The 140,997-nt window shown below is 47.4% G+C and overlaps 6 protein-coding genes across 37 annotated transcripts in view; 4 read left to right on the top strand and 2 right to left on the bottom strand.

Annotated features, from left to right (window-relative positions):
* NFATC4 (nuclear factor of activated T-cells 4) overlaps nt 1-883 on the top strand; it is a 10,707-nt gene extending 9,824 nt beyond the window's left edge. For 3 of the 4 annotated variants that reach the window (XM_013978173.2, XM_013978174.2, XM_013978175.2), the window contains one exon: nt 469-883. In XM_013978173.2, coding sequence (XP_013833627.1) covers nt 469-536 — 68 coding nt within the window. In that variant the 3' untranslated portion in view covers nt 537-883. Of the gene's footprint in view, nt 4-468 lie in introns of all 4 variants that reach the window. The other variant, XM_013978172.2, reaches the window with a different exon arrangement.
* NYNRIN (NYN domain and retroviral integrase containing) lies at nt 21,269-41,955 on the top strand. The gene is given in 10 exon segments (XM_005666233.3): nt 21,269-21,350; nt 21,470-21,684; nt 29,968-30,582; nt 30,585-30,622; nt 30,738-32,324; nt 33,221-33,351; nt 33,478-33,574; nt 35,136-35,237; nt 35,451-35,552; nt 37,256-41,955. Coding segments are annotated over 9 exon segments (5,754 nt in total). The 5' UTR covers nt 21,269-21,350; nt 21,470-21,486; the 3' UTR covers nt 40,140-41,955.
* Nucleotides 47,374-65,656, top strand: KHNYN (KH and NYN domain containing). Of its 4 annotated transcripts, none has more exons than XM_021099195.1 (8): nt 47,381-47,811; nt 55,577-55,797; nt 56,556-57,655; nt 57,818-57,948; nt 58,035-58,131; nt 61,721-61,828; nt 62,036-62,137; nt 62,671-65,656. In XM_021099195.1, the coding sequence occupies exons 1-8, from the start codon at nt 47,700-47,702 to the stop codon at nt 62,921-62,923; spliced, it is 2,124 nt and encodes a 707-aa protein (XP_020954854.1). In that variant the 5' UTR covers nt 47,381-47,699; the 3' UTR covers nt 62,924-65,656. The 4 variants fall into 4 exon arrangements, 3 of the variants coding, with proteins under 3 accessions (XP_020954854.1, XP_001927174.3, XP_005666289.1); XM_001927139.6 differs by lacking the exon at nt 47,381-47,811 and adding an exon at nt 54,676-54,925; XM_005666232.3 differs by lacking the exon at nt 47,381-47,811 and adding an exon at nt 55,009-55,176.
* On the bottom strand, nt 51,422-53,934 carry CBLN3 (cerebellin 3 precursor). Its single transcript, NM_001112680.1, is given in 3 exon segments — nt 51,422-52,759; nt 53,114-53,233; nt 53,530-53,934. Coding segments are annotated over 3 exon segments (618 nt in total). The 5' UTR covers nt 53,830-53,934; the 3' UTR covers nt 51,422-52,561.
* Nucleotides 64,125-68,816, bottom strand: SDR39U1 (short chain dehydrogenase/reductase family 39U member 1). Of its 5 annotated transcripts, none has more exons than XM_013978164.2 (6): nt 68,658-68,816; nt 68,217-68,323; nt 68,045-68,127; nt 67,552-67,673; nt 66,687-66,830; nt 64,125-66,409 (listed from the first exon to the last, which is right to left on the bottom strand). In XM_013978164.2, the coding sequence occupies exons 1-6, from the start codon at nt 68,806-68,808 to the stop codon at nt 65,997-65,999; spliced, it is 1,020 nt and encodes a 339-aa protein (XP_013833618.2). In that variant the 5' UTR covers nt 68,809-68,816; the 3' UTR covers nt 64,125-65,996. The 5 variants fall into 5 exon arrangements, with proteins under 5 accessions (XP_013833618.2, XP_001926763.1, XP_020954857.1 ...); XM_001926728.4 differs by having other exon boundaries at nt 68,621-68,757; XM_021099198.1 differs by having other exon boundaries at nt 67,981-68,127; nt 68,621-68,697.
* LOC100156469 (mast cell protease 2) lies at nt 72,158-137,572 on the top strand. Of its 22 annotated transcripts, XR_002345902.1 has the most exons (6): nt 72,173-72,605; nt 124,758-124,813; nt 129,733-129,802; nt 132,214-132,933; nt 133,774-133,923; nt 135,834-137,572. XR_002345902.1 is itself a non-coding variant. In XM_021099194.1 (3 exons), exons 1-3 carry the CDS (start codon nt 72,531-72,533, stop codon nt 135,949-135,951), a joined length of 297 nt encoding a protein of 98 aa, XP_020954853.1. In that variant the 5' UTR covers nt 72,177-72,530; the 3' UTR covers nt 135,952-137,572. The 22 variants fall into 22 exon arrangements, 1 of the variants encoding a protein (XP_020954853.1); XR_002345905.1 differs by lacking the exon at nt 132,214-132,933 and having other exon boundaries at nt 72,158-72,605; nt 128,858-129,802; XR_002345895.1 differs by adding an exon at nt 99,184-99,421 and having other exon boundaries at nt 72,160-72,605; nt 128,858-133,923.

Genomic DNA, 140,997 nt, shown 5'->3' with positions numbered 1-140,997 from the left:
GAGGTACTTTCCAGATCGTTTAATCTAGCTCCCTGTTCGCAGATTCAGGCACTGAATTTCAGAGAGTGGCAGTGGCTTGCTGAGGTCTCAGTCAAGTGCGGTATCCCTTGCCTCAGCTTCCCCCCTAAACATGGTGACTGTGGTCTGGATTGCCCATGAGGAGGCTTTCCAATCTCCCCTCTCCTTCCTCCCACTGGCTACGCCCATCTCCGGCCCTGCTGACAGGCAACTGCCCTGACATTGCAGGGGGAGCCAGCGGGAAGGGGCTGGCATGAGGGCCTGGGAGCCCACGTGGATTAAGAGCAGATGTCAGGACACATGGGGGAAACTGAGGCTCAGGGGAAGAGAAGCTAGAGCAGGAGGAGCCCAGAGGCATCCTAGACAGAGGCCTGCCTGGAATGGATTGGGAGTCTGGAAAAGGAGGCGCCCTGGCCCTAGCCCGGTCTCTCAACTGCTCCTCCTTTACAGTGAGTGAGATCATTGGCCGAGACCTGAGTGGCTTCCCTGCACCTCCTGGAGAAGAGCCTCCTGCCTGAACCTTCGCCTGGCACCCCCGTCCCCACCCCCAAGCCCTGTCCACTTGCCTCCATCCTGGGGTGGTGGTTCTGGATGCTGGGGGACCAATCTTGTTCCTCTTTCCCCAGTTCTTACCTCCTCTCCTCTCCCCTCCCTGCCCTCCCCTAGCTGAGGTGTGGCCCCTGGGCCTTGGAGGGCTGGGGGTGGGAGAGTGTGGAGGACTGGGAGGGGGCGGACACTGGGTGGGGGCCGGACACAAGGACTGGAGGACTGATGGGAGCAAAGGCCATGCCTAGACTCGGTATGGGCCACAGTGCTGGGAGGCTGGGGACAGGTTGATGGGTAATAAACTGCTCACTGACTAGTGCTTCAGGCTCCAGAACTCTTTGGAGAGAGATGGGGTGCTTACTCTCACCCTGGCCTCGGGAGGCTTGGAACCTGGCAAGAGATGGGATGTGGCTGGGCACATTACAGAGTCTTAGTGCAGGGGGCTGGGGAGTGTTTGAAAGACCCCAGAGGCTCCCTTAATGGGGTAAGGTTGGGGGCCGGGGCTTGTAGGCCTCTCCTCCTTGGGATTCAGATTCCTTTAGGACCTTTGGGAAGATCTGTGTATTTGCAAGTTCCTTCCTCTTGCCACCACCCAGATGATTCTGATTCATAGCCAGGGTTAGGAAACACCAGTCTAGTCCCTCTCCCTCATTTACAGAGGAGTGTGCTAAGGCTCAGAGAGGGAAAGGATTGCCCTGTATCACACAGCTAATCAAGAGCAGGTGGAACACTGCATCCTGGGCTTCTGCCCCCAGATATCCTAACCCATGGGGAATCAGGCCCCGGAGGCTTATCCCCCTGGGGCAGGGTAGGGGGTGAGGGAGGCCTGGCATGGGTTCGTCCACACTCTGAATTCCCCATCTCTGGGGACTGTGAAGACATTCTGGAAAGACCTGCGCTTTAGAGGCAGACTTTAGGAAGTCAAGCAGCTTGCCAGAAGCTCTGGCATTGCCTGAGTCCAGCCCATCCCAGAGATAATACCCCCATATCACCACTGACAGGCCCAGCCTAGAAACCTGTTTGGTCCCCTGATCTGGACAGCCTAGGGGACCAAGTCCCTGGTGGGTTGGGGAAAGTCAGACCTTGTCTGCCCTAATCATGGGGATCCTGGCACACAGCAGACACTGAGCACCACTGCAGGAGCAGGCATACCCAAAAGATATTCAGGGTGTTAGTAGTGAGGAAACTTGCCTCACCTCAAGGCTGGTGGGGCCTCTCTATGTCCGTTGTGTCCAGACAGGCCCGAAAGTACCTATGCGTTCAGGGGTAGGTGTGCCAGGAGCTGGCTCTGGGATGGAGGCCAGAAGAACCAGGACGAACCCCTGCCCAACCCCAGTCTGGTCATTGGTGCTTTGCAATGAATTTCTTTTTTTTTTTTTTTTGGTCTTTTGTCTTTTTTGTTGTTGTTGTTGTTGTTGCTATTTCTTGGGCCGCTCCCGCGGCATATGGAGGTTCCCAGGCTAGGGGTTGAATCGGAGCTGTAGCCACCGGCCTACACCAGAGCCACAGCAACGCGGGATCCGAGCCGTGTCTGCAACCTACCCCACAGCTCACGGCAACGCCGGATCGTTAACCCACTGAGCAAGGGCAGGGACCGAACCTGCAACCTCATGGTTCCTAGTCGGATTCGTTAACCACTGCGCCACGACGGGAACTCCGCAATGAATTTCTTTTATCTTCCTGAACACAAACTGCTGTGAATGAGACTGACATCAGGTGATCAGCTTACTGGGCCTTGGCTGCTTCTCAAAGGTACCTTCCAGCAGGGCCAGAGTTGTCCCCTTGTCCTGTCCTAGCCCGCACTCTTCAGCCCCCGCTCTAAGATCTCTGACGAGAGTGCATTGGCCTCCAGAATGAAAGGCTGTAGTGATGGGGCTCGCTGCCTCCCAAGGCAGACTGTTTCACTCTCTGCCAGGGCACTGCCATTCATTCATTGCCAAGCACTTGTTGAGCAGCTACTAAGTGCCAGCTGGTGAGTCCCAGAGGACCCTGGAGCCTTAGGAGGTGACAGTTAGTAAATAGCCGCATTACAACTCAACAATTGAACTCTGTTGAATCCTGCAGCTGGTCTGTCAGGTCTTGAGCAAAGAGTAAACAATATTAAGATGGGTACAGAGAGCAGGGGCTCTCCATCCAGCTGTGGGGGTTAGAGGGACCTTGCGGCTGGGGAGATGACTTCTAGACTGGGACTTGAAGTGTGACTGGGAATTGACTGGGTTGAGAGTAGGGGAAGGGCAGGCCAGGCAGCACCCCCAGATGGACCACATCCTGGAGGAGAGAGGCAAACAGGGTGGGCCGACAGATCCAGGGCTGGGTGTGCTCACGGAATGGGTTAAGTTCCGGAAGTGGGGGGCTGTGAGTGGGGCCCGGAGGGGGAAGCGGGGGCTGGATTCTGAGAGGCCTTGTAGCCATGCCAGGAAACTTAATTATCCAAGGGTAATGGGCGCTTTCCCACTAGATGGTAGATCGTAAGCTGGGGGTGATACAGTATATTTGCCATACAGTTCTTCCTGGGGTAGAGCTTCCATCGGCTTCCCTGTGACTGCTTTGAAGGGGCCTTGTTCTGCCCTCCCGACCCACACTTTACAGGCCATTAGAATCCTAACACGGGTCAGCTTCAGGGTCATTGTCTTTTCCCAGGTCCCTACAGACATCTAGCTCCCTGAGGTTGGTGTTGGGAGAGGGAGGAGAAGGAGGCTGGATCTTTTGTTGGTGCCGGGAAATCTTCTTTGGCCAGAATTTCTCAAAGTGTGGTCTGAGGATTGCTTGCATTTGAATCATTAGGGAAATTTTTTGGTTTTGTTTATTTTTTGTTTTAAATACAGATTCCTAAGCAACCCCAGACCTACTCTCTGGGGGGGCTGGCCTGGGCTTCTGCATTCTAAACAACATGCTAGGTGACTCTTCAGCTCAGGAAGGTTTGAGAGCTAGAGCCACCTGTCAGTTAAGTGTCACTCCTTCCCACTCCAGACTCTCAAACGGCTCCCTGCCCCCTTCTCACTGATCTTGTCAGGACAGCTCTGGGTGGAAGGTCACCTGGAAAAGTGTACTTAGAGGAGGGGAAGGGCACACACATTCCTGACATTGCAGCTCAACTCTCTCCTTGCCTGGCTCTGCCTTGCTCCGTGGACAATCTGAGCTGGTCTCAGGGCAGCTGCCCCAGAAAGTTCAAGTCTCCTCTGGCTGGATCTCTGGGCCCCTAAAACACCTGGGGAGGGCACACTGGGTAGACTTTGGTGGGGGTGGTTTGGGCTCTGCCTGGAGTGGTTCTTGATGCCTTGGAGCCTGCTGCCAGATTTAGTAAGTGTTATGAAGGAGGCTGCCGAGGAGCGGCACGTCACGCACCTCCTGGAAACTCTAGGTGCGGGAAGTGCACAGGGGTTTCGTTGCTTCTTTGGGAGCTGGTTTTAGTGGCCTCAGCATCTTTCTGCTCCCACAAAGCATCTCAAGAAAAGAAAAGGAGGGAAAAAAAAGAGATGGAGAAGGAACCTATAGATGGTGTGAGACTTAAGAGACATGTCATCAGTTTGGCCATTCCTTAGAACATTGAGCAGAGACTCACATGTGACACCACTGGAAATCTCACTCCTACATACTGACCCTGGTGCATAAAAAAATACTTCCTCATAAAAACTGGTTCCTACATGTTATTACTATTATTATTTTTGTCTTTTTTGTCATTTTAGGGCTGCACCCCTGGCATATGGAGGGTCCCAGGCTAGGGGTTGAATCAGAGCTGCAGCTGCCAGCCTATGCCACAGCCATAGCAATGCAGGATTGGAGCCGTGTCTGTGACCTACACCATAGTTCATGGCAACGCCGGATCCTTAATCCACTGATCGAGGCCAGGGATCGAACCCACAACCTCATGGTTCCTAGTCGGATTCATTTCTGCTGGGCCATGACAGGAACTCCCAGAATTCCTATTAATGAAAGTAGAGGAATGAAGGCAAGAAAAAAAATCACCATTAGACCATCACAGTAATAATTGCTACAGGCAAGATCCACAGATGAATGCTAAAATCAGTAGGTAAAACTTTTAAGGAAGTACAGGATATTTGCAAAGCCTCAAAGTATCTGCTCCAAATTTAGCTCTATTAATTACTGTGAGGGTTTTAAAATACTGTCCCACATCCTTTGATACCCCTCACTCTAGGAGATGGAGCTTAATTCCTCTTGCCTTGAATGTGGTCTAACAAATAGAGTATGGAAAGGGAAAAATAGCAACTTTACAGTAGAGAAACCAGGCAAACACCACCTTAATCAGGAGATCAAGGTTAACGTCACCAGCAATAAGCCCCTTGAAGAGTCCCCATTGTGGTGCAGCGGAAATTAATCTGACTAGTATCCATGAGGATGTGGGTTCGATTCCTGGCCTTGCTCAGTGGGTTGGTGGTCCCGCGTTGCTGTGGCTGTGGTGTAGGCGGGCCGCTGTAGCTCCGATTCCATCCCGAGCCTGGGAACTTCCATATGCCGTGGGTGCAGACCTAAAAAAAAAAAAAAAGAAAAAGAAAAAAGGAAAAAATAAGCCCCTTGACATCAGGTGACTGCTGATATAATGCAGTAGGAATCTCACATAAGCTCTGTGATATTCTTTCCCCCCAAGTCCATAACCTCAGTCTAGTCATAAGAAAGCACCAAACAAACCCATGTTGGCAGACATTCTACAAAATACGTAACCATGAATCTTGCAAAGTGTTGAGTTGTTTAGCTTTGTCCTGAGGAAATACACAAGCATATTATAGGTTGAGGCCAGTGAGGGAGAGAAGCTGAAGCTCTAGTAGAAGGAGAGAAAATCCATTTTATTTATTTTTTTATTTTATTTTATTTTTTTTTATCTTTGCTATGTCTTTGGGCCGCTCCTGCGGCATATGGAGGTTCCCAGGCTAGGGGTCGAATCGGAGCTGTAGCCACCGGCCTACGCCAGAGCCACAGCAACGCAGGATCTGAGCCGCGTCTGCAACCTACACCACAGCTCACGGCAATGCCGGATCGTTAACCCACTGAGCAAGGGCAGGGACCGAACCCGCAACCTCATGGTTCCTAGTCGGATTCGTTAACCACTGCGCCACGATGGGAACTCCGGAAAATCCATTTTAAACTTTTGTGATTTTGTAACCCCTGTAACTTCAGCTCTTAGGTCCTACATCCTACACTTTGGGTGCACTTTCCACTGGATGATAAATTCTTAGTCTCTTCCCTCCCCTCTATCCACGCAGTTGCTCTTTGTGTCCTTGTCCAGGCTGAAGAATCTGAAAAAAAGAGACCCCCACCCCCTCCTTCCTGGGGAGAACTTAGCCGAACTTCAAGTCACCTTTGGCGGTGCCGTGGCGTAGGTGGTGGGGTGGCCACCTGGCAAGAGTGCCCCAGGGGTGAACAGTGCCTGAGCTTTCCCTAAGAGTGTTAGGAAGACAATGGACACCAGGGGGCAGCAGTAACAAGGTGGCGGGTGGGGTGGGCAGGTGAGCGGAGGAAGGTTAGAAAAAGCAAAACTTTGTTTCTGTTCCTGCAAAGGTCACATGTCATATCTTCTTCTGCAGTTTCTCCGACCACTCCTTGAAGACTTGTTCTTGCCTCTCAGGATCATCAGTTACGTGACCCTCAGTGATCACAGATTGGCTGTTAATTGTGTTTTTAGGGAGCTTTCCTGTCTCCTCTACTAGATTGTAAGGTCCTAAAGAGCAAAGTCAACATTTATAACTCTTTGTATCTCCTTGTGTAGTGAATAGTGACAGTCACCAATTTTGAGATGCTTATTAGGGGCGGGCTTAAAGTGTCTGAACTCCAGGTTTGCTGCAATCCCAAACTAAGTCTCAGAAATATGCAGTAAGAACAGTAGCAGGGGGAGTTCCCATTGTGGTGCAGTGGAAACGAATCTGACTAGGAATGATGAGGTTGCAGGTTCAATCCCTGGCCTTGCACAGTGGGTTAAGGGTCCAGCATTGCTGTGAGCTGTGGTGTAGGTCGAAGATGCAGCTTGGATCCTCCGTTGCTGTGGTTGCTGTGGTTGTGGCGTAGGCCAGCAGCTATAGATCTGATTAGACCCCTAGTCTGGGAACCTCCACCTGCCATGGGTATGGCCCTAAAAAGAAAAAAAAAAAAAAAAAAAGAACAGAATAGCAACAGAAGTAAATAACATTTGAGGGGGGGTGCTCACTACTCCAAGGACCTTATCAAAAGCCCTTTACAAAGACCATCTCATTTAAGCCACTCCCAATAATCCTGTGAAGTTGTGTCTTTTACTATTTCATAGATGAGGAAACTGAGGCAGAGGTGGCTCAAATAATGTCAATACTCACACAGCTCCCCAGGAATGGAGTTGAGATTCAGAGACTATCACCTAACTCCAGGCCCAGTGATCTTTTCCACAGTTCTGCAGCTGATTCCTTATCACACGGGTGAAATCAGATGAAAAGTAAACATGCAGGGTTGCCTTCAAATGAGGCAACCAGCCAGACAGTCCAGAGACTGAACTTCAGACTTGTGATCAAAGGCCCTGGGATTCATGCTCCTGGTCTGAAAATTGGTCACTTCTTGACATAGCAAAATGCAGGGGTTGGTCCAGTGTCTGAGATCGCTTCCAATTCTAACACGCCGGGGGTTTATGCCACAGATGGCTGTGGGCAGAGGCGACTGCAGGAGGTGACCTTCCTTCTCAAGGTTGCTGGATAAAATACAGGCCGTCCGTGCCCCGCCTCCAAACTCCCAGCGGCTCCCAGAAAGGGTGGAATGGGGAAGGGGTCTACTGGCTGGGTGTCTACAGAGAGAAGGGCCAGAACTTGTTTGGAGCCCCCACTGTGCCCCCTCCCCGTCCATTCTTAGGTCATTTTAGGATGTTGCTCAGTCTCAGAGAAATCGTCTTTGTCCTCTGTCCTTCACAGTGGCAACAGGCAGAGGGAACAAACAGGCCGAGGCCTTGGCCTGCCCCGGTACTTGGCCAGCACCCCATCCCAGCCTGTGCAGATGAAGCCATGGCATTTAGATTCAACCAGGTGCAGAAACATTTTATTACCCCCACCTTGTGTGAAGATAGAGAGCATGAAATGTTTTTCTAAGGCAGAGGAGATTGTTTCAATTCCACTTTGGGTTGTTTTTGTATTATTTTCTCCATCCTGAAAATCTCAGCACCATAGTCTGTCCATCGTCTCACCCGGCTTTGAAGTCTCCAAGTTTTGGGTGGATCTGGGCATGTTGCATTTCCTGTCTCCCTCAGGACTCCTCATTGTTTCTCTGAGGTTGCAATTGGTCAGGAGGGACCTTTTGTTCTCCCAAATGTAACACTGTCCCCAAAATTTGCTCTGGCTCCATCGTTCATGAGCCATCCCAAATTCCATTCCATTATGTAATTTGCATTTGCATTACTGATTCATCATCTAACATTCTTTTTATAAGGAATATAGTACTGCAGGGGAAAATGTTGGTCTCTGCCTCGATTTTAAAGGCAAGTACAGCAAAGACCTATCCTCACGGAAGTTGCAGCTGTCCAGGAGTTTGCCTTATAGCCATCTGTTCACAAAGCAATGAATGATTAAATACTAAGTATCAGGTGGTCTAGATACCAATTTGAATAAGATGTGATTCTTGTCCTCCAGGGCTTCACATTTAAGAGATCACTAGTGAATGAGGTGTTTGGTTGGTTGACATGTGCTTTAATAATTCTGCCTGTTATCTATTGTGTAACAAATCAGCCCAACTTAGTGGCTTAAAACAATGATGCTGGAGTTCTCATTGTGGCTCAACAGTAAGAACCCAACTAATATCCATGAGGAAGTGGGTTCGATCCCTGACCCCTCTCAATAGGTTAAGGCTCCAGCATGCTGCAAGCTGTGGTGTAGGTCTCAGACCTGGCTTGGATCTGGCCTTGCTGTGGGTGTGGCGTAGGCCAGCAGCTGCAGCTCTGATTCTACCCCTAGCCTGGGAGCTTCCATATGCCACAAATGCGGCCATAAAAAGAAAAAAAATGAGGTTTACTTTTCCTTGTGATGCTGTGGTTTACCCCAGTGGTTCTTCTGCTGGTCTCACTGGGCACACTTACACAGCTGTATTCGGGTGGTGGTTCAGCTAGTTGGTCCTAGATGGCCTCACTCGCACGTCTGAGGCCTCAGCTAGGAGGCCCTGAGTGGCCAGGGTGACTTTGCTTCCTTCTGACTACATGTGGGGGTCTCATCCCCCTTCAGATGATTCTGAGCTCTTGTATGTGAGGGCAGAGCATTCCAAGGGGGTGAAAACTAGAGTCTGAAGGCCCATTGAGATCTTGGCTCACATTGTACCACTGTCTGTGACTGCTGTTCCCTAGAATTTTAGGCGATTACCCCAGAAGACACTCTGTGATGAGGTCACACGGGTCCTATAGGTCACTCAACCACTTGCCACAGTGGGGTAACCTGGGGCATTAGAAAGTGGCATATAAGTTATTTTTTAATAAAAATAGTTTGTGTTGAAGCTGGTTGTATTAGTTCCCTATGGCTGCTTTGATAAATTATCACAAACCAGGTAACTTAAAACAACAGAAATTTATTCTCTGATGTTCTGGAAGTACAAAGTCCAAAACTGGGGTGTCAGCAGGGCCATGGTTCTCTGAAGGCTCAAGGGAAGGCTCTTTCCTTGCCTCTCCCAGCTGCTGGTGGCTCCCGGGGATCCTTGGCTTGTTCCTCACCTGCATTCCTCCACCCTCTCTGTCACCAGCTTCAGACATGCTTCTCCTCTTCTTACAAAGACACCAGTCATTGGATTCAGAGCCCACTTGAATCCAGGATGACCTCATCTTTTTCTTTCTTCCTTTTTTTCTTTTTAGGGCTGCACCCGCGGCATATAGAAGTTCCCAGGCTAGGGATGGAATTGGAGCTACAACTGCCAGCCTACACCACAGCCACAGCAACTCAGTATCTGTGACCTACACCATAGCTTCACCAACACTGGATCCTTAACCCATTGAGTAAGGCCAGGAATCGAATCCGCATCCTCATGGATACTAGTCAGATTCTTAACCCACTGAGCCACAACGGGAACTCACTTCCCTAGTATGACCTCATCTTAGTTGACGACTAAGACCCTACTGCCTAATAATGTCACATTCTTAGGTAACAGGTGGTCATGAATTTTGGTGGGACACTCTTCAACTCACTACACTAGTGAACGATTCTTCTTGATGAAACATAGCATCTTTATATTTATGCCTCTAATAATTGCCACTCATACTCCCTTGTACTCTAATACCCCTTGTTGAGTGAGAGACTGGTAACACTGCAACTAGGAATTTTGCACAACTGTGGTCCTTCACAGAGTGTGTATCTGGCGTGTGAATTCTCCAGGGTGGGAAGAAGAAGGACAAGAAAGGAAAGGTTGGGGACAGCTGGTAAACATAGGGAGTCCTTCTTGGATAAAGAAAAGGTTGGAATGGCCAAGAAAGGCGTCAAAATGAAGTGGAACATAGTATTTGATTGAGACCTTGGATGGCAGATAGGGTTTAGATTGGTAGAGAGGAAGTGAAAGAACAGCATGGATAGGAGTTCCTGTCATGGCGCAGTGGTTAACGAATCCGACTAGGAACCATGAGGTTGCAGGTTCGATTCCTGGCCTTGCTCAGTAGGTTGAGGATCCAGCGTTGCCGTGAGCTGTGGTGTAGGTCACAGACGCGGCTCGGATCCCGTGTTGCTGTGGCTGTGGTGTAGGCTGGTGGCTACAGCTCTGATTCAACCCCTAGCCTGGGAATCTCCATATGCCATGGGAGGGGGCCTAGAAAAGGCAAAAAGACAAAAAAAAAAAGGAGCAGCATGGATAAAATTTCAGAGTCTGTGACATATTTGTGCAAAGTAGATTATCAATGTGTTCTGAATGCTGTAAAGATGAACAGTGAGTTCATTGGGGGGGGCATCAGGCTGGGATGAGAGGTTAGTCCTATAAGCTGGTAGAACAACTGTGTTCAAATCATATCCACTGATTTTTTTTTTTTTTTGTATATTTAGGGCTGCACCTGCAGCATATGGAGGTTCCCAGGCTAGAGGTCAAATTGGAGCTGTAGCTGCCATCCTACATCACAGCCACAGCAACTTGGGATCCAAGCCACATCTGTGACATGAACCACAACTCACGGCAACCCCAGATCCTTAACCCAGTGAGTTGAGGCCAGGGATCAAACCTGTATCCTCATGGATACTAGTAAAATTTGCTTCCATTGAGCCACAACGGGAACTCCTCCACTGATTTTTACATCTCATATTTTAGTCTTTTAAGATTTCCAATGAGGGGTAGAAACAACAACAACACTAAGAGGTAAGTGATTATCAAGTGTTTATTATACATGCTAGTAAGCATTTTATGTGTTTAATCTCATTGAATGTCCCCCAATCTCCCATCTCCTTGACTTGGTAGTATTATCATTGCCTCTTTAAAGATGAGGAAGTTGGGGTTTTTAGAACTAGGATGTCATCTCTGGGCTACAGATATCAGGGCCTATGCTTTTTTTTTTTGAACCTGAACCACAGCACCAAATCCTTAGCCACTAGGCCACCCTAGAGCCTGTGCCTTTACTCACTATATTCCACTGCCGTAGCCAAAAGGGTTCCATGGATACCAATATAGGGAAACCATTGGTAGGGAGTTGCTGAAAATGTCTGAGCAAACTCATGCCACAGAGAAAGTGGTGTTCTTCAATTATCTGGGCATCTGGATTCAGAGTCAAATCAGGGTTGAGGGTTGAGGAACGGTAGCGGGTACCATTTAAAGGTCATTTCAGTAGCCTGGGCAAGTGGTGTCTGTGGCATCGAAACCAAATAAATCTCAGAAGATAAGGACTCAGTCATAGGACAGATACGGAGAAGCAGGGAATGAATCATTTGTGTAAAACACTCATCTAAGCATGCCACTTCCTTCTTAGGAAACACGTACACTCTTTACTGCCTGCAGCTACCAATCTTAGTGTTATTACATTGCAATATACATTTAAAAAATAGGGCCCTAATATAAACTGTGGACTTTGGTTGGCAATGTTGTGTTAATGTTGATGCATCTGTTATTACAAAAGTGCCACGCTGATGTGAGATGTTGGTAGTGAGGGAGACAATGATGCTTGTGTGGAGGGAGGAGGTGCAGGTAACTCTGTATTTGCTTTTTTTTTTTAAATAATGATTTTTTATTTTTTCCATTCTAGCTGACGTATAGTGTTCCATCAGTTTTCTACTGCACAGCGAGGTGACCCAGCCACATACACATGTATACACTCTTTCTCACATTATCACGCTCCATCACAAGTGACCAGACATAGGGAACTCTGTACTTTCCACGTGACTTTGCTAGGAACCTAAAACTGCTCTAAAAATAAAGGCTCTGTATATAAAATAAGAGGAGGAGGTAGTCCCTGAGGTCAATCTAGGAAACATAGGCAAATAAATCTATTAAAAATTTCTTTTTATTATAGCTGATTCACGACGTTCTATCAATTTCTGCTGTACAGCAAAGTGACATATATACACAGTTAAACATATATACACACGCTTCTTCTCACATTATCTTCCATCATGTTTAAAGCTATTTTTTTTTTTTTTTGGTCTTTTTGTCTTTTGTTGTGGTTGTTGTTGCTATTTCTTGGGCCGCTCCTGCGGCATATGGAGGTTCCCAGGCTAGGGGTTGAATCGGAGCTGTAGCCACCGGCCTACGCCAGAGCCACAGCAACGCGGGATCCGAGCTGCGTCTGCAACCTACACCACAGCTCACGGCAATGCCGGATCGTTAACCCACTGAGCAAGGGCAGGGACCGAACCCGCAACCTCATGGTTCCTAGTCGGATTCGTTAACCACTGTGCCACGACGGGAACTCCTAAAGCTATTTTTTTTAACTTCAGGACTTATAGCACTCCTTTCCTTTCATTGCACTTAATAAAATTACAGTGAAATACTTCTGCTATTTTTTGTTCAGTTCTAGAAATAGGCTCCATAAGGGCGGGGCTATGATCACTGATGTACCTCCAGTACCTAGAACCGAGTTTGGCACGTGGTAGGCACTCAGTACTTACTGGTTGAAGAAAAGAGAAATCAACCTACAAAACTTGATGACTGATCAGATGGAAGAGGAGCAGGAGGTGGACATAGCCTCAGAGTGGCTTTAATTAGTCATAGCCTTGTTAGAGACTCGCCCCAAAGCTCCCCACAGCCTACCTTGCTTTGCTTGACTTGTGATGGCCTCTGACCTCTGGAGCCCCACTTGGCTAGCTTTGCCCCCCACTATTTTTGGCTTCCCAGCAAGTCTCTGCATTCACCCCAGCACATATTGTGCTCACTGTTGCCCCACCAGACCTCCAGGCTCTTCATAGCTACTAACCCTAAAAGTTCCTTCACCCAGTCTCAAAGCCTAGCCCAAAAGAGCTCTGAAACATTGTTGCTCTTGACTTTTGGCAACAATTACCCAAAGTGCACCAGTGGCTCATGGCGGTAAATATGGTATAAATGTGGGAGCCCCTGTGTGCCCATGGGAAACCAGGATCCTCTTGAGCCCCACTGATGCTCATTCTCTGAAGGGCTGGAAATATGCCAGGACTGAGGCAGGCAGAACTCACTGTATCTGGAATGTTGTCAGGGACAGAGACCCTCTTTGCTAGCTCAAACCTTGATAAACAGTAATCCTAAAATCCCAGAGATGGTTTCTGTTTCACAAATGAGTTTGAGAGAGAGGTGTCAGAACATTCTTAAGAGAAGAAGGAAGAATCTTCTCCTCAGGTGGTGATATATTTGTACAACAGGTATACCTTTCTCTTGTTAATATTTAAAAATTATAAAGGCAGTACCTACTTATTAAAAGTATTTTAAACTACTTTAAAAATGTAAAGTGGAAGTTTCCTCCTATATTCCCTACCCATTCTCACCTATCCTCATTTTAATTTCTTTTTTATTAAAGTGTGGTTGATTTGCAATATTCTGTCAATTTTTTTTTTGGGTCTTTTTTTTTTTTTTTTTTTTTTTGCCGTTTCTTGGGCCGCTTCCGTGGCATATGGAGGTTCCCAGGCTAGGGGTCTAATCATAGCTATAGCTGCCGGCCTACGCCAGAGCCACAGCAACGCAGGATCCGAGCCGCTTCTGCGACCTACACCACAGCTTGCGGCAACGCCAGATCGTTAACCCACTGAGCAAGGGCAGGGACTGAACCCGCAACCTCATGGTTCCTAGTTGGATCTGTTAACCACTGAGCCAGGACGGGAACTTCCTATTCTGTCAATTTCTGCTCTATGGCAAAGTGACCCAGCATCTTCAATTTTTATTTTTTTTTATTTTTTAATTTTTTTTTGTCTTTTTGCTATTTCTTTGGGCCGCTCCCGCGGCATATGGAGGTTCCCAGGTTAGGGGTCGAATCGGAGCTGTAGCCACTGGCCTACGCCAGAGCCACAGCAACGCGGGATCCGAGCCGCGTCTGCAACCTACACCACAGCTCATGGCAACGCCGGATCCTTAACCCACTGAGCAAGGGCAGGGATTGAACCCGCAACCTCATGGTTCCTAGTCGGATTCGTTAACCACTGCGCCACAACGGGAACTCCAATTTTTATTTATTTATTTATTTATTGTTTTCTAGGGTCACTCCCGAGGCATCTGGAGGTTCCCAGGCTAGGGGTTGAATCGGAGCTGCAACTGCCAGCCTACACCACAGCTACAGCAACGCCAGATCCGAGCCATGTTTGCGACCTACACCACAGCTCAGGGCAACGCTGGATGCTTAACCCACTGAGTGGAGCCAAGGATCAAACCCATAACTTCATGGTTCATAGTCGGATTCATTTAACCACTGAGTCAAAGACAGGAACTCTGTCCCTTCATTTTAAAATCATATTCAATGTCTTGTTTTGCAGTCTGTGCCCTGCCCCTGACTCTTTGAGGAATTGATCATTTACCTCATTAGTTTTACCGGCCACACAATTTCCCATGGTAAGCATGTACCATAATTCTGGAGAACAATCTAAGCATACACAGCCTTTAGTGAAGCAATCCTGTTTCTAGGAATCTAAGTCAGCTCCAACTGAAAGGCTGTGTTACCTGAAGGTTTGCCAACAGGGCAACCCAGGAAGATAGCCTGTTAATTTGTAATATAATTGAGGAGAGACAGGAAACAAACTTTAGGTATGAGAAACTTGGCTTTGAGGACTCAGGAGAGGAGACAAAGGGCCATTATCAAATAGAGGACATGTGTTTCCTACTAATAAAAGTTTCCTTTGGGGGTGGGGCGTCCTAACAGATGGTATCAGGCTCCTGGGCCTCCTGAGGTCTAAGTTAATAGGAGGGACACTCCTGACAGTAGACTTTTTTCCCCCTAAAGATAGAAGTTAACAAGGGATTCAACATTTTGCTTTTAATTTTTGGTACAAAACAGAAAGATCAAACAAAATTACATACTAATAAAAAAACAAATACCACACTCTAAAATAACATGTTTTTTTTGGTTTTTGCTTTTTTTTTTGGTCTTTTTTGCCATTTATTGGGCCGCTCTCACGGCATATGGAGTTCCCAGGCTAGGGGTCTAATCACAGCTGTAGCCACCGGCCTATGCCAGAGCCACAGCAATGTGGGATCCGAGCCGCATCTGCAGCCTACACCACAGCTCACGACAACACTGGATCTTTAACCCACTCAGCAAGGCCAGGGATAGAACCCGCAACCTCATGGTTCCTAGTTGGATTCGTTAACCACTGAGCCACGACGGGAACTCGTAAGATAACATGGTATTTTAACATTCTTACTAGCCACTTGATGTGTGGTTTGTGTGACCTACGCCTAGTGTGACCATCTCAGATGAGACAACAGAGTGGACAGTAGAAATGTTTCTAGAAGCGGTTTCAACACAGGGATAGCAAGCAATAACTCGACTCTGTGGGGACGCTCCTGAAAGTCACATAAATCCATCCCATCTGCCTGCAATTAAAGTGTCTCCAATCCTTAGCCAGGTCCCCCAAATGGCCTTGGCTGCACTGATGCCACCTGACACAAGAGGAAGTGTGAAAGGAAGGATCCAGTGGTCTTACCAGTTGGGGTTAAAATACATTTTGGAGACTTTACAAAAACACAGGACCGTGTGAGCACATGGCCAGGGCCCCTCCCAGGGCCTTGGCAGGGGCCTGTGTGAAGGAAGAGCTTAGAAGCCTCAGCTTCCTTAGTGACATAGAAAATGAGCCTGTGGGTGGGGGTGCCGGCTGGTGGACTGGGGCAGCCAGCAGCCGACGTGTCCCCAGCCCTCCTTCCCTTATACTTGGCTTTGTCAAGTTTGCCTTTCGATGTCTTGGACATTGTTCCATATTAGGACAAACAGAGGAGGCTAATTCTACCCCCTACTTTTTTTCAAATGATAGTATTGCATGTGTGTGTTTGCATTTAGATTATTTCCAGTTTGCCATGACAAACAATGCTGCAAAGAATATCTATGCTCATAAGTGTTTTTTAAGCCCATGTGTGCACATATTTGTAAAACAGGATCTTAGAGAGTGATTGCTGCTCACAGAGGATATCCAGTTAAAATATGAATGGATATTGCCACCGACTGTCTTTGGAGGTTGTGAGGACATGCCGGCAGGGTATGAAGGTAGCTAATACTGCTGATCCTTGCCACTCTGTAGGTGAAAAATACTGTCTTGCTATTGTTTTAATTTGCATTTCTCTTATTAAGAGTGATGAGGACATCTTTTTATATGTTCCAGAACTGTTTCTATTCCCTCTCTTGACTGTTTATAGACATTGTCCATTTTTCTACTGAGTCTTTTTCTTATTGATTTGTAATAGCTCTTTAAATATTAGCTCTGTATAATACTAATACATGTATTAAACAGGTTTTTAATGATTTCTGCTATGATGTCACTGACTGGTGGCTCAGGGGGTTAAGGATCAGGTGTTGTCACTGCTGTGGCTCTAGTTACTGCTGTGGCATGGGTTTGATCTTTGGCCCGGGAACTTCTGCATGCTATGGCCGTGGCCAAAAAATATTAAGGAAATTAGCTCTTTGTCTATGATATAATTGGCAAATATATTTTCCCCAGCTTTCCATTTGTCTGTTGAATCTGCTTATGGTTTTTATTTTCCCATGGGAAAAAAATCTATATTTATGGAACTACATGTATGAAACAAGTTTTTAATGACTTCTGCTATGATAACATTCTTAGAAAGTCCTGCCTCTTCCAAATATAATGATAAAAAAATTTTTCCCATGGCTTGTTGTAGTAGTTCTGTGATGTCATTTTTTTTTGCTATTTTGTGATGTCATTTTTAATATTTAAATATTTGACTCTTCAGGGATTTGTTTAGTGTATGGGTTGAAGTGTGGATATTTTATCTCAGAAGGCTTTCTCATTGTCCCTAGATTATTCGTTGAAAAATACATCGTATTTTCTCCACTTACTGAGATGCCATTTTGTTATATACTAAATACTAGCATGTAGTTGCTTTTCCTTTCTAAATTTTTTTTTTTTTTTAGGGTCGCACCAATGGCACATAGAAATTCCCAGGCTAGGGGTCCAATCGGAGCTGTAGCTGCTGGCCTACACCACAGCCACAGCAACACTAGATCCGAGCCACGTCTGCCACCTACACCACAGTTCACGGGAATGCCAGATCCTTAACCTACTGAGCGAGGCTAGGGATTGAACCTGTATCCTCATAGATACTAGTAGGGTTCATTTCCGCTGAGCCATAGTGGGAACTCACCTTTCTAGATTTTTAGTCTGTTCCGTTAGTTCCCCATTCATGCACCAGTTGCTTAGAGCAGCTTTGTAGTTTTGATTTCGGACTTCTAGTTTCCAGAATTTTGAGAGAATCCATTTCTGCTGTTTCAGCCACCTGGCTCTGGTAACTGGTAACGGCAGTGCCTGGGAAACTGATACTGTGACAGAGCTGGGGACTGAACACAGGTCTTTGCAAGTCCTGTGTTCTGAGTAGGAGCGCAAGGATATTCACCCCCTTTCCTGAGAGTGTTTGTGAGGGGAAGCCTCAGAGAGATGAGTATAATTCCCATCTCCCTGGGCCTCGTCAGCCTGTGGGTGCTAAGGGGTGAAGGGGTATTCTGACTATTCTGTGTCTCCTCTGATCTCCCTCTTGGCTCTTCACCCTGCCTGGTGTCCTGGAGGCTGACCTCCGGTGGTTGGCCGTGACCCCACTGCCCTTTGGCTTCTGATGGGGTTTGGCTAATGCTAGGCACTGGTAGGAAGTTGGAAGGCAGCTCCCTCTGGCTGACCCAGCTTGTCAGTGGCTGTGCATCTTTCCCTGAAGCCACAGCTCGTGTCTTGTGGCCTCTCCAGCTCCTGCTCTGGCTTGTTGGTCAGCTCCAATAACCACTTCCCCTCCTTTGCCCTTTCAGGCTTACAGATGTTAACAGCTTCCCCTCTCCTAGTCCTAGAGTACTCCACCAATCTTTTTATTGCTTTTCCTTAAGCCTGCCCACATAACAGATCTATTCTTTAAACTTCCTTCAGCCACATTTTTATTTTATTTTATTTTTTTCTTTTTAGGACTGAACCTGCAGCATATGGAATTTCCCAGGCTAGGGGTCCAATCAGAGCTACAGCTGCCAGCCTACACCACAGCCACAGCAATGCCAGATCTGAGGCCCATCTGCAACCTACACCACAGCTCACAGTAACACTGAATCCTTAATCACTGAGCGAGGCCATGGATCGAACATGTGTCCTCATGGATACTAGTCATTACCACTGAGCCATGATGGGAACTCCCCAGCCACCTTTTTAGAGAGGATTATGTGTTTCCTACCTAGATCCTGACCAACATGGGGAGCCCCCCTCCCCCAATTCCAGTTTCCTATCTCCACCTGCTCATCTGGAACCACCTTAAGTCCTGACCATTCTATATGCCTTTGGGAAACCATTTCTGCTGGGACGCTAGCCCTCCAGAAATGCAACCTGTCTGGGGACTCTGGCAAAGTCAGGGAGAAACCTATCTCCCCTCGGGGTCCGTCCCACACAAAAGTCCAAAGCAGGCTGCCTGGGTCCCAGGGCTCCCCACTCCACATCCCCAGGAAGTGGGCTAGGTGTGGATCTGGGCTAGGCAGGTATTTGAGAGACAAAACTGCCTCTCCCACTGGAGCCTTGGAGGAATAATAATCTATTATTCTGTCAGGCTCACAGGACAAGACCCTCCTTTAACCAAGACAAACTTTCTCCTAGGAGGCCTCTCATTCCTTAAGCAAACAGGCTCCCGGCAGAGTGCGCTACTCTGTTGCCAGACATGCCTAGACAGATCTAATTCCATTTAGAATTGAGTGTGGATCCTTCTGTGCAAGGTTGAGAAGGTAGATTCGGGCCCTTGAGAGGAGGGCCACCAACACAATCCAACAAGTCCTAACCCAATATTCTAGGCAAGACATCACTAAATGTGTCTGAGCTTAGGAGAAAAATGCAAAGAGTCTAGTGTATTGCCATCTCAGTGCCCATGTTTTTGCTTTCCCTCGGGTTGAAATATCCTCTGGCCAGAGACACCGCCTCAGGGAACCCTCCATCACCACATGATGTTTTATTTCCAGCAGAGTGCTTCTTATTCCTCAAAATCAGAGCTGTTTTCTGATTTGGCCCATTCCATGAGGGCATGGAGATATTGTCTTCTGTCAATGCTATACTCCCAGGGCCTGGCTCATAGTAGACAGACAGTAAATATGTGTTGAGTTGGTTGAATGAGTAAATGAATTTGGCCTAGTGGATGAATTTAGATGAGGAAGCCTGGAGAGGTCAAGGGGCTTAGTTACCTGTCTAAGAGCATACAGCTCATCACTGACAAAGGTAGGACTAGAACCAGGCTATCTAAATCTGCTAAATCTGGTGGGAGAGCCAGCAGTGGGGGAATGGGTTAGCAACGAAGGGTGAGGAGAGCCTGATCTAGGAGTTGGGCTGGTGCTGTGACAGGTAAAAGGATGGCAAGGCAGGGAGGTCTCTGGGAGAGTATGGTGATGTACTGGCCAGAGGTGAGGTGGGGAAGAGACAAGCTCAAGGAAGGGAAAATGAATTGGGTGTTTGTTCTGTGCTAAGTGATGTGCCAGGTATGGTACCTGTGTGATCTGATTCACAGCCTGTGAATCATCTCCATGTTTATGTGCTAAGAAAATGGAGGCACAAGAGTGGAAATACATTACCTTTGTTTACCTATTTATCAAGTACCTGATGCCAAAGTTTGACCTCTTCCCACCCTCCGCACAGCCTCTTTGAACACAGGATTCAACCTGAGAGCTTTCCTTCAAGATGCCACTGTGTGTGGAGTCCACAGTCAGTTGGGAGAGAGCAACAAGAAGTAAGTATTCAGGGAAGGAGTGGGGAGCATGGGAACGAGGCTCTTACTTGCTTCAGAGGAGAAATGGAAGCAAATAAGGCACGTGCTTCTGATAAAGGGTGGTGGGAAGGGTGGAGAGAGAGGCGGAAGCTCATCCTGAAGGTCTCCTGCTTCGAAGTGCTACGGACCATGGAGGGGACCAAGGACAGCAGTCGGGGCTGAGCAGAAGGTCTTGGAGCCAGAAGTGACGGAGATCTCTTCTTTTTCTGGATTCCAATCTAGGGAGAAGCAGCAGGAGTGGAGGTGGGTGGCATGCTCAGGAGTGGGAAGTCCAGACCAGACTAGGGCACCCCCCGCCCCATGCCACAGCCCCTGCAGCTCAGATGTTCCAGGGCAGTGGAAAGTCTGCTGTCCTTTGTCCCCACAGGTACACTTGGGCCTGTCAGACTCTGGGTTTGGGTTTGGAGATAAAGGTCACAGAGGCCCAGGATGCAGACTCTGCCCTCCCTGGGGTCAGGTTCAGTTTAGGCCACAGGGCTGCCTTAGGTGTTCTTGGTGCTGGGGATGCCTCCAGGACAGGGTGTTGGAGGCAGCCCCCCAGTCCAGGGCTGGCCCCTGACCACTGCTGCCCAGCAGCTGGCTGGCTGTGGGTCAAGGATTGAGGGACCCCTCAGAGGTTGTCACCAACCTACCCTTACTCCCAGCCTGCCCTTCTGGCCTAGTCCAAACTTGCTAAAAAGGGCTTTTGTAAACAATGCAGCAACTCTGAGACCTCCTGAAAACTCGGGCGCTCTCCCCACCCCTCCAGCCCTGGGGGCTTCTGGAGGGTCTGGGCGGCCTGCCAGCTCCAGGCAGTCCCCAGACTTGGGGGGTGGGGAGTGGGGAGGCGGTGCTGTTACCCTCTTCTTCTGGCGGGTCTCCAGCTCGGAGTTTCCTCAGGCCCCAGTCTCCCAGGCTCCCCACCCTGCTCTCCCTTAACCCTTTCCTCCAAGGGAAGGAGGGGGCGCAGGTCCCCGTTTTCCAGGGAGGCCTAAGAGGTGGCAGGGTGGGCAGAAGGAACGGAGAGAAAGGCCGGGTCCCCGACGCCAGGCCCCTTCTCCTCCATCCGAGTGCCTCTCCTTCCTCTTCCTCTTCCTTCCCCTGGGGGAAGGGGAATGTGGAAGGAAATTAACTTTGACCCCCAGATTCTGGCTCCGGGCCCAAAACTTGGGTGGAAGGCAGAGGTTTCCAGGACTCTCTCTGCCCCTCTCCCCGCCCCCTCCCCCAGCGCCCCCAACCCCGCCGCCGCGGCCCCCCTTCTCTCCACCCCGCTGCCTCCCTCCGCCTTCCGCGCCCCTTTAAGCGACCCAGCAGACACAGCTAAAGTTCATCCTGGAGGGGCCGGCGCTGTGGTGGAGGGGGAAGGCTGGGGGCGGAGGGAAGGGCGGCGGGAGCCCGACCGGTCCCACCCCCAGCTGCAACCCCTGGCAGGAAGAGATTGTCTCGGGAGCCGCCGCCGCCGCCGCCGAAAGGCACGGAGCTCAGGGGGAAGGGCGCCCGAGCCGCGGAGGGTGGGTCCGCAAGCCGGGTGGACCCAGGCCCAGGCGGGGGCGCGCCGCCGGGGGAGGGGGCGTGGTTTAGGCGCCGCGGCCGGGGGACCCCGGTGACACTGTCGGCTCCCTCCATCCAGGGGCGGGCGGGGCAGTCATGCTCCTGTCCGGGGGCGACCCTCCGGCGCAGGAATGGTTCATGGTGCAGACCAAGTCGAAGCCCCGGGTGCAGCGGCAGAGGCTGCAAGTGCAGCGCATCTTCAGGGTCAAGCTGAACGCTTTCCAGAGCCGCCCGGACACCCCCTACTTCTGGCTGCAGCTCGAAGGGCCCAGGGAGAACATGGGCAAAGCCAAGGTAAACAGCTTCTCCCCACTAATCCCCTCCAGCCAGACCCCCTCTCCTCCTCCTCGGTGCCTGGAGAGTCAGGGGTCCCCAGAGGTCCCCCGACCTGGATTCGCCAGTATGGCGGGCAGGTACTGGGTCATCCGCCTTTCCAGATCTGCAGCCTCTTTTCTGCCCCACCCCTCTCTTGCGTGTCACTCCTGCCCCTCAAGTGCACTGAGAGAGGCTCCGTGTCGTGTGTCCCCTCCCATGAGCCTTCCCTGGCCAGGGCCTGGAATCCACAGCCTGCTCCTTCATCTGGGGAGCAGCTTAAGGTTTCTGTTTCTGTTGTCTTTGCAATTCACCTCTTTGTTCTTTACTAAGATTCTGGAAGGTCCCTGTCTTTCTGCCTCATTTTAAGTCTCCTTAAATCCTGGGGTACCCCTTGGAGTCTCTGAGTGATGGGACTGGAGGGGCCCATAGAGATGCTTCTAGAGCAACGTTGGCCTTTTGAAGATGAGGTATTGGAGTCTGGACTGGGTAAGGGGCCTCCCTGAGCACTGAGGGTCAGGTAGGTGCTGGCAGGGCCTGGGACCAGAACCCAGCTCTGGGCTCTGCATGCCACACTCTTAATGCCCTAGGCAGACTCTTGCAGGGACTGGGAGGCGGAGGGGCAGCAGCTCTGGAAGGCAGCAGCCCTTGGGGATGGGTGGGAATCTGGGAGGAGGGCTGTGGGCTTTCAGATGAAAGGGCCTGCTGTGTGGGGCTGGACGCTGGACAGGCCAGGTCACAGTGTGCCTCTTGCATTTTCCCTGGCTTCTCTCACAAGCTTCTCTCCACTTGGGCCTCCCAGGTTCCCTCTGACCCCTAGTCATGGTCAATGTCTCCCTCTTCCCCCAGATTCCCTTATCTTATCATTTCCTGGTAGGAATGCTGCAGCCGCCCTCAGCTCCAGACCACCCCGCTCCTCTGTGCACCCCCTCTCGCCCCAACACACACCCCTTCCCCAGCTGGATTCTATACCAGTATCCTAATTGGTCAAGGCTATGGGTGGGGGAGGCCCAGAAAACGCTGGCCAGTGGGCAGGCAGGCTGGAAAGTTCCTCCCTCAGCCCCTCCATTGAGCTGCTTTGTCAGCAGTTTTTCCAGTTCTGACAGAGGTATGGGGGGAGGGGTGCCTGTCTGGAGAGCAGATGTGTAGACGCCCCTGAGGTGAAGACTTTTCAGTGGCTGGGGTAGAATGGGTTAACCACAGGAGCCTTGTGGTTGTTTTGGCTTCTTAACCTTTTTTGTTAATTTGAAATACACTCACTCTCCTTTTTATGGGACTGGTGCTTTCTGAGGTGTCTTGCTCCCCTGCCCCCTGCTTAAATCCTCCATGGGCTTCCCGAGACTTGTCTACTCCTGCTCCCACTGCTGCCTAAGGGTTCCTGGGGCTGCTGCTTCTCCCTCACACCCCCGGCCTTACTAATGTTGCCAGTGGCTTTCTCTCTTCCTCTCATCCTGTCACTTCTTTCCCTTTTGTTCGCCCCTGGGGAAGGGCACTGTTTAAGATGGAAACATGAGGGGGTTCTAGGTAACTCTCTCCCTTATTGCACAGGATGAGCAGGAGGTTTGGAGCAGGAGGGCAGGGAAGGGAGGAGGATAAGGTTTGTTCCAGGAGTTAGGAGATGTGGGCTCAATTTGCTGTCACTGAGTCACTGCTGGATCAGAGGGGGTGTGGTGGAGAGAATTTGAGATTGGGGTTTGCTGCTTCTTAACTGGCCGACCTGGGTCAAATCAGTTACCTTCTCTTGAGCCTATGAACCTATATAATAATACCCACTTCATGGAGGACTTGTCAGAGTCAATTGAAATAATGCATGTTTTTGGACTTTTGCAAATATTTGTCAGGGAGTTAGAGTGGTCAGTTCTTACTGTTGGTAACCAGCTGTATAACTTTGAATGAGTCCCTTTTCTTCTCTGAGTCTCCATCTCCTTGTTTGTAAAGAGAGGCTTGGATTAAATGCTTTCTAAAGTCCAGCGATCTGATACAGGAAAATTTCCCATGTTCAAGGGTGTCTTGTGGTTTCCATATGGAGGTGCTGTGGTTGATCCCAACCCCAGCTATAGGGACACAGAATCATGCACCTTGATAATGACCTACTATACAAAGGCCAGCAGGCAGAGAGGGCTCAGTGAGGCTGGAAATTGCAGGATGGGGAATGGGTGGTGGATGGGGGTGTCTTGTTTGTGAGGGGCGGAGGGGTCAGGAAGGATACAGGCTTCTTTGGAGAAGAGCCCGGATGTGTTTCTACATTCTGTTCACTAGTTTTCCAGGAAAATCTCTGTAGAACTAAGAGTGCCTTTAGGGAGTTTTCTTGTGATGGGATTTTAAAAATAATGAAGACATTGCTGGAAATCATGTTCTTAGGCAGCAAAAACAAACACTGGGGAGGCCTGGCCTCTCTGAGGGGAAATCTGCAAGTGCACAGGAGGGTTTTACTAATGACCAGAGTCACCCAGGGACAAGCCCAGCTCAGCCCTTCTGTCCTCCTTGGCATGGTGTGAGGAAGGACATCAAGAGGACAGGTGACATGTTTGCCTCTCCCCTTTTTGGAGATGATGGGAGGAGGTGATAGGGAGCCAGAGATTGGGCTCAGGGAACTGTGGGACACGGTGTGATTTGTTGATTAGGGCTGGGCTGTCCCTGCCTCACACTGACCGTGCCACAGAAGCTGGTGGTGGCCAGGGCTGGGCTGGAACCTACCGAAAGGAAGGGAGCTCCTGCTGACCTATTGTTGAAACTTCAGAAAGTTTGTGAGCCAGTAGAGTCCCATTGGTAGTTTGAAATCAGCCGTGGTGGGAATATTTACACCACAGAAATTGGCAAATGCTACAAATCAAGGCTATTCTCCTATGACTGGCTGATCGCTAAGCACTTATCAGTACACCCAGTTGTGTTGTGGGCACTGAGTTGTTCTTTGTTTTAAACTTAATTTCTCTTTATCAAAGTAGTGCGTAATTTAAAAGGCCAATAGTTCATGGCAGAACACAGTGATTCCCTGCCTTGTTCCTTCCAACTCTCTCTTCGGTGCTCTTCCTTGTAGAAGAGATCTGCTCTGGCATTGACACATCTCCATGTTCCTAAAAACATGTGTAGATACTGTATCTTTTGTAATCATAGACAATATCAATGTTAGGTATCTTTTTACTTCCTATTATTACAGGTAAGGATTTAGGTCCTTTATATTGACATACCTTTTTTTCTTTCCATTATGCTTATATTTCATTTTTTCCATTAAATTTACAATATAATATGGTATTTGCAACATGATACCCATGCAAATATTATTCACATCTAAGCATTGAAGCATACTATAATTAGGTTTTCTTTCTTAATTTTTGATTGCCCTGAGATCAAGAACTCCTCAACTCTTTCCAATTTGCCTGTTTTCCTTTGTACCCTTTGCTAATTTTTTTTTTTTTTTTTTTTTTTTTTGCCTTTTCTAGAGCTGCTCCTGCGGCATATGGAGGTTCCCAGGCTAGGGGTCTAATTGGAGCTGCAGCTGCTGGCCTACACCACGGCCATAGCAACGTGGGATCCGATCTGCGTCTGCAACCTATACCACAGCTCCAGGCAACGCTGGATCCTTAACCCACTGAGCAAGGCCAGGGATGGAACCCGAAACCTCATGGTTCCTACTTGGATTTGTTAACCACTGCGCCATGACGGGAATTCCCCCTTTGCTAATTCTTAACAACATTCAGTAGCTTCTCACTGCAGTTTTCTATGAGGTCATTCTGTGGGTTCAGGGTGGTCTGTCAGTTCCAATTTTTTTCTTGGGTACATCGTTCCTTCTGTCTGGTCAGGCCTGCACCGCTACCATCCTGAGACTCCCATTGCTGTCCCTTTTGGCATCTTTTTGCCTTTTTTCTATGTTAAATGCCTCATTTCCTGAACACCGTGTCTCTCTCTTGAGTTGCTGGAGCATGTCCATCAGTAGCGCCATCAAGCTAGAGCATGCTGATAACTAGGAAGGATCAACATGCTTGTTTCTTGAGTCCCACTCTCCAATCTAACCTAGTCATCCTCTAAGCCTCCTAGAATGATGCCTGTGACACATAGTGAATGCTCACAGATGATTTATTGAATGGATGAATACATTCTGAGATTTCTCTCCATAGTCATCCTGGAGACTGTCTCTGCTTTTTTATGTTGGGTCACCTTTTCTTGGTTTCCTTTCTTGATTTGCTGGAAAATGCTCTCCAGTGGCTTTTTTTTTTTAATCATTTCTTGGGCCACTCCTGTGGCACTTGGAGGTTCCTAGGCTAGGGGTCAAATTGGAGCCGTAACCGCCGGCCTATACCACAGCCACAGCAACACGGGATCTGAGCTGTGTCTGCGACCTACACTACAGCTCACGGCAATGCCGGATCCTTGACCCACTGAGCAAGGCCAGGGATGGAACCCGCAACCTCATCATTCCTAGTTGGATTCGTTAACCACTGAGCCACGACGGGAACTCCTCCAGTGGCTTCTTGGGAAAGGTTTCATAGGAGGTAAACTCTTGGGGTTGCAGATCTGCATATCTACATTGCATAGCTGAAGGTCGCTGGATTGTCAGTTTGGCTGGTGTTGAAAAATAGATGGAAAACCATTTTCCTTGAGAAATGTGAAGGCTTTAATCCATGGACTTCTTGCTTTGGGGCCACTGAAGCTCTTCTGGTCCTTGGTCTTTTTTTTTTTTTTTTTTCTTTTTTCAGCTGTATTTTCGGCGTATGAGTTGCTGGGCTAGGGATCAAATTTGAGCCACAGCTGCTACCTGGTTCACTGCTGCGGCAACACTGGATCCTTAACCTGCTGCGCCACAGTGGGAACTTCCCTTGGTCCTTTGCTGTGAAGTGTTTTCTCTCTGGAAGTTTGTAGTTTCTCCCATTCTGAGGTGTCCCAGTGAGACCCCTTCATATGGGGTTTCTTTATTATTGCTGGTTACTATTGCAGAATCTCTGAATAGGGAGAAGAAGTTTCTTTGTCTTCAGGTTCACTGTAGGCATCGCTCTTGACCTTCCTTTCTTCCACCATGATTTTGTATGGTACCTACACCCTCAAGTATGCTGATTTTAGGACCTTGTCTTTCTCTCTGCAGAATAAACTCCCGTGGGTGGCGAGGTACCTGCCCAGCCTTTATGCAGAGAGGTGTGTGGGTTCCCAGATCTAACTGCTTCCTAACAACTTTATTTTAGTCTACCTTTTAAAAAATGTTATCCTTCACTCCCAATTCCAGAGTTTCTTGGTGTGGCCATTTTTTGAGTTTTTAAGTATTTTGCAGTGTAATTTGGGGGTGGTACTGGGAAGCAGACAGTCAATGGTAACTTACTTATGAGAAAGGAGAATCCTAAGTCAGGTTTTCCGTTAACCACTGAGCCACGACAGGAACTCCTTCAGTGGCTTCTTTTTTTTTTTTTTTTTTCACAACAAGGGAATTTAATGCAGGGAACTGGTCACATGAGTGAGCTGGTAAATCTGCCAGGGGATGAGGCAGCCCTGAGCAGCTGAAAGCAACTCTCACCGCCAAGGCTAGAGGGATGAGGAAGGAGAGGCAGTATTCCCTGGTCCAGGGGAATAGTGGCAGGCCCATCTGGCAGGTACTAGAGATCCAAAAGGAGTCACTGCCAGAAATGCCTTCAGTGGCTTCTTGAGAAAGGTTTCATAGGAGGTAAACTCTTGGGGTTGCAGATCTGCATATCTACAGATGGCTTGATCGAGCACCTCGATCAAGTATATAGCACAGTAGTAAACTCTTTGGTGGTATTGTTTTTATTTCCCTTACAAGTTGACAAACAATGTGTGGGACACTGGGCGATATATTTTTACAAATACATCACTTTTTCTGTGCTTATTTTTGTTCTTGCCTCTTTACCTTTTCTCCCCTTGGAGAAAAAAAAAATCTGGGTGGTCTTGGAGCAGGAAAATTACTCTAGGTATTTTCAGGATGTAGATGCCTGTTGTTTCCTTTTTCGATCTGAGCTGTAGACAGCATCATGGTTAAGACCCCAGTTTTTGGAGTCAGACTGCCTGAGTGTCCCAGCCTACTCTCTGTGTGACTTTGGGCCTGTACCCTTCCTTACCCACCTAAAATGGGCATGATAGTAATTTCTGTATAGGGCTGAGAGAGGAATCAATGAGATAATGTAGGTAAAGAGCCTGGCACATAGTGAATATTCTGTGGGGATATCTATCAGTTCAGATTTATTATTTTGAAAATTATCTCAGTTCCAATATATCCTGTAGTTTAAAAATATTGACTAGTTAATGGAGACAAATATACATATATATATATTTTGCTTTTTAGGAGCAAAAAAGACATCTGGAGGTTCCCAGGCTAGGGGTCGAATGGGAGCTATAGCTGCTGGCCTACACCGCAGCCACAGCAACACCATTTGAGCCACGTCTGCAACCTACACCACAGCTCATGGCAATAATAAATTTTTTAAGCTCTTTGCACAAAGAGAAAAAACCACCCCCAATCTTCTCCAGCACGTCTCTTCATTTTTACATGTTGTTTTCATGCAGTTAGAATGTGGGGAGTTTGTTCAGGTCTATGAGGGTTATTCCACCTTGTCAGATTCTCCCTTGCCAGGTACCAGCCGAGGTTCTGGATGGGATATCCATCAGGTTTTGTTTTGTTTTTTTTTGTCTTTTTTGTCTTTTTGCCATTTCTTGGGCCGCTCCCGTGGCATATGGAGGTTCCCAGGCTAGGGGTTGAATTGGGGCTGTAGCTGCCAGCCTACACCACAGCCACAGCAATGCCAGATCCGAGCCATGTCTGCGACCTACACCACAGTTCACGGCAACGCCGGATCCTTAACCCACTGAGCAAGGCCAGGGATCGAACCCACAACCTCATGGTTCCTAGTCGGATTCGTTAACCACTGAGCCACGACAGGAACTCTGGGAGGTCCGTCAGGTTTTGAGCTGATTTTGGACTGATTGAAAAGGGACTAGATGTGGCCCTCAGCACCGAGGTTTATTTCAGGCCCTTTGGGGAAGGTGATGGAGGTCCAAGCCTGGTCCAGTGCAAGAGGTAAGCTCAGGCCTGAGCAGGGAGCGTGGTCTGAGTACTGAGCCGAGGGTCTTTGGGTTGGCTGCTGGATATCCCAAGTGGTGTGTTTGTTCCATGATGGAGCCGTCAGGGGAAAGCAGGAGGAGGGATACTGCCATTGACACAGGGATGTGGAGGGACTTGAAGGCAAATGCAGTCATCAGGGGTGGCTGATTAAGAGGGAGTGCTCATGGTTCCTTAGAGATCCTGGGGTCATGCTGGGGGAACTCAGCCATATAGTGGAGAAACCCAACCTCTTCCATCCCAGCAACTGCTAAAGACTGAGTGTGTGAGCCCTGGAGACACTGGTTTACTCAGTCAGCCAGAGGCCTTCCTCCTGGTTCAGCCATTGTGCGTCTCTGTGGGGATCCCCTGGACACTGGCCCGGTGACTTTTCTCCTTCTCTGTCCCCTGGTTATGGGCACTGTGATTATAGGCAAAAGTTGTGCCTTCTGGAGGGGGATTAACCAGAATCCCACAGAATTACCCTGTAGTCACTGTGTAGTCAGTCCAAAGAGGTAGAAAGAGCTCTGGTTTTGAAGTCAGATAGACATGGGTTGTGGTCTTGGCCCAGTCACCCTCTAGCTGTGTGTCCTTGAGTCAGCTCTATAACCTTCTGAGCCTGCAAAATGGGAATAGGCTGTGGCAGGCACAAGCTAAGCACTTTTCTCTGTATTTACTCACTGAAGCTTCCTAATAGCCAACTGAGGTGGGAACTATTGTCCCCATTTTACAGATAAGGAACTGTAGGCACAGGGAGGGTAAAAAATTGGCCCCAGGTCACATAAGCTCCTGGCACACGGAGGGAACTCAGGGATGTGCAGTCTTCCTCCCTCTAGTTATTTCACAATTCTAGAAAGCCAGGCTCGGACTGGACCTAAGGAATATCTCATCTCACCCATCATTTTGTAGGTGCGGAGACTGAGGCCCTAGGAAGACCATAAGTTTCCCACAATGACCATAACTTATTGCGGTCAAGTGGGAACTAGAACCAGGGCCCTTGACTCCAAGCCCCGGTGCTCTCCTTCCTCTGGGGGCTCACTGCTTTCTGTCAAAGCTCCTTGGAAAGAGATGAGTGTGTGAGGAGGCAGGACCAGGGAGAGCATGATGGGCCATGGAGAGGCCTTTGGCTTGTGGTGGGCAGGGGGAAGGCATCTGTTCAGCGAGGGGAGCGAGCGCCCACGCAGACCCATGACAGCTGACTTCCTTTGTGCTCTCCCCCCTGACTCCAGGAGTATCTGAAGGGCCTGTGCAGCCCGGAGCTGTGGAAGGAGGTTCGCTACCCGGCAGCCCTGCACTGCGCCTTCCTCGGGGCCCAGGGCCTCTTCCTGGACTGCCTGTGCTGGAGCACCCTGGCCTACCTGGTGCCTGGCCCCCCGGGCTCCCTGATGGTGGGCGGGCTGACCGAGTCTTTCATCATGACCCAGAACTGGCTGGAGGAGCTGGTGGGGCGGCTGCGCTGGGGCCCTGCCCCTCTGCTCACTCCCCGTGGCATCTGGGAGGCCGAGGTGACCCGGGCCTTTGGGGCCCTGGTCTGGATCCGTGGTGACCAGTATGCGGGGGACCTGCTGCAGCTGCCCCCAGCGGTCCAGGAACTGCTGCTGAGCCTGGTGCGGGATGCTGCTGGCAAGGAGGACATCATCCAGTGGCTCGGCCGCATTGGCTCCTCGGATTCCCGCTCTGACCCTGAGCAGCTCCTGATCTGCCCGACCCCCCAGCAGAAGGAAGGCCCAGCCATGGTGTCTGTTGGAGATGGTACTGGGCCCTTTCTGGAGATGGGGAGTCCAGAAAATTCAAAGAAATTAACCAGCCTGGGAGCCATGGGGGCCCTAACCTCGGGCCTCCCAGGCCGGAACACCCAGCCGAGGCAGGAAACCAGCTGGTACGGTAAGTTCGAGAGAAATCGGTTTGGCTTCTCTGCCCCTACTTCTGCAACCCCAAGGAAATAGTTTGGGACCTAACTGGACGTCCCACCTTTCCAACAAATGTGGATTTCCTCCAGGGCCAGTTCCAACAACCAAGGTGGTATGGACAGTGCTCATGAGGCCGGACCAGTACAAGCCAGCAGCAGCCAGGACCCTGTGGACCACACACAAGCCTTGTCGCAGCAAAGGCAGGTCCGGAGGGGGGAAGACAAGCTCCCCCTCCAGCCTCCGGTGTCAGCCCTGGGTGTGTGCTCTCCCTGGAAAGCCTGGACTCCGGGGCCAGCCTTTGGGCCCCTGTGGCCGGGGGCTATTGCTGCAACCTTCTGGAGGATCAATGAACTGCATTCTCTCCACCTGGCGTGGCTCCTGTCCCAGGCCTGCTTCAGTTTCCCCTTCTGGCAGAGGCCGCTGGGCCCCATTCAGTTCAAGCTGCCAGGGCAGAACCCTTTGCCCTTAAATCTGGAATGGAAACAGAAGGAGCTGGTTCCCTTGCCCAGTGTGGAAGGTCCAGACTGTAGACCGGATGGGGGCCCCGGGGGAGAGACAGCCCTGCAGAACTGTCCAAGACCAGAGACTCCTAACAACGTCATGAGTTTATTGGTGGTCTCAGGAGGCTCAGGGGTGAAGGACAAGGCTAACCCAGCACTTCCACAGATAGGGCCACCTTTGACCTCTGCACCCCAGCTCCAAGCTAGAAGTGAACCAGGTGATCAAGGAAGTATGCAGTGGGATAATAAGAGGCCAGAAGAGGGGCCCTTTCCAGTGATGCCCACAGGGCAAGGGGTGCCCACTGCTCAGGGGAGGCCAAAGGCTCAAGGGGGGCTGGCAGCTCCAGTAGGACCTGACCCTAAAACAGTGCCTGAAACTTGCAAAGTGCCCATGGCTGCAGCAATGCCCACAGCTCAGACCCCACCTGCCAATCCGGCGCTGCCTGCACCCCCCAAAGTGCCTGCAACCCAGATGATGCCGGCGGTCCATGAAGAACCTGCAGCCCCTAAAGTGCCTTTGGCTCCCATGAAGCCAGCAGCTCAAGTGCTGCCCACAGCTCAAAAGGCAGTTGTGGGTAGACTGGCACCAGCAGCTCAAATGGTACCTGCAGCGCCAAAAACTCCCACAGTTCAGAAAAGGCCTGCGGCAAAAACATCACCTGCAGGTCCCCAAACACCAAGAGCCCAGACTGGACCTGTAGCTAAACCAGGGTCTACAGCTCCCAAAACCCCCACAGCCCCCAAAGCCCCTGCAGCTCCCAAAGCACCTGCAGCTCCTAAGACTTCCAGAGCTCCGAAAACGCCTACAGCTCAGAAGGCACCCACAGATCCAGGGCCAACCCTGGATGTAGCCAAACTCCTAAGTGAGGGCCAGCCTTCTTCAAAGGGCAGGGCTTCCTTTCTGAAGAGCCAGGGGGAACCCGGAAGGCAGGGGCCCCCATCCAGTGGCACCTTAGCTCCCAGTAGTAAGGGCCAACCTCAGGTAGAGGGGTTCCTGGGAGCTTGGGAGGGAGCCCCGAGGCAGCCACCTCGCCACCCCCAGGCAAACAGCACAGTGACTAGCTTCCAGAGGTACCACGAGGCCCTGAACACACCCTTCGAGCTGAACCTTTCAGGAGAACCCGGGAACCAGGGGTTGCGACGAGTGGTCATTGACGGTAGCAGCGTAGCCATGGTGTGAGTAGTCATGGGCCTGGGGTTGGCTGGGGATGCTGGGGATGCTGGGGAGCTGGGACAGGACATCCCTGGGGGATAGAGTGTGGGTGTCCTTTCTTGACCTCTGTGTGTGGGTGACATGTGGCTCAAGTGGGGGTGGGATGGGAGGGAAGTGGCTCTGCATGCTGGGTGGTGTTCATGAAATCATCACAGCAGCTTTCAAAGGTAGGTTTCTGTTCTTGCTCCTTGATAGAGGCAGAAACAGGCTCAGAAAAGTGATGAATATTGCCCAAGATCTCAGAGCCAGTAAGGGACCCAGCTGGCCTTTGAGTTCAGATCTGCCCACTGCCCAGGACTGTGGTTTCCCTGTTTCAGTCTGCCTCACATAGCATGGGGTCTGGGAATCCCAGACCAGTTTTTTAAATGTTTAGTCTGAACCTTCAGGCTCAGCATAGATCTCCTTTATGAAGCTTTTCCCAACCACACCAGCTGCTGGGGATCTCTGCCTAGCACTTACTGCTGTATATGTGTTAGCAGAAAGGCTGGCAAGATGACTGTGCCAAGTGCACTTCCAGCACACAGCTGGTGGTCTGTGACTGTTTGCTTCCAGCCCTAAATTGTGCTCTTTGCATGAACAGGTTGCCTTCTTCATTTGGCCCTGGAGGTCCCTGCACGCATGCCGCGCATGCACGCACGTGAGCACACACACACATAAGTAGGTGATGCACCCCGTATGTGCTCAGTGCTTGATGATAGAGGGAAAGGCATTAGTGGTGCCTGTGGTGCTGATGCTGGTGCCCTGGCATCGCTGGCTGTGCTACCCTGGGCTGGCTCTGAGGCGGAGGTGGAGAGGCAGGGCCATTTCTAGGGCAGAAAGTTCCTCTCTCACTACTTCCTGCCCTCACCTCCACCCCTAGGCATGGCCTCCAGCACTTCTTCTCCTGCCGGGGCATTGCCATGGCTGTGCAGTATTTCTGGAACCGGGGACACCGAGAAGTCACTGTGTTTGTTCCCACCTGGCAGCTGAAGAAGAACCGGAGGGTGAGAGGTGAGCTATCCACTGTCACCCAGCTCCTCCAGTGTCACCGTGCCTTACTTTACCCTGCCTTTCTGTCCCCACCTTGACCCTCAGTCCTTCCTCTGACCCTCGCTCTCCCCTGCCTTTCACCTCCAGAGAGCCACTTTCTGACAAAGCTCCACTCCCTCAAGATGCTTTCAATCACACCTTCCCAGCTCGAGAACGGCAAGAAGATCACCACCTACGATTATAGGTGCGCCAGCCTGCAGGTGTTCTCTTGTGGGGCTCTGGGGCTCGGGCTGGGCTGCCATGTCAGGGGAGATGGAGGCAAGCAGGTCCGGGGGGTCAATGTCAGAGAGGGTGGCATGGGGCACTGGCCCTCTGTAGACAGAGGGAAGGACACGGAGAGGAGAGGGCTCCAAGGTCAGCTCTGTCCAAGTCCAAGGGATGTTCTTGAATTTGGGACTCTGCAGCCCCATTTCTCTGAGTTAACAGCTTTCTTCCTCCATGAACTCTGGGTTGAGACCAGCTGTTTTCTCTGGATGGGACCAGTACAGGTGACTCCTGGTGCTTCAAGTGAGCTGCTTCCCCAGGCAGCGGATTTGGGGGCTAGTCTGGGTTGAAGCTCAAGTCTCAAGCAACTGTTGAAGTATTTTCCTCCCCCTCATCCCCAGCCCTGGCCCTGGGAGGAGGTATGTGTGTGGTTGGGGCCCTGGCTGGGCTCTGAAAAGGGAATCAGATTGGACCTGTCTCCTAGCTAAAGCCCAGATGCCTTGCTACTTGTTAATCCTCAGCACCCACTCCCCAGTGCGGCTGCAGGACCAGTGTGCACAGGGGAGCCTGTGATGCTGGGCAGGCAAGGCCCTGCTGAGGTCACCGTGCCTGGGCTAATTCGATGCTTCATTTGGGCCCCCCCCATGCCAGGAAGGGAGAAATTCTGACCCTCCCACTTTCTCCAAGATTTGGTGCCCACTCAGCCTTCAGGCCTGGAGAGGGCTGTGCAAGGCAGCTCAGGTTTCCCTCCTTCAAGAGCCCACCCCCTGGGTCAGGACTTAGCCTCTAAATTCAGGTCTGGGTTAGAGGGAAGATGGCTTTTCTGCAGAAGGCTCCTCTGCTGGCCACTTGTGGAACTGCATGCTTGGGGCCCTGGGAATGGCACCGTGCAGGGAAGGCCGAGAAGTAGGTGGCCTTTGCTTTCTTTCCTGGTCACAGCCCTCTTTCGAGGAGACGTGATCCTTGGAAAAGTGGATTTGTTTATTCAGGTATGTGTTTTTATATGTGTATACAGACATACATGTGTATGTATGTGTGTCTTGGCATGTACATGAATGTTGTGCCTTGGTGAAGATACTGGAGTGTTATGTGTATGCTGGGTGGCAGGCAGTGAGCCAGGCACTTAAGTGTATTGCCCATCCAGTTTAATCCTCACAGCAATATAGGGTAGATATTTTATGTTTGTTTTAAACATGTGGAAACTGAAATAGTAAAAATGCATGGGTGGGTGTGGACGAGTACATGGGTTTCTGTGTGTGTGTCTGAGCATGGGTGTGTGAATGCCTAGGTGTGAAATAGGGGTCTGTGTCTGCATATACAGTTGGGGAACGTGCATCCCAGTTCACCCTCCCAGGGGCGCGTGATCATCCCAGATGGCTGCATAGACGAGGATGGGCTCTCGTGCCCTGGCTCCCTGACTCCCGAGGGCAGCGTTTTTGTCCAACGCACCTCAACGGGAAGCTGCAAATTCATTTTCTCTGAGCACTGGGGAGGTGAGGGGCCAAGTACTGGGTTGTTGGTGACTCTCTCTCTCCCTGCAGGTTCATGGTAAAGCTGGCAGAAGAGACAGATGGCGTCATTGTCACCAATGAGCAGCTTCATGTCCTGATGAATAATTCTAAGAAACTGATGGTCAAAGATCGGTGAGGTGGCTCCCAAGCAGTTGGGCTGTTCCTTCTCCACAGGTGTCAGGCCGCCCCTTGTAGGGGGGCTTGGGGGGGCCCCTGGAGTGGTACTTATCAGCACCTGCCTGGAGGAGATTTGACTCTCAGCCACGGTGGAGACACCAGGGGGCAACTGGGCATGGATGGGTCATGGGCTCCTCTGTGACCTCTCCTCCTCCATCCCGGGTCCAGCCTGCTGCCCTTCACCTTTGCGGGGAATCTCTTCATGGTGCCTGACGACCCCCTGGGCCGTGATGGCCCCACCCTGGATGAGTTTCTGAAGAAGCCAAACAGGTAATGCCTTCCAGCCCCTCTTGGGACTGACCAGAATCTTCCCCTTGGTGCTAGCTAACATGTGCCTAGTGCTTAGTGATGAGCAGGGTGACTTGACTTATTCAGGTCTTTGTACTTCCACCCACATCTGTACATCCATAAACCACTTACAGTATGGTTTTGCAGTTTCACAATCTTGTTTTAATACTGTATGTACCCTTCTACAACTGGTGCTTGTACCCAGCATTTTATTGTTTTCCCCAGATTTATGCCATGTGAGTTCATGTGGCTGGCTTTAATGTCTGTGTGGTATTCTATTACACGTGTACCCAGCAGGCTTATGGGGTCTCTTGTGTAGGGTCATTTGACAGTTTCCATGCCATGCTGTTGGTACCAGTGCTGCAGTGAACAGCCTTGTTCTTGTTTCGTTGTGTGCGAAGGGAGCTCTGTCTGGCTTATATACCAAGTAGAATTTTTTCCACGTGTATTATTCCCTTTGGTCTTCACAACTTTTTTTTTTTTTTTAATGTCTTTTTAGGACTGCATCCATGGCATGTGGAAGTTCCCAGGCTAGGGGTCGAATCGGAGCTACAGCTGCCAGACTATACCATAGCCACGACCACGCGGGATCTGAGCTGAGTCTGCAACCTACACCACAGCTCAAGGCAATGCTGGATCCATAACCCACTGAGTGAGGCCAGGGATCAAACTCGAGTCCTCAGAGTTCCCATCGTGGCACAGCGGAAACGGAACCTGACTCGTATCCGTGAGGATGAGGATTCCATCCCTGGCCTCGCTCAGCGGGTTAAGGATGTGGTGTTGCCGTGAGCTGTGGTATAGGTCACAGATGCAGCTTGGATCTGATGTTGCTGTGGCTGTGGTGTAGGCTGGCAGCTGTAACTCTGATTGGCCGCCTAGCCTGGGAACCTCCATATGCCGTGAATGTGGCCCTAAAAAGCAAAAAAAAAAAAACCAAAAACCAAAAACCAAAAAAACAAAACCCATGTCCTCATGGATACCAGTCAGGTTCGTTACTGCTGAGCCATAAGGGAACTCCTGGTCCTCCCAACTTGAGTTAGACATACGTGGCCACTATCCTCATTTTATAGATGAGGAATCTGAGACCCAAGTACTTTCCCAAGGCCACTGTGCTGCTGTTGGCAGAACTGGTTTGCAGTAACTCAGATCTTCCAGCCTCTGCCCCTTCCGAGCCACCTTGCCACCCACCTCCCAGGTCCCTAGGCCCAGCAGGGGGCTGTGGGTCAGGATCTTCTGGGCAGGGTACTGATTTGAAGAAAAGTGCTGTGGCTGAGGTTTGTGTGCTGGGCCCTCCCAAGTCCCTTGTCAGGCCTCCTTCCTTCTCTTGACCTCCCCCTGGCTTGCTCATCCTGGAGTCTGGTTGCACGTACCAGTCATCGAACTCTTATCAAACAATTGGCTTCAAACTGGTTGGAAATGTCACTTGGTCAGTGAGGTTTTGATTGGATGAGGCTTCTGACATTGCGGCTGGGCGCATGCTGGGATAGAGTGTCTATGGACAGGTCCTATCTGAGTCTGCACCATGTTGGAGGCTGGCCCCCAGCCCAGCCTCAGGGACACTTAGCAATGGGGTCAGGCTCTGTGGGGCTTCCACAGATGGGGTTCCCCCTTGGACGATGACCTCTAGGAGTGGGCTGTCCCCTACCTCTTCCATCAGGCCCCTCTGCCCCGCTGTTCTGGTGTAGGTTGGACACTGACATTGGCAACTTCCTGAAGGTGTGGAAGACCCTTCCTCCCAGCTCGGCCAGCCTCTCTGAGCCAGTGGATGAGGCTGACCCTTGGCCCCCAGAGAGTCTGCAGAGTGTGAAAGAAGTCAGGGAGGAGAAGGAGGAGAGGCAGGACGAGGAGCAGAGAGAGGAGCAAGAGACGCAGAAGCTGGCCGAGGAGGAGGAGGAGGAGGAGGAGGAAAAGGAGGAGGATGACGATCAGGACTCTTTGCTGGTGTCTGTGTTCAGGGCTGAGTGTCCTTCCCTCTCAGAGGAAATACTCCGGTGCCTCAGCCTCCACGACCCTATGGACGAGGCCCTTGACATTGATCTCCTGCCAGTGGTGGCTTCTCCCTCCCTGGACATCCCTTGGGACGGGAAGGCCCCCTGCCAGCAGGTTCTGGCCCACCTGGCCCAGCTGACCATCCCTAGCAACTTCACCGCACTCTCCTTCTTTGTGGGGTTCATGGACTCCCACCGGGACGTCATCCCCGACTATGAAGCCCTCGTGGGCCCCCTGCACAGCCTCCTCAAGCAGAAGCCGGACTGGCAGTGGGCCCTGGAGCACGAGAAGGCTTTCCTGGCCCTGAAGCGAGCCCTGGTGTCTGCCCTCTGCCTGTCGGCCCCCAACTCCCAGCTGCCCTTCCGCCTGGAGGTGACAGTGAGCCAAGTGGCCCTGATGGCCGTAGTGTACCAAGAGCACTCAGGAAGAAAGCACCCTGTAGCCTATACCTCGAAACCCCTCCTCCCAGACGAGGAGAGCGCGGGCCCCCAGTCGGGGGGAGACAGCCCCTACGCCGTGGCCTGGGCCCTCAAGTATTTTTCCCGCTGCATTGGAGACACCCCAGTGGTCCTGGGCCTTTCCTACGCCTCCCGGACCACTGCGGACCCTGAGGCGTGGGACGGCCGCCGGCTCGCCAAGGCGTGGTTGATCCGGTGGTCCCTCCTGGTGCAGGACAAGGGCAAGAGGGCACTGGAACTGGCCCTTCTCCAGGGTCTGCTGGGGGAAAACCGGCTGCTGACTCCCGCGGCCTCCATGCCTCGTTTTTTCCAGGTTCTGCCTCCTTTTTCCGACCTGTCCACTTTTGTCTGCATCCACATGTCGGGCTACTGCTTTTACCGAGAGGACGAGTGGTGTGCTGGCTTTGGTCTCTATGTCCTGTCTCCCACCAGCCCCCCGGTCTCCCTTTCCTTCTCTTGCTCCCCTTACACACCCACCTACGCCCACCTGGCGGCCGTGGCCTGTGGCCTGGAGCGCTTTGGCCGGTCCCACCTGCCTGTGGTTTTCCTCACGCACTGCAACTGGATCTTCAGCCTCCTCTGGGAGCTCCTGCCGCTGTGGAGGGCACGGGGCTTCCTCTCCTCCGATGGGGCTCCGCTGCCTCATCCAGGCCTGCTCTCCTACATCATAGCCCTGGTCTCCGGCCTCTCATCCCTTCCGTTTATCTACCGAACCTCCTACCGGGGTTCCCTGTTTGCTGTGACGGTGGACACTCTGGCCAAGCAGGGTGCCCAGGGGAGCGGCCAGTGGTGGCATTTGCCAAACGATGTGCCGGTCCCTGTGGTGACTCGCCGCACCGCAGGCAAGAAGCCCGACTTGCTGGCGTTACAGCGGAGCGACAGCACCCTGGCCGACATCATTGCCAAGCTGCAGGCCGGGCAGAAATTACCTAACTCCTCACCGTTCAGTTCTGCCTTTAACTCCCTCAGCCTCGACAGGGAAAGCGGGCTGCTTATGTTCAAGGGAGACAAGAAGCCCAGGGTCTGGGTGGTCCCGAGGCAGCTCCGGAGGGATCTGATTTTCGCGGTACACGACCTCCCCATGGGGGGCCACCAGAGGCCGGAGGAGACCTTCAAGAAGCTGCGGCTGCTGGGGTGGTGGCCGGGGATGCAGGAGCACGTGAGAGAATACTGCAGGAGCTGCCTGTACTGCATCCCCCGGAATCTCACAGGCAGTGAGTTGAAGGTCATTGAGTCCCTGTGGCCCCTCAGGTCCACGGCCCCCTGGTCAAACCTGCAGATCGAGGTGGTGGGCCCGGTCACCGTCAGCGAGGAGGGCCACAAGCACGTGTTGATCGTGGCTGACCCCAACACCAGGTGGGTGGAGGCCTTCCCGCTGAAGCCCTACACGCACATGGCTGTGGCCCAGGTGCTGCTTCAGCACGTGTTCGCCAGGTGGGGCGTTCCTGTGAGGCTGGAGGCTGCCCAGGGCCCCCACTTTGCCCGCCATGTCCTGGTGAGCTGTGGGCTAGCTCTGGGGGCCCAGGTGGCATCCCCGAGTAGGGACTTGCAGTTCCCCTGCCTGACAAGCTCCGGGGCCTACTGGGAATTCAAGAGGGCCCTCAAGGAATTCATCTTCCTGCACGGCAAGAAGTGGGCAGCGTCCCTGCCCCTGTTGCACCTGGCCTTCAGGGCCTCCTCTGGCCTGGCCACGCCGTTCCAGATCCTGACCGGGGGCGAGGAGAGGCTGACCGAGCCCCTGTGGTGGGAGATGAGCAGCGCAAACATTGAGGGGCTCAAGATGGATGTCTTCTTGCTACAGCTGATGGGGGAGCTGCTGGAGCTCCACTGGCGGGTGGCTGAGAAGGCAAGCGAAAAGGCTGAGAATAGGCGTTTCAAGAGGGAGAGCCAGGAGAAGGAGTGGAACGTGGGTGACCAGGTCCTCTTGCTGTCCCTCCCCAGGAATGGCAGCAGTGCCAAATGGGTCGGTCCCTTCTATATTGGGGACCGGCTGAGCCTGTCCCTCTACAGGGTCTGGGGCTTCCCTACCCCGGAGAAGCTCGGGTGCATCTATCCTAGCAGTCTGATGAAGACCTTTGCCAAGAGCGGCACCCCCCTGTCCTTCAAGGTCTTGGAGCAGTGAGCTGGAGTAGTGGGGGAGCCCCCACTCCGGGGTCCTGGGCTTCTGCTGCTAGGCCTCCCCCTGCCCCCAGCAGTGTTCTGGGGTAGGGAGGGAGGCCCTTTCGTTGTGCCTTTTGTAGAGAAATTACTTCATCATGCTTTGCTGAATTGCCTTGAACTAGGGACCAATATCTCTATGGAGACATCCTCAGTATAGGGGATTGGGAGAATCTGCTAAAGGCTGTGAGATGTGGGCCTCTGGCAGTTTTACCTGGGGTTGGAGGTAGAGAGGTCCCTCTCTGAGGTAGGTCAGGTTTAGTGTCTCTCCCCAAGTGAAAGTGTACACACACAAACACACCCACCCACGTGCATACACCAGAGCCTGATGTCTTAACCATGAAACACTGTGGCTCTGGAGCTCAGAATCAAAAACCATATTCCTCTCTCAAACAGAAACCTCAGATGTTGGCTCCCCCACCCCCAAGTCTGTTCATTTGGGGACCCTTTGCCCTTGAAGCTGTCACAGCTGACACAAATCCATGCAGGCTGTGGAGAAGCAGCCTGTTCCCAGTCTCACGGTCCGCTCTCTCAGGCCAGGTTAGGCCTGCCCAGCTGTCAAGGGAGGGCCGGTGATCCTGGGCGCCAAGGCTCAGAAGTGGGGCGGGAGTGTGGCCAGCCAGGTAGGCACATCCTGCAGTAGCACGGGAAAGGCAAGGAGGAGACAGAGTCAGCCTACCTCATTTGACTGCGGCCGGTGGAGACACACTCACATCCCAGCTTCGATGATGTCAATCCCACAGGAATCAAGGATCTCAGTGCCAAGTGTGGCATCTCTATCTGAAGAGCTGCTTCAACTAGACCAAGGGGCCTGGGCCTCTGTATCGGGGGAGGGTGACTGAAATGAGCGGTCTGGCACATGGCGAGGTGCTAGCGTGGCTCTACCTCCCCATCCCCCCCCCAGCCCTCTCCTCCCCCTGCCGTGTACCCTGCACCCCCAGACCCTACATAGTGTATGACTGCTTTGTTTGGATCCCTGCCCCCACCCCACCCCAGTTCTCTGGCCCTGCCTTCTGTGTAGAGAAAATCCTCTGCCAAAATCACCCTCTGCAAGTGTGCATTTCTCACAGGTGTGTGTGCCTACACCCACCTCCCAGCTGCTGCTGCCCACAGAGCGGGCTCCAGCTGGAGGTCAGCACTGTGTCGCTCTGGCTGGGCCTCTAAGTAGTTTTATTTCTCCAAAGCTGAGCCAGTCTCCTGGCCTAGCTCAGGTTGCCAAAACACTTGAAGTTGCTAGAGCCACGGTAGAACCTGCCATTGAGTCCCATTTGCGTGTCTTATGGAGAGAGGCCCAGAGAGGGGACGTGACTTGCCCAAAGTCACACAGATAGTTGGTGGCTGAGCTGGGGCCAGGATTAAGCTTCCTGATTCTCAGATCACCATAGACAGGGTTCGGTTCAAGCAAGAGAAGCTCCCTTAATCCTATACCCATCTTCCTTCCAACTCCCCAGCTCCCAAATCTTGTAGACAAACTACTTAGACGTTGCCCTGCAACCCCATCCAGCTGTTAATTCTGCCCAGGAGAGAATGATTGGGTGACAGCTGAGAAGTTGAAGGGCGAGCTGTGGGATTATTAGCAGATACCTCGTCCCCTCCTCCTCCTCTCCCTGCTCCCCTCCTTCCTCCTCCTCCCTCTGATGATCTGCCCACCCTCATTCTCCCTCCCCGGTGCTGTACCCGTTCCCTCTGTGGACCACATTTATCATCTTATACCCTTTTATGTGACCTTTTTTTTTTTTCTTCATTTGATTTGTCAATAAACGGATCAAAATGGAGCTAATGTCCAGGGGTCTTTTTTTAGCTTTACACTCAATTATGGGAATGAGGAGGGTGGGAGGCAGACATGGGGCATGGCTGCTTCATGTTTCCCAGGCAGACTTGCAGATTTGACAAGTAAGTTTTATTTTTTTGGCTGCATCCACCATGTGTGGAAGTTCCCAGGCGAGGGATCAGACTCAAACCATAGCAGGGACAGCACCAGATCCTTAAGCCACCAGAAAACTCCTGACAAGTAGCTGTTGGATAGTTACTTTTCTAGTGCTCATCTGACCCAAGCTGTTATTTATTTTTCTTATCTGGTCTGATTTTTTGTCTTTTTAGGGCCGCACCCGCGGCATGTGGAAATTCTTAGGCTAAGGGTCAAATCGGAGCTGCAGCTGCCGGCCTACGCCACAGCCTCAGCAACTTGGGATCCAAGCTGTGTCTGTGACTTAGACCACAGCTCATGGCAATGCCAGATCCTTCACCCACTGAGCAAGACCAGGGGTCGAACCCACATCCTCATGGACACTAGTTGGGTTTGTTACCACTGAGCCACAATGGAAACTCCTCAAGCTGTTATTTTACATATGAGAAGACCAGTGATATAGCTCACATAGTGATATAGCTCAAGTTCTATCACTTGAGCCAGTTTATATAGCTTGAACCAGCTGGCCGGTTCATGGCAGAGCTGGGAGGAGAGCCCAGGCTATGGGCTTTCTTCATGCTAGTGCTCCTTCCTATTTTTGTTTTAGAAGTGAGTGGCGGGGAGGGGGTGAAGATGAATTAAGCTTGTGTAAAACAATGACATCTATGCTGAACCGGTTAGCTGTAATGGAAACACCAAAGAACTAGCTTTGAATACTGACTCTGTGGCTGCTACCTATGTGGACTTTTCTTGAGGCCTCGGTCTCCTCATCTATGAAGTGCGGGATAACAATTCCTAAATTACGGATAGTGCAAGGATCTTATGAAATAATCTGCGCAAAGAGGCTACCATGGTGCTGGGTATGGAGTAAGTCTCCATCAATGAGGTGGACTGCATGTTTGCGTCCCTCAAGTTCACATGTGGAAACCCTAGCCCCTAGTGGGATAGTATCAGGAGGTGGCGCTTTTTGGAGGTAATTAAGTTTAGATAAATTTGCGAGGGTGCAGCCCCTATGATGAGATTAGTGTCCTTGTAGGAAGGCAAAGAGGAGTTCCTGTTGTGGCTCAGTAGGTCAAAAACTGGACTAGTATCCACGAGGAAGCAGGTTCGATCCCTGGCCTCACTCAGTGGGTTAAAGAATCTGGCATGGCCACAAGCTGTGGCATAGGTTTGGGATGCAGCTTGGATGTGGTACTGCTGTGACTGTGCTGTGGACCATGGCTGCAGCTCCAATTCAACCCCTAGCCTGAGAACTTCCATATGCTGCATTGGTGGCCCTAAAAAGAAGAAGAAAGAAAAGAAGACAAAGAAACGATAGCTCGCTTGCTCTCAAGCACTTGAAGATACAAGGAAAAGACGGCCATCTGCAGGCAGGAAGTCGGCTCTCACCAGACACTTGATTTGCTGGCACCGTGATCTTGAATGTCCAGCCTCTAGAACTATGAGATATAAGTTTCTGTTGTTTAAGCCACTTAGTCTACAGTGTTTTGGTTATAGCAACCTCAATGGACCAAGACAAATCACAGGCCATCCAACGTTTCTTCCTGACCTTGGAAGCCTTGCTGTTACTGCCCCTCAGACTCCAAGACCTTCCTAAACTTGGCCAAGCTTCCAGACTTCCAACGACTGCTTCTTGCTGCTTTTCTCACTTGCTGAAACTTCTGCTCAGTGCTGGCAGGAGGATAGGGTGGCAAGAAAGATCCGTCCTCCTGCCAGCGCTGAGCAGAAGCTTGAACAAGTGACAAAAGCAGCAAGAAGCAGACACCTGGCGCTCATGTAGACATGGTCACACAGTATTTATAGAGCACTTTCTGTGTGCCAGGCCCTGTTCAGGTGTGGAACAGACGGCAGGTGATGAGAGTGGCGTGGTCTCTGCCCACGGTCAGGTAAGTGAGGCAACTCCACAAGCAAATACAGTGCAGGGTGGTAAGGGAAAGAACCTGGCATAGGAGCCCACAGCACAGGGGCTCAAAGCCTCAGCTCAGAGAGGTTTATCTTCCGTCACCACCAGCCCCCCCAAAGTAATGCATATGCTACTGCAGTGCATGAGTGAAAGGTTCAGAATTCCTAAGTGGAAGATTGATTAGGAAGGTACTTAGCAAAATCTCTACTTTCTATTCAAGGGAATTTTAAGCAATAATCAGGCTTTACCCATATGGCTTCTGAGCCCTCTTAGCGAGATTTTTCTTTTGCAGGGTTGAACAATTTACAAGGTCTGATTTGAGATTATTCCTCCTGTTTTTAGAGGAGTGAATAAAGAAGACATGTCCACAGTTGAGCACTGTGGGCACCGTAGACTATTAGTCACAGCTTCCCTCCATCATGAATCTCCCTTCTCATCTGGGACATTGGTGGCTGAACTTTCCCAAGTCTCTAACAGAGAAAGTCCCCAGTAGGGAATATATCTATATCTATATCTATATCTATATCTATATCTATGTCTATGTCTATATCTATGTCTATATTATATATATCTATATTTCTGTATATCTCTGTCTCTATCTATCTACCCATCTGAGTCACTTTGCTGTATAGTTGAAATTGGCACAACATTGTAAATCAACTATACTTTAATTAAAAAAAAAAAAGAAAAGGAAAAGAACAAAGTCCCCAGTAGGCAGGCAGTCCCAGAAATAAGCAAAATAAAAGAAAGTCCCACACTGTATCTCATTCTCATGTTAGAAAGCCCACAAAGTAGGGACACAGTCTTTAGGGAATTAGCCTGTTGTGGCCCCCTTTGCCTGGCAAAGCAACAAAGCTAACCTTTTCTCCTTTACTGTCCCCCCCAATAAAAGCCCACAAACTGTCTATTGAGATGGGGACCCCCCAAGCTTTGCTATACCATGTTTTCTTACTGGCCATTTATGATGTCTTTTGTTTCTAGGTAAAAGTGAATATGCCTGAAAGAGAGAAGCATTGTAACAGGTAAGTGGCCACAATAAAACAAAACAAAAATCCTACCTACTTTTTAAAGATTGTCCTAGAGTCCTTTGGACAGGCACCAGTTTTGTTTCCTAATTTGTATGGTAACAGTAACTTACCTATATTGAGTACTTGCTCTGTGCTTTCCAACCCTGTGGGGGTAGATACAGTATTTCTTTGCATTTATAGGGGAGGAGTTCCCATTGTGGCTCAGCAGAAATGAATACAATTAGTAACCATGAGGTTGTGGGTTCCATCCCTGGCCTCGCTCAGTGGGTTAAGGATCCGGCAGTGCTGTGAGTGATGAGGCTCAGATCCTGAGTTGCTGTGGCTCTGACATAGGCCATCAGCTGTAGCTCCAATTGAACCCCTAACCTGGGAACCTCCCTATGCTGCAGGTGTGGCCCTAAAAAGAAACATAATGCATTGATAGGGGAAGAAAATTAGGCACAGAGAGGTTGTGTAACTCTCTGAAGGTCATGGGTGGCTGTTAAGCCAGAGGCTCCAGTGTCCACCTCTTCACCACCACGTTCACTGCCTTTCATGCAAGTGTAGTCATTTTGTTGCTAGAGTTACTTTCCTCCCACTAATCTATGGACTTTTCAACTTTTATTAATGTATGAATATACATTAATATAATGTATATCAAGATTTCTCTTTCAATTTGGTCCAGACTAAGATGATTTACAAACTAAAACAGAACCTGATTTAGGGAGGACAGACTAATTTTAGCAGGTTGACTTTAAGGGGAGATAGGACCCATTCAGTTGGGTCCAAGAATGATTCTCTTGGCCCTGATAGAGTTTGACTTGAATGCCATGCCCTCGATTTCTGAGCTATAATGAGAAGACAGCTATTTTGAGTTGCCACTTAAGTATTTTACAGTACGACAACCCTACTTGAACCCAGGGTCTGGACATTTAGATAAGGATCCAAGTTTAGGACTCCTGTCCCAAATTCCTGCTTTGCTTTACCTGGGGCACCTTTTAAAATGACCGCTTAGAGGGCTCCCTGGTGGCCTAGTGGTTAAAGGATCTGGTGTTGTCATTGCTATGACTTGGGTCACTGCTGTGGCGTAAGTTTGATCCCTGGCCCAGGAAATTCCACATGTCATGGGGTGCAGCAAAAAAAAAAAAAAAAAAAAAAAAGAAAAAGAAAAAAGAAAAAAGGAAAAAGAAAGATCAGTTAGAGTTGAGTTCATATAAAGTTAGTGACCTCCAACCCAACCACCTTGCATGTAATAAGTTCTTGCTATCCTGTGTACATATGAACTGAGATGGAGGACTGCCCTTCCCCTGGTTCATTGCCTCCCCTCCTCCCTCCTGGTTTCTGAGATCTGTGAGTAATAAGTCTTACGACATCACTTCCTTTGTGTGAGTGTACTGCACCTTCAATCAAAACAACCATGGGTTTTTCACTTCCTCAAATGGAGAGCTCAGATGCTGAGGGAGCTACCCACTGATCCCATGTGGTGGCTTGTACCTTCTCATTCAGCAAGTCATACTCTGCATATCCTTAATTTAATGCACCAGCTACAGTCCCCCAACACATGAGGGGTGCCATTTTCCCTCAGCTAATAAATGGTGCTGTTTCATAAGTTTCCACACTCTTGTAGGTAGTGAAAAATGAATCAGGGGAGATTGCAGCAGCTGGATTGCAAAGGCCCAAAAAAAGTACATTCAGAGTGATAGATTTGATGTTAGACCCTCCCCCTCCCCCAGGATCCCCTTAAGGGGTTTAGCAGTGAAGTTCATTCAAATAGGTCACTATGGCAACCTCAGTGTGGAGAATGGACTCAGAGAAGCAAAACTGGAGGTCAATGTGCGGGTTAGGAAGCATTCAAAGAACTCTGAGATGTGGGTAATTTGAGAGAGGATGGATGGGAAACAATGGATGGACCTGGTGGATGTGAGTGATTGGACAGAGAGGAATCGAGGATGATGGCTGGGGTTCTGCTTGGGCAACAGGGATGTTCCTTTTTTAAACACAGAGAAAGGGAGAAAGACAGGATTTAGGGAGGACAGACTAATTTTAGCAGGTTGACTTTAAGGTGGGATAGGTAGTGTAGGAGTCTGAGATTTAGGAGGGAGGTCCTGTATAGAGACAAAAATGTGGTCATTGTCAGAGCACAGATGGAGATTCGTACTTTCGAGGTTGTGTCAGGACGAAAGGAATCCTAAGGCAGAACCTTGAGGAAAACTGACATTTGGGAGATGTTTAGCAGTACAGGAGCGTAAAAAAGAATGTGGTCTGAGCAGAGACATGGAGGGAGCACCCAGAGCATGCAGTCAGGTGGGGCAGGGAGTTGCTTCTAGAAGGAGGGAGTGGACAACAGAGTCAAATGTTAGGGAGAGCCTGAGTAACAGAGGACTGGATGATAGTGACATTGGTGACTGACACAGAAGTCATGAGTGACCAGTTGAGGGCAGTTTAGGTGGAGCAGCAGAGGCTACCGTTGACTTAAGGGGTGAGCAACTGGTAAGCATAGATACTTGGCTCTAAAGGAGAGGAGAGGTGATGTCTACTAGCTGCGGGGGCATATAAAGCTGAGGATAACTATATACCCACCGCTATTGCCATACCATCCTTTTCTCGTCTAGACCTAAGAGACTTGAGTCTATTTAACTGCTAAACAGAAGCAGTGAGAGGGAGGGAGACACTGAACATTCAGGAGGGTGAAGAGGAAAGGAAAAGGATATGTTTGCAGGAAATGAAATCCACAGCTGGTGGATGAAGATAGCTGCCTTGACAGAAGAAAGGGCACAGCTTCTACTGAGCCAGATGCGAAGAAGGAGAGATGAGGAGGATGGTGAGTTTCTGGATGTGCCATTGGGAAGGGGTCCTCCTGGGGCTTCTGCTTTCTTGGTGAAGCAGAAAGTGAGGTACCTGCTGCTGGCAGTGGGGGCAGAGTTGGAGGGTAAAAGGTTTGAGAGACCAGAAGGCTTCAGTTGGATTCCAGGGAGAATGAGGAAAGAAGCTGGCAAAGAAGAATTGACTGGAGGATTGAGGACCAGGGGTGGCTGGAGACCATGGATTGAGAGCTGCAGCAAATGCTTCAGCCGGACTTCTCTCTGTAGAAAGCAGCTGCCAGGGCGTGGGTGTAGGAAAGGTCGACAGTTGGATTCTATTCTTAGGCTCCTCAAAGTCCTAGGAGATTTTAGTGCCTGGAGAGGAACACTAGCCACCATCTGTGCTTTATTTATTGTTTAACTCATTTGCTTCATAAACCTGCTTAAGCAAAAATTGTCTAAACATTTATATAACCAATGAGCCAAAATCTACACATTTTACAAATCAGATCATTTAAACATTGACTGAAAACTTAAATTCTCCTACACATTTCAATAGAGTCATCAGGGTAGTATGTCAGCTTCTCTAAAGGCATCAAATCTTTTGGTAAAGCACATGCCTTTCAAGGATTATAAAGTATATGACACCTACACTTACTATAAAATTGGGTTTATAGACCCAGGAGAAGGACACTATCTCAGTTCAGACCAATTTTTGAGTCTGGATAGACAAAAGATGAATAGTATCTCAGTGTAGATGAGGTTTTGAATTATTACTCAATGAGTTCTTGGTTGGGACCTGCTTTACCTTTTAAGATGTTGAATATCTGAGCCAGTGCTTATCTTATATATCACCGGAATTTTCATTTTCCAGTACCTTTTCCATTCATTTCCATGAATTAGTGTAATGTAACTGGATGCCTCTTTTTTAAAATGATGTCTTTAAGTTTTGTGGGTTTTTTTTTTTTTTTTGGCTGAATCTTTGGCATATGGAAGTTTCCAGGCCAGGGGACCAATCGGAGCTGCAGCTGCTGCCCTGCACCACAGCCACAGCAATGCCAGATCTGAGCCCTGTCTGCGAACTATAAGGCAGCTTGTGGCAATGCCAAATACTTTAACCCACTGAGTGAGGCCAGGGATTGAACCCACATCCTCGTGGATACTAGTCAGGTTCTTAACCTAGTGAGCCACAACAGGATCTCCTGTCATTTTTAGGTCTAAGGACTATGATATGCAGATGTTCCAGAGATGTCTATGCCCACTCCCTGGAGCCACCGAATATGTTGTGTTTAATGGTAAAGAGACATTTTCATATGCAATTAAAGTTATGGGTCTCAAAACAGAGAGATTATCCTGATTTATCCATGTGGGCCCAATCTAATTACCTTAAATTTGAGAATTTTAAAAGTCAGAGATGTGGCTGAAAGCTAGGTTGGAGAGGTTCAAACTGTTAGAAGGACTTGGCCTGACACTATTGACCCAAAGGCTGGAGGCCAGGAAACTCAGTCCTACAACCATAAGGAAATGAATGCTGAGTGAATTCTTTATTCATGATTGCCACCTCCTGACCCAAGAGGGAAATGGGTGTGCCCTTCCCTCCTCCTTCCTGGGGGCTATAAGGTTGATGTAATGGCATTCTTCCACTTCAGTAAAGAAGGCAGGGCTACTACCTACATCTTGCTTTTGACCTAATGAAACCCTAAGCAGAGAATCAAATCATGCTCTGCTGGACTTCTGACCTATAGAAACAGATATTAAATAGGTCAAAGTTGTGTTAAGGCAGTAACTTTGTGGTAATTGTTATGCAACAATAGAAAGCTAATACAATAACTTTACTGACATTATTTTCAAATTTATCTACCTCATTTGCATTTTTACAAACATCCTCAATCTTGTTGTTTTTCCCAATATCCAATCTTTTCTTCTTCTGACTTTTAGCTGAGCGTGGCTGCCTGGAATAAAGACTTTATTCCCTAGCCTGTCTCCACTGTCTGGTGTGGCCAGCTAGGACTAAATTCGGGCCATTGAGATGCAAATAGAACTGTTGGGTGTACCTTTCAGAAAGCTTCTTTAAAAGGAAATGGGTGTGCCAGTCCCTCCTCCTTCCTTGGGGCTATAAGGTTGATGCAATGGCTGGGGCTATCTTGGGTCAGGAGGTGGCAATAAAGAAAGCCAGGCTGATGATCATCAAACTGCCATCCTTCCCTGGACTCTTTGTTTGCAGATTCTTCTGTGTGAGAGGGAAATAACCTACCACCTTGTTTAAGCCATTATTATTTTGGGTTTTTCTGTTACTGTAATCTCTTTGTAATTAGTAGGGTAGTAGTATAAAGTTTCCCTTTTCCAAGAAGTGAAGGATCAAGTTTAAGGAGTGAGCAGTTAGCTTCTGGAAGTTTGACTAATTTATCATCATGTAACAAGTTGTTGGACTTTCTTCCTAGTTGTATTATTTGACCTGATGGTGCCAATCAGTCTCTTTCATTTTTGGTGCAGTTCCAACTTTTTCTGGAATTACTCACAGCTCTCTGGATCCACCCCTTCCTACTTATGCAGATAAAGACAAATAAATGCACTTTATGAATAGATAAATTATCTACTATATTTATACTCTTCTACTTATCAAAACTAATTAAAAAATATCCTATAATAGTCATACTTCTTCACTCAGTGTATTAACTACCTTTTTGCACATTGTATAGTTACTTTTTCCTTTTGAAAATCACAACAGAGACATGGCTTTTAAAAATTCACCTTGTGGAATTCCCTGGCAGCTCAGTGGGTTAAGGATCCAGCTTTGTCACTGCTATGGCTCGGGTCATTGCTGTGGCAAGGGTTTGATCCCTGGCCCAGGAACTTCTGCATGCCATGGGTGCAGCCAAAAAAAATCACCTTGTTCCAATTAACTATATCATTTTTCTTTTGATTATCCAATTGTCATAAAATGTCAGTTTGTGGAAGTCTATTAAAATGGTTTCTTTGGAGTTCCCATCGTGGCTCAGTGGTTAACGAATCCGACTAGGAACCATGAGGTTGCAGGTTCGATCCGTGGCCTTGCTCAGTGGGTTAAGGATCCGGCGTTGGTGTAGGTTGCAGATGTGGCTCGGTTCCTGTGTTGCTGTGGCTCTGGTGTAGGCAAACGGCTACAGCTCCGATTCGACCCCTAGCCTGGGAACCTCCATATGCCGCAGGAGTGGCCCAAGAAATGCCTTCTCAGCTCTACCCCTTACATTCAAAAAATATCTTTGATTTTTGTCTTCAATAGTATGTTCCAAGCCTAGAGTTATTTATGATGAGCTATTCTCCAAGGGACCGTGAGTCCTTTTAAAGGTGAATAATAGTTGAGGCAAAGATCCAGGTGCTAAGAATGCATATTAGATTTTTCCTGATGTTGTTCCTACACTACTTTAGTGACAAAATTTGAAAAAGTTATTTCTTTTGGAAACCACAAACTCACATTGGTATTTCCTCTTTAACTCAAGTACTACCAAATCCTTTTTTTTAAATTTGACTCTAACATATGAATTTACATTTATTTTCTCTACAACATATACCTGCTGGTCTCTTGTAACCCCTGAACCCAATTGTGATGGCATCTTCTCTCTCTAGTGATCCTATAGGGTCTCATTGACCATCATTCTCTAATTACTTTATTGATAGATTCATCCATGCTGGGCCAATGGGACAGAGAGGTGACACAAGTTTTTTAATACTGGCAGGAGAGTGGCTGAAGGGATGAATCATGGCATCCAAGGTAATAGGAAGTTTAGGAAGGAGACTAAGACGGCACAAATTAAGAGAAAGAGGAGACGTTGCAGGTCAGTGTAGAACAGCTACAGTGAAGGTCACTGAGAGAGCTGGGAGGAAGGAGGTGATGGGGAGAGCATGGAGTGATGAAAGTTCCGACTACATAGATGGAGCAGTTCTAGGAGGCGGCCACAGGCATTGATGTGTTCCATGGCCTGGAGATCTATACTTGCCCACATGTGACCTGCCTCCACCTCCAGCTGCCAAAGGAAGCTCTGTTTACCTGCTCTCTGCCAAAGCAAACATATATCCATGTCTTGGATGGGGAGGTGAGGGGCAGAGTCCACCTGGGATCTGGCACAGATAAATGCCTGGGGTTCACTATCTGCTGGTGGCTCCAATGTACACAAAAAAATGTGTACCATGTTCAGGCTGAGGGCACGCCCCCTTCCTGCCTTACCAGCTACAGGCTCTGGGCTGCTCTGTGGCCCTTACCATGCATCTGCTGGTGGCTAAGCCTCTGGCCCTAGTCCTCGCAGTGCTGGCTCAGCTTCTGAGTATGATTTGTGATGCTGGCACTCCTCACAGGAAGGAGCCTGCCGGATATGCTGAAGCTGGTCCATCTGGTCCCCTGTAGGGGCCTGTCAGGCTCACCTGTACCACCTGTTCCCAAATAGCACTGAGCGGGAAGCTGGGTTGGGGGTGGAGGACAGGAAGCAGAGACTGCAAAGTAGTCTACGCCTCCCTCCCTGGAAAATCTTGCTCTGATTCTAGGGCTGCAGGCAGAAATCAAGGCAGTGGGAGGCTGGGAGGCAACTGTGGGGGTGGGGTAAGAGGGACAGGTCCCAAGACACTGCAGCTCTACTCCTCACCTTGGATGTTTGGCACAGGGTCCCATGCAAGGCAGTGGAATAAAGGCAGCCAGAGGGAGTCTTTCTCCTGCCCTAAAGAGACTGCTTCTGGGGCAGGAAAGGGTAGAGGGCAGAGGTCAGGGGCTAGATTTCTGTCTTTGAAAAGCTTCAGCCCTCAGAGTGGGAAAATGAGGAAGCCAGAGAAGCTCGAATATTTCCAGCCACCGAGTAGGTTCCCTCGACGCAGGCGCAGAGACACCCGGTCCCCAGGATCCAGGGGCAGTAGCACAGAACTGGTGGCTGCCTCCCGGGTCACGTCTGGGTCATTGGCAAAGGCCGAGACGACAGGCCATGTGTTCAGCATCAGGCTTACCTGCAGAGGGAAGCCCAGTTAGCACCTGTCCCTGCCCCTCGCCCCAGGACCCCACTCTCTTGAGGGCTTTCTCCCTTCTCTCCAGCCCCAGAGGGACACGCTAATACCTGGGAACCTGGACAGTGCACCCACCTGGGAGGGCTGCGGGGTGGCCCATGTTGGACTCTGGACCTCTATCACACGCTCTGTTAGGTAGGTCCGTTCCCCCCTTGCTCTTGGCCTCCCAGGACACAGGTCAATGGAGGTCTGCCTGGGGGTCAGCTGGGCTCCACTTATTTCCCCTCCTCTTACCCTGACCCCCCCGCCCTCCGCCCCAGGAGTTGGAGATAGGACAGGGCCTAGTATTCAGGTCACCTGGACAGTTTGGCGGTTGTACACCTTCACCACATGGAACCGGAAGCTGTAGACACCTCGGACAGGGGCCACGAAGGAGCCTGAGGCTCGGTCAAAGCCACCGCCCTCGTTCACCAGGACCTGTGGGAAGCAGACCCTGCTGAGTAGGGCTCAGGGATGCCTGGGGCTCAGGGAAACCACGGGGTTGGGGAAAGGGGCAGCGAGTAAGGAAAGGAAGGGGTGACAAGCAGACAGGACAGGAGGAATGCCTGGGTTCAAAAGAAATGGTGAGAAAGGTCAAGGAGGGTATGGGGGGAGTGAAGGGAAGGGAGAAGGGCAGCAGGCTTGGGGGCAACCAGCCACAGCAGGGGCTGTTTCCTTAGCAGCAGAGCGGGCTTGGACAGTGCTTCCAGGTCTTTGCAGGGGAGGGGGATTACCTGGTCGAAGTAGATGGCTCCACCCGTGCCGTTGCTGATTTCCCCTGCTGGCTCATGGTGGTGGCTTCGGACTGCAGCAAATGCCACTCTTCCAGGGGGTGCTTCTCCCAGGGCTGCTCCCCCGGGACCCCCTGCAGCAGCTCGGCCCGGCTCACAGACCACCAGGCACTCGCCTTCCAGGAGGACTGGCTCTGTCCCCTCTTGGGCCCACCCGGCCCTGAGAACCAGAAGAGTCAGGGCCAAGGGCAGCCCAGGGCTGAGTGGAGGACCTGGTGGCCAGTGTTGCTTTGCTCCCAGCATGGCTGAGTGGCTCTGTGACCCCCAAGCCTCCTCTTTCTGCTCCTTGGTTTTGCCCTCCTCTGCCACAGACTCTCAGCACCCCTCACCCTGCTTCTCAGTCTTCTCTCTGGGACTCATGGTCACCTGGTCTTGGCATCTCCATCCCTCTCGTGCCCCACAACTCTGTCCTGCCTCTCCTGCTGTCACTGCAGGTCCCTCCTCCTTGGCAGGGCACAAAATGACAGCAGTTGGGCTCTGGGAGGGAGAGGAGAAATGAGGCAGCCAGATGGGAGGGCTTCAGCCAGATCCCCAGGGCAGCCCCCTCAAGAGCACTGAAGGCTGGAACTGGGGCGACAAAGAACACGGGTGACTGTGTGAGATTCTGAGTGTGTGTTTGTGCATATGTGTGAGACCAATTCTACAGCCCCTTCCTCCTGCTCACTCCTCCCCTCTTTAAAATCCTTCACAAATCAACAGCCCGCTTAGCAGCATTTTTTCCACTGTTGGAAAAGGGAGTATCCTAGTGTTTTCCCCACAACTGTTTTGGTGGAAAGTGCGCAGGCGAACAGGGGCACTATTCCGTGACCCTGGGCCAGTCTCTTCCTTTCCTTGGTCTTCTATATCTTCATCCGAAGGGACGAGGCCCCCTTCACTTCCATCTCTCCAAGAGTGGTTCCTCATTCCTGAGAAACAACTGCGCGGAGCGGCTGAAAACCCAGAGGAACGGGAGACCTTGACCCCCCAGGGAGTCTAGGAGTTGGAGCGGGAGGGTGGGCGGGCCCGGGACGGGACGGGGCGGGGCGGGTAGGCCGGGGGCGGGGCCAGGCCCGGGGGCGAGGAGCAGCCTGCGGCTGGTCCCAGCGGGTGCGCGCTGGGGCTCAGGGCTGGCCTAGCCCCTGGGAGGGGCCGAGCTGGCTCCGCCCCGGGCCAGGAAGTGACTCAAAAAACTGTTCGTGATGTGGGGAAGAGAGGTCCCCGTTGGGTGAGGAATCGGAAAGGCCCGCCCAGATTTGGGCCCCCAGCTCTTCTTCCCTGGGCCGGGGGCGCAGGCGAAGCTGGGGCCAGCGGGCACCGAGCGGCGCCGGCGGGACTGAGGCCGCAGAGGGCGGCGAGGCGGGTAGGCGCGCTCTCCCCCGCGCCCGGACCGCGGGAGCCAGAGGCCGCAGTGCAGAGCGCAGTCGGGGGGCGGCAGCCGCCAGCGGCTGCGGGGGCGGGGCCCAACCCGGCCCCTGGGCCCCGCGTGGGGAGTGTGGCGAGACCGATGGGTGCAGCGGACCAGGCGGCGGAGGGAGGGCGAAGGGTGGGAGTGGCCAGAACCTTGGAAATGGCTGACAAGGGACCCCAGAGGACAGCCCAGTTTAAGCCCTGGTGAGGATTCGTCTTTAAGAGGCCGTCTTGGACCGGGAGATCGCAGAGACCCCGAGGAGAGGGGCTCTTTCGTCACCCGTCCCACTCCTGCCCTCCAGATCCAGCGGGATTCCCCCCACCCTGCTCCCGGCTGTGGTTATCATTTTCCAGAGGCCACACACCCCTCCCAGAGAGACAGCCTTGTTTATCCATGACTTCGTCTTCGGGAGGAAGGCCCTTGCGTCCAGATAATCTGACATCCCCTTCCTACCCTCCAGGTGGACTGAAATGCTGGCTGCCGCCTGGGTTGTTTACCAGTTTGGTAACTGGCTGAGGACCTGTTGATAGCTGGTGTAGGCCAGGAAACAAAGATTTGGGTTGAAGGGACATCCTGGCTCTGAGCTGCTTTCCCTCTTTACAGGGCTGGGCGGCCAAGCAGCCATGCCTACCTGGGGGGCTGGCTCCTCGTCCCCTGACCGCTTTGCCGTGTCTGCGGAGGCCGAGGACAAGGTGCGGGAGCAACAGCCCCATGTGGAACGCATCTTCAGGGTGGGGATGAGCGTCCTCCCCAAGGACTGTCCCGAGAACCCTCACATCTGGCTGCAGCTGGAGGGCCCCAAGGAGAACGCCAGCAGAGCCAAGGTGAACACCTCTCCCTGACCCTCCCCCCCCAGGCCTCCCCCCGGGGGGAGGGGGGAACCAGGACTCCCTCTCCCCCTTGCCCCCCAGTGAGGGCAGAAGAGAGGAGGGGCTGGGAAGGATCTCCACTCCTTGTTTGTCTCACTGGCCCTGAGCTCTGAGGGACTTCCGGACTCTATTTGTCTGGAGTTTTGGTTTCATTTCTGCTCTTACTACAAAGGTTCTGCTAGGGCTCGGGGATAAGTAATTCAGTTCGCATCAGTTTGTTCTCTTCGAAAGTTAGAGATAATCTGGTTGGGCCAGCAGGCCCCACCAAGGAATTCACTGTGGGGTGGAGGCCACATTTCTTCTGTTGGAATTAGTCCGGGCTTCCTGTAAGGCGCCAACACCAAATACCATCCTTGTGGTCCTAGTTTCAGTTTCTTTATCTATAAAATGTGAATAATAATAGTAACCACCTCACTGGATTTATTGTGAATGAGATGAAGCATGTAAAGCATCAGTTCAGTAAAAGTTAGCAATGATGGTCATTATGATGGAAATGTACAACACACATATACACACACATAAATGTTTGGAAGAGACAGCCTTTTTTTTTTTTTTTTTTTTTTTTTACCAATTAATTATAACAGTATCTTAAGTTGAATCAAGTTCTAAATGGAATTTCAGCCCTAGGCTGTCAACTGGAGCTCAGGGGAGAGCAATGGGCCATTGAGCCACTTAGGATTCCAGCAGTCTCCTTCTTTCTCTCCTTCCCCCAGGAGTACTTGAAGGGTCTCTGCAACCCGGAGCTGCAGAATGAAATCCACTACCCACCCAAACTGCACTGCATCTTCCTAGGAGCCCAGGGCTTCTTCCTTGATTGCCTGGCCTGGAGCACATCAGCCCATCTGGTGCCTGGGGCACCCGGTTCTCTGATGGTCAGTGGCCTGACTGAGGCCTTCGTCATGGTCCAGAGCCGAGTGGAGGAGCTGGTGGAGCGGTTGAGCTGGGAGTTTCTGCCAGGGCCGTCCCCTGGAGCTTCTCAGTGTGCTGGAGTTCTGAGAGACTTCTCTGCCCTGCTGCAGTCCCGGGTGGATGCCTACACAGAGGCCCTGCTGCAGCTGCCCCTGGCCATCCAGGAGGAACTGCTGAGCCTGGTGCAGGAGGCCTCCAGGGGGCAGGGGCCCCAAGCATTCCCATCCTGGGAGCAGGGCAGCCCAGGATTGCACCAGGAAGTCAGGACTCCCCTGAGTGAAGGCAGGGAGTCCCTGGACACAGGCCCAACAGGGTGGCGAGAGTCAAGGGACGAGAGACATGCTCTGGAGAAGGAGAGAGAAAAGCAGGGTGCTCCCAGGGAGACGGACTTGGGGTGGAAGGAGCTTCCCAGGGAAGAGACCTGGGAGAGACAAGGGGCCTTTGGGTCACAGATAGGAGGAGGAGAGGCAGGGCAGGCAGCGCCCCTGAAGGGGAAGGCCCTGGGGAAGGAGGGGGTACCTCAGGAAAAGGGAAGGTTCTGGGTCCAGGGTGAGCCTCCTGGTGCCCAGGGCCCCTGTCAGAAGGCAGCTCAGCCCAGGGGAGCCTCCCTCCTCCAGCGGCTCCATAATGGGAAAGCCTCACCGCCCAGAGTGCCCAGCCCCCCACCTGCGCCTGAACCCCCGTGGCACTGTGGAGACCGAGGGGACAGGGCAGACAAGCAGCAGGTTGTGGCTCGAGGTCGGGGGTCTCCATGGAAACGAGGCACCCGGGGGGGCAACTTGGTGACCGGCACGCAGCGTTTCCAGGAGGCCCTCCAGGACCCCTTCACCCTGTGCCTTGCCAACGTGCCGGGCCAACCAGACCTCCGCCATATTGTCATCGACGGCAGCAACGTGGCCATGGTGTGAGTACCTGGTGGGGCTGAGAGTCCTGGGGAAGGGGATGGGATGGTGAAACGAGCAGTTTTGTTCACCTTGGGGATATGCGCTGAGCAGGGGGTGCAATCCAGCCAGATTGCCGTGCCCCCACTCTGGGGCCCCAGAGTGCTGACCTCTTCCCACTGCAGGCATGGCCTCCAGCACTACTTCTCCAGCCGGGGCATTGCCATTGCTGTGCAGTACTTCTGGGACCGAGGCCACCGAGACATCACCGTCTTTGTGCCTCAGTGGCGCTTCAGTAAGGACTCCAAGGTCAGAGGTGAGTTGGGCCTGGTCTTTTGTGTCCGGGGATGGGTCCCGCTTCCACCTTGAAGATAACCCCATTATGCGCCTCTCTTTCTTTAGAGGGTCATTTCCTGCACAAGCTGTATTCCCTCAGCCTGCTCTCCCTCACTCCCTCCCGGGTCTTGGATGGCAAGAGGATCTCCTCCTATGACGACAGGTACTCGCTTCTCTCTTGGCCACAGGCTCCAGATCCAAGGAGCCCAATGGGAGACTGAATGAGAGACAACAGAGGCTCCTGACCCTTCACACTGTCCATAGACCTGAGTCGTGGGAAAAGGGCCAGCCTCTGTGACTGTAGGCAGGATGAGCTGGCCAGTGGACAACTGTATTTGCCCATGCACCCTTCATTTTTTACTCATCAAACTAAACAGTGCCTCGTATTTATATAGGGCCTTACCATTTAGAAAATACTGGTTTAGGAATTCCCGTCATGGCTCAGTGGTTAACGAATCTGACTAGGAACCATGAGGTTGTGGGTTTGATCCCCGGCCTTGCTCAGTGGGTTAAGGATCCGGCGTTGCTGTGAGCTGTGGTGTAGGTCACAGACGTGGCTCAGATCTGGCATTGCTATGGCTCTGGCATAGGCCAGCGGCTACAGTTCCAATTAGACCCCTAGCCTGGGAACCTAGAAAAGACAAAAAAAAAAAAAAAAAAAAAAAAGAAAGAAAAAAAAGAAAAAAAAAGGAAAATACTGGTTTAATGGAAAGATGGGAAAACTGATGACATGGATAGCTGAAAAATGCCTCTTATAATCTAGATGTCTGAACACATAGAGAAATTCCCCACTTTCTGGGAAACCCAGAGTAAATGATCAAAATAATGACAAATGAAGAAACACAATCCATCCACAATCTTTTGTAATAAGACTGTACAAAACATGGTATAATAAAAGATACAGTGAAAGATCACTGGACTTAGAATTTGAAGATCTGAATTTGAGTCCTAAGTTGCAGTCACTGACTGACTGTGGACCAGTCTCTCAGTGGATTAACCTCTTTGTCTCAGGGTCCTCTTCCATTCGTTCATTCTCCTCATGAATGTCCAAAGAAGCTAAGGTATGGGCTTGCCTCACTCAAGTTGCTAGGCAGGAAGATGGTGATATTCCTTAGATTTTCATGGACCTGATCAAGTGTGGCGGAGTCTTACCTCTATCATACAGAAATGGAGACCGAGGGTCAGAGTGGTTAACTCTTGGAAAAAGCTACGAAGTGGCCAGGGAAAATGAGAACTTAAGCTGCTAGATGATTTAAATGAAAAACACAGGGCACATTCCTTCCCTAGTATACACTGTGGTGTGGGGAGATGGGCAGATTTTAAAAGCTAATTAACCACTTTAAGAAATTTACAATGATGGAGTTCCTGTTGTGGCGCAGCGGAAGTGAGTCTGACTAGGAACCATGAGGTTGCGGGTTCGATCTCTGGCCTCATTCAGTGGGTTAAGGATCCGGCTCAGATCTGGTGTGGCGGTGGCATAGACCAGCAGCTGTAGCTCCGATTCAACCCCTAGCCTGAGAACCTCCATATGCCTTGAGTGTGGCCCTAAACAAACAAACAAACAAACAAAAATTTTACAATGAGAAGTTCTTTACTCTCCAGGACTTTCAGTTTTAAATTAAAAACTAGTTTCTGGGAGTTCCCTGGTGGCCTAGTGGTTAAGGATCCAGCACTATCATTGCTGTGGCTTGGGCCACTGCTGTAGCATGGGTTCGATCCCTGGCCTGAGACCTGCATGTCATGGATGTGGCCAAAAAACCAACCAAACCAAAAAAAAAAAAAACAAAAAAAAACCACAAACAAAACTAGTTTGTGAACACTAGTGATTACATATTTTGTCTTTTCAAATACTTAACTTTTATTCCCCAACAGGTAAATTGTAACTCTACAAAAAGACAGTTCACATTCACCTGATGCTATTCTGTTTTATATCTAGATTCCACAGGTTATCCCAGATGTGGAACCCTTTTTACACGATAGCTCTGACACAGAATTAAACCTGAAGGTTGAGTCAGTGGTAATAAATTTTGAAGTTACGTGTCTGTACAGTTGTATAGGTCCTGGTAGGCAGACGGCACAATATGAATCTGGAATTTTAACTGGTTACAGTAAATAACACAGTGACATGTAGCACGGGCCTACCAAATCCTGGGGAACAACATGTGATGTAGATGGTGGTAGTAAAATATGCTTAATTTGAAAATACCTTTTGTAGTTCCCGCTATGGCGCAGCGGAAACAAATCCAACTAGGAACCATGAGGTTGCCGGTTTGATCCCTGGCCTTGCTCAGTGGGTTAAGGATCCAGCATTACCATTAGCTATGGTGTAGGTCACAGACGTGGCTTGGATCTGGCATTGCTGTGGCTGTGGCTGTGGCCGGCAGCTGTAGCTTTGACTGGACCCCTAGCCTGGGAACCTCCATATGCCATGGTATGGCCCTAAAAAGCAAATACATAAATAAATAGTAAGATTCTACATTAAAAAAAACAAACAAACCTTTTGTACATTATATGATACCATATACATTTACATGTCATGTCCTTGATTTGTTTGCCAGACAGAAACTCAGAACCAGACATCTGTTACATGTAAGCCTGGTTACTAGTCCCCTTTGTACCAGATCGTCTTTCAGATACCAACTGCCCGCTCAGTACTAGGTGCGTGGTCTGCTGAGGGAGGCAGGAATGCAGGGAATCAGGGAAGACCTGATTCTTGACTTTAAAGAGCCCAAAGCAACTATAAATCAAACAGTATGGAATTAGGAGGGAAGGGGTCCCCCTTCTGGCTGGGGTTTTGTGGGGAGGGGAGGATTTGAGAGTTTTTTTGTTCATTGAGAAGAACGTGGGATGTGTTGGATCTTTTGGTTTCTAAACCTGTTTTTAAGGACTCCCCTCATGAATTCTACCCCAGTTCTGTGGAATCAGAATTGCTAAAGTGGGGCCCAGGCATCTATTTTTTTTTTTTTTTTTTTTTGAAGTTCTCCTGGTGATTCTGTTCATCAGTGAGGTTTGGGAAGCACCTTCCAGATGGAGGGAGTAGTTTGAGAAACATGGAAGTCAGACAGCACAGAGCATGTTTGGAGAACAGAGTGTAATCTGATTACTGATTTTGGCAGAAGCTGAGAGTTTGGGGAGAGAAGGCCATAAGGGTTGCTTGGAGCTGGGATCTAGAAGGCCTTGGTTGCCAGGCCTGGGCTTGTGGAAGTATTCGGTAGATAAAGGGCACGTGTGGAAGAAGACTTTTGTGTAGAGGAAGAGCATGTTCTCTTGGGGGAGGACAGGAGAGACTAGAGGGTGGTAAGTGGCTGGGGGCAGGGAACTCTCTTATCAGGAGGCTATGCAGTATCACCTCAGTTGCAAAGTCCGAATAGCTAAGGTGGTAGTAGTGGGCTGGTAAGGAAGGGGGCAGAGGTGAAGGCTTTTTGGAGGAGGAGCATGATGGGTTTGTGACTAATTGGTGGGGTAGCATAGAAGAAGACAGGTCTTTCTGTATGGTACTAACAAGCCACGAAGTGTTGGGTGGAGGATTGTGGTGACTGGAGTGGATGCTATTGGCCGACCATGATGGATTCATCTTTGTTTCCTTTCTAACTCATGTTGCCTGTATCCAGTCAGTCACCTGGTGGCTGGTGAGGGGTCAAGGTGAGGGGGCTGGATCTCCGTCACCAGAAGTGGGTCATGGGAGTCAATAGTGCTCTTTGCGGTTGGGACCTTGGAGAATTCCAATATGGCTGCTGTGGTTTTTGAGACAGGTTCATGGTGAAGCTGGCCGAAGAGACAGATGGGATCATTGTCTCCAATGACCAGTTCCGGGACCTGGCAGAGGAGTCAGAGAAGTGGATGGCAATCATCAGAGAGCGGTGAGGGAGCCCTCCCCTGAGAATAGGGCACGGACTCAGACCTTTCTCTAAAACCAGCTCTGCTCTGCCAGCGGGTGAGGACTCTGGGAAGGGGCTGCCATTGCTTTGTGAAGGATGGTAGCCGGCAGCTTCTGGTGGTGTTGGTCTTAGCTGTCTGGGAGGTGGGCAAGAGCCCCTCTGTGACCACACTTCTTTGTGCCCATCTAGTCTGCTGCCCTTCACCTTCGTGGGAAACCTCTTCATGGTGCCTGATGACCCACTGGGGCGAAATGGCCCCACACTGGATGAGTTCCTGAAAAAGCCGGTCAGGTAATGCCCAAAACTCTCCCAGGCAGCCCCCAGGCTTGGTCCTTGCTCTGCAGGGGCCTTGTAGGCCTGGAGAATTGAGGGAAGAATGACCTCGGTCTTTTGGCCAGTTTTCTCCTGTAATAGTGCAGGTTGCCTTGGACTTGCCCTTTAACTGCTTCCCAAGGAATCCTGACGCAGACGTCCTGGCTGAGAGGGAAGCCCCTGCTTCCTGTTTTCCCTCATCAGTGTGTTGGATGGAGTTATTTGGAAGATGGTTGCTTTTACTTAGAGGCAGTTGCATTGAGCACGCCCTCTGCTGGACAGAAAGTGATTACTGTATTAGACTGGAACTAGATAGTGGCAGGCTCACCTTCCCTTCAGAAGTGGGTTGATAGTGCCACTCAGTGGTCAGTTTCTGGAACTCTAGGGTTGCTCGCTGGAGCCAGTACTAGGCAGGGTAGTTAACTGGGAGTGGAGGGCTGGGAGGTCCACTGGCTCATAACTTCCCTCCAGGATGCTCATCAACTCTTCCTGTTCTGTCTGCTTTTTCCCAGGGCACAGGGATCTTCTAAGGCTCAGCATTCTGCCAGGGGCTTTGCAGAACATGGCAATCAGCAGCAGGGGAAAAAAGAAGAAGAAAAAGGCAGTGGTGGCCTTCGGAAGACACGGGAGACAGAGCGGCTCCGGCGCCAACTGCTGGAGGTATTTTGGGGCCAGGATCACAAGGTGGACTTCATCCTGCAGCGAGAGCCATACTGCCGGGACATCAACCAGCTCTCCGAGGCCCTGCTCAGTCTCAATTTTTGAGCCTTACCTGTCTGAGTGACTGCCACCCCATCAGCTCCAGCCCCGCCCAGCTCAGCTCATTCTGTGAGGCTCCCTCTGCTGCTCAGAGCCTAACCCAGACCCACCCTGAGTTAGTGTTTTGGGTCAGGGAAACACTGAGGAAGAACATTCATGTTGGGGGAATGCTCTTGCTGGGGGCGCTTTGGGGGACAGGTCCATAAAGTGACCTGATATCATCTTGAGTGAGGACCTCAACCAGCTCTTAGGAGGTTCTGCTCAGCCTTAACTTCTCAACCATGCATTATGCAGGGTTTCTGTAGGGAGTGGGGGCTGCTGGAAAGGGTATGTCCCAGAGATTAGGACTGCTGGGCCCTCCTCCATGCCGAGCTGGAGATGGAGGCTAGGATGGGTCGGAGAGGAATGTAGAACAGGTGGCAAGGAAGCTAAGCCTTTCCTCCTCCTGGCTGATGCTCTGATGGCCAGAGGACAGGACGCCTCCCAGGCCTGGCTGGGCTCCTGGGTACATCGAAGGGAATGCTGGGCCCTCGAAAGGCTGGTGTTCTGGGTTACTGTGGGTCAGGGGGGAGCTGGTGGAGAAGGCAGGGGGAGACTTTGGCTTCTGGTCTCAGCTGTGCCTGTCTGTGACTTTGACTGATCTTGGTCTTTACTTCTGCCTATAAGTCGGGGGTAAAAATGCCTGTTTGAAGGAGAGAAGAGAATGTGGAGGAAAACTCCTTGGAGGAAAGGTACTTGGACCAAGTCTCAGGTGTCAGTCTGTGGGTTACACAGGCTTCCTAACCAAAACCTCACTTTCAGAGCGCTGAGGGTCCTCTGTCTCCAGGGCCTGTGCCCTAGATTTTAACACTGCATCCTCAGTAAAATGTGCCCTATAATGGCTGCACTCCTTTTGAGCAACCCCTCTAAATCCACATTTACAAAACAATTAGTTAGGGTTGACTGTTTGCATTTCTGGAATACTCTCAGGGTTCGTTCCTATCAATGGCAGCTCTCTTGTTGCATTCAAGTGCTTGTTTACAGTTCAACGAATGTGTCAGAAAGTCCCCAGTCCCAGGTTAATGCATGAGCTCCAGCATTGAACAGTCACCAAACTGATTAAGTCATGCTCTGAGAGGACAGTGTTCATGAGACCTGACCCTTGTTTTTTCTACAGTACACAAATGTTGCCTAAAGCGATCACCCGCTTCTACGTGTGTGTGTGTGTGTGTGTGTGTGTGTGTGTGTGTGTGTGTGTGTGTGTGGATGTGGATGTGGATGGGAGGGTTTGCAGAGGTTGTATCTAGAGGAACCAATCTGAAAAACGAAAACTGAAGTATCAGTCAGAAGGTACTTGACTGGCTACCAGACCAACTGCTGTCACATCAGGACTTTCCCTCTCCACCTTGATTCCTATAAGTCATTGTCCTGTATGTGCTTGAAGTCCTCCTATGCCAGGGAGTCTACTACCTCCAAGGCAGCCCATCCATCCGTGGACAGTATTAGTCAGTCCTTCCTCTGGTGCAGCCCGATATGCTTTTTGGTGACTTTTAGCTTTGAGGCCGGTCATTCCCTCAGGAACAGTACTGAGCCAGTCAACTTCCTCAAGAGTCCAAGACCACATAAAGATGTAGGACAGGTGCCCCTAGGTTCTGTGCAGTCTGGGCCCTGCAGCAAATCCCTGGACATGGTCCTTTTTAAGGCTCTGACTCCTGCTCCCTGAGCAGCACAGGGAGTTGACATCACCCCAGATCCTTGTTATCAGCAGCTAGCACGTGGAGCTGAGTGATAGAGCTCCCTGGGTCCCAGTGTCTTCCCCGTTGGTCATGAACACTGCTACACGACACTCACCTGGCTGGGAGCAGGTGTGTTGGAGTGAGGCCAGTCGAGGTGGTGACAATGATTCAAAGACAACCCATAGTCCCCTCAGAAGAAAAGAGATTGGTTAATATGGCCTGAATTGGGGGCTAGGGGAACTACTTCTGGTTAAACTGTGGCAGACATCGGGGTCGAAAAAAGGGAAAGGGTTCTTGAGGAAGCCTTTTTTTCCCTGATAGGGTGGAGTTTGTAGTTTTGGATAGGTCCCTTGTACCTCTCACTTTCAGTGCTGGTGGGGGTGTATGGGCTCGGGGTATTTTCTGCCCTTTTGTGCTAGGGACCATGGTTGACCAAAGTGGCCCCGATCAGGTAGGAGGCAATCCTTCGCTTCTGATAGTCCTAAGCTCTGGACAGCTTCGTCTTGCTGCAGCTTGATGAACTGGGACCAGCATGTGACTGCTTTATCAACTCACTGCTGTCCAGTGACAGACTGAATGAAGGCTGTCTTAGACTTGGGCCTCATCTTTTCCTCTGCTGGCACCCTAAGGGCATTGTGTGAACAAGTATGCTAGGTGACCACAGCCCACCGGAAATGGATCACAATTCCTCTTGTCTCTTCATTTCTACCTTTGTCATAACCTCATGCCTCAAATTTGTTGGGTGGGAGAAAAATCTCGAAGAGAATGGATGTGTGTATATGTATAAACAAATCACTTTGTTGTACAGCAGAAATGATCACAACATTGTAAAACAACTATACTTCAATAACTTTAAAAAATGAAAAAAAAATCTGTTGCCAGCTCTTTTGGCAATGGAGGGATCAAGAAGGGAGATGTTTATCCATTATAACTTTCAAAACCCCATGTAAAGGAAAGGGTCATTTAGGATGACATTCCTTGAAATAAATTTCAGGAGAATCTAGGCCAAAGAGGTGAGGTGAAAGTAGTGAGATAATGTGTCTTTATTGCCTAAACTGCAGAACATTCTCTATACAGCAAGAAGGAGAAATGGGGCAGGAACAGGACAAACAGCAAAACCAAAGTTGGAATTTACAAGGAGTTTAAGAGGTTACAGTCCTTACCTGATGAGAGTGCAACCTTGAAAAGGTGGGCAGCCTCTCAGTTAAATAAGGTGTGGCAACAAGACAACGAGAAAGAAGGAGGATTCCCTAAGCAGCAGATGGTTTCAGGTCTCAAGTAGAGGAGAACCTGAGCTTGTGCCATCTCTGACCAGGTAGCTTCTGCTGAGTGCAGGCCTGGAGCCCTGCCTGGAGCCTCCCCACTCAGGCTATGATTTCCTTCAAGGCGACCCCCAGCTCTGGGAAGGAATACTGGTAGCCAGCAGCCAGCGTCCGCCGCGGGACTACCTTCTGGCCCTCCAGCAGCATGATGGCTCGTTCCTGCCCAAAGATAGCTCGTACCACAGTGCTGGGGAAAGGGATGAAGGCTGGGCGGCCCAGGGCTGCACCCAAGGCCCGGGCAAACTCAGCATTCGTAGTGGCAGAGGCTGGAGCCACTCCGTTCAGGACCCCCTGCACGTGGCTTGCTTCAAGGGCATGGACCAGGATTCCAGCTAAGTCCCCAATGTGAATCCAGGGGAAGAACTGGTGGCCTGAGCCAATGGGGCCCCCCAGGCCCAGGCGGAAGGGCAGCAGCATGTGACCGATGGCGCCACCCCCTCGGCCCAGCACAACCCCTAGAGCAGGCAAGAAGGACAGAGAGGGCCCTCAGCCTCCAGGCAGCCCCATTCTTCCTCTCCACTTCCCCTTCCTCACTCCTTCCCCAAGTTGACCTCGCTGTGTAGCAGGTGAGGGGTGTGGTTCTCTTTGGGATGTCCCATCCTCCCATCTGTAGGTTAGCCAGAAGTGGGGGCCCCTTCTGTAAGCTCAGCTCCCTTATCCCCACATCCCCCCACCTCCCAGCCCAGAGAAGACATTCCAATCCTGTTTGACACCCAGGCCTCTGGTTCTCACCGGAACGCACCACCACTTGGCGTGTTGAATCTCCAGGAAGCCTGGCTGCAGCTTCCCATTTGGTGACGAGGTTGGAGAAAAAGTCAAAATCCCCTCCTGGGCTGTCCTCATCGTACTCCGCAGTCAGGCTGGGCTGGTAGTAAGCTGCCGGTGGAACAGCACTTGTTTGCCCTAGGCGTCCTTGGGCCCACCTGGCCTTTTGCAGTCAAGCTCCCCTTGGCTTCACCCTCTTTGGCCCTTGGCTTCTCCCCATGGGAAGACAGAGCCATGGATGTTTTTCCCTTGAGCTTCTCCATGAGCTGACCTGTACCTGCTGTGGAGCTCTTGTCTTTCCTTCTAGGACTAAGCTGAGGCTGCCAGAGTGTAGAAGCTAAGAACAAAGACCTGGGTGCCAGGCTGCCTGAGTTTTAATCTGAGCTCCATCATGTGTTAACTCTGATTTTGGGCAAATTACAAAACCTCTCTGGGCAGAACTTTGGCATCTTACATACTAATCTGCATAATAATAATTTTTATAAATTAAATATGTGAAAAATACTTAGACTAGTGGCTGGTATATATTATTTGGTCCCAAAGTTGAAATACAAGAATCAAGAATTCTGTTTCTAAAGAACTGTGCTGTGAGAAACAAGGGACTTGGAGGTAGGTGGGATTTTTCCTGGCACTGGGAACAGTGCCACTCCCCCCTCTTTCTTTGAGGGTCTCCATTTCTCATGAAAGTACACAAATGCTAGAAGAAATATGCATGGATCAAGGGCAGGTAGTTCCTGTGCTTGGAAAAGACCAGCACTCAGGCCTGAGCCACTCCTCACTGTGCACCCCTCTTTCCCTGGCTGGTCTAAAGGGTTGGTAACTTGGGGCATACCTACGCCTGTGACTAAGACCCAGGCCTGGGGAGGTTGTGGGGCCTTGGCAATGGCTGTAGCCATCATGTGCGTGGTCTCCAAGCGGCTGCTGATAACCTCTTTTTGGAAAGCTTCATTCCACCTGCAAGAGAAAACAGGGGAAATAAAACGCCTCTTAATACATGCGCACACCCTTCCCTCTCTTTCCCATCCATATCCATTTCTAGCAAAGCCCTGCATTGCCCCTTAGAGAAATGGTCAATCTCTCCTATGAAGGGAAAAGGCACGTCTATTTTGGGCATCCTGAGTTACAAGTGAGGACTAAGTTGGACGGGCTGAGTGGGAAGAAGGGCAGGTGGGTGTGGAGGGGTAGGAGTGGGGAAATGCGCAGTCCTGGAACTGGGGGGAGTTCTCAGTCTGGCAGTCCCCTTCTCCACGGCTCACAGGACCTCATCAGAGTTGGCCCTCTTCTCTCTCAGTTCTCAAGGATGTCAGCTTCAGGGCCCGGCTGACCTTCGGAGGGGGTTGAGGATGTTTTCTCCTGCCAGGTTGACAGCGGCATCGCAGGGGGGCAGCCCCGAGGAAGCCAGCTCATCCTGTTAGAGAAAGCACACATTGCCGGCGAGGCCTCGACTCGCTCCACCAAACCAGGCCTTCCCCTCATGCTTCCAGAGGCTGGACATACCCACGTGATCCGATCTAGCCCTGGCTTTCGGGAGACCAACGTCACTTTGTGGCCTTTGGCCTTCAGCATTTGGGTTAGGGCAGTCCCAATGAAGCCTGACCCGCCACCTGATCAGAAAATGCGAAGCGATTAGCCTCCCCAGGCCCCCCGCATGTGACTCCCTCCTCTGCTACCCTCCCATCTGACTCCAGGATTAACCCCTACTTGTCGCCCTCCCCGCCCCATGATGCAGAAGTAATAAGGGTCACAGGACTTAGGGAGATTGGACTTCTAGGGCTTAGAAGCCAAGGTCAGGCTGCCTGTATGCGAGACAGAGCTCTCTCTCAGACTCACCCTCTGGCTACATCTTCCTCTTACAAACCTGCCTCCTCCCACTCCCCCTTCCCCTTCCCGCCCTCCCTTACCCACTAGAACCCGCATAGCGACCGGGACCTAACGCGCCTGCGCAAGAGTTAGCCTCTGGCCTCCCCGAGGACTCCGCGACAGCCTTTTTTGCGCATGCGTTCTTCGGGAAGCGCGCTCCAATAGTGGGACGGGCAGAATTGAGACTGGGCGTGGCGACCCGGAAGGGTTCGTGGAGAAGGCTGTACATTTCATTGCAACGGGTGGCAGGGACCACAGCAAGGGAGGCGGGGAAAGGGAAATAGATGGAGGGGGCGGGGAAAGATGGGGAGGAGGCTGAGGAGGGGAGGTTTTAGTGTAGGAAAAAAAAACCGACTTAAAACCCGAAGCTGCTCCAGCTGCCGAATTCTGGTTGTCCATTCAGTCAGGTGAATCAGTAGTCCGGGAGAATCCATCCAGCAGTACAATGGATTTCTTTCTACCTGGCCTATTATTTTACCTTTCTTCTCCATTCTGGCTCCTTCCCATAGGCATTTTTTTCTTTTTCAGGCAGCACCTAAAGTATCTGTGGAAGTTCCCAAGCTAGGGGTCGAATGGCACCTTAGGCCACAGCCACAGCATGGGGCAGATCTGAGCGGCATCTGAGACCTACACCACAGCTTGCTGCAAGGCGGGATCCTTAACCCACTGAGCAAAGCCACGGATGGAATCTTCAACCTCATGGACACTAGTCAGGTTCTTAACCTGCTGAGCCACAGTGGGAGCTCCCTCATTCCTACCGGCGTTTAAACGTTCTTAAGTTCCCCTTGATTTAACTCTTCTCCAGCTCTCTTCTTTCTCTGCTAATGTCCTATTTTACTCTTCACCTTCATAGTCAAACTTAAGACTGGTGTCCATTTTCTACTTCCCACTTCATATCCATCTAGCTTCTCCTTTATCATTTATTGCCCCTCTCTCCAAGACTACCAATTTCTCATGCATCACCAAAACTTATGCCTACCTTTCAGTCATTTTTCTTAACTTCTGTATCATCGGACACTTGCTGACTCCTCCCTCCCTTTGGAAATGTCCATTTCTCCGCCTCAGTGAAAGTCACACTCTCTCTTGGGTCTTTTGCCTAGCTTTATTCAGTCTCCGTTGCTTGTTCCACCTCCTCTAAGGTCTTAAAGTGTTGATATTCCTCAAATCGGGGTCCTAGGATCTTCTCTTGCCATTCTGCACTTTCTCCCAAGCATCTACATCTGTGAATTCAGTTTCCAGTTTTTTCCCAAATCTTCTTTGCAACTATGGGAGAGCCTCAGAGCTCCTGAATCTTATAAAAACTTCCCACTATATATCTCTTCTTGGATATCTGAAACCCTATCGATTTTACTTACTAAGTATTTCTCAGATCCATCTATTTCTATGTGTGCCACCACCAATCTGCTTCAAGGTATTGTCCTCTTTTGTCTACATTTCTATAATAGTCTTTATAGGTCTCTGCTTCTGTGTGTTTCTTCTCTCCATACTGTTCCACACACTGCAAGCTGAATGACCTTTTCAAGATGTATGTGAGGAACACTACGTGGCATATATATCCTAAACACCTCTATTACAAAGTTCTTGGATATGCTGATAAAATTGAACACATCTTCATTTAAATGCATTGTTGAGTTAGCTAGAAAAATCAAGAAATCCCTAGGGACCAAAAACAAAGTGTGCCTTGGGACTAAGCTACCTGTGGGTTGTTTGTCAGGCTTTGTAACCCAGAGGTTTGGCTGACAGGAGGTGATGCCTGGGTTAGGGTGGGGGTGGGGATGGGGAGTTGTGGGAAGAGGGGGAGGAGAGTCTGCTAAATCAGATGCCTTTAGATCACAGAGGCAGGAGGGCAGAGGTCCATCGATATCCTTATGAAGGTGAGGTAGGCATCCCTTCCAGAGCTTTGTGCCCTTTATAAGAGAGGATAGACAGAGGGACAGTGTTGCGATTCCAGCAACTACTCTTTTCCTGGAGGCTGAAGAGTGGGTTCTGCCCAAGTGAACTTGCTTCCCCTCAAATGCCTAAAGTTTTTCTTCTGGGTTCTGGGGATGAGTGGGTCAACTTCTTCCTCCTCAGCTTCTCCTTTGACTTCTGATCTAGTTAAGTTAAACTGTAGATATCATAGTCTGTCTGACCCTTTGGCAGTTAAGACATTCAAATCCAAGCCAGACAACAAGACATGAGAAATTTCTGTCGGTACATATGGGTGTAGGGGCAACTGCAACTGGTGCCTTTCAGGGACAAGGACCCCCTCCTTAGTCTGCAGCAATCACAAGGACTTTGAAACGGGACTGTTTCTCCCATTGCTGCTTCCTGAAACAGCAAAAGGAGTCCCTTGGGGTGGTCAGGCCATCACCATGGGCAGGACGGGAATCCAGGACTCAGGGAAGGATCCTCCCTTCATTGTAGGCTGGGGCAAGGAGGGATAGGTGGTTTGCTTGCCACAGGCGACTCTGCACCTTTCCCCATGCCAGCTCTAACTGTGAATGCCCTCTGATTCATTTTGTTTGGGCATATTTTTGCAACTTCTCTCAGGCTCAGGGATATAACTTGCTAAATGCTTTTCACAGCATTTACATATAGTTTCTCATTAAAATATGGTAGAAGCAAGAAACCAACCAATCAACCAAAATCCTAACATGGAGACCCACTAGGGCTACACCTCCTCTTCCCTCCCCTCCACCAAGACTTCCAGATGCCACCCTCTCTAGCCAGACCACTATCCAGGCATCTGTTCCTCATGGGGCCTTCCTCAAGAGTTGTTACTTTCTCACCTCTGGCATCAGCCCCCTGTCCTTCTGCTCTTAGTCTGGACCTGCAATGAAGGCCAAGTGCCCCTGAGCTCTGTCTGCCTTTTCTTTCCAGAGCAATGAGTGAGAAAGGAGCTGAGGATTGCCCTCCTGTGTGCTGGAGTACTGGAGTGTGTGTGTGTGTTTGGGGGTGGGGGATGAGGGGGAAGAGATTTATTGACCAATCTTTGGTCAGGCTGAAGGGAAATGTTTAGCATGAGCAGCTCTTGTTGCACCACCAGAGGCCTCACCAGCTCAGAAATTCCATTTGCTACCAAACTCAAAGGAAGGGCTGCAGGGTGCAGACTGGCGCCACTGCTCTGGCTCTGGGTTGTAAAATGGTCCTCTGGAGGCTTTTCCTGGGTTTGTTTCCCCCCTGACCAACAGTGTAGCAAACAGACAAAAGCAGGAAAAGCCAAGCAAGGTGAGAGACACGGTCCTCTTAGTTCATCGCTGGGTCATTAATTTTTTTTTCTTGCAGCTGCCTAAATTTGCATTTATTGCTTACCATATGTCACAGTGCCTAGCACACATTAGTCACTTATAAACATGTTTATAATAAGAATAAATAGCACTTTCATTATCATTCAAGGTCTCTAAGTGCCTGGCAACTCATAAGCAAGGGAAAGTGGGAACTCATTCTTACCAATTACTATTAACAGAAACGCTGGCCCCCATGGGCCCTAAATAAATAATCTTCGGTGTGACAGTTCTTAACTCTTGGCGTCCTGGACCCACCCTCTCCCCTGAGAAGCGCAACGCCCCACCCCCTTCTGCCTGGCAGCCCCGCCCCCGCGGCCCGCACAGCGCCTACGCAGTGCCCCGCAGGGGCTCCGAGCGCTCCCCGCACCGCCCCCCCCGCCCCGCCCGCGCAGCCCGAGCGCGCGCAAGTCCCAGTGGGCCCGCCTCTGCGTGCGAACGTGCGTGCGTGCCGTGAGCTCGCGGGGCACCTCGGGCCTCGCCTTGCCCTCGCCCTCAGCCCCTGTGCTTGCTCTGCGTAGGTTGTCTTCAACCCTCTGGCCTCCCTGCCCCGCTTCGCGTGTGCCCACCCGCTAGGCAACGCAAGCCCGCGCCCCGGCCGGCTTCCCCCTTCTAAATTTAAAGACGGTGCAGCGTTCACGCCTCCCGCCCCAGGTGCCTTCTCAGGCAAATCTCCGCGCCAGAGATGCCTCGCCACCGAGGACCACGGCGACGGTGGGTCAAGTCCGGAGCCTGACCAGTCCGGAGAGTGATAAGTGAGGTTAGAGAAGCTGTTAATTTGTTGCTAACTACACTGCTTGAGAAGACAAAAGGCGGAAAATGCCTTTTTAGGATGGAAATTAGAGGTGATATTTTTACGTAGGATTCGGTTTTGGCAATAGACTGTAATGTAAATCATGCCAGGTATTAACTGTAGTTCGTTTAGTGGTAGTGTTTACAGCCAGATAAGTTGTGAGAGAACGGAGATAACTAAGATAAAATACTAAGATTAGGTAATGAAAAATTGAAGGGTAGAATATCAGAAGGCAACAAGGCACAGGAACCTACAAATTAAATACATTTCTAAAATCAACTGTAATGGAAAAATTAAAAATTATGAGATAAAAGCAAAACAAAACAAAAAGGAAATAAATTTCTAAATTAATGTTTTCAGGCACTTAAAAAAAAAATCTTCCGTTGTAATTAACCAGCATAGTCAAAGAGGCTGCTACAGGTAGAAAATAGGCCTTTTTAAAAATATGGTAAAATCGGAGTTCCCATCGTCGTGGCTCAGGGGAAGCGAATCCGACTAGGAACCATGAGGTTGCGGGTTCCATCTCTGGCCTTGCTCAGTGGGTTAGAGATCTGGCGTTGCTGTGGCTGTGGTGTAGGCCAGCAGCTGTAGCTCTGACTGGACCTGGGAACTTGCATATGCTGTGGGTGTGGCCCTAAAAAGCAAAAAAAAAAAAAGGTGCTGCATATGGAAAAAGAGAAAAGTTACTGAATGGCAAGAGTTGGATGTTAGATGTTAACTGAAATAAGGTAACCAAAAAACATAGAGGGACTCTAGGTTAACAAAACCTCCTCAAGCCTTTAACTGCAGTCTAACACAGTTATGACTCAGTGAGTTCTCACAGAGTGAACACATCCATGTAACAACCGCTACCCCAGTAGGGATCAGAACATCACCAGCCCCCAAAAGCCCCCCGTTTCCCCCCCCCCCCCCCCCCCCCCCCCCGTTTCCCAGTTACACACCTTGTCCTAGTTCCTGCCTCCTCCATCCTCACCAAAGGTAATGGCTATCTTGGCTTTTAACACCAGAGGTTAGTTTTGTCAGTTTCTGAACTTTATGCAAATAGACTGACCCTCTATTCCTCCCCTCAACATTATGTTTGTGGGATTCATCCATATTATTATTATTATTATTATTATTATTATTATTATTTGTCTTTTTTGCTATTTCTTTGGGCCGCTCCCGCGGCATATGGAGGTTCCCAGGCTAGGGGTCGAATTGGAGCTGTAGCCGCCGGCCTATGCCAGAGCCACAGCAACGCGGGATCTGAGCCACGTCTGCAACCTACACCACAGCTCACGGCAATGCCGGATCGTTAACCCACTGAGCAAGGGCAGGGATCGAACCTGCAACCTCATGGTTCCTAGTCGGATTCGTTAACCACTGTGCCACGACAGGAACTCCTCATCCATGTTATTATATGGTGGTTGATTTTTATTGTGGGATGGTATCCCATGTGACATTACTACACCACAGTTATATTTCTTACTCTTACCATTGATGGACTTTTGGGTTGCTTCCAGATATTGTGTTGTGATGAGCATTCTTGCTCATGCTTTAGGGTGGAGATATATCTTTTGGGTACCTTCCTAAGAGTGGAATTGAGAGGTCAGAGGACATGTACGTTTTCAGTGTCTCAAATGACGTTGTCAAATTGGTTGACTCAGTTTACGCTCCCTCTAGCACTAGGAGAATTCCTGTGGCTCTCCTTGCCCATAATTGGTATTATCAATTATTTCAAGTCATTTTGGTTTGTGTAACGGTATTGCATTGTGGTTTTAATTTGTGGTTTCTTAATTACTAATGAGGCTGGGTGCCTTTCATATGCTGATTGGCTATTGGATATCTTATTTTGTGAATTTCCTGTTCAGGTCTCTTGTCAGTGTTTCTGTTGGATTGTCTATTTTTTTTTTTTTTCTTTTTTAAATGGCCGAACCTGCATCATATGGAAGTTCCCGGGCCAGGGATTGAATCCAAGCCCTAGCTGCAACGCTGGATCCTTTAACCCACTGTGCCAGCCAGGCCAGGGATCGAACCTCTGTCTCCGCAGCAACCTGAGATTCTTGCGCAGTTGGATTCTTAACCCACTGCGCAACAGAGGGAACTCCTGGAGGTTTTATTGTTTTACCTTTAATGAGTGGATCACTTGAAATTGTTTTTTGTGTGTTTGTGAGATAGAGGTCAAATTCTTTTTCCCCATGGATAATCACTTGACTCAGCAGTGTGCACTGAAATGAGTGTCCTTTCCCACTGCTCTACACTTCCTCCTTTGCCATAAACCAAGTGTCCATTGATGAATGTGTCTTTTTTTGGACTTGGAGCTAATTGATCATGCATCAATATCATGTATTAATTATAGTAGATATAATAAATCCTGATTTCGGGGGTATCTTAGATTGGATTTTCCCAGACACAGACCCTGATACAAAGATTGGAGTGCAAGTAGTTATTTGTGATGGGATTCCTGGAAGGGGTGTGGCTTTAGGACTGTCAACCAAAAACATGAGAGACAGAACAGGCCAAAGACTCCCGTGGAAAGTTCTCTCATGGATTGGGGGCACCCAGGAAGAAGGCCCTATTCTCCACCCTGCTCTTGGGACCCACCTTTTGGGCTGCTTCAAAACCTCTTTTTCTTCTCTGGCTTTCATTTGGATTGGCCAGTTGGGGGCACTGGCAGGAGTCGGGGTGGGGGGTGGGGGGGCAAGGGGAGAGTGAGATGGTGGAATTTCTCACTCAGCTGCTTTGTGCCAGACCACCGGTTGGCTGTGAGTCCTTCTTCCTGTCTTGCAGTCGCAGCTAGAGCTAGTGGAGATAGAGCCTCAACCTTCAGGGGTCCAGGAACTACTCCTCCCCCAGGTTCCCTCGTGCTTAAGGAGCAGTGGTGGCTTCTCACTCTTGCCAGCCCTGGGGTGTGTCATCACCCCTATTGGTTTCCTGGAACCCTGCCTCTTTGCAAACAGACCCACCCTTGAACTTTTCCTAAATTATCCTGTGTGATCATGCCATCTGCCACTGCTGGGACCTGACAGACACACCCTTTGAGAACAGGTTGATGTGATTGCTCCACAGCCTAGAGGTGGGGTTGGTGACAGAAACGTACTGTTGGCTGTGGTGCATCTTACAGAGCCAGCAGCCCCAGCAAAGATAAACTCGTGCAAGATGAAAAATCAGAGATTTTCGTCAGGAAAACTGTCATGAAAAAAAAAACTAGCAAAGATCTTGTCTTGCTGCCTACTCCTGCCTAATGATACATTTATTGATGAGGAAATGAACCCCAAGTAATGCAGCCACCTACACTTCTGGGGGAGTCATGGTGTTGCATAGCCCTAAAGCCATATAACAAAAACAAACCCCTCAAACAACAGGTCCTTCTAAAAAAGTTGAAACCACTGAAAGGTTAAGGACAGAAACCTTTGATCATTTAACCAAAAACATAGGCTCAGTAAATAATGCTGCAGATCACCTAACCTGGCCAGAAATCTTTTAGCTTCTTCTCCATCTCTGTCTGTTCTGGTGGATTGAGATGGGGCATTCATTCACGTGAGAAGTTCAGGGTCTTCCCAGGAAAAACAAACCTGCCTTAAAACCCCCATACTGACATATATCCCTCCCCTTTCACTACACATGTGCTGCTGGATTTTGGCACATAGTCAGTGCTCAGACAGTGTGTTTTCACTTGAGTGGTGTTAGCGTCTTTCCCTTGGCATAGGAGGCTCAACTTGGTCGGTGCCTGTTCGCCTCTGTCCCTTTCCATGGACTGGATGATGCCTCTTGTGCTGAGGGATGAACCTCAGGCAACTCCCTGCTTTTGACTCTTAGAACCAGCCAGGCTGGAGCAACAGCAGGCAGCCACCCCCAGCATCTTGGAATCAGGTCTCTATTGCTGGGTGCTCTTGTTTTTCCTGACTCTGGGCCCACATGGAACTTGCTTGATGGGGTCACTGCCATGGACCGAATCGGGGCATTGGGCCCTGGGTGGCAGGATTTACAGTGTCCAGCTTTAGGGTCCCTTTATGGCTGCTCCCACAAGTGGTTCCTTCAACAGTGGGTCAGGAAGGTCATGGGTCTCTGCTCTGCTTTCTGTCTTGCGATCTGGGTCCTATATATTCTGGCTCCACAGCCTTCTGGGAAGGTTTTTCTGGTATATGTGAGCTCTCTCAGTTTATATACTGAACCTCTGTGGAGATGTTTCGGAAAGTCTTCTGTTCCTTCATGTTTTACATATCTATTGAAAAATCAATGTACTGGAGTTCCCGTCGTGGAGCAGCAGTTAATGAATCCGACTAGGAACCGTGAGGTTGTGGGTTTGATCCCTGGCCTCGCTCAGTGGGTTAAGGATCTGGTGTTGCCCTGAGCTATGGTGTAGGTTGAAGACATGGCTCGGATCCTGCGTTGCTGGAGCTCTGGCGTTGCTGGAGCTCTGGCGTTGCTGCTCTGGCGTTGCTGCTCTGACGTTGCTGCTCTGGCGTTGCAGCTCTGGCGTTGCTGGAGCTACAGCTCCAGTTAGACCCCTATAGCCTGGGAACCTCCATATGACACGGGAGTGGCCCTAGAAAAGGCAAAAAGACAAAAAAAAAAAAAAAAAAAAAGAAAAATCAATGTACTAACTTTAAAATTAATTAAAAAGTACCAAATCACTTACAGGCTCACAAATAAGTGTACCATTATCACATTATTATAGGTATGGTGCATATACATTTTTTTCTTGGCCTCAACATTACATTCCACTAGAGGCAAGACAATGGCTCCATATGGGAGAGAGGAGGGGTTTCAAGAGCTTGAGCCTTTCCCTTTCTTATTTAAGGGAAGAATCCTATTTTAAGGATAAAGAAAGGGATCATCTTCTTGTATTAGGTGTTGTGTCAGAAACATTTAAAGAATTTTTTTAAATGAAATTTCTCAAAATGTACAAAGTAGGGGGGATTGTACTGTGCATCCAATGTCTTCATTACTCAGCTTCAGCCATTATCAGTACTTAACCAATTTTGTTTCATTTACACCTTTCATTCACCTTCCCTGTCCCATTATTTAATTTTTTTTTAAATTTTTGGCTGCACCTGCAGCATATGAAAGTTTCCAGGCCAGGGATCGAACCTGCGCCTCAAAGACAATGCCACATCTTCACCCGCTCTGCCACAGTGGGAACTGCTCCTCCATTACTTTGAAGCGAATCTCAGACATCTACAGGCACTCTCATCAGCTACCATGGCTCTTACACTTGAACATATGGATCTCAGGTCAGGGGAGTGACCCAGTTCTAATTTGTACGTTTGGCTCCCCTGCTTCAGGGCCTTCATTCAAACTTCATCTTGTCCTTGTCTTTATTGTGAGGAGTCGAGGTAGACTGGGGTCTTTTCCCTACTCTTCATGCATGTGGTGTCTCACAATAGCTGGATGTGTGGGGTAAACATTTGTTTTGGGGAGATGTTGACACGGAGGGGTATGTCTAGAGAGAAGTAGTGTAGTTGGAGGGAGGAAAGCTGTTAGGCAGAAAAAGAGAAGAAACCAGGGAGTTTATGACAGCTATGGTCAACCATTTGGAGGGTGGCCTTATGTTTGAAGTATTAGTCTGCATGAACACAGCATGAAGATCTAGGATCTCTGGGTAGAAATTACGAAGAAGCAGATTTTAGTTCAAGAACTTTCTAACCTGAGTGTAAATTAATTAAGTTCCTTTGAGTGAATTTTCTAGTTCCAAAGATCAGTGACACCAAGAATAGAAGCTTGGTTAAGGGTCAGAAACTTTGTATGATTATGTATGTATGAAACTTTATATCCTTTTGCCTTTTTGAGTCCTCCTTATACAATAGGATTTTTTTTTTTTTCTTTTTAGGGCCCCACCTGAGGCATATGGAAGTTCCCAGGGTAGTGGCTGAATCAGAGCTGCAGCTGCTGGCCTACACCACAGCCACAGCAATGCCAGATCCTAGCCACGTCTCCCACCTACACTGCAGCTCCGGCAACGCAAGATCCTTAACCCACTGAGTGAGGCCAGGAATCAGATCAGCATCCTCATGGATACTAGTTGGGTTCGTAACCTGCTGAGCTACAATGGGAACTCCTACAGTGGGATTTTGGAGTAGATTACAGTAGTGATAGCTAATTTATATTGAGCTCTTATGTGTTTTAAGAAGCACATTAGTTCATTTAATGCTAATAACAATTGTATGAGATGGGAACTATAAATATTTGTATTTCAGACATGAGGAGACTGAGGCAGGGAGACAATAAGTATTTTGCTTATGGTCGTCGTACAGCTACCAAGAGGTAGAGCTGGGGTTTAAACCCAGGCAGTCAGTTCCAGAGCAAGCATGCTTAACCACTAAACCATACAACCTTTCAGAGATAAGTCTTAGTGTTCCAGCTCTAATCATACTGTGGTTTTGAGATTAGATGAAATACCATTTGTGATTTTTGCATTATTTTATATAAATGACACATCTTCATATTTTGTGTTTTTTTTTCACTGTTGGAAATGTTTATTGGAGCTCACTTGCCAAACCAACCTTTGGATCTTCCCTTCCTATAATGCTCATTTGGGTGAAACCAAACTGCTGCTTTCCATGAATCACATCAGTTGAAGAATGGTAGCACTGAAAGAGACAGCATATTAAAAGTCTCCTTATTGTTTGTAGACTTTTTGGTGATGGCCATTCTGGCCGGTGTAAGGTGGTGCTAGAGAGGGTATGGAGGAAAAGGAACCCTATTACACAGTTGGTGGGATTGTAAATTGGTGCAACCACTGTGGAGAACAATATGGAGATTCCTCAGAAAACTAAAAATAGAATTACCTTTTGATCCAGCAATCCACAGTTTTCCACAGTGGTTGCACCAGTTTGCATTCCCAACAGCAGTGTAAGAGGGTTTCCTTTCCTCCACACCCTTTCCAGCATTTATTGTTTGGAGACTTTTTGATGATGGCTATTCTGGCTGGTATAGGTGGTACCTCATAGTAGTTTTGATATGCATTTCTCTAATAATTAGTGATGTTGAACATCTTTTCTTTTTCTTTTTTTCGTCTTTTTGCCATTTCTTGGGCCGCTCCCGCGGCATATGGAGGTTCCCAGGCTAGGGGTCGAATTGGAGCTGTAGCCACTGGCCTACGCCAGAGCCACAGCAACACGGGATCTGAGCCACGTCTGCAACTTACACCACAGCTCACGGCAACACTGGATCATTAACCCACTGAGCAAGGGCAGGGATCGAACCCGCAACCTCATGGTTCCTAGTCGGATTCGTTAACCGCTGCGCCACGACGGGAACTCCTGAACATCTTTTCATATGTTTTTTTGGCCATCTGTGTATCTTCTTTGGAGAATTGTCTGTTTAGATCTTCTGCCCATTTTTTGATGGGATTGTTTGTTTTTTTGGTATTAAGCTGCAGGAGGTGTTTATATGTTTTGGAGATTAATCTCTTGTCAGTCATTTTATTTGCAAATCCATTCTGTGGATTGTCTTTTTGTTTTGCTTAGGGTTTCCTTTGGTGTGCAAAAACTTTTAAGTTTAATTAGGTCTCATTTGTTTATTTTTGTTTTTATGTCATTACTCTAGGAGGTGACTCTGAGAAGATATTGCTTTGGTTATGTCAGAGAGTGTTCAGCTTATGTTGTTCTCCAAGAGTTTTATAGTATCTTACGTATAGGTTTTTAATCCATTCTGAGTTTATTTTTGTGTATGGTGTTAGAAGTGTTCTAATTTGATTCTTTTATATGTAGCTGTCCAGTTTTCCCAGCACCACTTGTTGAAGGGACTGTCTTTTTTTTTTTTTTTTTTTTTTTTGCTTTTTAGGGCTGCACTTATTGCCGTATGGAAGTCCCCAGGCTAGGGGTCGAATTGGAGCTGCAACTGCCAGCCTATGCCACAGCCACAGCAACTTGGGATCTGAGCCATGTCTGCGACCTACACCACAGCTCACAGTAACGCTGGATCCCTGACCCACTGAACGAGGCCAGGGATTGAACCCGCATCCTCATGGATACTAGTCAGATTCATTTCTGTTGCACCACAATGGGAATTCCCAGGACTGTCTTTTCTTCATTGTATTTTCTTGCATCCTTTGTCATAGATTAGTTGACCTTAGGTGCATGTGTTTAGTTCTGGGCTTTCTATCCTGTTCCACTGATCTGTATTTCTGTTTTTGTGCCAGTACCATTCTGTTTTGATGACTGTAGGTTTTTAGTATAGTGTGAACTCAGGGAGCCTGATTCCTCCTGCTCCATTTTTCTTTCTTGGGATTGCTTTGGCTGTTTGGGATCTTTTGTGTTTCCAAACAAATTTTAAAATATTTTGTTTTAGTTCTGTGAAAATGTCATTGGTAATTTGATAGAGATTGCATTGGATCTGAGATTGCCTTTGATAATAATAGTCATTTTGATAGTATTGATTCTTCCAGTCAAAGAGGATGGTATATCTTTCCATCTGTTTGTGTCATCTTCAATTTCTTTCATCAGTGTCTTATAGTTTTTAGAGTACAGGTCTTTTGTCTAAGTAGGTTTATTCCTAGGTGTTTTATTCTTTTTGATGTGATAGTAAATGGGATTGTTTCCCTAATTTTTCTTTCTGATCTTTCATTGTTAGTATATAGAAATTTAGTTGATTTCTGTATATTAATTTCGTATGCAGCAACTCTACCAGATTCATTGATGAGCTCTAACAGTTTTATGGTAGTAACTTTAGGATTTTCTGGGAATAGTCTCTTGTCCCAGAAATATCTGCAAACAGTGATAGTTTTACTTCTTCCTTTCCAATTTGGATTCCTTTTATTTCTTTTTCTTCTCTAATTGCTATGGCTGGGGCTTCCAGAACTATGTTGAATAGAAGTGGTGAGAGTGGACATCCTTGTCTTGTTCCTGATCTTAGCTGGGATTCTTTTAGCTTTTCATCATTGAGAATGATGTTAGCTGTGGGTTTGTCATATATGGCCTTTATTGTGTTGAGGTAGGTTCCCTCTTTGCCCAATTTTTGGTGTTTTTTTTTTTTTTTAAATCAGAAATAGGTGTTGGGTTTTGTCAAAAAGCTTTTTTCTGCATCTGTTGAGAGGATCATATGGTTTTTATCCTTCAGTTTGTTAATGTGGTGTATCACACTGATTGATTCGTGGATATTGAAAAATCCTTGCATCCCTGGGATAAATCCCATTTGATCATGGTGTATGATCCTTTTACTATATTGCTGGATTCGGTTTGTTAGTATTTTGTTGAGGATTTTTGCATCTGTGTTCATCACTGATATTGGATTGTAGTTTTTTTTTTTTTTGCAGTATATTTGTCAGTTTTTGGTATCAAGGTGATAGTGGCCTCATAGAATGAGTTTGGGAGTGTTCCTTTTTCTGAATTTTTTTGGAATTGTTTCAGAAGTATAGGTGTTAACTCTTCTCTAAATTTTTGGTAGAATTTGCCTGTGATGCCATCTGATCCTGAACTTTTTTTTTTTTTTTTTCCTTTTTTCCTTTTTAGGCCCCCACCTGAGGCATATGAAATTTCCCAGGCTAGGGGTTGAATTGTAAATACAGCTGCCAGCCTATACCACAGCCACAGCAATGCAGAATTTGAACCATGTTTGTGACCTACACCACGGCTCACAGCAGTGCAGGATCCCTGACCCACCGAGTGAGGCCAGGGATCAAACCTGCATCCTCGTGAATACTAGTCATATTTGTTTCTGCTGTGCCGCAAAGGGAACTCTTGATCCTGAACCTTTGCTTCTTGAAAGATTTTTAGGCACAGTTTCAATTTCAGTACTTGTGATTGGTCCATTTATATTTTCTATTTCTTCTTGCTTTAGTCCTTTCTAAAAATTTGTCCATTTCTTTGAAGTTCTCCATTTCCTTGGCATATTATTGCTTATAATAGTCTCTTGTGATCCTTTGTATTTCTGTGATGTCCTTTGTAACTTCTTTTTCATTTCTAATTTTATTTTATTTTATTTTATTTTGTCTTTTTGCTATTTCTTGGGCTGCTCCCGCGGCATATGGAGGTTCCCAGGCTAGGGGTTGAATCGGAGCTGTAGCCACCGGCTTACGCCAGAGCCACAGCAACGCGGGATCTGAGCCGTGTCTGCAACCTACACCACAGCTCACGGCAATGCCGGATCGTTAACCCACTGAGCAAGGGCAGGGACCGAACCCGCAACCTCATGGTTCCTAGTCGGATTCGTTAACCACTGCGCCACGACGGGAACTCCTCACTTCTAATTTTATTGATTTGAGTCTTCTCTCTCTCTCTCTCTCTCTTTTTTTTTTTTTTTGATGAGTCTAGCTAAGGATTTATCCATTTTGTTGATCTTTTCAAAGAACCAGCTTTTAGTTTCATTGATCTTTTCTATGAGTTTCTTCATTTCTATTTCATTTATTTCTGCTCTGATCTTTATGATATCTTTCCTTCTGCTAACTTTGGGTTTTGTTTGTTTTTCTTACTCTAGTTGCTTTAGGTGCAAAGTTAGTTTATTTATTTGAGCTTTTTCTTGTTTCCTGAGGTGGACTTGTATTGCTGTAAACTTCTTAGAACTACTTTTGCTGCATTTTGTAGGTATTGGACTGTTATATCTTTGTTGTCATTTGCTTCTAGGTATTTTTAAATTTTCTCCTTGATTTCTTCAGTGATCCATTGGTTGTTTAGTAGCATGTTGTTTAGCCTCCATGTGTTGGTGTGTTTTGTAGTTTTTTTCGTGTTGATTTCTAGTCTTATAGCATCGTGGTCAGAAAAGATGCTTGAGGTGATTTCAATTTAAAAAAATTTACTGAGGCTTGATTTGTGGCCCAGAATGTTCTTTATGCTAGAGAATGTTCTGTGTGCACTTGAGAAGATTGTGTATTCTGCTATTTTTATTTTATTTTATTTTTTTTTGCTTCTTAGGGCCACACTGTGGCATATGGAGGTTCCCAGGCTAGGGGTTGAATTAGAGCTGTAGCCACCAGACTACGCCACAGCCACAGCCACACTGGATCCTTAACCCACTGAGTGAGGCCAGGAATCGAACCTGCAATCTCATGGTTCCTAGTCGGATTGATTAACCACTGTGCCACTATAGGAACTCCTATTCTGCTACTTTTAGATGGATTATTCTATAAATATCTATTAAGTCCATCTGGTATAATGCATCATTTAAGGCCTGTGTTTCCTTATTGATTTTCTGTCTGGATGATCTGTCCATCGCTGTAAGTGGGATGTTAAAGTCCCCAGCTATTATTGTGTTATTGTCAATTTATCCTTCTAAGGCTATTAGCAGTTGACTTGTATATTGGGGTGATCCTATATTAGGGGTCCTATTTTTCCAAAATGGCCACCTCCAAAGGAGTTTGTGCTGATGATTATTCCTGAGACCTCTGCCTCCAATGTCCTTCCCCCACAAGGAGCCACAGCTGCCCTCTGTATTCTCGTGAGATCCACCAAGATTCGCAGGCAAGTCTGACCCAGATTCTTATGGAATCTCTGCTTTGTCCTGGGAACCAGTGCACATGAAAACCTATGTGTACCCTCTAAGAGTGGAGTCTCTGATTCCTCAGTCCTGTAGAGCTCCTGCACACAAGCCCTGCTGGTCTTCAGTGAAAATGCTCCAGGGGCTCCTCCTCCTAATGCCAGACCCCCAGGCATGGGAATCTGATGTGGGGTTCAAAACTCTCATTCCTGTGGGAGAGCCTCTGCGATAGGTATTTTCCAGTTTGTGGATTGCTCAACTGGTGGGTATGTGATTGCTTATATCATGTAAGTGCCCTTCCTACTGTTTCGATGTGGCTTCTTTGTTTTTTTGGTGTAGGCTATTTTGGTAGTTTCCAGTCTATTTTGTTGATGGCTGTTCCGCAGTTGGTTGTAATTTTGGTGTTTTCATGAGAGAAGGTGAGCTCCAGTCCTACTCCCCCATCTTAATCCTGTCACTCTGTATTTTTTTTTAATGAAATTATTACATTTTTTTTCAAACAGATTTTTGACAAGTTGTGTTCTTCCTGGATTTTTTTTTTTTTTTTTTTTTGTCTCTTTAGGGCTGCATCCACAGCATGTGGAGGTTCCCAGGCTAGGGGTCAGATTTGAGCTGCAGTTGCTGGCCTACGCCACAGCCAGAGCAACACCAGATCTGAGCCGTATCTGCGACCTACACCACAGCTCCAGGCAACGCTGATCCTTAAGCCACTGAGGGAGGCCAGGGATTGAACCTGCATCCTCATGGATACTAGTCGGGTTCATAACCTGCTGAGCCACAACAGGAATGCCCGTCCTGGATATTATCATTAGGCCAAAGTGTCATAGACTGTGAGCTCTGATAGACACTGAGCCTGTCTTATTCACTCTTGTCTCCTTGTGCTTGGGACATTCTGGGTGCACAGTAGGATTTGTTTATTGATTGATGGCTGGGCCATCACAGAGAGGAATCTTTTTGCTCAAAAGGTGCCAAGCTCTAGGTGGCCAGCTGAGGGAGTCCTAGCCCCAAGTCCAGGGCAGGCTGAAGGAAGCCAAATCTGCCTAGTAACTGGGCATCCAGTGGGGCTTTTAGTCCAGAGGAAGGCTGGCTGGATGTGAAGGCTTGAGCATCTTTGGAGAAGAGGCTCTACCTGAATCAGAGATCTGGTCTCCTCTCAGCTAGGGCAGGGGATAGTGCCCGCTAGTGCCCCACTGACCTCAACAAAAACTGACTTCTTTTTTCTCACCCAACACGTGCTGGGCATTGTTAAGGTCACACAGAATTGGGCCTAAGCACTGGTGTGGTGTGAAGTCTGGGGGAGAGTGTGCTGGTGCTTCCCCTGGGACTCTGATGCACCTGGGGATCTTGAGGGCTGCCTGCCCAGCTCTGCCTGGCGTCAAGCCTACTCTTTGTTGGCTCAAGGCTGACTTTTTTTTTTGTCATGGATAGAGAAACTTTAGTCCATATTTTATAACAACAACAAGAGTCAGTAATAATAGCAACAGTAACAACCACAATAATGATGACTAACAATGTTGATGATGCTCAATATGATGATAGTAATCATAATAATATACTATAATTTAATATTATAGTATCAGTACTTATTGGGAGATAGGTCAGTAGCACATATGTCTGTGAGTGAGTGACTGAGTGCCCTTGTTGAGACTCATGGGGTAGTTTGGTGTCAGAATCATAGTTTTTCACCTTGATTTGGGTTCTGTGAATGCAAAGGCCAGACAGCAGAAGGAAAAAGCAGGAGGAAAGGAAAGCACTCTTGAGTGTTGAGGACATAGGAGGTGAAGCCTCCTCACTTCTGTCCTTGACTTTTTGGTAGAACCCAGGGCATCTGGCTGCTTTGGACTGTGATCTAGTGTTTGTGCAGAGCAGGTCCTGGGCTATTCTTTCCCATGGCATGGGGAAATCATCTTATATCTGGGCTAATTCTCCTGCAGATGTTGTGACATCTCTCCTCTTATCAGACCCCAGCACTCGACAGCCAGGGGGAGGATATTCTTTGCATCTCTGACTCAAATCTGCACTGGTGGTTGATCTTATCTTTTCCGGGTGGGTTGGTTGAAGAGATTGTGTGACATCAGCAGCTCTTTCCACACCTTGTGTCCGGGAAGAGCTTATTTCCTCTAGGCTTACAGCCTGGGGCAGACTTAGACACTGGCCTTAGGGCATCCTTAAAGTTCTCCCATAGGTTCTTCCTTTCAGCACAGCTTCTGAACACTCCTGAGGCTGTCCTTCCTCCCCCGTCTTCTTTCCTGGGCATCATGGTACCATGTCCTGTGGTTTCCCTGTTACCTAGGGACTGGGCTGTGTATGGAAATAACAGGGATAAGATCATTTGCTGAGCATTTAAGTAGATGCTTCAGAAAGCACTTTTGCTTCTTTGTATTTTTTCATTTTTTTGTAATTTATAAAAATATAAAAGTAATTTTAAAGAGAATAAAGAGATTTGGAGCTGGACTCAGGAGCTCTGAGGCAGGAGGTAGGAGGGGTTATTGTTGGTCCTTGCTGTGGGGAGTCCTGGTGTGGGTGGCTGTGGAGGCAGGAGAGTTACTTACAAACTAAAAGCCAAGCAGGAAGGCCTGTCTTTCTTGTCTCCTATAAATTAGAATGAAGTCTGATGATCTCAGAACTGTGGCCTGTAGTCACCTTAGGCTTTTTGAGACTGGAGGATATTTGCATTAGTTTCCTGATCCTGTTTCCAGTGGCAGGTGGTGATGAGTATAAAGTATGAGGCAAAGAATTTTAAGAAAGGTATTTGTTGGGAGGCTTGGCTTAATTTAAGAAATTCTGACTAGAATTCTCTAGATATTTGGGGTCACTCTGATGTTAGTGACAGCTAGATTTCAGGTGCACTCAGAGGTGGTTTTGGGGCAAGGTTTGGCTGAGGCCTATGGGTCCCTTTTCTGGGTTGAGAGATCTTGCCCTGGACTGACCTCTCATTCATTGGCCTGATAAGTTTCATTTACTGTGGATAACTTAATTAGACCTGACAGTCTGGAGTGCTGCAGGCCTGTGATGCTTCCCACTTTGTCCTAATTCTCTGATTTTTAGTCACAAACATGGTTTTGGTATAGATAAGTGGGTATTGGGGATAGAGACCTCCAGAAGCCATGGGATCGCCTTTAGGGACACTTCTGATGAATTGATATTGGTTTATCTGTGACCTGGCCTGGTGTGGGTAGGTGCGGGAATGATGGAAGAGGTGGAAGGAGAGGAGAAGGTGGATGAAGAGTTAGAAAAGGAGAAAGAGAGATGGCACACACATGAAGCATCTTTCACTGGGGTTAGATGGGGCAAGTAAAGTTAAATGGGTCCAAATTTCTAGGAAGAAAATGCTTTCACTGAAGGAGGTGGTCGGGGCTCCATGAACTGGAAGTTGTGACTATCACCCAGCCATTTTGGGCTCCTCGTATCAGTGGACCATCAGGCAAGGAAAAGAATTACTATACAGGCTGGAGTAGTTGACCTTGATTTCCTTGAGAAGCTAGGGTTGCTGCTGTACGATGCAGAAAGAGAAGAGTATGGCTTGAACCCTGGGCATTTACTGGGGGCATCCCTCATGCTTTTGTGCTCTGTGACCTGACAAGTATAAGGCAACTAGAGACTCAGTCTTCCCAGGGGTGGTCACCGCACCAGATACACAACCCAGACCAACTCAAGGGCTGACCAAAGGGGAGGGAAATCTAGAATGGGTGGTGGAGGAGTGAGACGAGAAATATAAATTAAGACCTTGGGGCCAGCTGGATAGAGGACACTGAAACTTGGTTTGCCAACTGTCTTTCAGTCTTTTCAGCTGTTTAAGTCTTTAACAGCTGTGATCGGCTATTAAATTGAAGGTTTGAACTTGTACCTTCCTTTTCAAGAAAGAAGGATGGGCATCTTGTTCTCAGGCAAGATCCAGATACTGTCAGGAGGTGTAAGTGGATTTGGGCGACATAAGGGGAAGGCTTAGTCAGGACCGTTTTATCAGTACCTCCGGTCAGCTTAGTCACTGTTACTTCCCAGCTCATGCCATTCCCATGAGTATAAGTCCCTGGCTACCACTACCTTTGCTGAAGACCAGAGAACTTCCATGCAAGGTGCTAATTAACAAGGAGAGACCACCATGCATGTGCAGTGATCCAAGGAATCCCACAAAGCCTTATATTTCTTCGCAGCCTCCTGGATGGCCTGAGTGACACAATCTGGAAGTACAAGGATGTTTACTCCCCACTGAACAGAACTTGACCAGTGGTGAATGAATGGGTATATGTGCTTTTCCACTGGTAGATAGATACATGGTGCTGAGTCAGCAGCATTTAAATTATCTGGGCTTTGGAGTCAGAAATAAGTGAAATAAAGATATATAGCTATTGATCCTTACCTCTATCATAGCCACTATAATTATTTCAATGTAATTTCTTCCAGTATTTTTCTATGCATACATGAAACACGTAATTATAAAATTGAGATTCTACTGTAGGGAGATTTTTTTTATATTGCTTTTGAAAAGCATTCCATTACATTGAATACTCCTGTATGATTCAGTGTTTTGAAATTTTTAATGAATTCAAAATGTTCAGTGACATGAATTTACTATTTAAACTTTGTTCCATGGCTGGGATTCCAGTTTTTCTGCTATTAAAAATGCTGAGATTAAAAATCTTTATTCTGGGGTGGCCAAAAAAAAAAAAAAATTAAAAAAGAGGAATTGTGAGAAATAAATTTCTGTGTTTAAGCCACTCTCCAAAGAATCTTTATTCATAAACTTTTATGTATTTTTCTGATTATTCATTAGAGATGGATTTTTAGAAACCGTTCATTTAATTGAAGGGAATCACTGTGACCTCAGAAGTGAGGAGTGTATTGGCTGCAGGCTCCTGTTGTGTCTGTCCCTGTGCTGCCCTTTTTCTCTCCTCCAACCAGTCGCTCAACCAGCAAGAGTTGGGTCCCCGAGCAGGCTCTAGGCCTTCAACTTCCTGCTGGTTTGGGGGCAGCCGTTTGTGGCTGTTGTTCAGGCAAAACGTGTGATGCTCTTTCCTCTAATCGGCCCCCTGTATCTGTTGTGCAGAAGTGAGTGAGGGATGATCTCTACATCTCAGATCGAAGCCCCACAGATGGTAGATCTTCTCTTATCGAGGTCGTCTGGGAGGGGGGCCCAGTGCAACGCCAACTGCCTCTCTAAGGCGGGCGTCTACACCCCTGCTTCCCAACCCAGGGTCATTCCTGCCCAACAACTTCACGCCACATGCTCCCACTCCCCCGAGGGACACTAGCAATGCCTGGGGACGGTTGTGGTTCATCGCTGGTGGTGAGAGGGGGCTGTGGCCCTGGCATCTAGTGGGGGAGGTCAGGGATGCTGTGAACATCCTTCCGTTCACAGTGTTCTCCGTGATTCTGGTCAGTCAGAATTGATGTCCCATGGACGATGAAGGCAGGCAAGGGTCTGGTGTAATTTCTTGTCCAAGTTGGAAATACGGGTCCTGGCTCACCGAGGAACCCCTTTCTCTTCTTTCTTTCCCTATTTTTCTTCATTATGTCCTCTGCATGTCTGTCTCTCTCTTGACACACACACACACCACACAGGCACCCCCGTCAAGGCTTATGGAGTGCCCGATGCTGCGAGGAGAGAGCAGTGGAGAGAGGAGACACACACTCGGTCTGGAAGCCCAGTCTTTCCTGAGAATTACTGGGATTTCTGTGATCTGGAGGAGCCTTCTTGAAGCTTAGGGACCTGGCGGGACGTCAGCAGGACCCGGAGGCAGATCCAGAGTGAGTGGCAGGAGAACCGACTCAAGTCCAGTGGTAGGTCTCCACTCAGGCTGGCCCAGGCTCCAGGCTAATTCTCCTTCAGGACCTTCGCAGTCCAGGGCCCGTCATGGGAGATCCGGGTGAAGACAGCAGGGGGCTTTGCATCCGACGGTCCATAGGAGACACCCCAGAGCACAGAAGAGGCCCCCGAGTCTCCCTGTGGGGCACAGAGGGAGAGGGAGAGAAGTGAGCCAGGGACACCACACACTCCTTCCCACGGCCCCAACTCTGAGCTGATCAGACCCAGCATCCGATCTGGGAGCCCTCATTCCTCATGGGGTCCTGTGTCTCTGTCTGATGCTGCTCCTGCCTCTCCTTCCTGTCATCCCAGGAGCCCCATGCCGCAGCCTGGGTGGGGTGGTCAGAGACTGCATCGGGCCGCAGGAGGCCAGTCTGCAGAGGCACAGACAGTTCCAGCTCCTCAGTCCTGTGAACTCAAACTCTGTCACTGGCTGACACGCTTCTGACTCCGTCTCCTTCCAGGAGATCTCTGAACCCTGAACAGGGATTTGTGGAGGAGACCCTCGTCTGAGGATCACCGTCAATGCAGGTTTGGCCTTCTGGGGATTGCCCACGCACAGCTGGAGACTGTAGTCAAAAGCAGTGAAGTGCCTACAAGCCTGGGGCTCCACAAGTCTCAGCTTCCCCTCCTGCAGAGTGCGGGAGGCCGATTCCTCCCCAGTTGTTCTTTCCCAGCCAGCCCCCGACACAGTCTCCCAGGTGGGACGATGCTGAATTGGGGTGGAAGGGGGAGCATCCCCATGGCCAGGGTCAGGGTGGCTTTCTCCTTCAACTGGGAAGGAAACGAGAGCTGTCAGTGCTACAAGTGGGCTTTGGGGCAGTTGGAAGTACTCAGGGAGGGACAGGGCAAGTGCTTCTCACTAGAGCCACGTCCAGAGGGGTGAGCTGCGGGGGAGGCAGGTTGGGAAACGTCAGGGCAGTGGGACCTGAAGGCGAAGCCCTGGAGAAGGAGAATGTGTACCCTCAGTACCATACTGTCATGGTCAACAGTGGTATCATGTTTTGGGTGAGGGAACTGTTTTACGACCTCAAGCTTCGGCCATGTGTCTTCTTTCTTTTTTATGGTATGGGCTCCAAGGGTGACTGTCACAGACCTTTGTGAGGGAGAAGGAGGACAGGAGAGAAACAGTGACCGTTTGGGTTTTTCCTGAGACACACCCATTCTGAGAAAAAGGGATGGAGTCTCTCCCAGGGTCAGTGGTCTCTACCTGCCCCTCCCCACGTTTTGTGGGCGATTGTTTTGGAGGGGCTGAGGTTTTACTCAGGAAAGAGCTTTGAGGGAACAGAGAGAATTTCCAGGGCTCCTGGGACTCGCTGGAGACTGAGCAGGCCATGGAGGACCCAGGGGACAGGGTTGGTACTTCCTAATCAAGGCACCCTGATGAGAGAAAGCCCTGTGGAGGAGTTCCCGTCGTGGCTCCGTGGCTTATGAACCCGACTAGTATCCATGAGGACTAGGGTTTGATCCCTGGCCTCGCTCAGTGGGTTAAGGATCCGGCGTTGCCGTGAGCTGTGGTGTAGGTCACAGGTGCAGCTCAGATCCCACTTGCTGGTGTAGGCTGGCAGCTGTGACTCCGATTCCATCCCTAGCCTGGGAACTTCCATATGCCACTGGTGTGGCCCTAAAAAGAACAAAAAACCGCACAAAGCTCTCTGGAGCCAGAGGTGCCAGAGGAAAGGGGGGAGTGGTGAAGTCTCAAGTAGACCCTGTTCCCGGCCTCTCATGGAGAGGATGGGTTCAGGTCCCTGAGACTTAAAGCTTAATGTCCTTGAAAAGGGTCTAGAGGAAGTGGCCCAGAGAACTGGGGAGGACTCTGAAGAGTGAGGCCACATCCCACGTGTTGCGGTCAGGGAGAGGGGGCTACTTCTAGAAGAGGGGCTCCTTTCCTTTGTAGGGGAGCTGAGTTCACAGTGAGTGAGGGTCAGGCTGTGTTCAGCTGAGTTCTTTTTCCTTGAGGCTTGCCTCTCCTTAAAGAGACCCAGGCCCAGGAGCCTCCCTCAGGCCCTGCTGGGGTGTCCCTGGTGGCTCCCATTTGGAGAGAAACAGGCCCCTGTTGTCTCACCTTCCTGCACAGTGAGCAGCTGTCCGCACGAAGCCCCTTCTTATCAGGAAACCACCACGAGCCGGCAGCTTATCCTGGGGAGTGACAGTTTCCAGGTGGGCCATGCAGGGGCGAGAATGTGGCTTGCTCTTTGGGCCCCCGATGATTCCCCTGGAACAGAGAACCCCAGGGCGTGAACACCGAATGCATAAGCTGGGTTAAAACTGGGGGAGGCTTTTTTTGACTCCACCCTCAGCCTGTGTTCTACCCATCTTCCCTCTCAGGTGGCTCTGGATTCTGCTTTCCCCACCTGCAGCCCCCACAGAAGTTCTCATTCCTTCTCCCAGACAAGGCAGCCAGCTTGGCCTCAGACGCCATGCTGTCACTTTTCACCATGAATTTCCCCCAGTCCATGCTGGGCTTGCTCAGCCCTCCTCTGTCACATGCAGGACAAGCTCTCCAGGTTCCTGTCTCGACCATCTCCATATCCGTGAGCACTCACACATCAGCCAGATTACAAGGACTATAAGCGGAGTGTCACACGTGATTTAAGGAGCAGACACCCTCTTCCTCCCACCTGCTCTGGGCTTTCCCCCATCAATGTGGGGTGCCTCGTTCCTGGGAACTACCATAGGCTGCAGAGAATGGGGGCGGGGGGGCAAAGTCCAAGTGGAAACTGCACTCGGGGCTCTTGGGGAGAGATCCTCAGGTTCTGTTTATGAGTCAGCTGTCCTCAGACTAAGCTTTTTCTTTTCTTTTCTTTTTTGGCCACCCCGCAGCATATGGAGTTCCCCGGCCAAGGATCAGATCTGAGCCTCAGGTTCAACCTACAGCAGCTGCGGCAATGCCAGATCCGTAACCACTGTGCTGGGCCAGGGCTTCAACCAGTGTCCCAGCACTGCCAAGATGCCACCGAACCCACAGCGCCATAGTGGGAACTCAGTCTTCAGACTAAACTTTGTTTTAGGGGCTGATCCTGCATCTTGCAGTGGGAAGGATCCCGAGACTCACCAGCTTTAGCTCTGGAGCATAGAAGGAAGAGCAGCAGAGGGAGAGGAAGACGACACATCTTCTCAGAGAGGCTGCCCAGGGCAGGGGCTGCTTCTCTTTTCCAGGCTTGGGTTTATAACTCCCAACAAGCGAGGGCAGGGCAGGGCTGGTAACCACAGGAACTACGTGGTCACATTTTCTTCCCTCGTGCTGGGCTGGCCATCTTCCTGATCAGAAAATTCCCCCCCAAAGATGCCCTCTGATTGACTTGGGGTGAAGCTGAGTTCTGAATGCCCAAGCCTTGGCTTCAGGGATGAGCTCTCAGCCACGGTGCCTCATCTGTGCTGGGCGATGGAGGATCTGTCTCTCCCAGGTAGAGCAGCTAATTATGGTCCCATGAGGGACATGGGTCGGGGAGAGCCTTTACACTGAGCATTCAGAAGCATATGTGCTTTTATGGCCACAGCCCGCAGTAGGAAACACATGTTGCAGAAAGACCCAATGCATATACCTACGGATGTGTGAGTACACGAGCACCCACTTACACACGGGCAAAGGAATCAAAAGTTTCAGGAGACAGTATTTATCCTTGTCATGTGCAGTGCTCTCTATTAGTTTCCACTCCATTCCATTCCATTTGATTCCACTCCATCATGAGACGGAAGCCACACTCCACTTAAAGGGTGATTGCTGTAACTTGGCGAACATTCTCCTGGATCCCCCTCTTCCCCTGAAGATTCACTGGCCAAAGAGAGTGATCCAAGGAGGGTAGATGGGGAAAGGGATCAAACCCTATACTTGGACTTCACATACATTATCAAAAGAGCAAATGGCATTGGAATTACCGTGTTGAGAGCGTGTGCATATATCATTTATGGCTACACTGTTAGGTTTAATATTATTTTCACAACAATCCTGCGAAATAGGTAACTGGTATCTCAGTTTTATGAATCTGGCTATTCAGGCTCACAGCTCAGAATTACACTTTCCTCATTTCAAATCCGGGCCCTGCGCTATCTACCACTTAAAAAATTTTTTTTTCTTTTAAGGGCCTCTTATGCAGCACATGGAAGTTCCCAGGCTAGGCCCACATGGAAGTTCCTGGGCCAGAGATCAAATCTGAGCCTCATATGTGTACTACGCCGCAGCTGTGGCAATGCTGAATCCTTTAACCCACTGTGCCCGGCTAGGATCAAACTCGCACCTCTGCAGCAACCCAGGCCACTGCAATCAGATTCTTAAGTCTGGCTTTGAGGGGAAGAATTAGTTATGACTCAGCTGTCTGGTGCTGCCTACAATGCCTGGGTCAAGCCAACCGGCAGTGAGACCTTTGGCAAATAGTCTCATGGTGGAGTTGGGGTGTTGTTTCTGGCTAGGTAGTCTCTAGGTCCTATTCTGTAGCATATTAGGAAGCAGATGTTGACTCTGTTGAAGGGAGACTTTACTAATAATAAATTGTTACAACATGAATGTGTGGTCAGGAAAGGTGATTTCCCCATTGATGAAGATAATTCAAGTAGAAGCTGGATGGAGTCTTGTTTAAGATTCACAGTTAGTGGAAAGGAAAGTGTCGGGCTCCTCCTATAGACTGTGTGATGCTACCACTACCCTTAATGTTCTTACCATCAGTCAAGCAGACCCACTCCATGGGCTGTCGTCTTCTGCACCTCAGAATTATACACACTGTAGCTATGATGGTCTTAGCTTTCTTGTATGGACTATAGGGGATACTGGTGAGGCGTCAACTCTTATTTCCATTCCAGGGATCCACATGGCTTTTTAAAATCTGTGGTTGTTGCCAGTGGTTGTTTCAGGCTCAGTCCTACTGCTTACAGTCTATAGTCCTGCATCTTATGGGCCAAGCTCAGGGAACATGGGATTTCCCTGGATTGGGAGAGACTTGTCCTCTTGATGGTCCTAGAATGGCCTGTTATTTTTCTTCTGCTGGGATTGCTGTACTCCTACTTGGATTAAGGCCTTATGAGGATGACTTCTTTGTCTAATCTTTTCTCCACATCCTACATCTTTGGTTGCAAAGAACTTCTTTTGTTTCTAGAATGGCAAATGCTGCTCAACTGCAGATACGATTTTGGTAGGGCTGTTGGGGCAACTTAGGTAAGACTAATCAGTCAGGTAGTGTTCATTTGCAATAATCAGAGGGTCAGGCCAACTCTCTGGGTGTCATTTAGGGATTTTTATTTATTTTTTCCTGTATAATTTTTATTTTTTCCATTACAGTCTTCTGTCAATTTTGTACTGTACAGCAAGGTGACCCAGTCACACATACATGTATAATTCTTTTTTTTTTACATTATCATGCTCCATGATAAGTGACCAGATATAGTTCCCAGTGCTTTACATCAGGATCTCATTGCTTATCCATTCCAAAGGCTATAGCTTGCATCTTTTAACCCCACATTCCCAGTCGATCCCACTCCCTCCCCCTCCCTCTTGGCAACCACAAGTCTGTTCTCCATGTCCATGATTTTCTTTTCTGTGGAAAGGTTCATTTCTTTCTTTTTTTTTTTTTTTGGTCTTTTTGTCTTTGTTGTTGTTGTTGTTGCTATTTCTTGGGCTGCTCCCGCGGCATATGGAGGTTCCCAGGCTAGGGGTCGAATCGGAGCTGTAGCCACTGGCCTACGCCAGAGCCACAGCAACGCGGGATCCGAGCCACGTCTGCAACCTACACCACAGCTCACGGCAACGCCGGATCGTTAACCCACTGAGCAAGGGCAGGGATCGAACCCGCAACCTCATGGTTCCTAGTCGGATTCGTTAACCACTGCGCCACAACAGGAACTCCCGAAAGGTTCATTTCTGCTGTATATTAGATTCTAGATACAAGTGATATCGTATGGTATTTGTCTTTGTCTTTCTGACTTATTTCACTCAGTATGAGAGTCTCTAGTTCCATCCATGTTGCTGCAAATGACATTATGTCGTTCTTTTTTATGGCTGAGTAGTATTCCATTGTGTATATATACCACATCTTCCTAATCCAGTCATCTGTCAGTGGACATTTGGATTGTTTCCATGTCTTGGCTATTGTGAACAGTGCTGCAGTGAACATGCGAGTGCATGTGTCTTTTTCAAGGAAAGTTTTGTCCGGATAGATGCCCAGGAGTGGGATTGCTGGGTCATATGGTAGTTCTATGTATAGTTTTCTAAGATACCTCCATACTGTTCTCCATAGTGGTTGTACCAGTTTACATTCCCACCAATAGTTCAGGAGGGTTCCCTTTTCTCCACACCTCCTCCAGCATTTGTTATTTGTGGACTTATTAATGATGGCCATTCTGACTGGTGTGAGGTGGTACCTCATAGTAGTTTTGATTTGCATTTCTCTAATTATTAATCAGGGATGTTGAGCATTTTTTCATCTGCTTATTGGCCATCTGTATATCTGCTTCAGAGAAATGTCTATTCAGGTCTTTGGCCCATTTTTCCATTGCGTTGTTGGCTTTTTTGCTGTTGAGTTGTATAAGTTGTTTGTATGTTTAGGGATTTTTTTAAAATAGAACTTTTGTCTAACCACATTTGGAGAAGGGTATAGGGAGGAAATCAGGAGTCTGGATAGTGACAAGCCTTTCATTTAAAAAAATTATTTTTTCTATTATAGTTGGTTTACAGTGTTCTGTCAATTTCTGCTATACAGCAAAGTGGCCCAGTCATATATATATATATTTTTTTCTCACATTATTTTCCATCATGTTCCATCACAAGTGATTAGATATAATTCCTTGTGCTATACAGCAGGATCTCATTGCCTATTCACTCCAAATGCAATATTTTGCATCTACCAACCTCAAACTCCCAGTCTGTCCTACTCCCTCCTTCTCCCCCTTGGCAACCGTAAGTCTGTTCTCCAAGTCCATGAGTTCGTTTCTTTTCCGTAGGTAGTTTCATCTGAGCTACATAGTAGATTCCAGATATAAGTGATATCATGGTATTTGTCTTTCTCTTTCTAACTTCACTTAGTATAAGAGTCTGTAGTTCCATCCATGTTGCTGCAAATGGCATTATTTTGTTCTTTTTTTATGGCTGAGTAGTATTCCATTGTGTATATACCACATCTTCTTAATCCATTTATCCGTCGAAGGACACTTAAGTTGTTTTCATATCTCGGCTATTGTGAATATTGCTGCAGTGAACGTAGGGGTACATGTATCTTTTTCAGTGAATGTTTTGTCTGAATATATGTCCAGGATCCAGCATTCCCACTCCTGACAAGCCTTTCTTTTCCTGGGGGCCAAAGCCAAGTTGTTCAAAGAGAATGGGTTGGCATCTGGCAGAGGTGTGGAGGGTGGAACTGCAGCTCCAGAATAGGTAGCATGTGTCAGGTGGTCAGGGAGAGATGTATACATAACCTTGTATCTCATTGTGTGTTACATGAACTTCTGCTAAGAAAAGCTTCTTTCTGAACTTCTCTCTCCTGCTTCCTTTCTCTTTTATGCTCCCTCTCCTTCCTTCCATTACTTCCTTTCTCCATCCTCAAACCTGAAGTTCTTTTACACAAGGGTTGAGGGTGGGGAGATATGACTATAAAAGAATAGCATAAGGGAGTTTGGGGGAGGTGATGAGACTGTTGAGTATATCAGTATGGAGGTTACATGAATATGTGTTAAAGCTCATAGCACTGTACACCAAAAGAAGTCATAATTTAAAAATGGTGATATTTCTTTTTTTTTCTTTTATTGCTTTTTAGGGCCACACTTGCAGCATATGGAGGTTCCCAGGCTAGGGGTCGAATCAGAGCTGAAGCCGCCAGCCTACACCACAGCCACCGCAATGCCAGATCTGAGCTGCATCTGCGACTTACACCACAGCTCACAGCAACGCTGGATCCTTAACCCACTGAGTAAGGCCAGGGATCGAACCTATATCCTCATGGATGCTAGTCAGATTCGTTTCTGCTGAGCCATGACAGGAACTCCTAAAAATGATAATAATTTAAAAAATTTCTCACAGTAGTTCACTGTCATTTTATGGATGAGGAAATTGGGCTCTTAAAGGCACAAACTGAAGAGTCTAGATTCAAACACAGGCTTATTTAATTGTAACATTCAAATTCTTTGCACTCTTGATTGCTGCATGCCTTGAATATTCAAATGAATAGTCCAGATAGCACAGGCAGGATCTGCTGTCCATCACTATAGTTTTGTCTTTTTGGCAATGCCATGTAAATGGAATCATACAATGTGTGTCTTACTGAGGCTGGCTTCTTAAACTTAGCATAACGCCTTTAATGTACATCCAAGTTGTTGCATGAATAGAAGTTTGCTTCTTTTTAGTGCTGAATAATATTCCATTGTATGCATGTGTCACAGGTTGTTTATCCCTTCACCTGTTGAAAGACGTTTGAGTTGTTTGCAGATTTTTGTAATCATGAATAGAGCTGCTATTAACATTTGTGTACAGGTTTAGTGTGAACTGAAGTTTTCCTTTATATACGGTAAACATCTAGGGATAGGTTTCTAGGTCATGTAATAAATGTATGTTTAATTTTGTAAGAAACTGCCAAACTATTTTCTAAAGTTAGTTGTACTGTTTTGCATTTCTCCCAGCAAGGTATGAGAGTTCTAGTTGGTTTACAAACATGCAAGCCCTTGGTATTTTCAGTACTTTTAGTTTTAGCCATTCTAATAGAGGTATAGTGGTATTTCACTGTGTTTTTAATTTCCATTTTCCTAATGACCGATAAAGTTGACATATTTTCATGTGCTTATTTTCCACCTGTAAATTCTTTTTTGGTGAAGTGTCTGTTTATGTATTTTGCTCATATTTTAATTGAGTTTTTTTCAGTACTTAATGTATTACTGAAATATTCTGGATACAAGTAATTTGTCAGCTTTGTGATTTTCAGGTCACATGCAGGTGTCTTTCCTGCCTAACTCTGAGTCAGCTTTCCAGCAGGGAGGTGGTTTCTTGCAGAGAAAGGTCTTGACGATGGAGCAGCCCATGGGGTGGGCTCAGGGGCAGGGAGCAGTGGATTGTGAGGACAAGGCAAGTGTAAAGTTCCAGACCTGTTATTCTGAAGCAAGCTAGAGTTACACCCTATAAATGCAGTTTTAATGACTCTTTACCCCACTCATCCCAGATTCTTTACTTGATATGTTTGACTGGCAAAGCTTTTTATGAATTTAAAGCCTACTCTTAATATAAAACATTTATTAAAATAAATGGCAGTTTTTGGAAAAAATCTTAAAATTCCTTGAAGCCTGCCTTGACTCCTATATAAGATTCCAAAAGTCACTATAACAAAGTACCATAAACTAGATGATGTAAAACAACAGAAATTTATCCTTTTACAGTTCTGGAGGCTAGTCTGAGATCAAGGTGTTGGTTTCTTCTGAGGGCTATGAGGAAGAATCCGTCCCACGCCTGTTCCCTATGTTTTGTTGATAGCAGCGAGTCCTTGGTATTCTGAGGCTTACAGATGCCTCAGTTAGTCTCTGCCTTTGTCTTCACGTGGCCTTCTCCCCGTGTGTTTCTCTCGCCTCTTCTTTGAAGGACACCAGCCATACTGGATTAAGGGCCCATCCTACTCCGGTAAGACTGCATCTTAATTAATTGCATTCACAATAGACTGCATCTTAATTAATTGCATTCACAATGACTCTGTTTACATATAAGTTCATATTCTGTACAACTAGGGCTTGGGACCTCAATCTCTGTATTTTTGGAAGGGCACAGTGTAACTGTGACTGCTCTTTCAATGTACCCACATGCCTAGCCACCACACTGGGCATGACCTTGTGAATGTAAAAGTTGTCAGAGGAACTGTGGGTATAGGAGACACAATCCCCAGGTTCCCAAGGAAGGGGTGAACATTGGGGTGGGGATGAGCTGATGTTTTCCTGTTGGACTTTATGACCTGGGCCCTGACAACTCTGACCCCAGGAGGAACTGGCTCTTTAGCACTTTCCTGTGTGCCACCATCAGCTGTCCAGAGGCCCTCTTCCCTGAGTTTGGGCAAAGCTGTCTTACCTAGACTGTTGCTCCTTCTGACCCTGTGATATTGAGACTCTCTTACTGTTCTCAGTGTTGGTCAGGTGGGCCCTTCCATGAGCTCTATCCTCTGCATTGCAGAATAAATGGTGATGCTGATGTGCTTATCCTCTCTGGGAGGCTGGGCCACCAAATGCTCTTTCCACATTAGGGGTCCATGTTGTACTTGTTTGATTTGCAGTAGTGGCCAAGCTGGAGTCAGTGCCTGTTAACCACTTGGGGTCCAATTCATCCTGTGGGCCCAGCCCAGCTCCCCAGTCTCCACTGGCTCCACCACTTCTTCTTCTTCTTCTTCTTCTTTTTTTTTTTTTTGTCTTTTTGCTTTTTCTGGGGATGCTCCCACATCATATGGAGGTTCCCAGGCTAGGGGTCTAATCGGAGCTATAGCTGCCGGCCTCACCAGAGCCAAAGCAACACGGGATCCCAGCCGCATCTGTGACCTACACCACAGCTCACGGCAACACTGGATCCTTAACCCACTGAGTGAGGCCAGGGATTGAACCTGCAACCTCATGGTTCCTAGTCAGATTTGTTAACCACTGAGCCACGACAGGAACTCCCCACCACTTCTTAGGGGCCAGGCTGGCAGGGTAGGCCGACTGCTTTCTCTGTGTCTCTAGTTGTCCAGCTCCCTGGAAAGAAGGGCTGCCTTGTGGAGGTGCTCTCCTCAGGGTCTGGGGTCAAGAGTGGATGGGGCCTGAGCTCAGTGTACACATTGGTCTCCCAAGCAGACATTATACATAGAACCTCTGCTTCTTATATTTTGCATTTTAAAACTCTTATTTAATTATACAAATATAAAATGAAAAGGCAAAATAAAAAAAGATCATTTTATTATCATTCCAGCGTAAGTTCTTTTATTTTTGAGATCCAAGTTTTTTTTTTTTTAATTTTGTACATATGTTTATTTTTCACATAAAATTAGAGTTTTTAGGAATTCCTGTTGTGGCTCAGTGGTTAATGAACTTGACTAGTATCCATGAGGACGTGGGTTTGATCCCTGGCCTTGCTTAGTGGTTTAAGGATCTGGCGTTGCTGTGGCTGTGGCGTAGGCCAGTGGCTACAGCTCTGATTTGACGCCTAGCCTGGGAACCTCCATATGCCGTGGATGTGGCCCCCCCCCAAAAAAAAATAGAATTAGAGTTTATAATCAGATGTGTTTATCATGATTTCTGTATCTACATTGATCAGTGGCAGAGCTGGAACCCATATCTGTAGGCTGACGGAAACTGGGGAAGATGGAGCTATGGGTCTCTGGTCTGGGGGCAGCAGTAGTAGCTCTTTCTTGCATGGGGTCAGGCCTATCTTCTTAGGCCTTGTAGGGACTGTGGTAAACCTGTATGAGGGCCCTTTAATGGCAGGCTCCTGAGAGTTAGCTGGAGTTTATGCCCCATTTCCTTTGCATTTAGGTGTGTATGGCTGTGAGTGCACTCATCAGGTGCTGGTGGGCATGGAATTCAGGCCTTGCAGATCACTTGGAGGAGGAAATTTTGGAGAACTTGACCTAACTCAGACTTCTATTTTGGAAGACCTAGAGACACCATGCCATTTTTGGAGAAAGTTGACAGTTGAACTGGTTGGCTTTGAAGTTTGGGGGCCAGACTCACTCTGACATGATTGGGATACTCTCTTCTGCACTTGAATGGCTCTGCTTCATTGTGACTGCTGCAGTTGATAAACCATCCTGAGGACTTCCAGGCCTCGTCCCTCCCCCCTGTTCCCCATCCTGACCTCTTACGCTTGGGAAATTTTCCTCTTTCTTGCTTGGCAGATGCCCCTTGACCTGCAGATAAGTTATTGAGGGGAATGGTGGTGATGGGGCAGAGATGAGTGTAAGGATGAAAGGTATCAACAGCCCAGGCCTGGGACCATCTCCAGACATAGTCATGGGGAGGTTGCTTGGCAGATCTATGCCCTGAATTGTGGTGGATGAGGCACAAGGTTTGTATGAAGAGGAGGAATGGGAGGAGCAGGAGGAGGGGCAGGAGATGGAGGAAGAGAGGGCAGTAGAGAAAGAAAGAAACAAGTCAGTGCTAGTATTACTCTCGATGTTAAATCCTGTTGTGCAGGTGAAAATATTTTCTCTAATAATTCATAATACCACATAATGGACAGGGAATTGGTAGACAAGTTTATTAATCTGGCAAGAAAGGGGCCCAGTGCTAGTCTTCGTTCAAGCTAGAAAGGAGCATCTGGACCCCTCCCTGCAGAGCAGACCAGCTCTGGGGGAGAGAGAAGAGTCTCACACCCACACTGGAGGTTGCATCTTTATTGAAGTTTGCTGGGATACAACCAGCAGGGCTTTGTGTGCCTCTGAGAGCCTTCCTAGGCTCTGGCAGGGTCAGGCTCCTGTGGAATCCAGGGGCTACCCAGGGAGGGCTCTGGCTTTGGGATTCTCCCTCAGGCTGGCCAGGCTGCGGCAGCTACTTGCCGTTTAGGACTTTATGAATCTAGAGCACGTAAGGGAAGATTCGAGTGACGATACCAGGAGGCTTTGCATCTGTATGTCCATAAGACACAATACCTTGGGCCACCCCCGCACATAGAAGGGGGCCCCCAGAATTGCCCTGTGGGTTAGAGAAGGCAGATCCTGAGCAGGGACCATCCTTCTTTCTCTACTGTGACCTCATCCTGGTTTTGTTAGCACCCTAGCTATCCTTAAGAGACCCCAGAGTCTGGCCAGGGATCCTGGCTCCTCATAGATTCCTAAGCCGGAGGTTTATTGTCGTCTTTCTCTCTCTGGCATGGAACCACAAGTCTAGATCCTGTTCCCTCCATTTTCTTTACTTTTCTCCTGGAGCCCTCTAGGGAAGGCTTGATGGGAAGGTTCAAGGCAGGATGTGGCTGTGCAAGGACGGCACCCAAAAGGAGGAGTCCCATTCCATGGTCCTAGAAACCCCTGACCGCAGACATGCTCACTGTACTTGGGGACTTCCTGAACCCCAGCCCCTTCCAGGAGGATGCTGTCTTCCAGGGACTGAGTTGTGAGGAGGAAGTATAGGTACACTGAGCTTCTCTTCCTGGGATTGTCCACACAGATGTGGAGGTTACGACTATAGAAAAGAAAGTGGTTGCAGGACTTGTCATCCATGAGTCTCAGCTTCACCTCCCTCAAGAGTATACGGCACTGACTCTGTCACTGTTGTCCCCCCGCAGCCAGCCACACGGCACATCCTCCCAGGGAGAATAAAAGTGGATGGGCGAAGACAGGGGGACTGTGCCCATGGCATGGGTCAGCTTGGCTCTCATATTGTAGCTGTGAGGGAGGGAGAGCAGATGGATTGCCAGTCCCAGGGAGAGTGGAGCAAGTGGTGTGGTAGAGGGTCCCTGGACCGAGCCTGGAGCTGCTCCCCAATAAATGGAGTGAAGGGGGCCTGAAGGAATTAGGTTGGCATGTAGAGGATGAGGAAGATAAGGCAACTTCAGTAACATGATGTCATTGAGGCTGGTGGAAAAGCTGTATTCTGGGTGGATGATTTGTTCTTTGACGTCCAGCTTCTGCCATGTGGATTCTTTCTGTTTGTTTCTGTTTCACTCTGAGTGATACTAAAGTTCCTGTTGAGAGGGAGGAGAGAAACAGGAAAAGGTGCAGGGCTACCTGAGGAACTCAGATCTTGCTCAGGACAAAAGCCTTCCCCCCACCCGGCCCCCAACCCCAGGGATCATAGCCATTTCAGGAAGGGCCAGTTCTGGGCAGCTACACAGACTGATAGGGCTCTGCCAGCACCAGGACAAGGGGGCAGGCTTGGCTTGCCTTAGCCTGGGCTGCCCTGAATTCTGTCCCAGCCTGTAGAGGTAGGGATGATAAATGAAACTGGCCTGATTCCTCCCAATGTATAGCACTCATTACCCTGAGATGAGCAGGCAGAAGAATCCCTCCTTTGTCATGTATAACTCTCGCTCCTATAGCTCCTCAGATGAGAAGAGAACTAGTCCAAAGTTTTCTTACCTTCCTTTGCAGTGAGCAGCTGTCAGCACAAATTCTTGACTTATGAGAAACCCACCACAGTTGGCAACATACCCCTTGTCAGTTATGATTTCCAGATGGGTCATGTAGGGGTGGGAGTGTGGCTTCGTCTTAATGCCACTGATAATCTCTGAAACAGAGAATCCCAGGTGCTCAAACACAGTTTCACTGAGCCTTCAGACAGAGCATTACATCAGAAAAGTGAGGCGAACGATGAATGACCACCCCCTCCAGCCTCACCTTCACCTCGAAAGTAGCTCAGACCCCTCCATGTGTTATTTTGTTGGCTTTACTTTCCCTGATCCACCCTGTCAATCCTCATCTTACTTTTTAGAACACAGTGACTAGTCTTGATTCTGTGTTGCCATGAAACATCTCTTCATGTCCCCTGACCTCTTCCACACTAGAGCAAGCTCAGAGAAGGACCATGAATCAGAATTGGGAATATTTTGTGGCAAGGTCAAGAGGAACTTCCAAAGCCAGTTTTCTGATTCTTCCAAGACTTCCCATCCCTGGGACACTTTTATCAACTGCAGGGAAAGAGTGTGACTCCCAGACAGAGGTTTCCCTCTGGAACACTTGCAGTGGGGTCTTGCAGTGTTAATTTAGGGTCCTTTTTTTTTTTTTTATTTTCCCACTGTACAGCAAGGGGGTCAGGTTATCCTTACATGTATACATTGCAATTACAATTTAGGGTCCTTTTTGATTCAGCTCAGTAAGTTAAGAATAGGAGCTGATGACCCAGAGGACAGAGAGTTCCACCCTAGATTCACCAGCTCTAGCTTAAGGAGGCAAGAGAACGACCAATAGAAGGTGTAGGGCTTGCATTTTCCCAGTGATGCTGCCCGTTGTTAGCTGCTTCTGTCACCCCCTCCCTTGCCCTGCTTTTATAACTCTAGACTTAAAAGGAAGGGGGAGGGCTGCAAACCACAGAAATGACATAGTCACATTTTTGCCCTTCACTCTGGCCTGGTTATCTTCCTCATCAGCAGTTCTCACAACTTTCCATTCTGCTCTGCTAGTATTGAAGCTTTAGTTAGAGCCTAAGAATCCTGACTCCTTGAATGAGGCATTCACCTTTTTCATCTAATACAGCTCCCTAGAGCCAGAATAGTAATGCAGAGGGAGGGGAGGTAGAATTTTTAGATGCTGTAGAGATCTAGAATAGGGATGAGCAGACTTTTTCTGTATATAGCCAGACGGTACTTTCATCTTTGAGCCATCCTGTCTTTCTAGCAACTATTCCCCTCTGCTGTTATAGCAAAAAACAGCCATAGACAATATGTAAACAAATAAGTGTGACTGTGTTTCAATAAAATTTTACTTACAAAAACAGATGGTAAGCTGATTTGACCTGAGGGCCATAGTTCTGTATCCCCTGATCTATAGAAGATCAACCTTTCCTTTAGTCTGAATAATTAGTAGGAGAATAGATGGTAGCAGTGAGAGAAGGAAGGAATAAGGGAGAATTTATTGACTACCCTCAATATAGTTGGCACTGATAGGACTTTAAATGCATCATCTCATTTAATCTTTGTAACAGTCCTATTGCGTAAGTATTATTATACATAATTAGAGAGCACTCAACTGAAGCTCAGAATGTCACATAGCAGCAAGATCTAACATTTAATATGTCAGATTCTGAAACTCCCATTTTCAATTCCACTAATCTGAATAATAAGGAATATGAGATGAAGGGCTAATCCAATGAATGGGGAAAGGAATGCAATGTATAGAGGAAAACACTTACGTTCTTTAGGGAGTCTTGGGGTTTTCCACTTACGCACGGAGGGTCACACTTGGTGTGATAATAAAATGATTCCTGCACCTGTTATCATTTGAGATGTTACTCTGGACTTTCATTATTTTATGTGCCACTGAGAAAGGGGAAAAACTGTTGTTGTTGTTGTTGGTTTTTTTTTTTTTTTTTTTTTGTCTTTTGTCTTTTGTCCTTTTAGGGCCATACTTGCTGCATGTGGAGGTTCCCAGGCTGGGGGTCTAATCGGAGCTGTAGCAGCAACTACGCCAGAGCCACAGCAGTGCAGGATCCAAGTCGTGTCTGCGACCTACCACAGCTCATGGCAATGATGGATCCTTAACTAACTCAGCGAGGCCAGGGATTGAGCCTGCAACCTCATGGTTCCCAGTCAGATTCGTTAATCACTGAGCCATGATGGGAACTCCAAAACTGTTCTTACTTATTTATTTTGTCTTTTTGCCTCTTTTAGGGCCGCTCTCGCAGCATATGGAGATTCCCAGGCTAGGGGTCTAGTCAGAGCCGTAGCTACCGGCCTATGCCAGAGCCACAGCAATGCCAGATCCGAGCCGTGTCTGCAACCTACACTACAGCTTGCGGCAACGCTGGATCCTTAACCCACTGAGCAAGGCCAGGGATCGAACCCGCAACCTCATGGTTCCTAGTCAGATTTGTTAACTACTGCGCCATAACGGGAACTCCCCCAAACTGTTCTTAATTAGACAATAACATGCCATTGATTACAAGATTTGTTCTTGTTGTAAAGAGGTTAAAAGGTGAAATATTATGCATCTTGGAATCAAGAAAATGTGGTATTGCACATGGATGCGTTCACCCCAACATCAACCCTGAGAAATAGTGTTTTCATTTTATGGAAGGGGAAACTGAAGCTCAGAGAATTTGAGTTACTTGACAAGACTTCAAAGCCAGTAAATATTAGAAGTAGGTGTCAAACCCGTATCTGTTTGACTGCAATCACATAATCTTCCATATAACATCTGGCTTTCCTGGACTGTAAAAATAAACCAAAAGAAAACATTATCAAGAAGGATCTAGAGAGGATTTCACTGGTTACCATAATTTTATAAGATACATTTTTTTCCCCAAAAATGTCTACCCCTGAGTGTTAATTCTTTTTTTTTTTTTTTTTTTTTTTTGTCTTTTGTCTTTTTTTTGTTGTTGTTGTTGTTGCTGTTTCTTGGGCCGCGCCCGCGGCATATGGAGGTTCCCAGGCTAGGGGTTGAATCGGAGCTGTAGCCACCGGCCTACGCCAGAGCCACAGCAATGCGGGATCCGAGCCGCGTCTGCAACCTACACCACAGCTCACAGCAACGCCAGATCGTTAACCCACTGAGTAAGGGCAGGGACCGAACCCTCAACCTCATGGTTCCTAGTCGGATTCGTTAACCACTGCGCCACGACGGGAACTCCTAATTCTTTTTTTTTTTTTTGGAAGCAGTTTTAGGTTTACAACAAAATTGCCAGGAAGGTACAGAAATTCCCCATATATCCCCTCCCCACACATGCAAGGCCATTATCAGCATCATTCACCAGAGTGCTCCCCCTTTTTCCCCTTTTTTTTAAACCAAGGTTGAACATAACAATTTTAATGTCATACAAGGTATATTCATCACTCTAAAAAACTTCTAAATTCTGTGAATATTCATTTCCCCTCTCTCTAGACTCCTAGCAACCATTGATCTTTTTACTGTTTCCATAATTTTGCCTTTTCCAGAATGGCATATAGGGGGAACCTATTTTTCTTTTTCTTTTTTTTCCTTGAAAAGAGAGGTTCAAAGCCTTTATGTCTGTAAGACCACTCTTGGCCCACCCATGCATAGACTGGACAGGATCTAGGTGGCAAACTACCTCACAAAATGCTGCAGCTTTTCTTTTAAAAGCCCCATCCCCCTGGCCCTTCCCAGTAGCCATGTGGAGATGCAGAGGGACACATGCTGGATATTTATTCCTAAGAAGGCCATGAGTTTTGTGCCCCTTGTCACAGTGAACCCAAAGTTCTGTTGTGTGTGTTGTAAACAGGGGTCTCCTGTTCTGAGCACACCCTAAGATACAATTTTTAGAATAAATCACTTATTGTACATCACTCATAGTGCTTCTGCTTCCATGACTGAACTCTAAATAAAAGAGATATTTTCTCTGAAGGGGATCCAGGGGAACCTAAACTTAGGGTTTGAAACTTGGCCCGGGTTGTCTGTTCTGTAATTTGATACACTTAAAGGTAACACTTGCCCTGTTGTAAGTGATTATAGATATTAGTTATAAATGATCATTTATGGCATACAGCAGCAAATCCGTTACTTAATTTATTCCCAGTAGATAACCTGTACTCAGTGGTAAGACTTTAGATGACCAAGTACTTGCTGCCGTAGAATATATTAGTGGAAATAAGGAGTATAATAAGGTTAATCAATTGCTTCTGAGTGCACTAAAGAACTTAGGAAGAGACAATGATGAGCTTTACCTTGCAAGCTTACATTTGCCAAATCTTCTGTGACCGCCATAAAAGAAACTTAATAAACTCATGTCTGAGATTTCTAACAACCAAGTCAACATGTAAATCCTGTGGGTGACTTATAGCACATACTGAATTTCCAACCTGGCAGAGTCCCTTAAATAAGTTAAGGTATTAGTTGAGATTCTGAAAATTGGAATTGGAATGTATTTGGGCAGAGTCTGACGAAGCTGGAACCTTGAACTCCTAACTTCCTCCAGTCCTCCTTCGCAGTAACAGAAGACTAATCTTCTCCAGTGGGAGATTAGTCTTTCCTTGTAATGGGATTCCCTGAGGTAGTTACTTTGCAGGGAACTGTTGACCTCCTCGCACTGCCTTATATTGCTTCTAGATCTATAACTAGACCCAAGTCCCTGTAGATCTCAGAGGTGATTGTGACTTATGAGTAATTGCAGTATATACCAAAACTACTGCAAGATTATTGCTAATTTACATCAACAGAGACAGGAACGGGAATGGATCTTAAGGGTGTCCATGTATGATATAAGAAGTGAGTACTTATATACTTATATGGGGTAGGCTTTCTTTGTTGATAGGATGCATTAAGTTGAGATTGTAATGTCAGTATATTAGATCAAGCATATCAAAATGGTGTCAACTGTTTGCCTAGTTTGTTAGGTATAGACATAAAAATGGCCTATACTAAGTGAAGTTGAGATACCAGAACTCCTTTGTTATACTTGTACAGGAAGGTATCCGAAGCTTAGGGAAATCAAAAGTAGGGTTGATTTGTTAAGTGAGGCATAAGTATGTCTTAGGAGAGTGCGAGAACACTACTTCCACTAACTTTGAAAAATACATTGGGGGGAGTTCCCGTTGTGGCGCAGTGGTTAACAAATCCGACTAGGAACCATGAGGTTGCGGGTTCGATCCCTGCCCTTGCTCAGTGGGTCAAGGTTCCGGCGTTGCTGTGAGCTGTGGTGTAGGTCGCAGACGCAGCTCGGATCCTGCGTTGCTGTGGCTCTGGCGTAGGCTGGCAGCTACAGCTCCGATTTGACCCCTAGCCCGGGAACCTCCATATGCCGTAGGAGCAGTTCAAGAAATGGCAAAAAGACAAAACAAAAAACAAAAACATGATTTGATAATAAATTTCAAAAAAAAAGATTAAAAAAAAAGAAAAATACATTGGGGGGCAGCGTTGGCATCCTTGAAGAGCAGTGTAGTGGATATTTGCTGCAGGCCTGTAATGATGCTGGGAACTGCTATTAAACTGAGATCCCTAAGGTCCAAGGTGATGATAGGATCCCAGGGTGGGAGAAGCCTGGCCACCACTGTTAAGATGGGTTTTGGTTACTGTAATGGGTATCAGAGTTGAGGTTGAACTCAAGAGAGGTTGACAAATAGAGGTCTTTGACTTGGGCTGATTGGTCATAGTGTTGCAGAACTGAAATATATGGGCGTTCTCCTGAAGCCTTAGTTGAATAAACTATCTAAGAATAAATTTAATCAGGGAAGTGAAGGATATATACTCTGAAAAATGTAAAATATTGATGGAGAAATTGAAGATGCCACAAAGAAATGGAAAGATATTTAGTGCTCTTGGATTGGAAGAATTCATATTGTTAAAACGGCCATACTACCCAAAGCAATCTATGGATTTAATGCAGTCCCTATCAAAATACCCAGGAAAATTTTCAGAGAACTAGAACAAATAATCCTAAAATCCATACAGAATCCTGGAGGACCCTTAATTGCCAAAACAATCTTGAGAAAAAAGAACAAAGCCAGAGGTATAACCTCCCATACTTCAGGCTCTATTACAAAACTACAGTAATCAAAACAATATGGTACTGGCACAAAAACAGACACATAGATCAATGGAAAGGAATAGAGAGCTCATAAATAAACTCACAGCACCCACAGTCCATTGATCTGTGACAAAGAAGTTCAGAATATGTGGGAGTTCCTCTCATGGCTCAGTGGTTCATGGGCCCAACTAGTATCCATGAGGACTTGGGTTTGATTCCTGACCTCACTCAGTAGGTTAAGGATCTGGTGTTGCCATGAGCTCTCGTGTAGGTCACAGGCGAAGCTCAGATCCCGCATTGCTGTGGCTATGGTGTAGGCTAGCAGCTGTAGCTACAATTAGACCCCTAGCCTGGGAACCTCCACATGCCGTGGGTGTGGCCCTAGAAAGCAAAAAAAAGAAAAAAGAAAAAAGAAAAAAAAAACAGAAAAAAGAATATGCAATGAAGAAAAGAAAGTCTCTTCAGCAAATGATGCTAGGAAAATTGAACAGGTACATGTAAAGCAATAAGATTGGAACACTTCCTCACACCATTACAGAAATAAATTCAAAGTGGTTAAAGACCTAAAGGTAAGACCTGAAACCATAAAACTCCTAGAAGAGAACATAGGCAGAAGTCCCTGTGACATAAATTGTAGCAATTCTTTTTCTGGACCTGTCTCTTAAGGCAAAAGAAATTTTTTTGTCTTTTTTTTTATTACTCAATGAATTTATCACATCTGTAGTTGTATAATGATCATAACAATCTGATTTCATAGGATTTCCATCCCACAACCCAAGCACATCCCCCTACCCCCCAAACTGTGTCTTCTGGAGACCATAAGTTTTTCAAAGTCTGTGAGTCAGCATCTGTTCTGCAAAGTTCAGTCTGTCCTTTTTTCAGATTCCACATGTCAGTGAAAGCATTTGATGTTGATTTCTCATTGTATGGCTGACTTCACTTAGCATGATAATTTCTAGGTCCATCCATGTTGCTAAAAATGCTGGTATTTCATTCCTTTTAATGGCTGAGTAATATTCCATTGTGTATATACACCACGTCTTCTTGATCCACTCCTCTGTCGATGGACATTTAGGTTGTTTTCATGTCTTGGCTATTGAAAAGAGTGCTGCAATGAACATCGGATTACATGTGTCTTTGCGAGTCATGGTTTTCTCTGGATAGATGCCCAGGAGTGGGATTGCTGGATCAAATAGTAGTTCTATGTTTAGTTTTCTGAGGCATCTCCATACTGCTCTCCACAGTGGTCGCACCAATTTACAATCCCACCAACAGTGTACTAGGGTTCCTTTTTCTCTACAGCCTCTCCAGCACTTCTTATTTGTAGACTTTTGGATGATGGCCATTCTGGCTGGTGTAAGGTGGTACCTTCTAGTGGTTTTGATTTGCATTTCTCTAATAGTGATATTGAACATCTTTTCATGTGTTTCTCGGCCATCTGTATGTCTTCTTTGGAGAACTGTCAGTTTAGATCTTCTGCCCATTTTTTGATGGGGTTGTTTATTTTTTTGGTATTGAGCTGCAGAAGGTGTTTATAAATTTTGGAGATTAATCCCTTGTCAGTTGATTCATTTGCAATCACTCTGTGGGTTGTCTTTTTGTGTTGTTTAGGGTTTCCTTTGCTGTGCAGAAACTTTTAAGTTTGATTAGGTCCCACTTGTTTATTTTTGTTTTTACTGTCATTACTCTGAGAGGTGGATCTGAGAACATGTTGCTGTCGTTTATGTCAGAGAGTGTTTGGCCTATATTTTCCTCTAGGAGTTTGATAGTGTCTGGTCTTATATCTAGGTCTTTAATCCATTTGGAGTTTATTTTTGTGTATGGTGTTAGGGAGTGTTCTAATTTCCTTCTTTTCCATGTGGTTGTCCAGTTTTCCCAGCACCACTTATTGAACAAGCTGTCCTTTCTCCATGGTATATTCTTGCTTCCTTTGTCACAGATTAGTTGGCTGTAGGTGCATGGATTTAATTCTGGGCTTTATATCTTGTTCCACTGATCTATATTTGTGTCTTTGTGCCAGTACTGTATGGTTTTGATGATTGTTGCTCTGTAGTATAGTCTGAAGTCTGGGAGCCTGATTCCTCCAGCTCCATTTTTCTTTTTCAGGATGTCTTTGGCTAATCTGGGTCTTTTGTGCTTCCAAAAAAACTTTAAAATACTTTGTTCCAGTTCTGTGAAAAATGTCCTTGGTAATTTGATAGGGATTGCATTGAATCTGTAGATTGCCTTAGGTAGTATAGTCATTTTGATAATTATTGACTCTTCCAATCCAAGAGCATGGTATGTCTTTCCATCTATTTGTGTCATCTTTGATTTCTTTCATCAGTGTCTTATAGTTTTCAGAGTAGAAGTCTTTTGTCTCTTTAGGTAGGTTTACTCCTAGGTATTTTATTCTTTTGGATGCAGTGGTAAATGGGATTGCTTCCCTAATTTCTCTTTCTGCTCTTTCATTGTTAGTGTATAGAAATGCCGTCGATTTCTGTGTATTAATTTTGTATCCTGTGACTGCCAAATTCATGGATGAATTCTAACAGTTTTCTGGTAGAATCTTTAGGATTCTCTAGGTATAGTATCATGTCATCTGCAAATAGTGATAGTTTTACTTCTTCTTTTCCAATTTGGGTTCCTTTTATTTCTTTTACTTCTCTGATTGCTGTGGCTAGGACTTCCAGAACTATGTTGAAGAGTAGTGGTGAGAGCAGACAACCTTGTCTTGTTCCTGATCTCAGTGGGAACTCTTTCAGCTTTTCACCATTGAGAATGATGTTCGCTGTGGGTTTGTCATATATGGCCTTTATCATGTTGAGGTAGGTTCCCATTATGCCCACTTTCTGAAGGGTTTTTATCGGAAATGGGTGTTGGATTTTGTCAAAGGCTTTTTCCACATCTATTGAGAGGATCATAGGGTTTTTATTCTTCAGTTTGTTAATGTGGTGTATCACACTGATGGATTTGCAGATATTGAAGAACCCTTGCATCCCTGGGATAAATCCCACTTGATCATGATGTACAATCCTTTTAATATATTTTTGGATATGGTTTTCTAGTGTTTTGTTGAGGATTTTTGCATCGATGTTCATCAGTGAAATTGGCCTGTAATTTTCTTTTTTTGTGGTATCTTTGTCTGGTTTTGGTATCAGGGTGATGATGGCCTCATAGAATGAGTTTGGGAGTATCCCTTCCTCTGCAGTTTTTCGAAATAGTTTCAGAAGGAGAGGTGTTAGCTCTTCACTAAATGTTTGATATAATTTGCCTGTGAAGCCATCTGGTCCTGGACTTTTGTTTGTTGGAAGTTTTTTCATCACAGTTTCAATTTCAGTTCTTGTGATGGGTCCATTCATCTTTTCTGTTTCATCTTGGTTTAGTCTTGGAAGATTGTACTTTTCTAAGCATTTGCTATTTCTTCTAGGTTTTCCATTTTATTGGATATAGTTGCATATAGTAGTCTCTTATGATACTTTGTATTTCTGTGATGTCCATTGTTAATTCTCCTTTTTCATTTCTAATTTTATTGATTTGAGTCCTCTCTCTTTTTTTCTTGATAAGTCTGGCTAAGGGTTTATCAATTTTCTTGATCTTTTCAAAGAACCAGCTTTTTGTTTCATCGATCTTTTCCATGGTTTTCTTTGTTTCTATTTCATTGATTTCTGCTCTGATCTTTATGATTTCTTTCCTTCTACTAACTTTAGGTCTTATCTGTTCTTCCCTCTCGAGCTGCTTTAACTATAAAGTTAGTTCATTCATTTGAGCTTTTTCTTGTTTCCTGAGGTAGGCTTGTATTGCTATAAACTTTCCTCTTACAATGGCTTTTGCTGCATCCCATAGGTTTTGGAGTGTTGTATCTTTGTTGTCATTTGCTACTAGGTATTTTTTAATTTCCTCTTTGATTTCTTCAGTGATTCATTGGTTGTTTAGTAGCATGTTGTTTAGTCTCCACGTGTTTGTGTTTTTTGCAGTTTTTTTCTTGTTGTTGATTTCCAGTCGTATAGTGTTGTGGTCGGAAAAGATGCTTGATATGATTTCAATTTTCTTAAAGTTACTGAGGTTGGATTTGTAGCCCAGGATGTGATAAATCTTAGAGAATGTTTCATGTGCACTTGAAAAGAAAGTGTATTCTGTTGCTTTTGGATGGAATGTCCTATAAATATCTTTTAAGTCCATCTGGTTTAATGCTTTATTCAGGGCTTGTGTTTCCTTATTGATTTTTCTGTCTGGATGATCTGTCCATTGCTGTAAGTGGGGTGTTAAAGTCCCCCACTATTATTGTGTTATTGTTGATTTGTCCTTTAAGGTTGTTAGCAGTAAGGCAAAATAAATTAAAGCAAAAATAATTGAACTTAAAACCTTTTGCACAGCAAAGGAAACCATCAACAAACAAAAAGACAAACTACAGGGTGGGAGAAAATATTTGCAAAGGATGTGACTGACAAGGGGATAATATCCAAAATATATAAACAGTTCATACAAATCAATATTAAAAAACCAAGCAATCCAATCAAAAAATGGGCAGAAGGCCTGAATAGAATTTTTCCAACAAAGACCTGCAGATGGCTAATGGCACATTAAAATATGCTCAACATAACTAATTATTGAATAAATGAAAATCAGAACTGCAGCATGACCTCACACCTGTCAGAATGACTTATTATCAAAAAGTCTGCAAATAACAAATGTTGCAAAGGACATGGATAAAAGGGAGTCCTCGTACACTGTTGGTGGGAACATAAATTTGGTGTAGCCACTATAGGAAACAGTATGAAAGTTTCTCAAACTAAAAATGAAACTGCAGTGTGATTAAGCAGTTCCACTCCTGGCTATATATCCATAAAAAACAAAAACACTAATTTGAAAAGATAAATGTGCCCCAGTGTTTCTAGGAACAGTATTTACAATAGCTGTGGAAGCAACCCAAGTGCCTATCAACAGGTGAACGGATAAATACATGATATATATATGGGTACATTAAATATATGCAGTATTACCCAGTTATTAAAAAAAGAAACCTCTGCAGCAATGTGGATGTACCTAGAGAATATTATGCCTAGTGAAATACATCAGAGAAAGACAGATATTGTATGACATCACTTATGTGGAAACTAAAAGATAATACAAGTGAATGTAAATGTAAAACAGAAACAGGCTCACAGACATAGAAAACAAACTTGTGGTTACCAAAAAGAAGAGGGACGTGGGGAGGGACAAATTAGGGGTATGGAATTAAGAGATACAAACTACTGTGTATAAAATAGATAAGCAACAAGGGCATATCGTTTGTACAGGGGCTTATATCCATTATTTTATAATAACTTATAATGGAGTATAATCTACCAAAATAGAATTGCTATGCTGAACACCTGAAACTAATATAATATTATGAATCAACTATACTTCAGTAAAAAAGAAACTAGCTTTAGAAGTCAAAAATAAACAAAAAGACTTTCCTGCATTGATTACAATGATCTTACGGTTTTTCATTTTTAGTCTGTTAGCATGGTGAATTATACTGAGTTTTGAATGTTTAACTTTACAACCTCAAGATAAACTTCACTTGATTATGATGCATTGTTCCTTTTTATGGGTGTTATATTTGATTTACTAAAATTTCGTTAAGAATTTTTGCACCTGTTATTGCAATGGGCAGTCTCTAAGATGGCCCTCCATGATCCGTGCCTCTTGATGCTTATGCAGTTGTGTAATCTGTTCTCTTTGAGTATGGCTCAGACTGACTGACTCATTGTTAATTAATAGAATATCCTAGAAATGATAGGATGCCACTTTCAAGATTAGGTTGCTAAAGAACGTGGCTTCTTTAGTGAGGACTTTTTGTCTTCTTCCTTGCTCCTTTGCACTGGGAGAAGCAAAATGGCATGTTGTGCATAACCCTGTGGGCTGCCCACACAGTGTGGTGATAGACTGAGGCTCTCAGTTCCATAGATTATGAGGAACTGAGGCCCCTAGCTGTGTAAAACCAAAGCCAGTCAGCAACCACATGAGTGAGCTTAGAATCTTCTTTAGTTCCAGTTGAATCTTCAGATGAGATTGCAGCCCCATTCAGCAACCTAACCTCATAGGTGAAAGTGGACCAGTAAGACTTAGCTAAGTAACACTTGGGGTCCCAACTCACAGAAATTATGTTTTAAATTACTAAGTTTTAGGGTAATTTGATATGCAGCAATAGATAATACAGTATTCATGGGGGATATTTGTCCATGGTTTCCTTTGATTGTAATGTGTTTGTCTTGTTTTGATATTCTTCGATATTCTTTGAGGGTGATACCAGCCTCAAAGAATATGTTGGGAAATGTGTCCTCCTCTTCTGTTTTCTAAGAAGGTTTGGTAGAAGTGGTATTATTCGATCCTTAAATGTTTAGTAGAATTTGCCAGTGAAGCCTTCTGAATCTGGAGCTTTGTTTATAGGAAGATGTCAGCTACACAATATAGTACAATTAAGGATACTTATTTATGAATGGAGATCAAGATGGCAGAGTAGGAGGATACAGAGGTCACCTCCCCCCATGAGTACGTCAAAAATGCATCTGCATGTAGAGAAATTCTCACTGAAAATAAATGGGAGACCGACAGGAAGACTCTTATTCTGCCAAGGCTGTGAGAAAGATCCACAGAGAATCAGGTCGGAAGGGAAGAAAATTGATTGAGCTTGCACCCCTAGAGAGGACACAGGAGAGGAGAGGGATGCTCCCTGGTGAGTGAGCAGTACAAACCACATGCTGGGCATGCCCCAACCCTGAGATCTGACACCAGGAGGATAAGTCCCTTATCTGACTTGAAAGCCAGTGGGAGTGACAGCAGGGCTGTAAGAAACCTTAGACTCCACTCATAAAGATCTTGCCTACTCCCAAAACAAGGCAGAGGAAGCATATCGAAACTACCAGGACTCTGGTCCATTTCCTGCAACTGCCCCAGCCCATATCTCAGCTAGAGTGAAGTATCTGTTCAAGTCCCATGTATTCCTTTTTTTTTATTAGCAGATGAAATGTTTTATTAAGATAATACTTGTTATATGTTTATTGTATTAAGGAAATTTTCTTATAATCCTGGCTTACAAACATTTTTAGAAATCTTAATATTACATTTTATCAAATTATTTTTCAGCATCTCAAGATAATTATATGCTTACCTCCTTTAATCCATACTTAAGGTATATGCAAGTCCCATGTATTTCACAGTGCAGCTCCACATTGGGTCAGGGCTGTGGTGGCTGAATGCACAGTTGTAGGGAACAGAGCCAGCTGGACCCTGGCATGGTATCTGAACATGGCAAGGGTGGCCATTGCTGGTACTTGCAGAGGCAGGAGATGGGGAGTGGTCTCAAACACTGACTTGTGTTTGGGAGATTTTCTGCCAGGAGTTCAAACAGGTTTTCACAGTAAATATCATAGGAACATCCCCCTCCTGCTCTGGCAGAAGAAGTGAAAAGGAACCATTTTGAAATAGAACACTGTTCTTTACAAGGCCTGCCCTCAGGAAAAACCTAGTTAACCAGAACCTAACCTGCTGGGGTATTATCAGAGTCTAACCAACAGGGGGAAAAATTCCTAACTCCAGCCACCTCTAGCTATCTTGTCCCACCCAGGGGACGGGGTTGAGGGGGGGACCTGAGAAGCACATGTGAAGTTCACAATACGGAGGCATAGGCTCACTCAAAGATTGAGACCTAATCACAGGGCCATAGAGAATGCCCCCCCCCCACCCACACCTCATCACCACCACATTACTGAAAACCTGTTCCAGTTCCTTTTACCTAGTGTATTAGGTCCAGCTATCAAGAAGAAAAAAAATTGCAAGGTATGCTAAAAAGCAAAAGGCCATAATTATGAGACAGAGTGAGCATCAAAAAACTAGACATGGCAAAGATATTGAAATTTCAGACCACAAATCTAAAACAATTATAATTAATATGCTGTGGGCTTTAATGTGTAAAGTAGTGTGCAAGACTAATGGGCAATGTAAGAAGAGTAATGGAACTACTAAGAAGAGTAATGGAACTACTAAGAAAGAGTCAAAAAGATGTGCTGCCAATCAAAACAATAGAAATGAAGAGTGCCTTTGATGAGCGCATTAGTTGACTGGACACAGTAGAGGAAAGAAGTTCAGTGCTTAGGGATATCTCAGTAGAAACCTCCCAAACTGAAAAGCAAAGAGAACCAAGACTGAAAAAAAACCAGAATATCCACGGACTGTGGGACAGCTACAAACAAAGGTGCACAACTACATAGGTGTAACATGAGAAGCGGAAATACTAGAAAAAGTAGAAAGAAAGGAATAGAAGCAACGTTTGAGGAGTTCCTGTTGTGCCACAGTGGGTTAAAGATCTGGCATTGTTTCTTCAGCTGTGAAGGTTCAATCCTCAGCCAGGCACAGTGGGTTAAGGATCTGGCATTGCTTCACCTGTGGCTTGGATTTGATCCCTGGCCTGAGAACTTCCATATGCTGGGGGTGTGGCTGAAGAAAGAAAATATTTGAAACAATAATTACTGAGAATTTATCCAAATTAATGCCAGACATGAAGTCATAGGTCCAGGAAGTTCAGAGAACACCAAGCAGGATAAATCACACCCTCGCCCTTCACCAACCACACCTAAGTATATTCTTTTCAGACTATAGAAAATCAAAGAAAAAGAAAAAATTTTTAAGAAACCCGAGGGGGAAAAAAAAAGCCTTACCTATAGAGGAACAAGGACGAGAATGAAATCCAACTTCTCCTCAGAAGCCATGCAAGCAAGGAGAAAATGAAGGGAAATGTTTAAAGCATTAAGAAAAAAAGCCACCATCCTAGAATTCTGTACCCTGTGAAATTATCTTTCAAAAGTGAAGGAGATGGACAGCTGCATGCAAAGCAATGAAACTAGAACACACCCTCACACCATGCACAAAAATAAACTCCAAATGGCTGAAAGACTTAAATATACGACAGGACACCATCAAACTCCTAGAAGAAAACATAGGCAAAACACTCTCTTGACATCAACATCATGAATATTTTCTCAGGTCAGTCTCCCAAAGCAATAGAAATCAGAGCAAAAATAAACCCATGGGACCTAATCAAACTGAAAAGCTTTTGCACAGCAAAGGAAACCCAAAAGAAAACAAAAAGACAACTTACAGAATGGGAGAAAACAGTTTCAAATGATGCAACGGACAAGGGCTTAATGTCTAGAATATATAAACAACTTATACAACCCAACAGCAAAAAAGCCAATCAATCAATGGAAAAATGGGCAAAAGACCTGAAAAGACATTTCTCCAAGAAGATATACAGATGGCCAACAAACACATGAAAAAATGCTCAACATCGCTGGTTATAAGAGAAATGCAAATCAAAACTACCATGAGATATCCCCTCACACCAGTCAGAATGGCCATCATTAATAAATCCACAAATAACAAGTGCTGGAGGGGCTGTGGAGAAAAGGGAACCCTCCTGCACTGTTGGTGGGAATGTAAACTGGTACAGCCACTATGGAGAACAGTTTGGAGATACCTTAGAAATCTATACATAGAACTTCCATATGACCCCGCAATCCCACTCTTGGGCATCTATCCGGACAAAACTCTACTTAAAAGAGACACATGCACCCGCATGTTCATTGCAGCCCTATTCACAATAGCCAGGACATGGAAACAATCCAAATGTCCATCGACAGATGATTGGATTCGGAAGAGGTGGTATATATACACAATGGAATACTACTCAGCCATAAAAAAGAATGATGACATCATGCCATTTGCAGCAACATGGATGGAACTAGAGAATCTCATCCTGAGTGAAATGAGCCAGAAAGACAAAGACAAATACCATATGATATCACTTATAACTGGAATCTAATATCCAGCACAAATGAACATCTCCTCAGAAAAGAAAATCATGGACTTGGAGAAGAGACTTGTGGCTGCCCGATGGGAGAGGGAGGGAGTGGGAGGGATCGGGAGCTTGGGCTTATCAGACACAACTTAGAATAGATTTACAAGGAGATCCTGCTGAATAGCATTGAGAACTTTGTCTAGATACTCATGTTGCAACAGAAGAAAGGGTGGGGGAAAAAATGTAATTGTAAAAAAAAAAAAAAAAAAAAGTGAAGGAGAAATACTTTCTAAAACAAACACAATTGAGGGAACTTGTTGCCACTAGGCCAGCCTTGCGAAGAATGTTAAAGTTCTTTAGAAAGAAGGAAAGTAAATCAGAAATGCAGATCTACATGAATAAAGAAAAGACATTGAAGAAGGAATAGTAAAAATAAAACAAAAACCTTTCTATCTTTCTTATTCTTAATTGTACTAACAGAAAGCAGTTTGCCCAATAAAATGGGCATTCTGTTACACACACACACGCTTTTGGCAAATTATGGCAAAATGGATATAATGCATTCAGTTACACACATTTCTGGCAAATTGTATCTTTTGAATAATTGGTTCATTTCATCTAGGTTATCAAATTTGTGGATGTAGAATTGCTCATAGTATTCCTTGATTATCCTTTTAATATCTTTGGTATCTGTAGTGGGATCCCATGTATATATATGTATATACACAATATTTATAGATGTATTGTGTATATACATATATATACATGATATGTATATTATATGTACATAAGCATAGACAGCTGAGTATTATATACATTATATAATACAAGATTATATAAAATAGGGAGTTCCCATTGTGGCTCAAGTTAAGGGCCCAGCGTGGTCTCCATGAGGATATGGGTTCCACCCCTGGTCTCACTGAATGGGTTAAGAATCTAATGTTGCTGTGAGCTGCAGCATATGTTGCAGATGTGGCTTGGATCTGGTGGTGGTGTGGTTGTGGCATAGTCTTCAGCTGCAGCTGCAATTCAACCCTTAGCCCAGTAACTTCTGTATGCCAAAGTTGTGGCTGTAAAAAGGAAAAAAAAAAAGTGAAGTAATCACAGCAATGATACAAGGAATGAAAGGGAGAAATTAGGATCGTTCTGTTTTCATAACGTATTCACACAGTCCATGAAGTGATATAGTTATATTTGAAAGGGGACTTGGATTAGTTGTAAATATACTGCAAACTCTTGAACAACCACTAAAAAAAGTTAAAAAAGAAGTGTAGTTGATATGCTAAGAAAGGAGAGAAAATGGAATCATATAAAATGCTCAATTAAAACTACAAAAAGCAGAAAAGTTAAAGACAGAATAGAAACAAAGAACAAGAGCAACAAATAGAAAACAGTAACAATATGGTAGATAGTAATCCCACTATAAATACTCATTTCAAATGTTAGTGGTCTAAATGCACCAAATAAAACACAGAGATTGCAGTCTATTAAAAAAATAAGACTCAACTTATGTTTTCTCTGAGAAACCTACTTTTAATATAAAAACAAGACTTCCCATCATTGCTCAGCAGAAATGAATCTGACTAGTATCCATGAGGATGCAGGTTCCATCCCTGGCCCTCCTTATTGGGTTAAGGATCTGGTGTTGCCATGAGCTGTGGTGTAGGTTGCAGACATGGCTTGGATCTGGCGTTGTTGTGGCCATGGCTTAGGCCAGCGGCTACCGCTCCAATTCGACTCCTTGCTTGGGAACCTCCATATGCTGCAGGTGCAGCCCTGAAAAAGACAAAACAAGCAACAAACAAACAAATATGTAGATTAAAAGGTAGTGAATGGGAAAACACATACTGTGTTAAATACTAACAAAAGAAAGCAGACGTAGTTATGTTAATTTAAGAAAGACTTCAAAGCAAGGAAAGTTATCAGGAATAAAGAAGGGCATTACATAATGATAAAGGGGCCATTTCTCCATGAAGATGTAATAAGTTTAATGTGTATGTGCCTAACCACAGGAGCATCAAACTATGTGATGAAAAAATTAATAGAATTGCAAAGAGACTCCACTATCATAGCTGGAGATTTCAGCACAGCTCTTTCCAAAATGGAGACATCCAATAGGTAGGATCAATAAGTACATAGCTGAACTCAGTAACACCATGAATCAACTGTATATAATAGACATCGATAGACTACTTTATCCCCTCAACAAATCTAAAAGAATAGAAATTATACAATGTCTGCTCGCAGACCACAAATAAACTAGAAATCAGTAACAGAAAGATAAGTGGAGAAGTCCAAAATATGTGGAGATTAAACAACACACTTCTAAATGCTGCATGGGTCAAAATTTTTTACAGTATTTTGAATGAAATGAAGATTCAACGTATAAAAACCATGGGATGTAATTAAAGCAATGCTTAGAGGGAAATTTAGAGCCAGTGATGCATATATTGGAAAAGAAATATTAAAATCAATAATCGTAAGTTTTCACCTTATGAAACTAGAAAAAGAGTAAATGTAAACCAAAGAAGGCGGAAGAGAAGAAATAATGAGAATTAGAGCAGAAATCAATGAAACTGAAAACAAAATCAGTAGAGAAAAATCAATGAAACCGAAGCCTGGTTCTTTGAAAAGATGGATGACATCAATCAGTCTCTAGCTAATCAAGAAAAAAAGGATATAAATTACTAATATCAGAAATGAACACATGGGCATCCAGTCAATCAGGATAATTAAAGAATACTGGATAAATTTCTTGAAAGACAGAATTTGTCAAAACTCAAGCAAGACAAAATAGAAAATCTAAATAGGCCTGTATCTGTTAAGGAAGTTACCAATAATTAATAACCTTCCAAAACAGAAAAGCACCGTCACCAGATAGGTTCACTAATAAGTTCTGTCAAACATTTAAGGCAGAAATTATGCCAATTCTCTGAAATATCTTTTAGAGGATAGAAGCAGAGGGACTACTTCTTAACTCATTCTATGAGGCCAGCATTACCCTAATACCAAAAAAACAAAAAAACAAAAAAACCCACCAAACATTACCCCCTATGAACATAGATGCAGAAATACTCAGCAGAGCATCAATTTGAATCCAAAAGTGTATCTTTAAAAATTATATATGCCAATTAAGTGGATTTAGCTCTAGTGTGCAAGCAAGGCTGGTTCAACGTGAAAAAATCAATTAAAATAATCCATCACATCATCAGGTTAAAAGCATAATTACATAATCCTAGCAGTGATGTAGAAAATGCATTTGACAAATCTAACACTTATAACAAAAACTCTCAGAAAACTAGAAATAGAAGGAAACAGCCTCACCTTGATAAAGAATATCTACAAAAAACCTAGAGCTAATATCATATGTGATGGTGAGAAACAAAGTTTTCCCATTGAAATCAAGCATAAGGCAAGGATGTTCTCTCACCACTCCTTTTCACCTGATGTTTTAGCTGATGTAATAAGACAAGAAAGGGAAATAAAGTGTGTATGGATCAGGAAGGAATAAAAAACTGTCTTTATTTGCAAATGATGTGACCATCTACATAGAAAATCTGACAAGACTGAGAAAAAATACCCTGATGGAACTAACAGGCGGTTATAATAAGGTTGCAGGAAACAGTTGAGACAAGGGCAATAAATGAAGTATTCTCAGGTCTCTAGTCCCTGTCTTCAATTAGAAAAACACATTATCCGTTTTAGGTAGGGGTAGTTACAAAGTTTCCCTTGAACAAAATTATACCTGGTCTTAAAAAAGGAAAAAAATTGAAACCCACTTTAGAACAGCTTCCTCTGAAATGTGAAGAAACTGAGGCAAAGAAAGGCAAGTGGCCACATGGGGCCATTCTGAGAGTTTGCCCCAGAGTCACAATTGGAACCCTGCTCTCCCAACTGCCAGGCCAAGGTGTTTAGATACAGACCTAAAAAGATTTAAAAAAAAAAATCCAGACCTTACTACCCACCCTCACCTGCTAGGGAGAAAATGCTTAAAGAGTATTTGAATTTATCTGGTGGAGGCCCAGAAATAAAAAGAAGAAAAGGAGGATAGTAGTTAATTGATTTACCCCAACACCCAACTCTACTTGAGTCTTCACAAAACCTTCTTTTTCCTAAGACCTGATATGCACAGGGTTCCTGAAGGGCAGGACCCTTGTCTATTTCTGTGTCATTATCTCTTTCCCCTAGCAATTCTGGATACTCTTTTGGAGCATTGGGGTCTGGTTTCTAAAGCATTACTGTATCTCTATTCCCTTGTTCTATACCCTCCATCCTATTGTTTCAGTTTCTTCCTATCTCCTGAGCTTGGTAAAATGTAGTTCACACTCCCCACCAGCCATATTAATTTCCTAAAGACTTCAGGAATGATATTATGATTCCTGCTTATCACTTCCCAACCTCCTACAATCTAGTCCAGATCACAAGAAGATTGTTGATTGCTCTATAATGCAAATGTCCTTGTGTTTAAAGTTGTTCCAGAATTCTCTTAGACTGTCCTCAATTCTTTTCATTCTTTTTTCTTTATTCTGTTCCATGTCAGTGATTTCCACCAGTCCTTCTTCCACCTCGCTTTTTTTGTTGTTCTGCCTTCTGTATTATGCTATTGGTTCCTTCTGGTGAATTTTTAATTTTGGTTATTGTGTTCTTCATCTTCTCTGCCTTTTAAAGGGCAGAACGAAGTGCCAATTTCCTGTTCATACTATTCAGTTGTCAAAAAGTTTAGTAAAATCTAACTTATGTTCCTGAAACTGTTCCTGCATGCTTTGTAATCTCATTAAGTATAAAACAAGGAGGTGGCCTTACCTTTTTATGTACTGCCTATAGATAAGGAGGCTGTTCTTGGGCCCAGCCCTATCTTTCCTGCCTCAATATGAATTGATTAAAAAAAAGTTAATTTTTTTTAATTGTCTGATTTGGTTTACAGAATATTGAGGAGACAGTTGTATGCCACCCAGTTAAATATTTCTATATATTAAAATATATGGTATCAAAAAAAATCTTCTCTGCCTTTTTTAAAGGTTTTTTCTAATTTGTTGATATTTGCTTCTAGTTTGTTGCCAAGATCTTGGATCATCCTTACGAGCATTACTCTGAAGTCTTTTTCAGGTAGGTTTCTTATCTCCACTTCACTTAGCTATTCTTCTTGAGTTTTGTCTTTTTCCTTCATCTTGCTCATCTTTCTCTGACTTTTCATTTTGTATAGCTTTTTGTGTGGTCTCATTTTTTGCAGGCTGTAAGGGTTGTAGCCTCTCTTCTTCTAATGTCTGTCTCCTTGTGAGTGAAGTTAACACAGGGGCTTGTGGTGGGCTTCCTGATGGAAGGGACTGGTGCCTGCCCACTGGTAGGTGGAGCTGAGTCTTGTCCCTCTGGTGGGTGGGGCTTTGTTTCTGGGTGTGATTTGAGGCAGCTGTGTACCTGGGAGGACCTTAGGCAGTCTGTTTGCTGATATGTGGAGCTTTGTTCCCACCCTGTTTGTTGCTTTGCCTGGGGCTTCTCAACCCTAATGGGTGGGGCCAGATTTTTCCAAAACGGCAACCTCCAGGGGAGCTCACATTGATGATTATTCCTGGGACCTCTGTGTCCATTGTCCTGTCCCCTCAGTGAGCCACAGCCACCCCCTGCTCTCCCTGGAGACCCTCTAAGACCCACAGGTAGGCCTGATCCAGATTCTTATGGAGTCCCCGCTTTGCCCTGGAACCCAGTGCACGAGAAACCCTTTGTGTGCCCTCCAATGGTGGAATCTGTTCCCTCCAGTCCTGTGGAGCTCCTGTGCTCAAGCCTCACTGGCTTTCAACGCCAAATGCTTCAGGGGCTCCTCCTCCCAGTGCCAGACCCCCAGGCGTGGGAACCTGATGTGGAGCCCCAAACTCTCACTCATGTGGGAGAGCCTCTGCCATATAGTTATTTTCCAGTCTGTGGGTCACCCACCCAATGGTTATGGGATTGCTTATATCATGAAAGCACCCCTCCTACCTTCTTGATGTGACAACTTTGTCTTTGGGTAAAGGATATCTTTTTTTGGTAGCTTCCAGTGTGTTTTGGCTATTCAAAAGTTAGTTGTAATTTTGGCTTTTTTTGTGAGAGGAGGTGAGCCCCAGTCGTTCTATGCCATAGTCTTGTCTCTGTCAAGTAAGTGGTGCTGGGAAAACTGGACAGCGGTACCCTGTGCCCTCCTTCCTTCCTGGCCCAGACAGACACACTTTGGCCTGGAGTTAAATTTTCTAAAGTCCTTGAATTTTCCAGAAGGGGTAAAACTTATATTACATTTAATATAGCGGTACTTTTATTATTTATTCTCTAGAGTAACAATTAGAAGATTAGAAAAATAATGTATAACTAACCGGCTGAAAGATGAGCTAATGGATTTTTAAAAAATACTTCATTAATCTAAAAGATGGCAAGAATGGAAAGAAAAATAACATGAAACAGGTGAAACAATGGAAAACGTGTAGTAGGGTGATAAACCTAAAGTTGGAGTTTCTGTTGTGGCTCAGCAGGTTAAGGTTCTGACATTATCTCTGTGAGGATGCAGGTTTGATCCTTGGCTTCACTCAGTAGGTTAAGGATCTGGCATTGCCACAAAGCTGTGGCATAGGTCACAGATGCGGCTCGGATCTGGTGTTGTGGGTAGACTGCAGCAGCTCCGATTTAATCTCTAGCCTGGGAACTTCTATATGCTGTGGGTGCGGCCATAAAAAAAACCATGTCAATTACTACCTAAAATGTACCCAAAATTAGTGTAATTAAAAGACAGAATTATCAGAACGGATTTTTAAAACTATACACTGCTTACAAGGAAAGCCTCTTATTAAATATAACAACATAGAAATATTGAAAATTTCCTTTCCAGCTCTTTCAAGTTGAAAGTAGATGTGGCTTGCAAACACTAAAATAGAAAAGAAAAGCTGCTCTAACTGTACTAATAAAAAACAAAGCAAACTTTAAAGATAATAGTATTACTAGAGATTAAAAAAGACATTATATAATGCTAAAAGATCAATTCATTGGGAAGTTTTAATAATCCTAAACCATATATACACATATGGTTTGTCTCAAGTCATAATAATGTGACTTCAAAATGTATAAAACAAAAAATTGACAAAGCTGAACAAATAGAAACATCCGCAGTCACGGTGGGACAATTAAATACATCTCTGTTTTTAGGGGTGCCTGATAGAACAGGCAGACAAAAATATCTGTACCTTTATTGGACACCTCTTGTACCCTGTCTTCCATCTCTTGGCCCATATTTTTATTGCAGTTATTGCCATATCAGTCAGCTCTACACAGGTGTAACTTGACAACTCCTTGTCACAACTGCATCATGCATGTCTTTGTTTCTTCCCTGGAGTTTCACTGCTACCTATACATGGAACCCTTACAAGAATTTGCTCAATCATTTTGTTACATGCCAAGTGAATTAATGCCACTCAGGGCAGCCCTCAACCAATAAAGACAGGAGCCAGTCGATAATTATTCTCCTGTATCTCAAGTGCACAATTCTTTTTCAAAAATTTTTTTTATTATAGTTGGTTTACAATGTTGTGTCAATTTCTGCTGTACAGCAAAGTGACCCAGTCTCTCTCTCTCACACACACCACCCCCCGACACACCCACATACACCCACACCCTTTCTTATTTTATCTTCCATCATGGTTTATCTCAAGAGACAGGATATAGTTCCCTGTGCTATACAGTAGGACTTCATTGCTTATCAATTCTAAATATGATAGTTTGCATATATTAACCCCAAACTCCCAGTCCATCCCCGACCCCCCCCCCTGCAACCACAGTTCTGTTCTCTATGTCTGTGAGTCTGTTTCTGTTTTGTAGGTCAGTTAATTTGTGCCATACTTTAGATTCCACATATAAGTGACATCACATGGTATTTGTCTTTCTCTTTCTGACTTACTTCACTTAGTATGAGAATTTCTAGTTGCATTCATGTTGCTGCAAATGGCATTATTTTATTATTTTTTATGGATGATTAGTATTCCATTGTGTATATGTACCACATCTTCTTAATCCATTCATCTGTTGATGGACGTTTAGGTTGTTTCCATGTCTGACTATTGTGAAGTACTGTTCTGAACCTGCAGGTGCATGTATCTTTTTGAATTACAGTTTTGTCTGGATATATATACCAAGGCATGGGATTGCTGGATTAAATGGTATTTCTATATTTAGTTTTCTGAGGAACCTCCATACTGTTCTTCATGGTGGTTGTACCAATTAACATTCCCATCAATAGTGTAGGATGATTCCCTTTTCTCCACACCCTCTCCAGCATTTGTTATTTGTAGACTTATTAATGATGGCCATTCTGACCAGTGTGTGGTTGTTCCTCATTATAGTTTTGATTTGCATTTCTGTAATAATTAATGATGGCCATTCTGACCAGTGTGCGGTTGTTCCTCATTATAGTTTTGATTTGCATTTCTGTAATAATTAATGATGTTGAGCATTTTTTTCTTTTTCTCTTCTTTTCTTTCCTTTCTTTTTTTTTTTTTTTTTTTTTTTTTTTTGCTTTTTAGGGCTGCACCGGCAGCATATTGAAGTTCCCAGGCTAGGGGTTGAATCAGAGCTGCAGCTTCTGGCCTACATCACAGCCACAGCAATGCTGGATTCCCTGACCCACTGAGCAAGGCCAGGGATTGAACCTGCATCTTCATGGATGCTAGTTGGATTCATTTCTGCTGTGCAACAACAGGAACTCCAATGTTGAGCATTTTTTCATGTGCCTACTGGCCATCCATGTGTCTTTGGAGAAATGTTTATTTAAGTCTTCTGTCCATTTTTTTTTTTACTGGATTGTTTGTTTGTTTATTGTTGAGTTGTATGAGTTGTTTGTATATTTTGGAGGTTAAACCCTTGTTGGTTGCATCCTTTGCAACTATTTTCTCCCATTCCATAGGTTTTTTTTTTTTTATGGTTTCCTTTGCTGTGCAAAACTTGTAAGTTTGATTAGGTGCCATTTGTTTATTTGTGTTTTTATTTCTATTTTAAGTGCACAGTTCTAAGATATATCTTAAACAGATTACTAGAGGGTTTCCAGTGAAACTGAGCAGCCTGTGCTCATAGAAGTGGATAGTTGAATAATATTCCATTGCATTGTCATTTATTCTTTCTTTCCCTTTTCATTTCTCCCAGCTCCCAATTCCTGTTCTTCGGAATTACTTTCCAAAATAAACTATCTGCACACAAACTCTGTTTCAGACTCTGCTTTTGAGACTAATACACTAAGAATATAGAATACTTGTACAATATAACCAGCAACCTTGACCTGACTGACATGTATAAAACATTGCACCCAAACAATGTAAAATCTATGATCTTTTCAAGTGTATATGGAACATTCATCAGCATTAAATATATGCTAAGTGAAGGACAAGTTGTAAAATTCAAAAGTATCAAATTCATAGAGTATTTATTGCTCTGACCACGGTGGAATTCAGTTAGAAATAATAATAAAAAAGGATAACTGAAAATAACCGATGTGTTGAAAATAAACAGTAAATAATCTTTGGGTCAAAAAGAAAATCAACAAAAATTTAGAAAAAAAAATTGAAATTAGTAGTAGTAAAAGTATACCACCTCAAAACCAAACAGCTAACATACCAAGAGGAAAATTTACATTTTTATATTTCATTTGTTATCAAAAAAAGCTGAAAAGTCAATACAATTTTATTACCTATATCCACCATGTTAGAAATAGTATACTAATTAAACCAAAGTAGAATGATTGAAATAATGAAGGCAAGAGAAAAGGCTGTTGAAACAGAAAACAGATGTCTCTTGAATTTATGCTTTGGTAATGCTGAATGACTTGGCGTTCCCCAAGCACCATCCTTTCTTCTGCCCTTTTTGGATGTATAGCTGCTTATGCTCATAAAGCCCTGTCTCAGTTTGTCCAGTGATGGAATATAACCTGCCCTTGAGATCTCAGTTCAAATGAAGCTGTCGCTGCCTTCCCAGGACAGACTTGACAGCTTCTCTTACCACCCACATCTCTCTCTCCATTTCAGCACTTTGCTATTGGTAAAGTGATTATGAGCTGGCAGTCTATGATCTTCTATCACCAGGGTCTGGCACCTAGTAAGTACCCATCAAACTACTCTTGACTGATAAAGTGAGTGAGTGGCAGTTTATCCAGAAACCTGGAGACTGAGAGGAATAGGTAATTTTGATACCCAGATAGACAACAAGCATTGTCACTGAAAGCACTCATATGAGAAAAGGTACAGAACTGGAGGAGATAGTTACAATCATGTGTCTTGTGATTAACAAGGGATTCATTCTGACTGGATAGAAAAGGCTTTGAAATCAGGATGGGGAATTATTAAACAACTGGAAGAATATACCGAAATGATGGCTCGTGACATCCTGGAATACAAAATGAAGATGGGACTGACCTTTGCGGCCCTCAGCTCCCAGAGCATAATGAAAATGGCAGGATGGCATTCTCACAGGGCTAGGAAACCCCAGGGCACAGAACTACCACTGCTCTGGGAACAGAGTGAAGGGTCCCAGAATCCCTCAGATAATGTCAGAGGATTGGGACAGGCTGGAGGCTGTTCCAAGTGCTAGAAAGGGCTTTTTATTTCTTTTGGCTTTTTAGAGTTTTGATACAACTTAAGGGAAGACAATTCTGGTTCACAAACTGTTGGAAGAGGTACATGATCTTGGGGGCTAATAAAATGCCTGTACTAATAATGGGTAACTTTGAATACTTACTATACCTGATACCTCACACCCCCATCTCTTATTTAAGCCTCGCCATTCTTGTGCCCATTTGACAGATGAATGGGAGAGGGGATCTAAGAGAGGTGAAGAAATTTGCCCCAAACACAAAGCGGGTAAGGGATCCTACTGGGATTCCAATGCAGCTTGATTCTGAGCTCTTAACTATGCTCTTAATCCACCTACCTCCCAAATGCATGGTCTGAATAAGGGTTCTGTAAGAAAAGGATAGCCCTTTGCCAGGCCTTGACAATGCGATCTTTGCTTTTTAGATATTTGTCCTAGGAGATCCAATCCTCTCCTCTCCCTTTAACATTCCTCTTACAAGAACTGAAACATTAGCCCTTCAGAGAGATCTTGGTGCTTAGATCCCTCTCCATGGAGGCATCAACAGACCAGCCAGATGTCCACAATTATATCAATCACATGTGGTATGTAGGAGAAAGAGAAAGCTATTCCTGGTTGTTTGTGTTAAGAGGTAAGGAAATGCAGGAATCAGGAGCAACTAAAAGGAAGAATCATCACCTGAGAAAGCATTGATTTCACATCCTGAAGGGCTGAATGAAGAGTTCCGCATAACATCCCCTCCATTAACTCAGCAGAAGGGAGAGCCTAAAAGATACTCTGAGTCTAGGCCCTCTGATTCTTGCCATGCTTGCTCAAAGCAACTGCCTGACTCCATTTCTGGCAGGAACCATAATGAAACAATCTTTGTGGGAGCACATGAAAAGAACAATGCAGGCTTCCTCCAACAGTCCACCATATATGAGAAGATCACCATTGACAGATTTGGTTCTAAGATGTGCAGAACTGTCTGTTGTTGGCTGACTGATACTGATTGCTGATAGACTGGCAGCATTTCAAGGTTTTAAACATGATCACTACTGACAAATTTATTAGTCTCTTAAGCAAGCTATCAACAACCTCCAAAGTGACTACCTTAGGGGATCCCACTATAAGGAAAGACTAATCTCAGACTGGAGAAGATGGACTGCTGTTACTGCATAGGAGGGCTGGAAGAAGTTAGGAGTTCAAGGTTCCAGCTTCGTCAGAATCTGCCCAAGTATATTCTCACACCAATTTTCAGAGTCCCAAATAATGCCTTAACTTTATATGAGAGACCTTGCCAGCCAGGCAATTCAAAACATGGTGCAAGCCACCACAAAGTTAGACATTGGTTTTGCTTTTTTTTTTTTTTTTTAGAAATCTCAGTCTAGAAAGAAACAGATGTACTTGAAAGGTCAGTTATGATAGTTATGAGTTGTGTGCTCTGAATTACATTAATGTGTCTGAGTCTCAATTCTAAATTTGTAAGATGACAGTAATTAATACCCATGAGTGTGGTGAGAAAAAAGATATGATATCTCTGTATATTCTGTTTCAGTCAAACAAACTTGATTCCTAATGTGAGAGTAGGAAACCCTAACAGCCCAAGAGCAAACCATCCTTCTACATCTACATTCCTGTTCTCTGCTTGTCTCTGGTGGTAGAGCAGAAAGGGCCCTTGATTAGAAATGAGGAAAGTGTAATTCTGAGCTGTGAGCCTGAATAGCCAGATTCATAAAACTGAGATACCAGTTACCTATTTCGCAGGATTGTTGTGAAAGTAATACTGAATCTAACACTGTGACAATAAATGATATGCACAGGCTCGCAACACTGGTAATTCCAATGCCACTTGCTCTTTTGATAATGTATGTGAAGTCCAAGTATAGGGTTTGATCCCTTTCCCCATCTACCCTCCTTGGATCACTCTCTTTGGCCAGTGAATCTTCAGGGGAAGAGGGGGATCCAGGAGAATGTTCGCCAAGTTACAGCAATCACCCTTTAAGTGGAGTGTGGCTTCCGTCTCATGATGGAGTGGAATCAAATGGAATGGAATGGAGTGGAAACTAACAGAGAGCACTGCACATGACAAGGATAAGTACTGTCTCCTGAAACTTTTGATTCCTTTGCCCGTGTGTAAGTGGGTGCTCGTGTACTCACACATCCGTAGGTATATGCATTGGGTCTTTCTGCAACATGTGTTTCCTACTGTGGGCTGTGGCCATAAAAGCACATATGCTTCTGAATGCTCAGTGTAAAGGCTCTCCCCGACCCATGTCCCTCATGGGACCGTAATTAGCTGCTCTACCTGGGAGAGACAGATCCTCCATCGCCCAGCACAGATGAGGCACCGTGGCTGAGAGCTCATCCCTGAAGCCAAGGCTTGGGCATTCAGAACTCAGCTTCACCCCAAGTCAATCAGAGGGCATCTTTGGGGGGGAATTTTCTGATCAGGAAGATGGCCAGCCCAGCACGAGGGAAGAAAATGTGACCACGTAGTTCCTGTGGTTACCAGCCCTGCCCTGCCCTCGCTTGTTGGGAGTTATAAACCCAAGCCTGGAAAAGAGAAGCAGCCCCTGCCCTGGGCAGCCTCTCTGAGAAGATGTGTCGTCTTCCTCTCCCTCTGCTGCTCTTCCTTCTATGCTCCAGAGCTAAAGCTGGTGAGTCTCGGGATCCTTCCCACTGCAAGATGCAGGATCAGCCCCTAAAACAAAGTTTAGTCTGAAGACTGAGTTCCCACTATGGCGCTGTGGGTTCGGTGGCATCTTGGCAGTGCTGGGACACTGGTTGAAGCCCTGGCCCAGCACAGTGGTTACGGATCTGGCATTGCCGCAGCTGCTGTAGGTTGAACCTGAGGCTCAGATCTGATCCTTGGCCAGGGAACTCCATATGCTGCGGGGTGGCCAAAAAAGAAAAGAAAAGAAAAAGCTTAGTCTGAGGACAGCTGACTCATAAACAGAACCTGAGGATCTCTCCCCAAGAGCCCCGAGTGCAGTTTCCACTTGGACTTTGCCCCCCCGCCCCCATTCTCTGCAGCCTATGGTAGTTCCCAGGAACGAGGCACCCCACATTGATGGGGGAAAGCCCAGAGCAGGTGGGAGGAAGAGGGTGTCTGCTCCTTAAATCACGTGTGACACTCCGCTTATAGTCCTTGTAATCTGGCTGATGTGTGAGTGCTCACGGATATGGAGATGGTCGAGACAGGAACCTGGAGAGCTTGTCCTGCATGTGACAGAGGAGGGCTGAGCAAGCCCAGCATGGACTGGGGGAAATTCATGGTGAAAAGTGACAGCATGGCGTCTGAGGCCAAGCTGGCTGCCTTGTCTGGGAGAAGGAATGAGAACTTCTGTGGGGGCTGCAGGTGGGGAAAGCAGAATCCAGAGCCACCTGAGAGGGAAGATGGGTAGAACACAGGCTGAGGGTGGAGTCAAAAAAAGCCTCCCCCAGTTTTAACCCAGCTTATGCATTCGGTGTTCACGCCCTGGGGTTCTCTGTTCCAGGGGAATCATCGGGGGCCCAAAGAGCAAGCCACATTCTCGCCCCTGCATGGCCCACCTGGAAACTGTCACTCCCCAGGATAAGCTGCCGGCTCGTGGTGGTTTCCTGATAAGAAGGGGCTTTGTGCGGACAGCTGCTCACTGTGCAGGAAGGTGAGACAACAGGGGCCTGTTTCTCTCCAAATGGGAGCCACCAGGGACACCCCAGCAGGGCCTGAGGGAGGCTCCTGGGCCTGGGTCTCTTTAAGGAGAGGCAAGCCTCAAGGAAAAAGAACTCAGCTGAACACAGCCTGACCCTCACTCACTGTGAACTCAGCTCCCCTACAAAGGAAAGGAGCCCCTCTTCTAGAAGTAGCCCCCTCTCCCTGACCGCAACACGTGGGATGTGGCCTCACTCTTCAGAGTCCTCCCCAGTTCTCTGGGCCACTTCCTCTAGACCCTTTTCAAGGACATTAAGCTTTAAGTCTCAGGGACCTGAACCCATCCTCTCCATGAGAGGCCGGGAACAGGGTCTACTTGAGACTTCACCACTCCCCCCTTTCCTCTGGCACCTCTGGCTCCAGAGAGCTTTGTGCGGTTTTTTGTTCTTTTTAGGGCCACACCAGTGGCATATGGAAGTTCCCAGGCTAGGGATGGAATCGGAGTCACAGCTGCCAGCCTACACCAGCAAGTGGGATCTGAGCTGCACCTGTGACCTACACCACAGCTCACGGCAACGCCGGATCCTTAACCCACTGAGCGAGGCCAGGGATCAAACCCTAGTCCTCATGGATACTAGTCGGGTTCATAAGCCACGGAGCCACGACGGGAACTCCTCCACAGGGCTTTCTCTCATCAGGGTGCCTTGATTAGGAAGTACCAACCCTGTCCCCTGGGTCCTCCATGGCCTGCTCAGTCTCCAGCGAGTCCCAGGAGCCCTGGAAATTCTCTCTGTTCCCTCAAAGCTCTTTCCTGAGTAAAACCTCAGCCCCTCCAAAACAATCGCCCACAAAACGTGGGGAGGGGCAGGTAGAGACCACTGACCCTGGGAGAGACTCCATCCCTTTTTCTCAGAATGGGTGTGTCTCAGGAAAAACCCAAACGGTCACTGTGTCTCCCTGTCCTCCTTCTCCCTCACAAAGGTCTGTGACAGTCACCCTTGGAGCCCATACCATAAAAAAGAAAGAAGACACATGGCCGAAGCTTGAGGTCATAAAACAGTTCCCTCACCCAAAACATGATGCCACTGTTGACCATGACAGTATGGTACTGAGGGTACACATTCTCCTTCTCCAGGGCTTCGCCTTCAGGTCCCACTGCTCTGACGTTTCCCCAACCTGCCTCCCCCACAGCTCACCCCTCTGGACGTGGCTCTAGTGAGAAGCACTTGCCCTGTCCCTCCCTGAGTACTTCCAACTGCCCCAAAGCCCACTTGTAGCACTGACAGCTCTCGTTTCCTTCCCAGTTGAAGGAGAAAGCCACCCTGACCCTGGCCATGGGGATGCTCCCCCTTCCACCCCAATTCAGCATCGTCCCACCTGGGAGACTGTGTCGGGGGCTGGCTGGGAAAGAACAACTGGGGAGGAATCGGCCTCCCGCACTCTGCAGGAGGGGAAGCTGAGACTTGTGGAGCCCCAGGCTTGTAGGCACTTCACTGCTTTTGACTACAGTCTCCAGCTGTGCGTGGGCAATCCCCAGAAGACCAAACCTGCATTGACGGTGATCCTCAGACGAGGGTCTCCTCCACAAATCCCTGTTCAGGGTTCAGAGGTCTCCTGGAAGGAGACGGAGTCAGAAGCGTGTCAGCCAGTGAGGACTGAGGAGCTGGAACTGTCTGTGCCTCTGCAGACTGGCCTCCTGCGGCCCGATGCAGTCTCTGACCACCCCACCCAGGCTGCGGCATGGGGCTCCTGGGATGACAGGAAGGAGAGGCAGGAGCAGCATCAGACAGAGACACAGGACCCCATGAGGAATGAGGGCTCCCAGATCGGATGCTGGGTCTGATCAGCTCAGAGTTGGGGCCGTGGGAAGGAGTGTGTGGTGTCCCTGGCTCACTTCTCTCCCTCTCCCTCTGTGCCCCACAGGGAGACTCGGGGGCCTCTTCTGTGCTCTGGGGTGTCTCCTATGGACCGTCGGATGCAAAGCCCCCTGCTGTCTTCACCCGGATCTCCCATGACGGGCCCTGGACTGCGAAGGTCCTGAAGGAGAATTAGCCTGGAGCCTGGGCCAACCTGAGTGGAGACCTACCACTGGACTTGAGTCGGTTCTCCTGCCACTCACTCTGGATCTGCCTCCGGGTCCTGCTGACGTCCCGCCAGGTCCCTAAGCTTCAAGAAGGCTCCTCCAGATCACAGAAATCCCAGTAATTCTCAGGAAAGACTGGGCTTCCAGACCGAGTGTGTGTCTCCTCTCTCCACTGCTCTCTCCTCGCAGCATCGGGCACTCCATAAGCCTTGACGGGGGTGCCTGTGTGGTGTGTGTGTGTGTCAAGAGAGAGACAGACATGCAGAGGACATAATGAAGAAAAATAGGGAAAGAAAGAAGAGAAAGGGGTTCCTCGGTGAGCCAGGACCCGTATTTCCAACTTGGACAAGAAATTACACCAGACCCTTGCCTGCCTTCATCGTCCATGGGACATCAATTCTGACTGACCAGAATCACGGAGAACACTGTGAACGGAAGGATGTTCACAGCATCCCTGACCTCCCCCACTAGATGCCAGGGCCACAGCCCCCTCTCACCACCAGCGATGAACCACAACCGTCCCCAGGCATTGCTAGTGTCCCTCGGGGGAGTGGGAGCATGTGGCGTGAAGTTGTTGGGCAGGAATGACCCTGGGTTGGGAAGCAGGGGTGTAGACGCCCGCCTTAGAGAGGCAGTTGGCATTGCACTGGGCCCCCCTCCCAGACGACCTCGATAAGAGAAGATCTACCATCTGTGGGGCTTTGATCTGAGATGTAGAGATCATCCCTCACTCACTTCTGCACAACAGATACAGGGGACTGATTAGAGGAAAGAGCATCACACGTTTTGCACGAACAACAGCCACAAACGGCTGCCCCCAAACCACAGTAGTCTGTGTGACATCAACAATGCCCAGCATTTGTGGGGAGGCACAGACTAGAGAGGGTCAGTCCTGCTGAGGGCAGCAAGACACTATCTCCAAATCCAGAGTCCAGGGATAGAACAGCTCTTGATGAACAGGAAGGAGCCCACCCTGGTACTTCTGTCTGGTTACTTGCTGCTGTGGCAGGAAATCTGTCTTGGTTAATGGGCTCATTCTCATGCTGAGCGTCAGCCCCACCCCCCTGCTTCTGTGTCCCTACACAGCAGCCTGAAGCCATCAGTCCCACAGAACCCTCACAGGGAGAGGATCTGGGACATGTGGGAGGAGAGGGAGCTGCCACCTTCATGAAATTAAGCTGTGACAACATCTGCGCAGGGCTTGGTAGCTGAGGGGCCCATGGGGGCCTGCCTTGCCCTCTGACTCCATGCAGGGTGGCCAACATTGGGGGGGGGATGGCAGGGAGGGTGGGGCAGGACCAAGAGTGGGGCTGGCTCAGTCCTTCCCCTTCTCTGTCCTCAGGGGGACTCCAGGGCCCCTCGTGTGTAACAATGTGGCCCAGGGCATTGTCTCCTATGGAAGAAAGGATGGAACACCTCCACGAGCCTGCACCAAAGTCTCAAGTTTCCTGCCCTGGATAAAGAAAATCATGAAAAGCCTCTAACTGCAGGAGCCAGCTGTCCTGCCTGGAGCTGATCCAGAGTCACTTGGGGCTTGGGGTGCCGGCTGCTGAATAAATGTCTCTTAGCTGAGCACGAAGCGTTGCTTTCTTGTTATTCATTGACCCTCACTGGCAGGCACCCTCTCTGTGCCTGGACAGCCAACGACACCTTTCTGCTGTTTTCTGCTTCCTCCTCCCTCCATCTTGTCCCCTAAACCCCCTGCAGAGCCATTCCCCACGTCCCTGTTACCCACGCCTGAAGCGGAGCACCATCGGGAGAAAACAGGTGCCTCTCTGGTCCTGGGCTCAGGGGAGCTTCTCCCCTCCTTGCCCCGTGCTATATGACGGTGATGGGATCACACATGGGACCTGGACACCAAGCAGGCACAGGCTGGGTGGCAGCTCAGGACAGAGTCCCACCCCCTGGCAGCTGGGCAGGGCAGGGCCTTCCTGAGCCGACTTTTTCTCTTGCACAGCTGGGAAGCTGGCACAGGGCAGGGGGGTCTCCTGAGATGAGAAGCCCCATATCTCACCCAGGCTGAGGGTCCTTCCCCGCCCTCCTCCACACTCAGAGCTCAGCTCTGCCTCCAGGGTCCTGGCTGCCCTTCCTCCTCCATCTCTGCGCACTGCTGCGCGGCTCAGAGGCCACCAACCCCAGCCCCCTCCAGACCACAGGACTCTGAGCTGACCACCGCCTCAGATCCCCCCACCCAGGACTCCCCCCACCCCATGTGGTTCCCACAGGGACTCCCCACCGAGATGCCAGCCCCGCTCTTGTCCTGGCAGCAGGGGAATCCGAGGAACCAGGCCTGTGCTGGCACCGGGGGGGGCCCATGGATGGCTGTCTCTCTGGATCCCTTGGTCCCATCTCTCACCTGGGCAGGGGCAGCTCAACCCCTCCCATCTGGCCCAGGGTCCCCCATGTGCTCAGGCTCCACTGACCACCTGGTCACTCAGTCGCCTGAGGCCCTTTCAGCTTGTCCCTTCCGTCACTGCTGGCCTCTAGGCTAAGCCTCCTGGCTGGCCACCCGGGGCCTTTTGCATTAAAAAGGGCTCCTCTCTCCAGGAGGACTGAAGAGCACAGCCTTTGCATCAGTCTACACAAGAGCCCATGGAGCACCTACCAAGGGTCGCATTGAGGTTGGACAGTGGGCACAAGGCAGGTGGCATCGTCTGAATCCAGGTGAAACGGACAGTGTCGACTTTTATCCAAATGGTCTTGCTCCCTTCCCTGCTGCACCTGAGTCCACCTGTGTGGCCAGATGTCTGTGGGAAGTCATAGGGATAAAGCATTGGCGTGCATATTTACTGCTGGTTACCCTCTGTGGAGGTGTTATTACACGTGGCTTCAGAATAGCAGTCGTTTGGTTTCTAGACATGAAGATACCGCTCTGCTCACTCTGCTCACATCCTTGTCCCCTGGAGGGAGGGGGAGGGCAGGGAGGGCAGCCTTGTTTCATTTACTCCAAAACTAGCAGGTGTGTGTGTGTGGGGGGTGGTCCATTGGAGGATAGAATTAACACGTCCACACTACTATATATACAATAGATAACTAACACGGACCTGCTGCCCAGCACAGGGAGGTCGACTCAATGTCCTGTAATAACCTGCATGGGGAAAAAGAACGGATATATGTGTATCTATAGCTGATTCTCCGTGCTGTAAACCTGAAGCGAATAAGACATTGTATATATTCCCCAGGAAATGTTGAAAAAGAAAAAGAAAAATCACAAAAGTAGCAGGTGTAAATGTCATTGCATAGATTCAAATGGTAGGAAAACCCATACGACATGTTTGCTGGAAGGCCATGAGAATCTGTCTCTCAACAGCCATCTGGGAGGATGCTCCAGAAACATGATCCCTGTCATTAGTGCAGGTCCCTGTTCAGAATCAGTCTTGAATCGGGGAGGCCAACGTGTCTGGAAAGATGGAGAAACCTCTCTGCTCTTTAGGCCACTGGGGTCACTGCATCCAAACAGTCCAAGACGACCTCGACTTTTCAGCCTTGGGAAGTTCTTGGCTTGGAGGCCACTTAATGAGTATGTGATTTTGCTGAGCAAGGATCTCCCTGGGCTGGACTCGCCTCTCTAGACACTGTCAGCAGCCATCTCTCCAAGGTCTCGAACTACTGTAGCACACTGCCTGAGAGCTGAGCTTGCGTTCCAGCTCTGCATTGGTTTTGTCCTGCCTCCAGCATACCACTATGCTGGCATGGGGTCAATACTCTTGGATCGCATAACCCTCAAAGGCATGCCTTTTCACATCCTGTGCATGAAGCATGCAGCAAAACAATCTCTTAATGATCTTGAGCACTGTATAAGGCAAGAGCAATGACGTCCCAGAGCTTCTGATTTAGAGCAGGAAAATTATCCTGTATCTAAGACATACTGAGGACCTAGCTTCTTGATTGAGAAACACAAAAAGGAAAATGCAGAAAGTAAAACAAAAGTAGTATTTAAAAAGGTTGGCCAGACACATACATATTCAGCTTGAGTATAACAATTACTATGAGAAAATGGTCCTGAGGTTTAAAACAAGTTTGGGAGTCTTTGCTGCAAACCCTCATCCTCCTTTGACAGATGCGGGAGACAAGGTCTCAGAGGGGGAGTGACTCACCGGAGGCACCACGAGGTTAGGACAGAGCCTGGACTGAGCCAGGCCAGCAGAAGTCTTCCATGTTTTCTGACCCCACCGTGGGATGACTTCCTGGCATCCCTGGACAAGACGGCAGCCTCGGCTCAGACACCTACCTCCCTGGAAAGCAAGCCTCTGGCTCCCCCAGCAGCCATTCCCTGACAAGTATTCACGGCGCCTTCCTGGTGAGCTGGCCTGTCTGCTCACGGGCACATTCGGACAGAGGTGGCCAGCACCTTAAACATGGCCATTCCTTCACATCTTCTTGTCTATGGAAGTATCCTCTGTCCCCACCTTCAAGGAAATAATCTTCCCCTGGCTTCAAGATCTCTGTAATGGAAATAAAAAATTAAAAAAAAAAAAAGAATATTTGTCTGTAATGACCTCCAAGGAAATGCCTCTACTCACCAAATGCCTCTTCCCCATCCCATCCCCCTCCCTCTTTCCCCTCAGACCCACTAGAAGAGTCAGGTCGCAGTGTGGCTGGGGAGGGCCAAGCATCTTACATTTTGTTTCGCTACTATAAGAAATTTTCTTTTTAATCATGTCTTTAAACTGGTTGTTGTTTATATATGTGAAGGCTATGGGTTTCCTTTTAATTTAATTTTTTTTTTGCTTGCAAAATTTTCTTGGGCCAGGGATCAAACCCAGCTTCTGCCTGGCTCGCTTTTTAGGAGAGTCTCACTCTGGGGAAGCTGACTGCCATGTTTTAAGGGAGCCAAACAACCCCACAGACTGAGAATACTTGAGGGGCCTCCATGCAAAGAACCGTCGTGCCCAGTGGACAGCCAGCACCAACCATGGGTGTGTGTGAGTGAGTCTGCAGGTGATTCAGCCTCCAGGCGTCAAGCCTCTCTGACACCGGTGAGGGTAGAGGGGAGCTATCCAC

Source organism: Sus scrofa, chromosome 7 (genome assembly GCF_000003025.6).
Source record: "Sus scrofa isolate TJ Tabasco breed Duroc chromosome 7, Sscrofa11.1, whole genome shotgun sequence".
Taxonomy (NCBI): domain Eukaryota; kingdom Metazoa; phylum Chordata; class Mammalia; order Artiodactyla; family Suidae; genus Sus; species Sus scrofa.
Note: the sequence above shows the minus strand (reverse complement) of the source record. Positions and strands in the feature narration are given on the sequence as shown.

Coding starts and splice junctions, on each gene's coding strand:
- SDR39U1 (XM_013978164.2), bottom strand. CDS start 68,808: ATGTACAGCCTTCTCCACGAACCCTTCCGGGTCGCCACGCCCAGTCTC. Junction 66,831..67,551: donor GGTCTTAGTCACAGGCGTAG/GTATGCCCCAAG, acceptor TTCCACCGGCAG/CTTACTACCAGCCCAGCCTG. Junction 66,410..66,686: donor CCAAGTGGTGGTGCGTTCCG/GTGAGAACCAGA, acceptor TGCCTGCTCTAG/GGGTTGTGCTGGGCCGAGGG.
- KHNYN (XM_021099195.1), top strand. CDS start 47,700: ATGTTTGCAGGAAATGAAATCCACAGCTGGTGGATGAAGATAGCTGCC. Junction 57,656..57,817: donor GGCAGCAACGTGGCCATGGT/GTGAGTACCTGG, acceptor TTCCCACTGCAG/GCATGGCCTCCAGCACTACT. Junction 58,132..61,720: donor ATCTCCTCCTATGACGACAG/GTACTCGCTTCT, acceptor TTTTTGAGACAG/GTTCATGGTGAAGCTGGCCG.
- LOC100156469 (XM_021099194.1), top strand. CDS start 72,531: ATGCCTCGCCACCGAGGACCACGGCGACG. Junction 72,560..133,773: donor CACCGAGGACCACGGCGACG/GTGGGTCAAGTC, acceptor TCTCTGTTCCAG/GGGAATCATCGGGGGCCCAA. Junction 133,924..135,833: donor GCTGCTCACTGTGCAGGAAG/GTGAGACAACAG, acceptor TGTGCCCCACAG/GGAGACTCGGGGGCCTCTTC.